Below are 144,179 nucleotides of genomic sequence, written 5' to 3' on the forward strand. Positions count from 1 at the left end.
TAGGGTTAGGGTTAGCTTCGTTCATCTTATTTCGACAGTTCATTCTGTTCATACAGCTTCGTTCATTTCATTCCGAAAGTTCATTCCTAACCCTAACCCTAACCCTAACCCTAACAGCTTCGTTAATTTCATTCCGAAAGTTTATTCTGTTCCTACAGCTTCGTTCATTTCATTCCGACAGTTCATTCTGCTCCTACAGCTTCGTTCATTTCATTCCGACAGTTCATTCTATTCCGACAGTTCATTCTGTTCCTATAGCTTCGTTCATTTCATTCCGACAGTTCATTCTGTTCCTACAGCTTCGTTCATTTCATTCCGACAGTTCATTCCGTTCCGACCATTCATCAAATTAGTTTCGGCCCTATTCATTCCATTCCGACCATTCATCATTCCGTAAATTAGTATTACCCAGCACATCAGCTCGTTGCGTTGGATCCTTTTTCCAGGTATAAAATATAATATATAAAATGAATATGATATGGCTCTGAGTTTAAAATATATAGGTTACTGACAGCTCTAGTCAAACCAAAAAACGTCGGTTTTGACTTATAAAGAAGTAATTAGGTTGTAACTTAAGGATTGGGGAATTGCAGGCCCAAAAAATATAAACGAAAGTAAAGTTTTATCTACATAATAAAAGAGAAAGTTTGTGAGATGTAAATGTGTGGCAAGATGATTAGCTCAGTCGGTGATGATTATAAAATAAAATTCGAGCAGTTTGGCGTTGAGCCGCTTTAGCTCAGTGGTAAAAAACTGGTCTTGTGAACCAAGGGTCGTTTGTTCAAACCTCACTTTAGGAAAACTGTTGTAATGGTCACTTTCAATTTACAATATATTTGTTGTTGCATCACAATGGAAATGTTACGTCACACTCAACGCAATTTTCAACATGGTACAATGTTACCAAGGCTGCCACTCGTAGGGATATTACCCTACGGTAGGGTATTTTCGCGTAAAGTAGGGAGTAGGGAATACCTACGGGATAAATGGTACTTTGTAGGGAAAAGTAGGGTATTTGGCGCTGGTCTAGAATCCTACCACATTATTAAAACAACACACAATATTTGAGTTAGGGTGTCGGTTAGTGTTTGGGTAAGGGTGATTATTAAAACAACACACAATATTTGAGTTAGGGTGTCGGTTAGTGTTTGGGTAAGGGTGGGTCAAGTATTAATATATTCATTATTTAATAATAATACTTGACCTACCCTAACCCAAACGCTAACCCCGCACCCTAACCCAAATAATTTGCATTGTGGTAGGATTCTAGACCAGCGCCGGGTATTTTGGTAAAAAAGAAAGTTATGGGGATCAGACACTTGCAATGGAGTTATTTACCAAGTAGGCCTACTATTAAATTATACAACTTGTTATTTGTTTTAAATTGAAGATTTTCCCATTTTTTAGGACGACTTATTAAAAATTGCATCATACAGGTTAATGATATTATGCGTTTTTACCCTTTTTAAATAGCAACGGTGACGCCCGTCTGAAATCCTACCACAAGGAATATTATTTGGGTTAGGGTGCGGGTTAGCGTTTGGGTTCGGTTAGGTTAAGCAATATTATTAAATGTTAAAATTTAACACATCCTCACCCAAACTATAAGCACCATAACAGCAATTTGAGAATATAATCCAGCCCAACTGGAACCCCGTTTCAACTTGGGCGAACTTGGCGTGCCGAGATTGTTTTTGGGCTTCATGTTTTTTTGTATAAATTTACTCCTATCTAAATGTTGTAGCAAATATCCGTCATTCCGCATCATTTTTACTGTTTTTGTCTATTTCCTATTTGTTGAAACAGGCTATTTGCCCGGCTCGCATGTTTACCAAACTTCGCACTACTGTAACCGGATCTGCAAAATTGCCTCACGATTTATTGCTAAAGTCGTTTACAGTAGTGCAAATTTTAAAGTTCGTTTACGACGTACTGTAAACGGCTTTAGCAATGAAACTTATGTAATTTTGCAGATCCAGTTACAGTCCGGTAGTGCGAATTTTGAAGTTCGATAAACGGATGGGAAAACTTCGACACTGGTCTGAATCTTACCACAACGAGATAATATTGTGCAGAATAAGGCACTAGCCGTTTACCGAACTTTAATTTCGAACTTTGGGGATCGGCTCATTTTTCTAAAAATAGAAAATTAAAAAAAATTACTTCAAATTTGAAGTACGGCAACAGGTTGCCAGGCAAATTGCCTCTTCCTATTTTGTTTTTTAGCCTACTTACGTCAATAGAGTCGTTATAGAGCCCCTAGATCAACCCGCCATAGCGTAGGGAAAACGTAGGGTAAAACTTGCATGTGTGGTAGGGAAAAATGAAAATTTAGAGTGGCACCCCTGAATGTTACCAAGATTGTGTTTAAGCATGTATCCCAAGCCCCAGCGTTAGTTAATTTAATATAGGTATATTTAGAAGTTTTTGTCGACCCCCGGTTGAGAACCACTGTTATAAACTATGCTAACAAACGTGTGCAACGTTCCAAGTAAAGACTTCAGTTTAACAATGCCAAATTTAGGAAGAGTTCGCAGAATATCGCGTTTGTTGTCGCAGTAAGTAAAATATAGTTCAAGTTTAATTTACCTGCCGGGAAATAAAAAAATAAAACTAAGTACATTTCCTTCATAAAGTAAAATTTTAATGTTTCCAACTAAGACTATTATGTTTAGGAACTTATTGATGCCTGTTTACGCGTAAAATTTAGGTAGAGTTCGCAAATTTACGAAGAATTCAATTTTTATTTTTAAGCCGTTTGTTAGCGATAGTGATTGAGGCCAAAGCCTAATGACTTCTTACAATGTGTTTCCCACGCAATACTTAGCAGAGTTCGCGAAATATTGCGTTTATTGCAGTAGTTAACAGTAAGCATTTGTTTTTTCAATGAGGATTTTTCACACGTTTGACGCAGTTTAGCACTGGGATTACGTATTTGCTTTGTAGAGGTGGTTTTACGATACTCGGGGACCAATTTTACGATCTCGGGTACACCAATTTTACGACCTTATATATCGTAAATAAAAATTTAGCGTGAGTTCTGATTATTTATATCTTAGCGCTAATGTTCTGCCGCAGTAAGACTATCTGCCTGATTCTCAAAAATACCAAGAAACGTAAATACCATTATTAATTATTGACAACAAAAACGAGCTTAAGCATTACAGTAACTTACATACATCATCGACTAAACAATCAACAACTATATTTAAATACTTTTACATAACATTTTCCCATATCATAGAACATATCTTTAAAACGGCAGCAATACATAGCGACAATACGCTAGCAATCTATAACATTCTCGAACAATAACTTATGTCTACTCAAATAATAACGAAAAATAATCAAACGATTTTGCTTAAATTTCACAATCCTCGCGTGACCTCACATGCTATAGTGATACACAGATTCGCGAGGTAATATCGTGGTAACCGGCGCCTATGAAATGCACGAATGTTTAAAACCCATTGGGGTACTGAATGTGTTAATTTAGTATTCCTTAAGTAATTACTAACGGCTAAAGATGTTGCAAGACCGCAACAGGTGGGTTGTAATGAGAATCATTTAATTGTCTTTTGTGCCTCGATGTACCAAACTCACAACTACAATGTAGATACTGCATTCAAATTGAATTGTTCATCTTCTGCTTCATACTTCTAATATGCTTCGTATTAAACCTTAGCTCAGAAAACAATCACTCGACCTTGCAGCAGCAACCATTCTGTTTATTAACTGGACAAGACTGGATATATATTGATATAAGTTTCGCATATATCAGTTGAAAGTTTGCATGAAAGAGAGAAGGCGACACAAGAAAGTGGAAATGATTTATAACCCGAAGCCTTTTTGGCAGCCGGGAACTGCAACAATAACGCGTTCGCACAGGTGAAATACTTTTATCTATAACGGAAATATGTATCACGATATAACATTATTCATGTGTGAAACAGCCGAATGCTTTGTTCTCAGAATGACAGCGAGTGTTTGGTAAAAGGCGTAAAAAAGTGACAAATCATAAATCGTAACATATTTGATAAATACACGATACAATAAATTCCAAATTATCCACTAATTATTACTTATGACGCTACAGACACTCCAGCACAAAAGGAATTGCCGTCGTGAATGTAACACGGCGACTGCTTTTCGCAATATATCCGAAAGGTTTCTATTTTTTTAACACAATTGAGTTTTGTTAGAAAGTGCTTCATACGATTTGAGCGAAATGAACATGAACAAGGCAATGAGTCACGAGTTGTAGCTTTTAGCAACACGTTCAACAACAAGTTGTTTTCTTCTGTCGATAAGTCAACGAACGACAGGCGTTTTGTTGTTGTCTCCTTGTCTCGTTCAGTCCTTTCGTCATAAATGATGAAAAAAAACGTGAAACTGTGAAGACAAAAGAAAGGAGGGGCAGTTATTTGTTCGGAATTAAATTCTATTGATTTTTAACATTGAGTAACATTTCCTTAAAAATTTGCATTTTTTTTAGTTTGCACAATTCGTTCAATGTGAGTTTTAAAATAACGACGCATCACAAGAAAATACGCTTTGAAGTTGCTGCTCTTTCACTATTGCTCTCAACAAAAGGCAGGAAATGGGGTGTTCCTAAAGTGTGATTTGAAAGCTAATGTTTCGCGTGTGGATAAATCATTATGCTTTTTGATACGAGCTATTTAAACTCGTGTGTAAACGCGACTGCGTGATGAGAGAAAAACAGACAAAAACCCAAAACGTACCAAATGTTTAAAATAATTCGGAAATTTAACACGAAATTATTTCGTGCACAACAAAATTAAGTCGTGATTCACAAGTTTAACGCGTTGATTTCAAACTATTGAGCTCCAAGCACAAAAATTAAGCTCTTTTAACATTTATCAAAAGATCGTGCGATCGACGTTTAAGCTTAGACTTCATAGATATAGACTATACATAATTTGCGAAATGCGATACATAATGGTTTAATAAAAAGTCGCATTAAAACAATTTACAGACCTTTCAGTCGATATTTTTACTTATTATATATATAATTTTGTTTTTATTTTAAAAGTATAATAGATTTTTCACCTGATAAACTAGGCAGAATCGCAGTTATAGTAAAATCCATGTGCAATTGCGTTTTCCATGATTCCAAACGGTGGTGATGTCTTTATCGGCAACGCTTGTTTATATTTTGTGTTCCGTATTCCAAGCAAATGCTTTGCTGACGAGATGGAGCGTCTTTCGACGAAATCAATTCTTCCAAAAGGCTTCTTGCAGGTGTCAAACATAACAGTTTTTAGGCGGTCGTTTGTGGTTGGTCCGTACAGATTAAGGCACATCTTTTCTTGAGCTTCGTTCCTCACTCGGGGCACCATTTTGTAGAGGTGGGTTGTAATGAGAATCATTTAATTGTCTTTTGTGCTTTGATGTACCAAACTCACAACTACAATGTAGATACTGCATTCAAATTGAATTGTTCATCTTCTGCTTCATACTTCTAATATGCTTCGTATTAAACCTTAGCTCAGAAAACAATCACTCGACCTTGCAGCAGCAACCATTCTGTTTATTAACTGGACAAGACTGGATATATATTGATATAAGTTTCGCATATATCAGTTGAAAGTTTGCATGAAAGAGAGAAGGCGACACGAGAAAGCGGAAATGATTTATAACCCCAAGGCTTTTTGGCAGCCGGGAACTGCAACAATAACGCGTTCACACAGGTGAAATACTTTTATCTATAACGGAAATATGTGTCACGATATAACATTATTCATGTGTGAAACAGCCGAATGCTTTGTTCTGAGAATGACAGCGAGTGTTTGGTAAAAGGCGTAAAAAAGTGACAAATCATAAATCGTAACATATTTGATAAATACACAATACAATAAATTCCAAATTATCCACTAATTATTACTTATGACGCTACAGCTTAAACATGACGCTATCAGGCAAGTCTAAGCAATTGCTGCTGCAACCTAAAGTTTTACGTTTGGGAGTTATTCTCAATTGACAAACGTCACGGGTTTTCGTTACTTAAAAGATATTGCATGCTAAGCCAAGTGTTGTGCGCTATAGTTAACCGACTTCACATCACATGATTTGAAATTTTTATGTAGTGACACTCAGTTCAAACGTTTAGGCATAAGCAAATTTGTTATGACATTTAAAAAAATATGGTTGCATTATTTATGTCTTTTACGAAGATCTTACGAATAACCGGTAAATATTCTATTTAACCTGGGCAACGCCGGGTATTTCGTCTAGTATACGATATATGTTCAATTGTTCATATCATGTTTAAAGTAGCCTACGACAATATGACTTACACATTGTTATATAACAAAGAAATAATACAGTTATTGACTGAAATATAATGACAATTCGGACGAATGACATGTCAATGAGTTGTTTCAAAAATGTCCTTATTGTTTTCTAAATTCTAAACTCTAAACATTAACAATCGGAACATGCTTATAAGAGTTCCGTATGCATATATGTACATATATATTACAGTATATTGACCATTATCCTGCTTCGAATTTACGAATAAAAATTTTTATTTTGCAGTGCAATAACTTGAGATGGAAAATACTGCTGGTAACCCAAATAGTGGCAAGCGGCATTGTATATTACATGTTAACGGAACTTCGAGAGAAAAGAAGGCACGCACAGAAGTGTTGTTGTTTACAGAAGATTGCTGGAACACTGTGCAGGCTGCTGCAGCCAAACGACAAGCAAAGCCCCAGTTTAAAAAATATTTGTATTATGAAGTAAAATAACGGTTACCATGTGCCATGTTACCGGAAGTTTACAGCGGTGACAGCATTACTAAAACAAGAAGAAAACGAGGATTATGGAACTCCAGTGCATCTTCGGTGCTCGACTAAGAGAGGTGTCAAGGCTGTGCCCTCTACAAGTAGTATATCACCACAAACTGGTTTGTTTTGCAAGAATACGAGAAAGAAAACGAAAGGTGGCGCTATTGAACTTTTAGGATCCTGTGAAACTCTAGAAGCTGGAAAAAGAAATGAAGAAGCTGCAGTCCTTCTTCAGGATGCCGCAATGCTCACTAAAGTGGCTGGTGTCAACCTCGTTGCTAAAGAGGCAAAATACCACCACACGTGCAAGAGTTCATATCAGCTATCAGCTAATAGGATAACAAAAACAGAAATAGTAACTCCGGAGTTAGCCAAGTCAGCGGCATTAAAAAATATTCATGAATACATTGAAAGTTCAGTACTTGCTAATAAACGGCCAGAGCTCTCTACATCTATATATGAACGTTACTGTGATCTTTGTTGCACCACAGATGAATCACCAATGCTAAGAAACAGCCTACATCGTAATCTAACTAATGCATACTTTGGTAATAGAATAAAGATGCAAAGTCCAGTTGGTAAAAAGCTAGGATGTATTATCTATAATTCAGAAATCGAGAAAGAAGCAGTTCGTGTTGCATTCGACTATTTAAAATCTAAAGATACAGTTTTGACGCTTTGTTTCTTAGAAAAGAACTGCTTACTACACCAAAAAAAGAAATCCAACATTAAATGATGTCAAAGATGGTGATACAGAGATTCCTCATCAAGTTTTGAAATTTTTCAGGGTTCTGTACACCGGGAAGATAAATGAAGATTGTGGAAAACGCATACAACGGCGAATTGAATCAACTAGCCAGGACACGTTGATCATTGTACAAAGAGGCAAGGCAAAGACCAAAAAACATGTTACCCTTGGAATGGCCATAAAATCCATTACAGGTAGCAAGAAGCTTGTTCAAGTTTTCAACAGGCTCGGACACTGCTTAAATTATTCCTCTTTAGAAGAAATGGAAACAGCAACAGCTGAAGCAACATTGGAGCGGAAACAGGCCTGCCCCGAGGATACAATTCAAGGATCCCCAATAGGACTTGCGTTTGACAATTTTGATGAGTTTACACAAACATTGTCTGGTAACGGAACTTTGCATGATACAATGGGAATTTTATACCAGAACATACCAAGCTCCACATCCGAAAGGATCGCCATCCAATCTTCTGGGACTCGGGGACTATCTGACAAGTCAACTAGGGGGACCCAGAAAAAGAGATCGCTAACTATGTTCGATATACCGCTAGTTCCATATATTGGTGCTCCTAAAGTACGAAAATTCAACTACAAATGCACAAATGTGTTTGCTCTTCCAGATTGTCCATCAAATGCTAGGCAGCTCGATTTGATGTGGATGATGAGTCATGCACTAGGGACATGTTTTCCAATGTGGGTAGGTTTCAATGCAACGAATTATTCGGACAGTTTGCCAAAACAGGAGGTACTCTATATGCCGAACCTAAAGGAACCAATCACAAACCTATCTGTTATTCGACAGACCCTAATAATAACACGAAAGTGTGCTGCAGAATGTAATCCAAAGTATGGCATCGTATCATATGACCTTAATGCTGCAAACCTGCTATACAAATTCAGGCGTCAGAGAAGCCACGATTTGACAGTTTTTTGTAATGCTTGAGGCCTTCCAAGTTGAAATGGCATTCTTCAAAGCACTTGGGAAGCTGGTTACTGAATCAGGCGGTGGGGAGACATTTTAACAGAAACAGGAGTTCTTGCCCCAGGTTCCCTCAATGGATTTCTTTCTGAAAAACACTTTAACAGATGCAAAAGAATCCATCCTCTACTTGCGCTTGCATTTGAAATTCTACATTTCAATGGGTTTCTTGAGACATATCAACGCAAAGAACAATTAACTGATAACACACGGACCGCTTGGTGATCTTGGTAAAGTTATGGAAACTGAACTTTTTCAGCATTGTATCGCCCAGTATAATGCATACACAGTTTCAACAAGATCTGGAAGACACGGTTCCACTGCACAATTCTGGATGATGTATATAGATTATATCAGAGTTTTCCATCATATTGAGAGAGCTATACGCACCAATGATATAGCACTATTTTGTCAACGCTAACACCAGTTATTGATTTCTTCTTTGCAACAGCTCATGTAAATTACTCACGATGGTAAGCGAAATACCAGTTAGATTTGCTAAACATAGATGACACACACCCCGGGCTAAAAGATTTACTTTCTAAAGGGGCATTTACTATCAGAAGGACGGATGACTTTAGCAGATGTGCAGTCTAATAACCCTTGAACAAACCATTAATGCTGATGCAGCATCCAGATTAACTGGTATCACGGCTTTTACGAACCACTACCATGCCCGTTTAAGATGGATGATAACAAAGTCAACGCGTGCACCATATATAATTCTCCTCCAAGAAATGTCATGTTTGATTAACAAAGAAGATGTCACATCTGAACTGCGAGAAAGGCGCATCAGACGAGACATCGAAGACCTCCAGAAAATCATGAAACAAATTCAAGACACAAATAACAGCTTGATATCCGACGTTCTGTACAACATAAACACTGGCAAGGGGGCAAGTCAGGAAATATGCACAAGTCTACTGAGTATCCCTGAAAGAGGAAAGGCATAAGGAGTTCATCCAGTCATGTTCTGATGATCCAAACAAATTTGAAAGTACGCTAACAAAGGAAAAGCTTAAAACATTTGCTGATGGATGTGCCAAAAATCACAGAACTAAAGACAAAATAATTGCTGCTCTTCAAGGCACCAGGGATCTGATGGGGCGTTTGGTAGTTCTAGTAATAAAACGTAAGCTTGATATGCAACACATACTTAAGTTTCCCCTGACTCCCGTTCCGCTATTCTTAGCTTGCCCGGATGAAGTTATTGCAAAAACAAATAAGAGCGTTTTGCTTGACTTATTGGGGAAAAAAGACAAAGGAGACAAACGCCCAAGTGAAGTATCTACTCTAATAATTGACGGTCAGTTTCTACTTCCTGCGCCCTCTAGGGACAGAAGAGGATTATATGAAAGAATTTATTTCATTACTGGCGCAGAGCAGAGGCGAGTTCCAAAGGATCCAAAATATGCTTTAAAGTCAAGGTTATTCAAAAAGGAATTACCACAGTTTCTAGCAAAGGAATGGCGTCGTAATGAATACTATACAATTTTGGGAGATCATAAAGTCGTCCTGGATGTTCCGGGCGAGTGTTACTACATTTATGCTAATGATGGTGTAGTGAAATGGGACATGATAAGTGGATTGAAAAACAACCATGAGGAAGCTGATACAAAGATTTGTCTCCATGCTTTATCAGCTGACAGAGAAGAAGACAATATAGTAGTCAGAGCAAGTGATACAGACATTGCTGTTATACTCCTGTATCACTGCAACAGATTCAAATCAACGATATGGATGGATTTTGGTACAAAGAATAACCGTCGATACATTTGTATATCTTCTATCTACAACAAACTTGGACTTGATATTTCTGCTGCTATTCCTGGCTTCCATGCATTCAGTGGGTCAGACTACACATCTGCATTTGTCAGGAAGGGTAAAATAAAACCTTTCCAGATAATGGAGAAGAACCAAGAGTACCAGAAGGCGTTAAGTGACCTAGCAACAGAAGAAAGTGTGTCTACAGGCACGATTGAAATCCTAAAAAAGTTTACAGCTTGCATATTTGGAGCGAAAGAATCAATTTACACTGGCCTAAATAACTTCAGATACGAGAAGTTTGTGAAAGCATATCCGCCTAAAAGAGTAGGAGGAAATCCTTTATCGAGACTGAAAGGTATCAATGCCAGTGGTTTACCGCCATGCAAAACAGAACTTATACAAGTTATATCAACAAATTAATTTACAAAGATGGATAAAATTGACATTAACATTGATATGTTTTAAACAAGTTGCCAGTCACGAGAATTTATCTAATATTCAAATAAAATTATGCTACATCATGGTATTGTGAATAGATTTTTGTTTTTGTTAAGATTGGACCACCTCCTCCATTGGCATTTTATTCCACCTTCGTTAGCACGAGAATAAATTTGTGTATGTGCAATCGTTCATTTTCATTAAAACAATGGCATTTTTCATCAAAAGAAAGGCAAAAAACAATCACATTCCAGTTTTAGGGGGAATCTGAATTCATACAAACATTAACATAGCGACCTCTATCGGCATTTATGATAAGGTACATGTGCTAGATTTGACCCGGTCTTAAATGTATTTTTCACCAAAACATCCACTTAAAACTTACCATTCCTGTTACAGGAGGATATAAAGTTTCTTTTCACCCAGTTTCATTAATGTACTCGAAATGATATTTAAACGTGACATGGTGACCCCATAAAGGGTGGTCTTAAATGGGTTTTGCACCATTTCCCGCACTTAAGACGGGCCATTTATTGACCACTGATATGTGGCGCAACATTTAAGATAGGTTTGATCGATGTACTCGACATGATATTTAAACCGAAATTTTTTATTTTTTTTTCACAGCCCCCTATTCTAAACGCACCAAATTCATAACTTAAGATTGGCCTTTTGGGGGTCCATGTCGGACCCTTAAATGCTCCAAACAGTCAAACCTTTTGTACTCGACATGCTATTTAAATCTCTCTTAGCTCCCGGGTTATAATGGACATTTCTACTACACAGCTTAAGACAATCTATCTGCAGAGATTGGCTGAAAACAAACGTTTGCAAAGAAGCAGTTTGGTCAATTACGAATGGTTTGTTTGATTAAATAAACAAATGTTTTTCATGTGTAAATAAACAATTTTATTTTTTGTAAAAAAACAATTTTAAGATCAAAAACGGATAAGAAAGGTATAAGATAAAAATTGGCCAGCCGGCATGTTTGAGTTGGACACTCCTGATCTAAACAAATAATTTATTTAATCCGTTGAAATCCTCGCTTAGCCCAACTCAAACGAAATACAGGAGTGAGAACATAACCGTTTATAGGACGTTTAACGCATCAAATAATTGTAAAAGTTCGCCGGTGTCTAAGACAGTGCTTTTCAACGGGGTGTATCGTACACCCCAGGGTGTACCATAATTCTTAAAGGGTGTACCACCTTGATGTGGTGTACAGGGGTGTACCAGATAACGCATAACAATAGGCCGATGACTAGCTATCTGATAGAAGTTCTGTTACTTTGCCGCCTGAAAAAATTCAACAGCAACGCTCGCATCAAATGACTGATGAAATTTTGTATTAGTATAAAGATAATATACGGATTTTTTTATACTTGCAGCCCTGCTTATCCTTATTCCCATTAGGATCACTACCGATTCGGTGTGTAGAGAAACGACGCATGTCTGTTTGTGCTTGTAATTATAGCGTGTTCGCCTGGTAAAGTGTTAAATATTTCACCTCGATACTGTTTTCCTTTCCTGTCCGTTCTGGCAAATCCAGCCGGCATTTCGACTTAATTAATCCCCATCGCAGTCGCTCTTGTGCTATATAGTGTCACGCTACTGCTGGATAAAAAACTACAGTTAACAAATGCATGCCTTACTTGCGAGACGCGTTTTACTGCGCTGTAAGCTTTTTTCATTAAAAGCGAACTATGCTGAATTATGTGAAAGTACAATAAATCTATAAGCGACCTGACAGTGTGCACTTTCAAATGCTACGTCAGTTTGTTGTAGTTTCGATTTAGTGGAGTCAGACAGGGCCGGATTAAGGGTACTGTGGGCCTAAGGCTATTTACCAGGGAAGGGCCTAATTTTGCAAACGAGGCTACAAAATGTAGTAAAAATACATACATAAAAAATTGAAATTATTTAGGCTACTGCAAAATAACACAAACATAATATAAAAACATGTAATAAATGTAATTAAGTGTCATAGACTCATCGTAGGGGAGCTGTGGGACCAGTGGGTCACTTTTGACATTTTTGCATCTGCAGGTTTTTTATTTACCTCGTAAAATAGGATTTTGAGGTCGTAACGTGTTTAATCTACCCTTCAACATACCACAGCATTTAACTCAAAATGTAAGAAGAGAAAATTTGAATAAGTGCACCCATTATTTAACAAATCGGTCGTCTTAAACTAACTTAGTTAGTCATTGCCAGGCTTGTTTTGGACTCCGACGAGTTTTTTGTATTCGACTAATGTTTTGTCACTAAATTCGCCGAGATGATTCCTAGATTTTTATTTTAATAATGCGTTACTATTGTTTGGCAAATACGCTGTGCATAAGCTAGCTCAGGGACAGCAACCTATTTCTAGTTGCGGGCCAAAACCAAACTCAGAAAGTCCTTCGCGGGCCGCACAAACTGTTAACTAAGAATTGTGTTATTAAAATGTTAGAACAACTGTAAATCAGGCAGGTCTCGTATCTTTTTTGCACCTAAAGATGTGTTTAATTACGTTTACGGAGGAAGTAGTGTTGGCGCAAATTAAAATTCGAGTCCAAACCTCGTTATTCATACTACTTATGAAAAATGTGATAAAACTACTTTCAGGAAAGGCAATAACCTTTATAGTTAATCTATTCAGCGTTTGTTAACCTTTTTTAAGCGCAGATCTATTTGAAAAGACAGCATCAAAACGTAAAGAAAGCGGACGTAGAAAGCCATTCGCGCAAAGCGCTTTTCTTTCTCGTATAGTCAAAAAGTCAAAAACTATTTTAAATCGAAAGAGGAAAACAGCTCTCGAGTCACTGGTCCCTATGATCAACTGGTCCCACATCTCCCCTATTACAATGTAGCTTATATGGAAAATTACATTTTCCTTGCCTTACAGCTAGCATACATATAGGTTGGTTCACACTAAATGCGTTTTGCTTCTAGCGTTAGCGTCTGTCGCAAAACGCTAGCGTTGTCCAGATCACACTTAAACGGTTGCCAGCGTTCACGGCAAATTTCCTCGTTCCGAACCAAAAGCGTCAAAGTTGAACTGTTTGAACTTCCGCAACCGAAATTTTAAAAACGTTTTACGTTAACGCCAGACGCGTCTAGTGTGGACCAACCTTATGAATGATGTTATCGACATTCAAACCTCTAACAACTTCACTATCTATGCTTAAAAGGGACTCCAGCCTTTACCTATCCTCAAACCACCCCGAAGTACATCACTAACTCCCCTAACAATTTTAACCCCTATCCATTTTATAACCCCACCCATTACCCACCAATAATCCCAAACAAGGCCAAAAATCCAATGCAAAAACAGCGGCGCCCTAATAGCGCAGGTCAAACTAGGGCGTCCGAACGTCGACACCAAAACGACCCATGCCAGACCTAACACAGCGCCCGATCGATCCATACCCTCTTCCTACAGTTTCAGAGGTTATTTTGCCCATTTAAGGCAATATTACGATGAATTTAGGACGTATTTTGACAGATTTATATAGGTCTTATTCAGACGAATTAGATCTCATTCTGTACTGGACAGTAATCTGCGTATTTAAGCTTTATGTCATTGATCTTTATTCTATGGGTTTATAATTTTTTCTGCTTTAGGTATTGTTGCTTTTTGGGTTTTATTGTGTGTTCCTCTTAAAAGTGATAGCACAGAACGTAAATAGTTCTTAACTTGTTTGCAGCATAAATAAACGATTTATTTACCTACACACAAGGCACATATTGACTCGACTCAGTTATTAGTTTTTAAGCAAAAACTGTACTTTACCGATACTGGATCTGTATCACTATCAGCCTTACAAAAATGTAACCTTAAAAAATTGAGGGCCGAATTTTTCCAGGGCCTAAGGCTATAGCCTTATTAGCCTATTGGTTAATCCGGCCCTGAAGTCAGATAGCACGGTGGTCATGTCTCACCTGTTGAAATATACAGGTGTATTGCGTGGACTGGGGTGTATAAGTTTTGAGTAAACGTAAAAAGGGTGTAGGCTACTATTCCGAAAAAGGTTGACAAGCACTGGCTAAGACACCATCACTTTTAAAAACCTCTGTTGGTACAAAAGTAATAATGTATATATTTAGTTTAGTTTATTTCAACTTTAAACTATTTAAAAGACAAGAATCCTATACCATTTTTCTAAACAGTGTTGTAATGACTTAAGTCAACGACTTTACGTAAGTGCACTTAAGTCGCTGTTTTCCAATGACTTTACTTGACTTAAGTCGTTCGGGTAAAATGACTTGCCTTGACTTAAATCTTTTAGACAAATGACTTGAATTGAACTTAAGTCATTGAGTCAAATAACTTGGGTTGAAATTAAGGTGTTTCATTTAACATTTTATTATAAAATTAAGCTATTTGTCTCCAGTTTTGCACGTAAAATTAGATTCAAGCAAACCATAACAACCAAAAAAGAATAAGAGCAAAAACAAGATATGTCTCGAAAATAAATTTTCGGCCCATATAATTCTAAATCTTTACTAAAATTACCTTTATTAAATTAGTTTTTTTTTTAAACGCATTTTTATTAAAAATATGAATGGCATATAAAAGTCCACCAAAAACACTGCTTTTATTAGAAACCAAATGGACTAAAACTAAAATTTGGATATGTCGTTCTGTTTAAAATTTTTAATTTAGTTTGGATTTGCATCCGACTACTTTTCTACTGTATTTTGTCTTCATTAGCAAACAATAACCAGTTCGGTAAAATTAACTCTGCGGGCCGGATCTGGCCCGCGAACCTTAGTTTGGCGACCCCTTACTTATATGCGACATTAAAATGAAACGGAAAATGAAAGGTCCGCGAGGAGTTCGTTACCGTAGCAGGGTTGCCATATTAAAATTTTGATCTAAACCAAAACCGTGATTTTTCTTATCGTAAAATCCAACTCCTCGTAGGCTACGTACTGTGCAATATATCGAAAAAGGACCAAAATATTATGTTTTTTTATGTTAGCAAGTGCTCACCCTAAAGTCTATTCTAGTATAATAAAATCATTCGTGTATTCGATGATAAAGTTAAATTGATTATTCCCATGCACTTAACACCCGGCTGTTTGAGAAGCTATGTGACTGTGAGGACATGAATGTATTTTCGTAAAAACCGTGGGACTGCAAATAAATGGATTCGTAATCCATTTATTTTCGAAACAGGTGAATCGACCTTAGTGCGACAAGAGGACCAATTGCTGGACATTGTAAATAATGGCTGCTTAAAATGAACTTTTCATGCAACTACTTTACCAATGTTTGGATGAAGGTCTTGCCAGAATACCCTCTGACCTTGCCATAAAAGCCTTACAGCTTTTTGCTACCATTTCTGACATCTTACTTGTGCGAATCTGGATTTTCTGCGTTGACAGCACAGAAGGCAAAACCACAAAACAGAAAGAAAGTGAGGGACATATTGCGGGTTTCATTAAGTTAAATAATAATAATTCCTATAGAATGCGCAAAACAAGCTCAGAGTTCTCATTGCTAAAAGTTGCACTAAATTTTCTTTGCTGAACATTTGTTTTTTAAGGCCGGTCCGCGGCCAAATTTGAGTTTTAAACCGGTCCGCAGTGCAAAAAGGTTGCCGACCCCTGCTCTATATAGTAATTCAATCCTGCGCAAACGAACTTTTTTCATTACATTTTTTAAGTATTTTCAATTCAATCATGACTGAATTATTGTATCATAAATATTTTATGTGGCTTCAACTCTGTAGGGCCTAACCTGGATTATTGCGTCAAAAATGGTTTTCTGAACGTTTTGATGGCATCCGCAGGTTACAGTATAGCCATAGCCAACAACAGTAGCTGCTAAGACTGTCGTAAGCTCAAACTCATTCCCTGTCTGGCGCACGTGGAGTGTGAAGCGAAAAATGGAAAGCAGAGCAAGTTACGCTCAGGCAGTGAATCAGAATGCGGCCAGCTTTAAGAGGCCGAATTGCCTAAGTACGAGACAGTGAACCAATAAAGAGAGACGAAATACTGAAGTCTTTTTAAAAGTATCGATTATCCGCTGAAGAAATTAGATGGGTTTGCAGAAATGCGAGGCCAAAACGTCGACATACCTTGCACCAATAGAAATGTTTTGGAACTTTACTAGCCTACACGAAGCTCTGCGCAAATGAATCAGTGAAATTTGTTAAACTACACGAAAATTACAAGATCAACATCGCAGTTCGCTCGGTGCCAATTCCTTTCCTCAGTAAAACTTATAGCAGAGGAAATATCCGCAAAATATCGAAAGGTTGAAAAGGTGACACATCACACACAGAAAGAACAAGGTTGGGTTGCTAACCGGAATGAGAATCTTAACAACAAATTTAACGGACGTCAAAGAAAACCCTTTACCAAGTTATATAAGGATGGCGGACTACGACTTTTACGTGACTTACAATGGTCAAGTGTTCACTTGCAAGTATTGCGACGAAAAAGGTCACAAACAAGCGAACTGCCCCAAACGCCCAAAGGATTTTCCTCGGCTAGTCAAACGATAAAAAAGAGCCCAAGCAAGACGCACACAGATATGCAAATGATAACATAATAGTTGCACCCCAGGGAGGGGAAGCTTTTTGGGCGCACGGCACCTCAAGCAGTAGAGGGGTGGCGATAGTAATCGACGAAAAACTGTTCTCTTCCGTCTCAGGCACACGGGTAGACTAAGAAGGTCGATACTTAATGGTTGAAATTACAATAAATGCAACCCAAATAGTAATTGTTCATGTTTCCGCGCCGAATAAGGACGATCCAGATTTTTTCACCAACTTATTCGCCGTACCTGACAGCTTTTTCGATGCCCCGATAATCATGGGAGGGGACTTTAATCTAGTTCCGGACAATGTCCTAGATCAAAACGGAAGTAAAAAACATTGTAACCGAAAAGAAAGAGAAATTATTTTGCAATATATGACACATTATAAACTAACAGACATTTTTCGCCACAAATTTTCAACCGTTAAAAAGTTATCAAGGCTTCAGGAGCTACCAGCGGCATCATCGCGTTTAGATTTCTTTTCAATCGACGGATCTCTCGTCAAAAACGACAAAAATGTTTACTATATTCCCCGGTATAATGTCCGACCATAATATGGTAACTCTAGGGGCTGACATTAACCCAGCACCGCGCGGCAGAGGTTACTGAAAATTTAATACTTCGCTATTAAATGACCAGCGTTACATGATAAAAATAAAAACGGTAATATCTTATTATAAAGCAGAAAACCATGGGATTAGAATTGAGAATTTTGGGTAAGATTTATTCGCATCTTGGGGTCCTGAGAAGAAACTCGTTCGTTTCAGTTCGAGCTATAGGTTCGCTTTTTTCGAAGCTAGCTAACGGTTTTCTTTCAACTATAGGTCATTAGTTGTAGGTAGTATTGAAAGTTAGCGTTTAAGTAAGTATTTGTACGTACCGGTACAAGGAAAAAAAAAGATTTGGGATTCACTTTTATTGATTATCATGGGGATGCGAAACCACAATGTGTGCTGAGTTATGGTTATTATTGAAATACGAAAAGGGATAATTGAAAATCACAAGCGAAAAAATAAAACAAATCCTACTGTTCAATACATTTGTCCAAATTAGAGATACACAACCATACATTGCAAAAACGAAGTTCGAGCTGAACGTAATGCGATAACTATGCCTTGGGTGGTTAGTTCTGCCGGCTCGCGTCTACCGTGTTGCTTTACTGTAATAAAAATATAAATCAGTTGAAATGGGGTTGAATATAATTTAAACCTAATTTTGTTTTGAAAAAAAATTCAACTGAACGGCAATTTCAAAAAGCTGACTATAGCTTTTTTATTTTTGTATTATCTTATTCTAAACTATGTTGAAATGTGAAAACTGCAATTAATATCGTAACGTGTATGGCCAATGTACATTTGACGGAGGAAAAATAAATTAAAGCTATTATCGTTGCTTATCTACGACTTGTGCGTGAAACAGCAACCGGTTGATAAAACATAGAATACTAATTACATAGAAGGGCTCACTGCCACTGATCTCTTCACTGCTCGTACCGTTACGCATGAATGTAATTTTTTTTTTGATGTTTCCTACGCGACTTTTCCTATATCAATAATATGACAAGCGCTAATCCATTTTTAGAATTTAACTGTTCAACCGAACAAACTGAAATTTTTTCAGAGGAAATTTCCAATGAAATCATTGCTGAACAACTTTTAAAAAAAAAATATATTCTTACTGCGTTGGAATTTTACGCAGAAAATCAGGAAAGAGGAAACAATCTGCTGCAACTTCAATATTATTTTTCCGAACTGAGTCATTTCGAAACTCAAACAAATTTTGATGAATCGAATAATAGCCTATGTAAGTTTTTGCAATGTTCTATGGCATTTTTGTGTAATACAAATTTATAAGCGTTTATTAAATAAATAGCGAATCGAAGAAAGGTATTTCAAAATTTTAGAGAAAACCTTTGCATTCATAGGCCTAGCAGGTGTCACATATACAGACAGAAGTTATGTACACACATTTTGCATAATATGGTATGTTTAAACACATGGTGCCTTTGCTGTTGTTGAAACTTTAGTTGAAAACCTAAACTAAGTGTGAAATAAGAATAAGCATGTTTCCACTATCAGCAGCACAGTTTGTTAAGTTTCATGCACAGGACGGCTTTAAATTACAAGCACACATTTTATCATCTGCAATACGAAACAAAGATATATTCCTGGTTGTTATTATGCCATGATTATCACCACAACTACAACGCTGCTTTCCGAAACGGTCCCCCAAATTTCTCCAGCGGCTTCCCAAATTTTGGACGTGCAACTTTTTGGTAAATAAACACTTGCGGTCTCTTGAAACTACTTAGCGGTCACCCAAACCAAACCTTAAAAACCCTGGCCAAGAACATTAACTGCACCTAACTCAGCATTATTAGCACCAAAATAGAAAGGCTTGATTTAGTGTTTTCAAGTGTGTACCGTCCTTTTATATTCTGTGTACATACCTGTTCCATTGCAAATTTTGGTCTGAACAAGGAACATACTCTTCTATTTGCTGATGTGTCAAATACACAATTGCTGAATACAACATCAGAAAAAAAATGTCCTGTATCTCTGGTCAACTGAGGTGCAAACAAGAGACAAAAGACTCTGCTTTTACTTCGGCTTCAAATTAGCTTAGGACACTTGACCTAATTCTACTAAAAACATTGCGATTTGGACAGAAAGGTTAACCCTGGCAAAAATAAACAAAATACCATAATAATACTAATAACAGTGGGGTGGTATGAACCCCCAAAACCCCTCTAGATACGCCACTGACATGTTGTGATTTATGACAAAAATTTTACCAAATCTACATACTGTTAAACTAAACTAAAAATGCAATTATATCGTGCAATATTAGAATCTCTTGTATATGTGTTTTACCTCATATATGTTTTTAATTGAAGTATAATCATTTAAACAAATAACTCATTTTTTATTTATTTTAATTTGCTCATTAAGACTAGGCTTAAGCTGCATAGTTGTAGAATATCAGGTGCTCGAGGATAACAGGTGCAGGGACAACTTTGCAATTTAGTTAAATGTCAAACTGCCACAATCTAATTTAAATCATCGGCTATAACATGCAACTTTAGCAAACTTACATAATGATGGTACATCACATATTAGTGATAAATAAATGACACCTTGTTTGTTTTAATTAAAATTAGGTCACTCACGATTTCCCTGATCATTAGGCTATAAATTCAGGCTGCTGTTTTAGACTACCCATTTTATACACAACATGATCTAATGCATTTTAGATTTTATGTTAGTTTTTCATTGTATACCGTTTTACCAAAATGCAAAAAAATTGTTAAATTTTACTTTAATGAAGACAAAGAATTAATTTTTTTGCTTTTTTACAATGTAGACTACCGTCTTCTGATCACCTAAATATGCAAAAAATATGCACATGATCTAAAATTACATTTACAGAATGTCAAGTGATGGTGGCACGTTTGGGCGTTAAAAGTTATTTCATTTTGAATAACATTTTCGTTAGCTCTCTGACAAAAATATTATTCTATCAGAAACTTTATTTTTTGATTACAAGATGATTGCCACATTCGGTTTATGTAATCATCCACTTCAACATCTAATTTGGTTTTATTTGTGCTACGTGCGAATAAAAAGAGTGTACAACTTAGTTTTATGTGCGATTACAAAAAGAGACCGAGTTGGTTTTATTGGAGCTACCTAATAAATATACCCTTTAGCACTGTTTCCCAAAGTATAGGTCACAACCCAAAGTTGGGTTTCATAATAATTATTTGTATTTTCTTGTCAAGATACAAAAGATCTCTTAAACTGATTGGCAAAGTTAAAAAAAAATTGATTAATTTTAAGAAAATTGTAAGCGTAATGCTTGACATAGCATTATTACCACATAGTTGCAATTTGTTCAACAACTTGTAGATTGCAAAGTATTTTTCTATAACACACCAAAAGACTATAGGTTGTACACTAAAAATATTTAAACATTAAGCTTTTCAATAAAAAAAAAGTGCAAGATCACTTGTTTTGCTTTGGAACACTATATACGGATCTGTTCATAAGTTTAATGGTGAAAATAACGGCCCAAATAGACGTTAAAAGTGACATGCTTTATCAGTGATTAGATCACTCATCAGATCACTGATGATGGCATGAGAATTTGTGCCGAAACGTTTGAAATAAAGCATGTCGCTTTTAACGTCTATTTGGGCCGTTATTTTCACCATTAAACTTGTTTTCCTTGTTAATAGAAATTCAGTTCAACAGATGTCATACATTTAGTGAAAACAAAATGAATGTTTCTTGATTACCTACATGTTTCCTGACCAGCATTTTCTGTCCAACTTGAGTCACTTTTCCTCCATGCACAATTTTGCTTTTTGTATGGCCTAGGCCTAACAAAAAATCCTGTAAATACTTAGCAAAACCTTATCGTTGTACAAACGCTGCAATTAACATGGACAGGTTTGGTGTGCTTTTATGTCGGTGGTTCTTAACCGGGAAAAGGAGTGTGGCATTTGAACTAAATAAATTTTCCTTAAACCAAGTAAAACTAATTTTTTTTTTATGCCTTGTCTATTTTGGTATTTTAATGTTGCCTTACTGACTAGTAACTGACAAATACCAAAATGCTATGTTATCTTGTTGAGATAAAGGGGGTGCAAGGCACAGAACAATTAAAAAAGTGGGCACGCTGAGAAAGAGTTTAAGAACCACTGCTTTGTATTATTTTTTTAGCATTTTGTATTAATTCTTTAAATGTGAAACTTAGTTTTACCGCATTTGGTTGGTGGTATAACATAACCATTTGACTTCATATCTTGTATTATAACAGAAGCTATATTTTCAGGCTGTTTTAATAATTTTTTGTTTGTCTGTGTAAAAAAAGTATATTTTTTGACTGTTTTAAATAAATAACTGCCTTTTTTTGTTTTGTTCGAATCTTTTATGGCTATTTAGTTGTTCAACCAGTTTGGGAGAAACTTTAGTTAAAAGGTGGCATGAATAGGCCAGGCCTACCCTTCAACTCTGTAATAACACCTCACTAACTTTATTAGCACCTCTCCAATTTCAGTTAAACAATCTAAAAACATATGTAAAAAAATATTATATGTCAATATTAAAACATTGTATGTCTTTGCAAAACTTATATAATGTTTGATTGTAAACCATGCAGCTTTTGGAGTAAATGGCTGATAGCTGATTTGGCAAAACATCTTGATGTATCATCAATATGCATGTCTTGTCCAAATAACAAGTCTGGCAATTTCAGCCTTGTAAACGCAAGTTTTTTAGCACTTTGCATGGACATCCAGCTTCCTTGAATATGTTTTGACTCTGTTTCATTTACACATGACAAAAAAAAAATTAAGGTTACTGTTTGTTTTATGCCGTCATTTGGTTGGCAACAACAGTTTTAAAATGTTAAAACCTTCAAACAAAAATCCTGGATCCAAAGAGGCTTGGGTCACAACATTAACTCGGTTTGATATTTTCCTAAAGTTTTAGTCGTCTTAAAAAAAGGTGAAAACCACACCTCTATAGTGACAGCTTTTATTAGCAAATACTTTGCTTATGTATATTTAGTGTAAAAAATGATCCTTCAAATCATTACTATTATGAACAACTGCCATTTAAAGCAGTTGTGTAAACTGCAATCCATACTGCATAAAAATCTGACCAAAAAACATGAAACATGATTCAAATACCAATTTATTGCCCAGCTTATTTTTTGCATATAGTGATTTGCAGTGCAACACAACTCTTTACCAATTTAGTCTGTTTCATAAAACATTGTTGTGCTTTAGTTCTGGTTTACTACAAACACAATCTGTTATGCAGTCAAATACTGTGCACCTGGTAATACATGTTAGTTGCTTACCCAATAACATTTGATTGACACTTATCAATGATTGGGTGAAGGCTACTGCTGGCGAGGAACTGGTCACCGAAAAAATGATGTGATTGACCCTAACCCTATTTAAAGCAAGCATTTTAACACTATAGGATTAAGTATTTTACTTTAAAAATTATTTTGTTTTCGTTAAATTTTTATGCACCAATTTTTTTGGTTTGCTAACTGATTGTTCGATTGACATAATCGCAAGTCCCCACCATTCTGCCATATTGTCCCAAGGTATTCCAGAATAGTAGCTTTTTAATATTAAATAACGAATCAAGTATATTGAGGAAATAATCATAATATACCTGTTGGTGACAAAACAGTAGAACTTAATAAATTTCACAATTCTGCACCTGGCAGTTTGTGTTAGCCGCTTGTCTCAAAATATTTCATTGACTTCTAATAATTATTAGGTGGAGGCCATTGGCAAGTAATTTGGCACATGAAATAACGCTGATGCAAGGTGCAACTTTTGTGTAAAAATGAAAACTCGATATAACCAGCAGAATACAATCAGAAATGCTAATTTAAGCATTCCTAGTTAGCTATTATTAATTTTTTCAGGTAGCAGAGTAGGTACTTTGGACAATAATTGTTGGAGGTTGTACTAAGACATAGAGAGAATATCAAAGCCTATACAGAAGTAGATATCATTTTGAATGTTAAGAATATCTCTTTATTTATGTTCGTCATAGTCATAGATTATGTGGGAGTATGTTGAAATTGCGGGGATGACAATATTTTTTAGTGTGCAGGTCACAAAAGTCTTTATGATCATATTAAAACTTGGCTGCTGTAAACTCTACAAGTGTTTGTCTTTGGTTGGCAACCCAAGCTTTTTGTTTTCAAATTTAGATTTGTACTAATTTTAAAGACTAAACGACTAAAACCACAGCCATTTTGGGGGGGAATTAAATATCTTTATCAGGAATCTCTTCAGCATACTTCAAGTGCGGACTTCCTACAATTTCCATTCTGTGAGCCCTTTGAATAACCTAAACTTCTATATTTTTACCTAAAAAAAATAAAAACTTTTATGTTAGTAATAATTTTTTTGACTTATTTTGACCTAACATGCTTTTTTGACAAAAAATTTGACTTATTAAGAATACATTGATGGAAACACTTTATTTTATGAAACAAGTATGTATGAAGAACTGTATTCTTGTCTATGAACCTTTAGTATCTATGGTTGAGAGCAACCATTGGAATGCAAGTCAGTTTTGTTGTTGAGGGTAGTTCATAGTTTTGATATGAGTTCATAAAGTTTAATATTTTTTTTATATTTGTCCTGCAACCAGTCATTATCAATAATCTTTATTAAAAAAACACCAAACTACACTTTGTAAACAGTTTTGACCTAACTATTTGGTTAAATTTTTACAAAAGCCTTATGTTGTATTTTTATTTGGTTACATGATCTGTTATCATAACTACAACTTACAGATACTGCATTATTCTAGCTTCACAGTAAGTCAGTTAAATACTGCACTAACTTTGCTGAATATTGGTACTAAGGTTGCGTGTGAAGAACCCCAGAGTGTATTTTTCTATGCCAGTGCACTTGTTTAGAGTAAAGCCCAATCCGCATTAGTAATCACTAGACGAAATACCCGGCGTTGCCCAGATTAAATAGAATATTTAACAGTTATTCGTAAGATCTTCGTAAAAGACAAATAATGCAAACATATTTTTTAAATGTCATAACAAATTTGCTTTTGCCTAAACGTTTTAACTGAGTGTCACTAAATAGAAATTTCAAATCATGTGATGTGTTTCAAACCATTTCATATCACGTGTTTAAAGTCGGTTAACCTAATGCTCTGATTTTACCATATATTCAATAAGTATTGTAATATGAAGCTGGTCTGTGCGCCACTTTGAATTAAAAATGCAATCTAAAGCTGGGTACCTTCTACTGAAAGTACAATTTCCCACGCCTTTCTCTGTGTTGTACGCCAGTTGACCTCTACATTGTTTGTAAAGTGTTTCTATTTGGCCGTAATGGAATCTAAACAAAAGAAAAGTAGCATTGCCACCAGTGAGGTTTGAACTCACCACCACTGGTTCACGAGACCAGTTCTCTACCACTGAGCTATAGCAGCTCATCGACCATGCTGCTCGAATTTCATATTATAATAACTTGCATCACCGACTGGGCGAACATGTTGCCACACACATCTCACAAAGTTTCTCTTTTATTATGTAGATATTGTAAGTGCCTTCTGACCCGGAGAGTCCTTACGTATGCCAATGCACACCGTTTCAGAGCATACAGAGAGACACATTTTGTGTGAAACCTACAACAGTTTGAGTGATTTTGCTAAGAACCTATAAACACTTTTGACTGATCTTCGTTGAAAATTATTTTAAGCCCGATAAAAGAACAGCAAATAAGTCAAAAAATGCTTGAAACAAATTAAAACTCCCCAAATTATCTTGATTCTTTGGGTGACATACGCATCTGCATTAACAGTGACTTTAGATTCTACAGCTACAGGGAATGTTTTTCACCATTTTGTTTGGATTCAAGTGACACTCATTATACTTAAGTATTCATCTATGTTGATATTGTTAACTATGGATACTATGTTGATAAAGAATTTTAGTACAATATTGCTACAGAAATCAGACATCACCTGCTTAATTTTTTGTAAATCTTGTATTGTTTTCTGGAAATGAGCAATTGGTCAACATGGCTTAATTTGTTATGATATCATGACATTTACCGATCTTTCTCTTGTACACACAGAAATATGGTAATATATTTTTCGGTTAAAACTTAAATAGGAATTAATTGCTTCACATTTTTAGCCTTGTATTTCACTATAAACAATATCACTGGCCACTGGTTTTATTTTCAAGGACTTTTTCTGAGTACTTTTTTTCAGTGTTTAAGAATAGGGTTTTTTGAGATGTATCTTTTCCTCTTCATATTCTGTATAGTGTTTCTTTTGTTTACATAAAATTTGAACTCGTAGTATTAACCTCACTTTGCCGCTGTTTGTTTTTATTGCATTAAGGATAAACTTTAAGCTGGATTTCAAGGTTTCAAATGTTACAAATTAGGCAATACCTCAGCTTGGATGTTGGAGTGTGCCAGAATTGCAGCTGTTGGTAATACTGCTCCCTGTGTATTTCATTAAAATGCAAAATTATATAATTGAAAAAAAACTTTTTTATCAATATGCAAGTTATGTTATCTGAAATATTTCCACAACGCCTTTGAAGTATTTATTTTTTTGTAATACATAATGCAATGTGCATTATTCTAAATTTTTAAAAAGGAATTTTTTTCTGATTAACTATAAAACTATATCATGCATAGCTCGATGTATATGCAGGTTTGTATCAGGTGAATTACAGCAGTGCTTGTTAACCTATTTGGAACAGTGCACACTTTTTGTTTACTGAAGAACTTGTACACCCTAGTCCAGTGATTCCCAACACGTTTTTAAGGCGACCCATTTTGAAAAAAAAATTAATTTGGTATAATCTTGCGACCCAAGCAAATACAAAATTGCGTTGCAAACAAACTGCACTACAAAAGCAGTTACTTTTTTCCGAGAATAGTATGTTTATTAAATCACTAATGAGATAGTTGTATTCGCTTGCTCTCAGTGAGTTTTTGAAATCGAGGCGTTATTTTGCTTGAGCATATAGAGTCACGCATGTCAGCTTTAATTTCCAACCGGTTTCGCTGTTTAGTTTTGATATTTTGTGATGATGATTTCCAGTTGTGTGAAAAGATACAATATGCCTGAAAAACAAGCGACCCCCCAAAATAATCAGGCGACCCAACTTTGAGTCTTGACCGATGCGTTGGGAACCATTGCCCTAGTCCACGCAATGCACTGAACTTATAGAGACATACACCCTGTTGTATTGCAAAAAGAACTATGAACAGTTATGAAAGATTAATTAGTACCTCACAATAACGTATATATATATATATATATATATTGTATTTTACAAGCTCTGTACACTTAAACACATGTTGTGCCATGTATTCTACACTCCAGTCAGTTTGGTAATAAACCTGTTTATTTATTATGATACCTTGTAATGCTGTATCTTATACACCCCAGTACACCCCATGAACGTGGTATGCCCAATTGTGGTACACCGGGTGTACAATACACCCGGTTGAAGAGCACTAAATTACAGGATGCATGCAACAATAATTAACCACACAGTTTGGTCAGTGTTGCTTCTGCAAGCCACGTAAATTACTTGCAACTCTTACTTGAACAGTAGATTATTAAGTGCATGGCATATCAAAATGCCTCATTTACCAACAACATTCCTAAAAGGTTTGCTCTGTTGAAAATAGATCTTTTTAAACTTGCGGAAACTGATTAGAGTAAGTTACCTTTTATGTGAATTTCTGAATAATGGTTTGTCAACAGAGAGACCTGCAGCTATGAGCACTTGTACCAACTAAATGTTAATGAATGTACACCCAGATGTCCACTATTCCTAAAAAATCAAAAAGAATAAATTAATTTTCTTTAAAATCTAACTTGATGTATTTAACATGCCTCTTTACGGGCAAGTCCGTAATTGCACCAATCAAATTTCTTACCAATATGAGGGATGTTTGATAATAATGCTTAGGCTTGGTGTAAGGTGATCTGTTTGAGGAGCCACCAATACGATAAGTGATTAGGGGTTAAATGCGTGGTGCAATGTTGCCAGTGTAACAGTACAGCAATCACAGTGTTAGATTTTGCAGTTAATATTTATTTCAGCGCTACGTCGCTTACATAATAATATTATATATGTCTTTTTAAACAAAACAAATTTAGTTCTATTTGATCAAGTTACATCAATATTTTAGCTAGTATTTCCAATTTTCTTGTTATTTTGTAGTTCGGACTGGAAGTTGTAGTACATTTGATTCTCTTGATTTGACAAGGTTTTCCGAAGATGATCAGCGAGTCAATGAGAGAATTGCAGGTAATGACAATCCTTTTTTTCAGCTGACTGTGCCTCAAATTTTTGTTACACAAAGTTAAGCTAAAATAGAGATATGCACCCCCCCTTTTTTGTAAGTATGAATGTTGTTTTTTGTTTGTTTTGTCAGGGTTAATCTCACTGTTTGATGCAAAAATGTGTTTTAATGTAAATGGGTCATGCATTTTAAGATTCTTATTGGTGTTTTTCTTTAACCACAGCTATGATTTTAGCTGAATTGCATTAATACACATTTTTCCTGGATATGCTCTTGATTATGAACTGAAGATAACTCTATCTAGAATATTTCTGTAGCATATTAAAGTAACAAATACAAGCTATAGCACAACAATTACAATGGTGGTAGCCGAAGTAGACCCAAGTTTATTAAATGTGTGCCCAATAATAGTAGTTCATTTGTGTAAACTGTAAACTAAATCAAAGTTTAATAACGACATACAATTTAATGGCTAAACAGACTACTGGGTGAAAGTTACTGTTCTTGTACTCACAAGGATACTGGGTGTTTGGAAGAACAGTTTGTGGAAGTTAAGATGAAAAATCAATAATGTCAAATATTTATCCTTTTTGAACTAAAATAAATTTTTGTGCGAATTGGGGATGTTTACAGAAAACCTTTAGGCGTCACTGGTTGACCTTACCACAAGTTAAAAATTGCCATAATTTATCTTGGTGCTTATACCTAAAATGCAACAGTTTCCACCTACCCAAAAAATGTTTAATTAGGTAGTTTTTGTGTTTAATATAGTGCAGCTATGAGATAAAAATGTGAGGTTTCTTTTCAATAATAATAATGCTTTATATTTTTATTTCCAATTTTCTATCTTGTCGTTTTTTTTATGGCCCTTTTTCTCTTTTTGTTACTCTGCCTAAAAATACTAAACAAGCATTTTTTATCAGGCAGCCAAACCTTGGGTCGCAACTGACATGTTTGGAAACACTATGTTAGGGAATGTTACCTCATGACAGGCTGGTTGTTTTAGTATTACCTTAATTGTACTACACCAGCTGCCTTTTCTAAGGCACATGGTATATACTTCCCAAATGCAACCTAAGAGGTGCTTTTATGGTTGGCAAGTACTTATTATTTCCATGTGACTTTCATAGCTCAGTCAATATGGTTTAATTCGCAGAGATTCTGCTCACGTTTTTTATTATACCATATACCTAATAAATTTTATGTTGCAGTTCTAGAATTTGAACTACGCAAGGCAAATGACACGATAAAGATCCTGAGAGGCAATCTAACTGAAAAAGAAGGTAAATATTTTAGGTTAGTTAGGTTAGTTATGCCTGTAGGGGACACTCATCTCGTTTAAATATTATGCGTTAGCTCAGGTGACATCCCCTTGTCATTTGCTTTGCGTTCATCTTCAGTCTTATCAAAATATAAAAAAGATGTGTTTTTTTATTGATAGCTTGTTTCAGCTGATGTATTCAATCCGAATATTTTAGCATAATCATCTAATATTGTATGTCAAAAATCAGTTACCAATTTGTTAATAAATAGGGCAAATCCTGTTTTTTCCTTGAAATCAGTGGTTAGGGTTAAGTCCAAGTCAAGGCCTTTTCAGTAAATAGCAAGTCAAAACCCATTTCAAGTCTTCAGTTGCCAAGTCAAGTCTTTAATTGTCAGACTACAAGCAACTTCTTAACTAAAAATTAACATAAGCACAACATATAATAAAAAAAAAAAAAGTTTGTGCAAATATTAAGATAAATTACCGAATTTTATAAATGAATTGCTTTAATGAAAACACCTCATTTCAACCCAAGTCATTTGTCCAAAAGACCTAAGTCTAGTAATTTAAAAAAAAAGTTACCTAAGTGCATTAGTTTGTGATACGTACAAACTTTGCATGTCGCATTTAATAAAACGCTCCGGTATATATAACACAAACCTTTTAAAACATCACAACTAAGCAATTTAACAGGACAACGGCAATGCTTTTATTTGTGGTCAAGTTCTACTGTGTACCAAGAAAGTAGGATATTTAAGTAAATTTGAAGAAAAACACACATTGTTTTGGTGTGATTTGTTACTAAGCAAACCTACTTTTAGTAAAAAATCTATTTGCTGATACCTGGTGTTGCCCAAGTTAAATAGGTTTTCTAATAGATAAAGGACTAATGTACTTTGTATCAGCTATGTAAATTAATAATACTTATAATACGCACGATAATTTGCAAAATCAACCTGAATTTGCGAAGTTAGACAAAATAAAACAATACATTAAACTCAGTGGCGTATCCAGGGGGGGGATGGGGTTCGGCTTTTTGTAAGTGACATTATCGTTTTTTGTTCGTTTTTGTCAGGGTTTAACTCACCGTCCGAAGCTGCGTGTGTTTTTAATGTAATTGGGCATGCGTCTTAAGCTAATGTGAAACCAAAATCAAACGCAAATGCCGTTTTTTGTTTCTTGTTTGGTCGACCGTAAACGCAGGATGTTTTTCTCTTTTGCATTTCATTATTTGTTTGGGTTGGCTGATCAGCAAGTGTGTGTTTGACAATTAATAGCAATAAATCAAGCGGTCTCTGCCTTTTTATCGCTGAAAACGTGCTGATGTTTTCAGCTGTTTGCTGTCGGCGTTAATATCAGATGTTTGTGTAAGACAGGGGTCGGCAACCTACGGCCTGCATATATAGATCGGAGGCCCGCCTGATTCACAGTTGCTCTAACATAAAAATAACACTAGAAAAAAGGCCTGGTATAAGACGTGCTTGTATTTTAGCTGACTTGGCACAGAGCTCGGCATGTGATGTCGCGCTAATGGAATAACCACCGGTAAAAACGATCTTTGTTTAGTATTGCAGGTGGCAAAGAGACGTGCTTGCAATTTAGCGTAGTCCCTACATCGATCTACCAAAATCAATCACACATATTTCACGGTCTTGGTTTAGTTCTCGCCTTAAGGTAACGATTGCACAATAGGCGGTTTCGCAGCTGGCGCCTGCCAGGAGTGTAGACGACGCACGTGTTCGCTTTTGCTGGACTTCATTTCGCTGTTTTGAATCTGTTTTATTACTTATGATGCATTACGATCGCTATTTTATGATGTCATATCCATCACTATTTTATGACGTCATTAACGTCAGACGGAAAAATGGGGAATTCCCTAAGTTGAAATTTAGGAACCCCCCTTTTTGGATTTCTGGATACGCCCCTGATTATACTGTGTGCTCTTTATCAGTATTACAAATTACATTATTCTTGCTTAGGTTTAATATAGACACAGTATCTTCAACATATATTTCCCTTAAAATTGCACTACATAGCGATACATGTTCAGTAAATGCAAATTTAATATGATTTCAAAGTAAGGATTCTAATGCCTTGTAATATAAGCCTTTTAAAAAGGCACCAACAAACTAATTCTACACTTTATCACACTAGGTTTGAAAACACTGAGCATAAAAGTCTTAACTATGCAAAGCGATGACATTAATTTTTTTGTCACACAAAAGCTACGTCCCACTTCAAACCAACTCTTAACTGGTTTGAATTAAAATTGATAAATGTGATATTTTGGAAACTCTGCCTAAATTTATTTGTGTTTAAACAGACAACAAGATACATTTAAACCTAAGAGTCTTAACCTTGAATGTTGCACTACTTGTTGCTTCCTGTTCAGTAAATATAAATTTCATTACCTGTTTTGAGTTTTTGCGTTTACTGAAGCCTAAGATAAAACAGAGCAAAGGAGCTGATCGTCCCTCAACTGTTTTCTGCTGATTTTGGCTGAAATCGGTTAAATTAAGCTTCCCCACAATACAACTATCACCTTGTATATAAGGAAGCCACATGTTACAGCCGATTGTTTAAAATTGATTGTGACAATTTAATATGCAACCAAGTGCAATGTTGTGTGATGTTTAGTCGTAATCGATTAGGACACTACACTGAGCTAAGCCTGTTTTAAGTGACGAAAACCTAGCACCTTTATCGATCCGGGTATTATCAATATAAAACTTTAGTAGGTTGTACCAACATTTATTTATACTTGCATGATATTCAGGCAAATCTGTAATCCTGGCACCAAACTGCAATATTATGTAAAAAAATCCTCTTTAAAAATAAAAATTGCTTACTCATGACTGGTTTCCCACAACGTCGCTTGAGATTCTCTGGTACAAAGAGAATAATTTTTTTTTTGTTTGGAAACCAAGCTGGCAAAATCTTGCCAGCCTTTTGGTGGCAAGCATTTTTCACCTAAATTCTTCGGTTTTTGGTTTTACTGTTACATAGATAAGCTGTTTTTAGGCGAACTTGTGTGGAAAGATGCAGGCCAAAACCAGATTAAAAAGCATACTCTTTGGATAAATTTTAAATTTAAATTACTGGATATTTATAACACAATTTAAAAGATATTCTTTGCCGAGGTTATTACATAATCACAGTGCAAAGTGTCATAGTATGCATAGTGCCAATAGGCTGGATAGATTTGGTTAAAACAGAGACACAATCCTAGCCAAACCAGGCCAATGTTTGCGTAAAGCGCAAAAAATTAAGCATTTGCGTCATCAAAACAGCAAAAAATATACTGGCCTGTTACATTCTCAATTTGCCCATGCTAATTTCATACCTGACTATTTAACAGAAAGGGGAAATTCAAATCAATATACAGGAATTCAACTCAATATAGGAGTACTTGGTACTTACCAAAAGAAAAATTGCAAACACACCACAATTAGTTAAAATTGAGTACTTTCTGTATGCCTAACAGGGGCGTATCCAGAAAATCAAAAAGGGGGGTTCCCGACTTAAATCCCGATGAATGATGTCATAAAAACTAATCGGAAACAGCCAATTTACGTCCAGCAGAAGCCGGGCCTTTAGACGTGAAGCGAACACATGCGTCATCAACATTCCCACCAGGCACCAGCTGCGAAACCGCTTAGTTTGCAGTTTACTTTAGGCAAAAAACTAAACCAAGATTGTGAAATTTGTGTGATTAATTCTAGTAGAATCATAATTTGACTATCAGCGGCACAGTTTTATTCCATGGACGGGACAAGCACTAAATTACAAGCATGCCTTTCGCCACCTGCAATACTAAACAAAGATTTTTTCCGCGTGTTATTATGCCACGATTAGCGCAACATCTGCGCCGAGCTAGATAGATTAGATAGATTTTATTTTTTTAGGAAACAAAAGAACTAAAACTCAGTACAAAGTAACAAAGAAAATTACAGTTGTTTGTTCCAGAATGCAGTGAAAAAAAAGGTACATTGAGTCAACTGCACCCTGTTTGCACAAATGTTCGTTAGAAAAAAAAACTAAAACATATACCCAACAAACAAGTAAGTGATACATTGGAAACACAAGAAGTATAAGATAACAAACGAAAAAGTCATGGGCGACAACGCAAGTTTACTGCCGGAAATGACACAGTGATATATTTACAGCCTAAATAAAAATAATACAATTACTCATACCAAAAGTTCAAGGAGTTTGACGCAAAAATCATTTACAATAACAGCACAAAACGCATTTCCCCCCCGGAGCACAAATAAGGGAAACGCACAGATATATGGACATTTAAAAATAAGAATTATATTCTTACACATAACAAGGACGGAAATATTTACTATACTGTATGTATCAGTGGTTCTCAAACTTTTTTAAGCGCGGCCCAAAACTGAGTTTTATGAACATCTCACAACCCAAGCCTTAAACATCAAAAAAATGTATTTTTTCTGATATGCATATCTCTTTAGTTTGTTTATCTTCAGAGATTCGTTTGACAATACTGAATGCACATCACAGATTGTGGCTTTGGAGCACCATTATCATTGATAGAAGTAAATTCCAAATGTATTTTTTTCCTTGTATGAATACTTACTTAAGCGCTAACTTTTAACAATTACTAACTGCAACTAATGACCTAGTAAAAAAGGAACAAACCTATAAATCGCATCGAAAAAAACCGAACCTTTAGTCGAACTGAAGCGGACGAGTTTCTGCTCATGACCTCAAGTAGGGAATAAAAAGAATTTTGTTTGTGCAGGATTGAATCACTATAGAGCAGGGGTTCCCAACCTGTGGTACGTGGTACCTGAAGGTTTTTCAGGTGGTACGCGAATAGCTTCCGTTTTTTTTTTCACAAAAACCTGATTTTGTATTAAATCCTCAACTTTATATTTTATTTGTCTGTTTTTCTTTACACAAAAAAATTTCCCCGAAACCCATTCTTATTGTTACGTAACAATTCCTCTTGTTTCGAAACAATGTGATCTTCCAAATGCAGGTCATGTCGATTGCCAACAATGAGCACAGTTGATTTGTAAAGCGTACAAAGCTGTGGGACAGTGGAAATTATGTCAAAAAATTGCTCTTGATAGATATAATGTACTGTTTTATTCCTTGAGCTACAAGTAGCGTTGAATAATAATGCTAGTTGTAGGCAAGCTAAAAATAGATAAAAATGTGATTCGATCGAATTAGTTGTTCTGCAAATAGTGGTACGCGGTGTCACTACAGAGCGTCCAAGTGGTACGAAATCGTAAAAAGGTTGGGAATAAGTTGAAAAACTATATAACTTCTTAGCACATATTATTAACACTTTACATGGTGTTAAAGTTACGAAACTCATTCAAAATTTAGTAGTTGTTTCTATTTGTTAAACCAACTGTATCTCATTTTTTTTTCTTCACTGGTCAGCTGATTTGCTCGGGGTTATTTTGATTCTGTTTGTTTACATTTATAATTTAACCCACGTGGTAAGTTGGAAAACATATTATTTCTTTGACCTTTTTCACGAACAACTTAAATGGTAGTTTTTTGTTTCAAATTTGAGATTTTCCCAGTATTTTGACCCCAAATATGCTAAAGTTTTTTGTCCAGAATTTGTATGAGCGCAAAATCTGAAAAAATTTCGATTCTCTCTTAGTCTTGTTTTATATATATGGACATTTTCTAGGGGAGCCATGTAGTTTTCAAAAATTTCAGGTAATTTGTTGTTTTTAAACCTATGTACTGTACTGTAAATATCTTGGAGTTTTAGAATTGTATGGTGTTCATAAAGGGGTAGTACCCTTGTTTTAGGAGGAGAGTTATTAATTATTTTAATTGCCGTATTTTGCAGCACTTCTAAGTGTTTAAGTGCTGATGGGTATGCCCTACCCCAGCTTAAAATACAGTATATATTGTAAATGTGTGTTAACAAGGCTGTAATAAAGCAGATGCAAGGCATGTTTGTCTAGGTAATATTTCATTTTCGATATTATACCAATTGCTTTCAAAACTTTTTGTTCAATCATTTTAATATGAGGTAGCCATGTTAAATTTTCATCAAAATAAATACCTAAATATTTAGTTTTGGTTATTTGTTTAAAGGTGGTTGGTTTTGTCATATCATTAGTAGGGATGTTTAAAGTAGAATCCCAAGGTATTCCAGAATAATAGGTTTCGGATCTAGAATAACGAATCCAGAATAGGGAATCCTAGTATATTTTTATTAAATTATTTAACCTCAATTTTGTTTGGGGAAGGGATTAATCTTAATCTACCCTTCAGGGCCCATAATCACAGCAATAAATCGCCCAAACAATTTGCTAACATGTGTACAAATAATAAAAAAATCTCAAAGTTACTATTGACATAACGAATACTTGACAATTACACTGTGCATAACTGCTTAACCTTGCTGAATATTGGCCTAAAGTTGACCTTAAGTAGCCCTATAGCCAGGGTTGCCATACCGTGCTTATTTCTAAGATTTGTGCTTATTTTAGAGTTGTGTGCTTAGTTTGTCTTATTTTAGTTTCTAAAAGTGTTCTTTATCAATTATTTTAACATTTGACTTCATTTATTTATATTTACCAAGTTCTTTAACCCAGATTATAACAGCAATGCATTAAATTATATAATAACAATGAGTTGTGATTGTTCATTCTAAATCAAAAAAGTAAATTGTAACCTATAGAATTGTGGTAGCTTGTTTTAGCAATTAAGTAAACTTTCGGCTTGACACAAGGACTGACATTTTTGTGACAGTACAGACAAAATGTTACTGAGAATGAGTCAGCATAAGCACGTTTTCTGTGATAAACATGAAAATGAATTTTTAATGTCAAACAAAGTCGAAAGGAAGAGCTACGATCATTGCTGTTATTGTGATTGTGAAACCAGCCAAGAGGCTATGAAAACACGATATGATACTACAAAAAAAATTCCTAGAAGCATTACAGTAAATCATTCAATAAATAATTTTTTTACAAGCCATTAACTCAGCCAAGTGAACTAAACTTAACTACCAGGCAGGGTCAGCTTCAGCCGTTTCATGCTGCAATGCACCACGGTTTAAAACAGGGGTGGGCAACCTATGGCCCGCTGGCCGGATCCGGTCCAATCTATGGCCCGCGGGCCGGATCCGGTCCGCCAGTAAATTTCATCCGGCCCACGACCTGTTTCACAAGCTGGACAGTGAACACGGCCAATTGGCAATGTCTCATGTTTTAACTATGTTAAATAGAAAAATGCAAAAAATTTTCGCGCTTTGCGTGAGTCGTATTTCCTTGCCCTTTAGCTATATTTGCGTTATTGAGAGGGCTTCTCAGACCAAAGGCTGACGTGCGCTTGGTAGCTATATCGAAATGGAAATATATCAAGGCCAGTCAAAAACTTGCTGAGTTTGGTTTGGCCCGCGACTAGAAAAAGGTTGCCGACCCCTGGTTTAAAAGGTGCACAGCAGGGATCGGCAACCCCCGGCACAAAAAAGAAAAAGTGGCATGAGAAATGATTTTCCCGGGCACGCCAAATGATTTAACGCCCATGTTGTATCACTGAAGAAAGTGCAACCATTACATCAGGGGCGGGCAACCTTTTTAACACAAGGGTCAGTTAGGAGGAAATTTAATGCTTACAGGAGGGGGGCCGCACATCAAATAAACACTAATTGATATTTTCAGCTTTTACTAGAAAAACACAAGTACAAGCGAATATGAAATATCATAGCAGACATACATGTGGATGTTCAAATAGAAGTTAGTGAGAAGGCTGATGCTGGATATTTTGAACCAACTTGTCAATGTTTGGTTCCAGGCCAGATGTGCATAGACACAAACTATTTAACAGCCTTAATTCAAAACCAGCTGTTAAACATCTCAGTCAATATGCGCGGCAAAAGTCGTACCAGACAAGTGTAATTGTTGCAAAACAATTCTTTATCATACCAACCTGACACAAGTAAAACTTTATGAATAAAGATTGTTTTGTAATATATGCTTCCCATTCGGGTTCAACAACGGCATTAGTGTAGCAGTGTAGCCTATGGGTTACATCGCACTTTCCCACAGGAAACTGAAAGAGCAAAAGTTCCAACATTGGTGCACACAAAATTATCTTATTTAGGGAAAAATATCTGGAAGAAGGCGAAGGGCCGCATGCGGCCCGCGGGCCGCACGTTGCCCGCCCCTGCATTACATCATTAACATTACATTATTACTACACTAACACTAGCGCTAACTAAACGGTTGTACACATTTAAAGTTTGTGTCACAAATTAGTGTCTTAACTGTTGTATTTAACACTATTGTTGGTGGTTGTTAAACTTGTTGTTTACGACTAATCGTTCGTATTACGTCAATATACTCTAACTTAGCTTGATGTTTATGCGGCGTTAAAGCCATCAAAGCAGGGCATTCTACATTGAAAGTAAGCATGTGTTTTTGGTCGACTGAGAAACCAAGCTCAAAACCAAACTGATATTATTAACACTTCTAGATTTCGGGTGAAAAGCGTCAAAGTATGTTCCAAATTAGCAGGCACAGTATTGTGGTCGGGACAGTTCGTTTTTTTCAGCAGATTTAGGTTATCTTTACAGAATTTAACTTATAAAATTAGGTTGATTGGCACCTCCCAAGATACATAAATTAAATGTCAGATCATTTGTAACTGAAATGTCAGATCACAGCAGTGCTGCGAAGTCGGATTCGGGTCTCGAGTAAGACAAGGTAAAACTATCCGAGTTAGACATGTGCGCATAATCAGTACCAGATTTCCAAACTGATAAGGGAGCGAACTGTAAATTGATAGGTGGGAATAACATATGGTGGCACATTTTCCATGACCCATATTATTGGATTGCTGAATATCCATCTTATTTTAGTTACGAAAGTCGTTGAAATACAAGATGTCTGAGCCGGACTTGGGACTCAATGAAATTGCACATTTAGCCGAAGTTGGATTCGGGTTGTTTATAACCGACTTCGCAGCCCTGGTTGCCAGTGCAAAATCAAATATAGAAAGTTTTCTTTGGCACGCGAGTTGTTGATATTTTGAAATTATTCATAAACTGGCACACTGTATGCAAAAGGTTGCCGACTCCTGGTGTACAGGTTCGTTCTGGCGCAAAAAAGTAAAAAAAAGACAAAGCTTGCATTAAATAGGGGTGGTTAACTTGCCAATTTCCACCAAGTAAATGCATTTTTTCAAGCTTGGATTTCATCCCCGGAATCCTGGATCTGCCCCTGGTCTTTAGTAGCGTGCTTGTTTAAAATAATTGGTTATTTTAATTTTGTGATGATTGCATTATTTGACTTATTTTCTAACTCATTTAAATTCTGTTGGCCGGGTAAATAACCAAAATAGTACCTATTGGCTATTTGCCAGACACACACGAGTACGCATACACTATTTAGAAATTATATATCGATTTACCTCCTAGTTATCCAGGTAAATAGCCTTTTACCTAACTAAAATGCCTAAACCCAGTTTCTATTTTTTCGTTCGAACGCCAGTCAAACCAAATTTTAATGCGATAGATTATACAAATGTAACCATTTTCGACTTTTTTCGGTAAATTATACATATACAAGCTAAAAACGACGATTTTGTATTTTGCTCCCATTATAAATTGAGGCTATTTGGGAAACATTTGAGCGCACATGAATCTGAGTTGCACAACCTGTATAATTTCTATGGACTTTGGTCTCCAGCATTCTGCCATACTGCTGGAAACACAAGACTTTGTTTCTATTTACCATATCGACCGGTTTCTCGCTCAAGGGGAAGCAATGTGAGGGACGTCTCTCTGTCTCTTTGCTGTGTTTTATGCCGGCAACAGAGCGGCAGACAAACTTTACCGTGTATTATGTAGATTTAAGTCATTTGTTTTTATCTAATGATCGAATTTAAAAACCTTGGTCAAGGCTACCCATCTTACAGTCTGTGCTCTAAAGCAGCCCACCAAAAATGTATTATTAAAAAGCAAACTTTGAAATTTGTATAATAGGTGAAGTTGCTTTGTGGATGGATAGTTCAACATTTTATGTAATAATGATTTAGAGCCCACAGTTGAATAAAAACTTGTTCAGCGGTGCAAAATTGGGGTAGAATTATACTATGGTAATATGCTTTACTTCTTGGAAAATACCAATAGGGAAGTTTCACCTTTATTCATTCAAAGGTTTTAAAGTCAATACATTGATAATATTTGGGGTGATAAATAGGGTGAATATTATTTGACCTGAAAATTAAAATTTTGATTAAATTTGACGTAAAAGTCTATATTTTTTGGCCAAATTTTGACTGATTAGAAATACATTGATTAAAACAACATTGTTATTTGGAGTACTGGATTAGTGTCTTAGCATTGTAAACTACACATTTTTAATTTTTTACTGACTACCTGTCAAACACAAATCAGTTATTTTTTTGGGTTTATACAACACTTATACTATAAAATTCAAAACTAACTGAACTACAATTTCCAAAAGCTGACTCTACTTTTATTAAATTTGTAAACGATTTATGTGCGTTTTTAATCGATTTTGACTTTAAATAATTTTGACAAGTTTTGACGTAACTTGTAAATGTTGACTAAATTTTGAGTTGTTTTGACAAGTCAAAAAATAATTGTTCTACTGATAAATAACCTATTTAAAATGTGTTATGCTGGTTCTTTTGTCTAGTTTTCTTTGTATAAAAAATTATCCGCAGAATAGAGGTTACAAAATTGATGGTTTTGATTAATATAAAGTAATTTTGACCTGTTGTAAGCTATACCATTCATGTTAAAATAGGACCATATTTTTATTACATTTTGAAAACCTGGCAATTATGCAGATAGACATTTCTATTTTTAATTAGTTTCACTTACCAAACACAGAATGTCTTTGTGGCAAGAAGACAACAACTTACAGGCATACCAAAAATTCTACTCAGCAAGAAGGAGACAACCTCGATACAATAAATGCTGTAGAATTGAAGGCTATCAATTATCTTGTTAATGAATATTTATTGAAGTACAACTTTAAACTTTCATCAATTGCATTTTCAGATGAAAATTCAGAGCAAGTAAGTTGTTTTTCAGTATTAGCTTAAATCCTATTTTTAGACTTATATTTAATTTTAAACCAACTCCATTACAAGGCTGACATTTTACATTTTTTTTTTTAAAGAATCGTGCAAAAACTATTTTTTTTTTACTTTATTCTTAACATATTTCTTGTAACACAAACAAATACCAAATAAAAAAGCATTTTATTTGCAAATTGAAAATAACTTTATTGGCTAATTTTAATTTATAAAATACTTGCAACTATAAAACAATATTTTTTTTTTTTTCTGGTTGTTGTGATCAGAAATCCTACCTTATGTGTGCCACTTTCTTGTTCAGATTTAATATTTTCATAAAAAATTATGCTTCCTGCTTGATTTCCCATTATGTGTCACATAAAAATCAGTATCATAAGTTATCAAAAGAATTGGACCACATTTAGGGGATCTGCAGACACCCCAAAGTTACTAGGCTTGCTAAATCTGTACATTTATATTTAAAAACACAGAAACCTTGGAGTTTTTATATTAAACAATGGCAATAAAGCATCACTTATCTATTTTCCAGTTTTATATAACTTTTATTTCACCACGTTAATAAAAACACTTCGATTCAACGAAAGCCAATGAAAAAATACACTTAAAATCCAAAATAACGCTTCCTGGTTGAATCGCATTCTTTTGGCAGAAATAACATTGGTATCGTCATTCTTTCTTCGGAGTTGCTTTTTTATTTTTAAGGGTAGTAATGACGCATTTGACATCACAACCGAGCAGTGCAGACACTTCGCACAATTATGGCCGTCTCGTCTAACTTTTGTGAAGCCAAAAGAGACGTAACTCTCACCATTTGCGAGTTTTCGACATTTGATAACACAAAACCTTGTTTAAGCTTCGTGTAAAAACGTATTTTGAATAGTAAACTGCTTTGAAAGTATGTTCAAATCAACTATCCTTCGCTCTGTAAAGCTTGCTTTCACTACTTAACACAATTAATTTTACCCCAAAATTGAATCAATGGAACAACAACAATTATTTTGTGAAAAATATGTTCAAATGCTTGTAGTAATTTTACTCTTATTCCAACTTGCGGTTTACAAACTAAGAATATGCTGGTTAAACGTTCCAAAGACAAACTGAATAAACAGGAAAAACACAAATGTTTGTTGTATGTGACGTAACAATAATTGGCAATTAGGCGAGCAGATAAAGAATTGCAAGCTTGACGCCGAGTGTTGCAAAACTTTTTTACGAATAGCAAGTAGTAACGTGTAAGAAAAAATCCGTTACAATAGGTCAAAGAAGATTTAACACTACAAGTTTGAGTTTAACTAAAAAAATTCAAAATAGTGTCACAGGTTTTGCAATACCACGACATTGCTACAGACTTATGCTCGTGGCCCCCCAATGACAGCTCCGTGGCCCCTCAGTGGGGCCGAGGGCCACAGTTGAGAAACCCTGGCCTAAAGAATGGGAAAGCGATTGGTCTTGACAATGTATTCACTGAGGAGCTGAAGCACCTTGGCCCAAACACCGTGGATTGGTTGCTCCAGCTCTTTAATAACTGCCTTGCCACAATGTAAATACCTAAAGTGTGGAGAAGGTCAAGGGTCATTACACTTTCAAAACCGGGCAAAGACCCTTTGCTGGCAAAAAGCTACCGTCCCACTTCCCTTCTGAGCCATACTTTTAAGCTGTTGGAACGTCTTATACTCAATCGGCTCACCCCATTCATCGAAGAACACCTCGTGCAACAACAGGCCGGCTTTCGGCCAGGCAAATCGATTGTACAGCTCCTAAACCTCACTCAGTATATCGAGGATGGGTTTCATAACAAAAAGATAACAGGCACTGTCTTTGAAGATTTTACAGCTGCATATGACACTGTTAATCATCGCCTTGCTGTCCAAAATCTTAGACATGACGGATGACCCAGCACTCACCGGGTTCATGAGCGTCCTGCTCAGCAACCAACGCTTCTTCGTTAAATTCAACGGAAAGAGAAGTCGTGTTCGAATTCAACGGAATGGTCTTTCTCAGGGCAGTGTACTTGCATCTCTTCTGTATAATATGTATACTAATGACCAACCTATGGACTCGCACACAAAGCGATTTTTATCTTGAGATATGTGCTTCGAAAACATTGAGAAGACCCTCACGACCGCCCTCAAGGAGCTGGAATGCTACTACACTACAAACCATCTGAGAGCCAACCCTGCAAAAAGTTTGTGCGTTCCATCTAAAGAACAAGTACGCCACCAAAAAACTTAACATAGCTTGGAGTGGGCAATATCTGGAGCACCGTCAGTACCCTACCTACCTTGGTGTTACATTATATCGTACCCTGACATACAAGGAACATGTTAGGAAGACCAAAGGCAAAGTATCAACCCACAATAACATTCTGCGGAAGTTAACGTCCTCGCAGTGGGGCGCTTCACCTCCAGTGCTGCGAACATCTGCATTGGGTCTCTCCTACTCAGCCGCCCTCCGCCTGTTCAGTCTGGGGAACATCGTCACATGTCCAGTCTATAGATCCTGTCTTGACTGACAGCTGTTGTCTAATTACAGGATGCTTAAGGCCAACTAACACCAGTTCCCTCCATCTGCTGGCAGGGATCGGCCCTCCGGAAATCCGCAGGGATGCAGCCAGCAAAGCGGAACTTACTAAACAGATGTGCGATCCACGTCATGTGATTTATGACCATCAACCTGCATCGTGGCAACTCAAGTCCAGAAAGAGTTTTTTGCATTGGGTGGAGCCCCTAAACCAGGGATGTCCAACATTTTATTATAGGGGGCCGCATTAACACTTGAAATAATTTAATGGGCCGCAGAACCTATTACATTTCAAGATTAAGTATTGCTCTTTAGAGTTATAACGGGCCTTTAGAGCAGTGGTTCTCAACCTGGGGTCCACAGACCCCTTGGGGGTCCGTGAGAAAGCATTTGGGGGTCCGTGATTACATTGATGAATTTTGTGGAACAAAAACTTTTTACTTGCATTTCTCTATTTAAATGCACATGTTTCAAGTTCAGGCCCGCGGGAATAAACTGTGTCGGTATGCATTAAAATAAATCTATGCTGCTGCGTGCTGCCTATACAACAGTGTTTACATTCACCTTATACTACAATACTACATCTACCACAACGCATGTCGATTACAGTAAAATTAGGATTGGGTCTATTACGTAATAGAAAGCATGCTGTGCAAAACTGCACTGTACTGGTAGGCCAGTAGATATGTACTGGTAAGCATATAGGTGAGTGGTTTGCATAGTTATAGTCAATATTAGAATGAAAACACCAGGATGTAGTTAAATAGATATGAGGAATAATTTCTATATCCCAGAGGAAAACCGCTTGGTGAAAGGCGACTAAGTCCTAACAGTGCGAGGCGTAACTCCCGCTAAAACCCTCTGGCCCTCTTCCCCTGCTGTGCAGATGTAGCGGGTTGGTCGTCAGCCTATCTTGTCTTTATTTATATATTTTTCCCCCTTTTTTCTAGTTTCTTTATTTTAGTATTATGTCAATTGTTTATTCCAGTTTTATGCCAATGCTTCACTGTATTCAAATTTTGTTCGTTCTTTCGTAGCATAATTATTACAATAGCCAAAACTATGTTAATTGAATTTCAGGCAAAATTTGGGTAGGGGTCCGAAGAATTAATAATTTGTCTAAAGGGGTCCGTGACAACAAAAAGGTTGGGAACCACTGCTTTAGAGTTACATATATATTTTTTTTACCCATACTATACTATTAGTGCGCCCCCCCTAAAAGCTGACTGGTACATTTTAATTAGGCTAATATTGAACGTTTATAATACTACTTGGGAGTGAAAATGACTAGCGGGCCGCACAAAAATTTCAGACGGGCCGCAGGTTGGTTGGACATCCCTGCCCTAGACCAAGAAGTGACTTTGTGGAGACTAATTGCCTCACCCGGAGTTGCCTATTGGGCCCGCAGAGGTGCTACCGCCCGGCTCTAATGCAGGATGGAAGATGTGGGGTTGTTTGAACCGACTGCGAACTGGCATAGCACACACAAAATGTACGCTGGAAAGTGGGGTTTCCTACAGCCAGCGGAAAGCACATTGTGTGAGCTAATAACTTTCTATTGGTTTAACTAATAACTTTCTATTGGTGTAACTAATAACTTTCTATTGGTGTAACCAGGTTGTTCAGAAGCGATTATTGTAAGAGCCTTGATCTTGTTTTCAAGGCGATCTTGAGTCAACTTCACATCCCAATTAATTGCAAAATGCTTCGGTGGATTTGCAGAAACTTTAAAAAAAAATTTGTGATATTTTTTTAATCTGTTCGCAAGCCTGAGCGCATGTGTCATTGATGTAGATAAAACAAAATTGTTTAAGTCACCCCCACATGATTTAATGAAAGATGACAGCAGCATTGTTGCAGAGTTGTCTGTAATTTTTAGCTTGTCTTATACTTTTGATACTTCAGTACTGTCAAGTGTATTCCTTCATGCTTGTAATGTCACATGATCACTCAGAGGTGATGTATGTTGCATTCCAGAGGTCCCAGTATCATGGGAGCACTTTCTGTTGCACTTTTTTGTAGAAAATGAAAGCATTTCATCGGAATTGCTGTCTTCCTCTTTTGCCAGTCTTTCCAAAAGCCTATTCTCGCTGCACACGGACTGCCTCATGTCGTACTTGGGCATCAAGAATTTGGTGGTTTCCACTCATGGTTCCGAATCTGTGCAGTTTTGGTCACGATAAAAGGCAATGTTGTCTTATTTTTTCTCAGCTGACAAAAAACGATTAGATTGTATTAAAGCAATTTTATTTGGTGCACCAATATCCCACAATTTATCCAAGATGATCATAAATTTACTTCTCTTTTCACCTGGGTCATTTTATGTTTTTTAGCTAGTTTAAGTAAAAACCAAGCATCCCAATATTTTTTAAACTTTATAATTGTATTCGTCTTTGTTATTGTTTTGATGCCTGCCATCTATTTGAATAAGGTATTAGGCCAATAACCAAACTAATAACAAAGCTAACAAAATTTATTTATTAATTCAATATCACTGAAATCATGGTAATCGATGCAAACACTCTGAAGCAAATACAGCAAGACCTGAAAGAAGTAAAAGTTTCAATGGGAACATTAAAAAACATTAAGAAGACGGTCGAGGAAATTATAAAGAATAAACAGTGGACACAAAAAATGAAATAATTATGTTACGAAAAGAACTTGAAGAGACAAGAAGCGAAATGGAAACTGTAAAGGAATGCAACGAAAAACTGAAAAGGAACTTCATAGCACAAAATATAAACTTGATAAATTGGATCAGTATGGGCGATGCGAGAACATAAGAATTTACGGAGTCCCTGAAACAGGGAATGAAATTGATGATGTCGAAGAAAAAGTAATGGATATTGCCAAACTTAATATCCATATAGAAAGTAACGACATTCAAAGAGCTCATCGGATAGGTCAAAAGAAAGAACAAAAGGAAAGTCCAATAATCGCAAGATTTATTTCGTATAAGAAAAGTAGATAATTTATCAAACAAAAAAGATCTTTGTCATCAAAAGGTATATATATTAATGAAGACCTTACCTCTACCAGGCATTGAAGCATCTCCAACATCAAACGGAGTAATAACTTTAAAAATTTGCAACAAATGGTATAAAGTTGATTCTCCAGAGGACTTACTTCAAACAGGTTTGGAAATTGACTGGTTAGAGATTGGGAAAATATATGAAGAACTTGCATAATGTTACAACAACTGGCTTTTTTCTCTTTCGTAATGACAGCAAATATACCTAAAAATATTAACATTTCAAATATTCTAAAAGAAAATATAGCAGTTGCACCTACTATGATGAAAACAGTTTAAATTATACTTTATGCAACAATGGCCAAAATAAACTTTTCATTATGCACATAAATATACGTAGCCTCTCGAAAAATAAACACAGACGAGAGGAACTATTCAATACTTCGGCTTTTAAGCCAAATATAATAATGGTATCAGAAACAAAAATTCGGAAGGATAATTGTAATTTTGACGTCAACTTGAATGGGTATGACTTTTTCCATAATGACTCACCAACAAATGCGCACCAATTCTACCCCACCTACAAATACATAACAGATGAGGAAACACAATGTGAAAACTTATGGATTTATATAGGTATAGACAAAACTCGAAATACGATTGTTGGTATCGTCTACAGGCATCCAGGTGTAAAATTTGATTTATTTGAGGAAAACTTTGTTCAAAATTTAGAAAAATTACAAAACGAAAGATCAAATTACTTTATAGGGGGAGATTTTAACATTAATTTGCTTCAAGGTACTATCTCCAGAAACACTAACAACTATATCACCAACATTCTAAGCACTAGAACAAACATTTACATCAACAAACCCACTAGGTTTCAACATCACCACAATGACTCCTTACTAGACCACTTTTACTCAAATGCAATACATCAGCAAATAACATCAGGTGTTCTAGAATATGATATCTCCGACCATCTTCCAATATTTTTGATAGCAAAAAATTCCATACACATCCAGGATAGGCAACATTTCAAACGAGACACACCAAAATTTAATACAGACCAGTTTTTAGAAGATTTAACCATCAAATTATGTTACGAGCAACCAACAACAAATTCCATCAATGATAAGTTTCTCTTTTTAATAAGCATGCACCTCAGCGCCCACTGACACGTAGAGAGACAAAACTTTTATTAAAGTCCTGGATAACAAAGGTATTTTAAAGTCGATTAAGGTTAAAAATAAAATGTTTCGCAAATGTTACAGGACAAACAATAAGGATCTAATTCTGGAATACAAAGCTTACAACAATAAATTAACTAGAATTAAAAAACTCTCTAAACAAATGCACCTTCAAAAACAACTGCAAAAGAGCAAAAGCTCCACTGAAACCTGGAAAATAATAAAATCATTACAAAACAACAAGGAGACAAATAAAATAATTGAAACAAGAACACACAATAACGTTGAACTACATTCACCAATTATGATTGCTACAGCTCTAAACAATCATTTTAATAAAATTGGACCAGAAATGGCAAACCAAATACCTTCATCACCGGGTTGTTTTAGAAACTATTTGAAAACATTAGACTCGCCTGTTGATTCCTTTTATTCTCACCTACTTCTGAATTAGAGATAAAAAAACTTTATTGTATCCTTAACCCAAATAAATTTAGTGGGCTGCATAACATTTCTCTGAAATACATTCAATTATCAGTAGATATCTTAACGCCCCTTTTAACAAACTTTTACAACACTTGTATTATTAACTCCGAATTTCCAGAATGCTTAAAAAGTTCTCAAATAACACCTGTGCCAAAAATAACACATCCAAAAGCACCACATGATTATTGGCCAATAGCAGTAACTTCAGTATTTGGAAAACTCTTGGAAAAGGTAATATATACCCAACTTTAAAAATTTTTCTCAAAAAACAAAACAATAACACAGCACCAACATGGTTTTAGAAAACATCATTCCACAGGACTTGCAACAGCACTGCTTTACGAAAATTTGTTACTAAACAAAGACAATTACAATCAAAGCTGTATAGTGTTTCTGGATTTGGCAAAAGCCTTTGACACTGTAGATCATCAAATTTTATTACATAAACTTAATCACTATGGTGTCAGGGGCCCACCTTTAACATTACTAAAAAGCTTTTTAGAAAATCGCCAACAATACACAAAAGTGGATTCTCACATTTCACCATGTCTAATGCCTGTATGCGGTGTCCCACAGGGATGTATATTATCCCCCCTTCTATTTCAAATATATATCAACGATTTGCCAGCAAACACTAAAATTAACTGCAGCCTATACGCCGATGATACTGTTTTCTACGCCTCCGATTTGAAAAGCCTAGAAAATATAATGCAAAATGAAATACAAAAAATTGAGGATTGGTTTTGTTGCAACAAATTATCAATAAATTATTCAAAAATGCATTTCATTGTGACAACCAAGTGGGACAAATGGTCTGACACTCTTGGACGAAGGGACCATCCGCTGGCATCTCGACTTCTGCCCCGTCATTTGAACTGGAATAATAAGATCATCCATACGAAAGAAGAAGAAGATCAAGCAGGTGAAACACACAGTTCAAGGTGGATGGGACAAGTTTCTATGGCCAAAAATGTTTATGTGGTCTGAACAGATGGGTAATGATGCTATTTTTCTAGATAAACTTGTCACATTAGTAATCACCCACAAATAAAACGACACAAAGGCGACAATTGCCCGAAAACTTTTTGCAACTGCAAAACCTTAAGATTTTCACCAAGGCAAGTTTTGCATCATAAAAAGTTATACCACTTTTCTGGTTTATTTTTACACTACTCAATCAGAAATGTGATTGGCGGACGCATTCTCCCGATTCATGGTCCTCCTAATGGGTACAACAAGATAAGTCTTTAAGTACTGTTAAAGTTGTGAATGATGCCACAGAAAGAGGGGTTAAAATTAAACACTGATTGTGCTGTTATATTAACCGACAATCCACAGCAACGTACAACTTGTTACAGGCTGTTGGAGATCACAGGCGATAATACCCAGATTTTCTAAAAAAAAACTTGGTTAAAAAATAAAAAAGCTATTCATTGATGTTTCCTTATTACATTTATTCAAGTATGACATTGTATACTTTTGTTATATTCCTTCTTTATCCACTGTTAATTAAAGTACTTCGCTTTTCATAAAAAACAATTTGTTAAAATATATTTTATTGTATATATGTGATAAATTAAATGAAAGCTCTAAAAATGGTGTGGAGTAGGGATTTGGGGGCTTTAAAAATACATTTTAGGTTACATAAAACTGGAAAATAGATTAGTGATGCTTTCTTGCCATTGTTTGATATAAAAATTACAAGGTTTCTGTGTTTTTAAAGAAAAACGTACAGTATCGTGTTAGGGGAAGTCCCAGATTTTAGCAATTTTAGTGTGGTAACTTTTGGGTGTCTGCGGTGAAAACTTTGTGTTATGTGACACATAATGAGAAATCAAGCAGAAAACATAAATTTTCAAAAAAAAGTTAAATCTGAACATCCCTAGCCATTACTGACCAGCTCTATCCATGCAAAGATGGAAAAATAATAACTTCTAAATCAACGCGTTCGCCTTCTGGCGTTCACCTTCTGCGCATGGGTGACCAGTACAAACAATAATAGATTTATTTTGCATGCTAATCGCAAAAGGAGAAAATTACATAACAAAAAGATGCAAAGCATTCATGACAAAACCCGATAACAATGTACACGTATACAGAAAGGGAAAATTGTTAGTAATCAGAGCAATTTTGAATGCAAAAACACTTTTAAACAATCGCTGTCCAAAAACCCTATTTAACAATTCGTAATAATTCCTAATGATAATAAGAACTCTGAGATTATAGGCTTATGGCAATTAACTAAATTAGGTGTTCACTATGTTGATAAACACATAAAACTACATATCCCCAAAACAAACCATCCCCAAACAATTTATTTCAAAATGTAAGGTTTATGTGTGGAATGGTTTCTTGAACAAAAATGTCAAATAAAAAAAAAATAAAAAAAAATTTCCACATTGTGTATATGAATGTTTTACTATGTATATAATAGGACTTTGATGACTGGCATGATGTGGGAATTAATACTTCGAAGCCACCTGACCTGCTGAGATTGTACCGGAATTATTATAGCTGTAAAATGCTGCAAACTCAAAGTGAACATTTAACAGTCAAGACTGATGTAGAACTGGATAAAGAAATGGTTAGTTTTTTTTTTCCTAATTTATTGAAAATATGCCTAAAAAAGTTGATGGTATAGTTTAGCACAATTTTTTATTTCCCCAAAAGCATTCAGCTTGCAATTAAATTTTATTAATCATTTAACCAAATTTTTTTTTCAAGAAAATTTTCCAAAAAAATAGAACTTGTCATCATTAGAGATGTCCGATGTTTGATATCTCAAAGCAATTCGAAATAATTTGGTTAAAAGTTGCCATCTAATCAACATTCCTAAGATGGACCATAATTGCCCAATATATTGTTACTAGACGAAATACCCGGTGTTGCCCAGGTTAAATAGAATATTTACCAGTTATTCTAACTGGTTAAAAATTAATTACACCTACAATAACCACGATAATGTACAAAGTCTACCTGAATTTTGTTTGGTTAAACTAAATGAAACAATCCATTATACTGTGGGCTCTTGATCACTATTTTACATTACGTTGTAACATGTTAAACTACTATAGCCTCATGTTATAGCCCATGATTATAGAAGATAAATTATGTGCTAATCAGTATACCCAAAAAGTAATGCTACGGATAGCGTAAGATCTTCCTAAGAGGCATAAATATTGCAAACATATTTTTTTAAGTCGCATAACATTTTACTTATGCCTAAACGTTTGCACTGCCTGTCACTAAATACCTGTTAGTTAGCTTAAACTATGCACAGGATTTCAATTTAGGTGTATCAGTTACAAAACCCCGAAAGAGTGTAATGCTAAACATTTAAGAAGCCTAAATTTAAGGGTGGAATTCATAACTGGGGGCATGGATCAGATTACCTTGATCCGGGATCAATATTTCAGTTTGCATTCCACAAACTTGGATCAAACTTTTTTTCTTCCATTTTACCTAGTAATCCATTTGTTGCTTGATATAAGGCAATGCAGGACAAACAACATCCTAAAAGTTTTCAAAGAGGATAAGCATTGAATTAACACAATATATTGTGCAAAAGGGAATGAGTTATTAAAACTAGTTTAGAAATGGTTGAGTACCCATTTCTTGCTTTTTCAGAAAATCATATGAATTCTATTTTAAAAATTCCAGTTGTTTGGCGCCAGAATGTTTAAGCTCTTATGGTTTGCTTTTCGGATTTTTTAATCCAGCCTGTTTAGTTAGAATGATGGTCATTGGAAAAAGTTTAAAACACACAACTCGGGTTTACTTTTTTGGCCGGTGTCAAAATCGGGAGTGTCACCCAGGTTATATTTATCCACTCCACAGGCCTGAAAAGGGTTATTATTTTCTTTTGCTTACTGAGCTTAAATTTTTGCAGTAAAAATCATCAATGCTGTCCCGCAATGTCTACAACAAAATGTTAGTGTTATGCTCATCAAACCTTTAATGGGACTTCAGTAGAAGGATTTTAAGCAGTGGTAACCATCTTTGTGAACAAAAACATATTTACAGGCATGCAGTACATCTGTGTTACTCAACCTATATGTGGCGACCCAAAATAGGGTCGCTGACTGCAGTAATTACCCCCAATTTCTTGAAGTGCTATAATTGTTGTTAGTGCAGAAAAGCGACAAATTGTTTAAACTTTCTCTGGTACTTATCTTGCTTCATTAGAGTCTACAAGTTGATCAAGGAAATCAATTGCGGCCTTACCAAAAAAGTATGGTAGACTTGCACTTAAGTTAATACCAAGTCCTATATCTGCTGGTCATTAAAAAATTTGTTTGAGATGTACTAGGTGTTGCTTTATTGACTTGCTTGCGACTAGAATGTAGAAGTGGAATCGGACATAAGCCAACCCACTATTCTACAGGTGATGTGTCTTGACCAGGCGCGTAGCGTGACCGTTTCAAAGGGGGGTGTCCCGAATTTTCAACTTAGGGAATTCCCCTATTTTCTGTCTGACGTTAATGAATAATGACGTCATTAAACAGTGGCGGATGTGACGTCATAAAATAGTGATTGTAATGACGTCATAAAACATTCTAATCAGAAACAACTAACGTCCAGCAAAGGAGCACATGCATCGTCGACACTCCTGCCAGGCGAAAAACTAAACCAAGACCGTTAAATACGTGTGATAGTCGAGTTTTTTACTTTTAAGCAGCGCAGATTCTTAAGTTCCATGTACGGGACTAGCGTTAAATTACTGTCACGCTTTTGGCCACCTGCTTTATGCCAATACTAAACGAAGAATGTTTTTGCCTGGTGTTATTATGCGACGATTAGCGCAACATCTGTGCTAGCTGTGTGCCAAGTCAGCTAAAATACAAGTTGCGGTTGAGGTAAAGTATGTTGTGTCCACTGCACACTAAATATGTGGTCTTAGAATATGCTTATAGAAAACAATTTTGCGTTAACTATCATTAAATAAAAATGGCGACTTTAAACGCGCACGATAGTCATCATTATACCACCTTTTAAGAATCTGATTCAGTTCAAAATAATCCGTTGTTAACCAATATCTAATGTTAGAGCAGACAGCGAACAGCAAGGAGCATTAGCTGCGTCTAACTTCGACTTTTTAGCGTAAAACAAAAAGACGGTTTGACTTAGCGAACTGTTAATTGTCGAATTCACACTTGATAATTAATCAGCCAACCTCAACAATTATCGAAAGAGATAAATTATATATTGCGTTTACGGTCGACCAAAAAAGACAAAAACGGAGTTTTGCGTTAGATTTTGGTTACAATAGTTTTTTTTAAACCCCAGCCCCTGGATGCGCCACTGTGTCACATAATCAGTAACCCAAACCAACTAGGGGGCCTGGGGTATGGTGTGAACAAACTCCAGCGAGTACGGGCGAAGCCCGAAAAAATTTTCGTTTCGTGTATTCTAGACGCTAAAAACGGTGACTATTAGGAGCTTACGGCTGTTTAAAGTCGTCTATAGACGTTAGAAAAATTGCAACACCTCGTTGCCTTATTCACGTCCGATTTTCAAGTGATTTCAATTGCGCTCGATACGTTATGGAATTGCGGTGTCAGAACAGCCTCTGTGACATAACAATCACAAACTGTTGCACTTCGTTGTCGGCAAACTTAACGATGTTTATAATTTCGCCGATGGTATGAAGCGTGGCTTCAAAATCGCCCTTTTAGAAATCTGTATAATTAGTAAATTATTCAGCTGAAACTGAGCAAGAAAACCACAAAAATATGGCTTATTACTGAAGTTACGGTAAGACGGCCATTTATTATCAGTCTAGCAGAAAGCTATAGTTCGCCGACGTTTTAATCTATGTTTCAAAATGCGACGGCCAAGCTCTCTTTCGAGATTGAGGCTAATAAAAAACATTCGATAGAGCGACCTGCGGTGAAGACGTTTGCTGTACCTTACAAGCTTGTTTTCTACGTTGTTGAAAATGTTTGTCCCAACAATAAAATATATTTTCGTTATTAAGCTTGATTAAGATTACAGTACTTGAGTTATTGACAGACGAAATGCTAAATGAAACAACGATAACAAGCGGTGATTAGGCGTTGGCGGCGATAAGCACCGACGTGTTTTCAACGCCAGGTACAATGTTTTCGATGTAACATTGCAGGAATCACGGTTTTAGTTTTGTGATAATTGTTTACTGAGATTTCAAAGGGGGGTGTCAAGACTCCTAGATGCCCCCCCACGCTACACCCCTGGTCTTGACCCTGAACAAATACACTGGTCTTTATAAAAAATCTCTTTGTTCACTGGTACATACAAAATTGTATTACCAACTGTGAAGATTTCTTTTTAAGCAAATTTCTTAATTTACACTAATGTTTATATATATTTTTTTTTTCTTTTGATCTCAGCTCATTAATTTGATCTATTACGACCTTCTTGATTTTTGTTACAGTATTAGATGCTGATCAAAAAATCTTAATTAAATCTTCATAAACTTCATTATATATTTTCTACAGACGCTGGAAAATTTAAATGTTCAAAGTTAAAGGGAAATGTTTGAGATATTTAAATCAAATATAAGTTAAGATGTTTAAAACGGATCACATTTACCAAACCTTAAATGTTAAGGCAGGGCAAATGCTAATTTCCGCCAGGCTGCGGAGTCGGACTCTGGACTCGACGGAGTCGGTTTGTTTTGCCGGAGTCGGACTCTGGACTCTGGTAAGACCACGTAAAACTACCCGAGTCCCGAGTCCGACGTGCGCATGCGCAGTATCAAATGTTAAGGCCGCAAAATGTAAGTTGTAAAAGTGTAATAACAAATGGTGAAATATTTTTAAACCATGTAATGCGCGCGGTTGGATCAATTATGACATCAATATGAGTGGATTGCAAAAAATCCACCTTAATTTAGTTGCGTAAATGGTTAAAAAAATACAGGCTGTAGAGTGGGGCCACCATATTTTAAAAAGAGGACATTTTCTTGCCTGCAAGTAAAACAAAAGTAGAATTGTTACGTTTGAGAAAAACAAGTATTGCATTCAGCTTGGAAATTAACACATCCTTTTTCTAAAACACGGATACTTCTGGCGTAGCTCATCAGTAAAAAGAGTTTTCCTTTTCAGCATTATAATGTATAGCTTATATTTGACTTTGTTATTGTCTAAATTTGGTGGCTGAGAACCACCTGATGCCATAGACAAGTGGTTCTTAATCTTTTTCAGCCGTGTCCTCCTTGGTAATTTTCGCCTTGCTCCCCCTCTCTACGAAAAGCACTTTGGCATTTTTAATTAAGTATCACTGAGACAACTTGAAAATAGTGAAGGTTGTCGTCGGTCGCGCAAAGCGCGAAAAAATTGGGTTTAATTGGCGCTAAACTGTAAATTCAGGAGGATTTTAGCATTGGACACACAATAAATTGCTCGAATGCTCGTGCACAAGATGATTTTGACAAACGTGTCGTGAGGGCATTCACTCCACAGTTGTAAGGCTGCGATGTCAGCGCAAATAAAAATGTAAGCGCAAAAATTAAACTTTGCGTTATCATGTCTCAAAAGATGTGATAACACACAACAAGAGCAGCAATATTGCAAAAACATTATTGATTCGTGCGAAAAAGTTTGAGTCCCCTGTTGCTAGCCTGTTATCCAATTAAATAAAACATGGATAAAAATAGTTCGAACGGTGGATGAATTTTGTCGTTTATCTATAAGTTTTAAAATAGGGCCGTTATACCTTCAATGATATGAAAACATGCAATGCCACTAAAAGAGACTTTGTGCTAAAAAAAGTTAACATATAAGTAGAAAAGATTTGCGAAAAAAATTGTTTGTCGTTTTAATGTTAAAGGTGGCAAAAACAAAGTTTGTACAGCTCTGTAGGAGTGGTGTACAACACAGCGAAACCATTGGAATGCAAAAATTAAATATTAACTTAAAGCTAGCGCAAAAAAAAAGTATGAGCAACTAACTCGAAATGCGAAAAAAGAGGAAATTTGGACATTTTGAGCGTCCTCGGAGGACCATTCAGTTTTCTTGAGAAAAGAGGACATATGGTAGGCCTACTGTAGAGTCAGAGCTGGACTCGGGACTCGACAAAATCTTACATTTGGTCGGACGTGGGAGTCGGACTCAGGTTTTTATTAACCGACTCCGCAGCCCTGATTTCCGCCCCTTCAAAAATATTTCTTTGTAATGTTTTGTCTCAAAAATAGAACAAAGACACAGAACAGGTTTCTGATATTTTCTCACTGTGTCTTTTTCTCACGATACTTTCTCACTGTGTCAACTTTTATGAAAGAAATTTAGCATGACGGATTCCTTACTTTGTAATTTTGTTGTTAATTACATTGCAGTTCTTTTTTAGATTTGACTCTGCTGATTACCTTTTGAGCTTGACGCAATCGTCATGAAGCCAACAATAATGTCAAGCATAAACTTGTTGCACACAAGTGCACAAAATTATATATTATACCACTTAAAAACAAGACAATTGTTATTAACATTAATTCAAATGGCATCCTTAATTCGAATGAATCAATAACATTGGGTTATTAATAAGCACAGGTTAACTAAAAAGTAGGTACATACAAGAAAGGCTAACACCTGTATAAAACTAATGAGAAAATTAAGGGGAAATAAAGGTAACAGCCTGTGAATGTGCATTTTCTGAAATAACAGGAAACATTTTAGGGTGATATCACAAGAAAAGATCCTAAGCCTTCCATTAAAGTGGCAAATTCTAGCCTAATATTTTTTATTCTGAAACTAATTTTATCTTGTTGGATGTGCTGACCATCATTTAATGCAAGGGTCTCAAACACGCGGCCCGCGAGAACATTTTGTGCGGCCCGTGTAGAAATTTTGGATTTCCAAGTATTTAACAATATTTAAGTGCCACATATCTTTTTTTATCAGATTTGAAAGTTAAAATTCACTCTAAAATTGCTTCAAAAAACTGAAACTATACTCACCAAACTTCACTGTCATATCACTTTCAAACGCTACCATTTATGCGGTAAAAGAGCTACTATTACGTCACATTGCCTATTCAACTCTGTACAGTTGTCACAATAACGCTGGAAAGTGCGTCAGTCAGGTGTTAGTGTAATTGGTCATCTCATAATGTATAAATTGATTGTCGAGTTGTAGACTTTGATTGTTCTAGCCTAAGATTGAAATAAATTTCTATAGCTTAAAAAGCTAAATTACACTTGTCTTTTGCTTCAAAAATGAGAAAAATCACAGACGAAAGAAAAGTTTTTCAAGATAAGTGGGAGGAATTATATTTTGTCACCGCGGTCAGAGGTACTATAGTTATTGACTTATTTGCCGGCAGAAGATCTCTGTTATGAAGAAGTATAACAAGGGTTTGCACTTCGAAACAATGCACCGCGATAAATAATATGCTTACCAGGGCAAAGTAAAAAAATAAAAAGTTAAACCAGCATTTTGCAAACAAAGAAGTTTCGTGGCCAACATTAGGCAGTCCACATCTGCAAGCAACTTTAAGATTTGTTTCTGCTGACAATTTGAAGCCCAATATCGAGATCCTTGTCCTTGAAAAACGCTGCCAGTAAAGTAGCCAAAACAAATAACTATAGCCTAAAATCAGCCTACATGTGTTTATATTTTATTGTGTTCTTATTTATTGTGAATTGCGGCCCTTGGGCATTTTACACGTCCTCATTTGGCCCTCAGAGCAATTTGAGTTTGAGACCCTTGATTTAATGTAACATATGGACAGACAATGGTCCTAAAACTAAAAAGAATTTTGATAAATGATTAACATTTTATGCACGGTACATTTCCCTGAACAAAATATAAAATAAAATTACATGGAAAAAAATCATTTTACTGGAATATATTTTTTTAGATAAATAACACAAATTCGGAAAATGAAAGGTTATCATTGCAAGTGTCACATTTAAAAAAAGAAAATGACGAACTTCATAATGAAGTAGTGAACCTTAAAAGGTAAGAATTAACCTAGAGTATGTTAATACCTTGTTTTGCACTGTAGTTAAAATTGGCATGCAGCATCTCAAGTGTTTAGTTTTAAAAGGTATGAATTAGCAAAAGGTTTAGAATAATGTTATCTATTACATCGTTCAACAAAAAATATTTTGTCTTTCTTGCATTAACTTTAAAAAACGTTTGAAGGTAAGTTTGGCAGGCTGATTCCAAATTTGTTTACAGATTGCTATCCGTGTTTACCATTTTTGCAAAATCATACCCAAGCTGACCTTTCTAGACTTTCGGTATGGCAATTAGAGTGGGAATGTAATGGCTAATAAAACTATATTCTCACTAGATCACACCTACTCTGGCATGAAGTTATAAATTGATTATAATAGGCCTCTGGCAGAGCACGGTAAAACAAATAAAAATGTGTTCGGTTAAAACAGAATTGGGGAGTGATGGCTCCAGTGTTTTTTTTAAGGTGTTTTGGAGGACCAAAACGGTCCCCCAAATTTCTCCAGCGGTTTCCCAAATTTTGGACTTGCAACTTTTTGGTATTTAAATGAAACACTTGCGGTCTCTAAAAACTACTTAGCGGTCACCCAAAACAAACCTTAAAAAAAAACCTGGATGGCTCCCATCTTTCCAGCACACGAAAGGCGCGACATTTCCACCTTCATAAATAGTGTGCATCTGGCATACTTCAAATAGAAGCTTGGAAGCCAGAAAAAAGCTGGGCGCCTTAAAAGGTTTGCACAACCTAAGGTAAAACGCTCCTTTTGTGCATAAATTGAAAAAACACCAAGCTCAAGTTCGGTGTCTCACAGACAGTGTTCCCGCTAAGCGCACTTTTTTTGCGCATTTGTGCAAAATTTTGGGCACTTGCGCACTTTTTTTCACGTAAGTGCGCAAGCAAAAAAAAAATTGAAAGTTGTTTTTTTACTTAAATTCGACCTTCAGTCGTCTCCTGAAGCCCACATTATCACTATTTTACAAAGATTATTACATATAATACCTTATGTACTCCATTTTTGATTCACGAAAGTTTCGAAAAAGTGCCCAAATTAGTTTTATTCAAGCTACATACGGAACAAAAAGTGCCCAAATCAGTTTTATTTAAGCTAGGTATGGACAAAAAACTGCCCAATTTAATTTTATTCGAGCTACGTACGGAACAAAAAGTGCCCAAATCAGTTTTATTTAAGCTACGTACGGACAGAAATGTGCCCAAATTAGTTTTATCCGAGCTACGTACGGACAAAAAAGTGCCCAAATTAGTTTTATTTAAGCTACGTACGGCCAAAAAAGTGCCTAAATTAATTTTATTCGAGTTACGTACAGAACAAAAAGTGCCCAAATTAGTTTTATTTAAGCTAGGTATGGACAAAAAAGTGCCCAAATTAATTTTATTTGTGTTACGTACGGAACAAAAAGTGCCCAAATTAGTTTTATTTAAGCTAGGTATGGACAAAAAAGTGCCCAAATTAATTTTATTCGAGCTACGTACGGCACAAAAAAGTGCCCACATTAGTTTTGTTTGAGCTACGTACGGACCAAAAAGTGCCCAAATTAGTTTTATTTAAGCTAGGTATGGACAAAAAAGTGCCCAAATTAATTTTATTTGAGCTACGTACGGACCAAAAAGTGCCCAAATTAGTTTTATTTAAGCTAGGTATGGACAAAAAAGTGCCCAAATTAGTTTTATTCAAGCTACGTACGGTAAAAAAAAGTGCCCACATTAGTTTTGTTTGAGCTTTGTACGACCAAAAAAGTGCCCAAATTAGTTTACACGCATGTGTAGTTTCAGCCGATCTGTCAGAAATTAGCCGATCTGTTCAGAAATTAAACAGGTCTACGACAATTAGGGCATCCAAAGGCAGGAGAGTCTGACTTTTAGACCTTGAGGTAGCGAGAATTTGCACTAATTGTATCTTTAGGTAAACTTCCGGCAGATATAAATAAAAAATATTGGCTAAAAACTTACAAAAAACTATGAGATAGATTTAATAATACTTGACCCACCCGATCCCAAACGATAACCAGTTCCCTAACTCAAATAATGTGCATTAATTTAATAATTATTTGAATGCTGGTGAAAAAGCCCAAACTCGGGTGGGCATAAGATAATTTCTAGTCCAGGTTATATAGGATTGTTACGTCACACATTGATGTATTCGGAACGAAAGTGTTTATATTATTACTAAATCAATGCACATTATTTGGGTTAGGGTGCTCGTTAGTGTTTGGGCTCGGCTGGCAGGTATTATTAAATTTAATCTTCTTAAGCATATTTGTTAAGTCAAATTAGTACATTGTCCCAAGACTTCAAAGTCTAAAAGTCAGACTTTTCCATCCTTTGGATGCCCTAATTGCTGTATACCTTTACTTGAAACTGCACTAATTCCTGACGGATCGGGTGGTAGTTTAGTAAGTGTGAAATTTGGTTTGTGGTTTTGTGATTGGCAAGTTTTTGAACTACTAATTTTGATTAGTCATGGTTACTCTAATAGGCTCACTTTACTCATATTTAAATCTTTTACGACGGATTCGGGCTTAGTTTTTCTAAACAAGGTAGTGCAGTTAACTGGAATCGTCTCCCCTCTCTAAGACCTGAAGAAATGACTCCGCTTTTACGGTTGCTGTTTTATGATATTCGAGCGATGCGTGATCTTTCAACAACGCAGTCCCTTTTACGTATTCTGCTGCACTCCGTAGTGGAGTTTTGACGAGCTGCTTTAGGGATGACCCTCCTGCCTTTTCCGGTGCAAACAGAACGCAATGTTTGCAAAATGCACCTTGCCCTACATCGCTGTAAACAAGCCAAGGATGCGATTTAAGCCATGATGCATGGAAGGACACATAACAGATTTTGTTGTTTTTCATTCTTTTTAGTCTTGGAAATACGTAAGTTTCGTCTGGCATCCACGGATTTAACAAAAGTTTCCGCTTTGTCTCCCTCGAAATATTAGCTCCAACGAAATTTCCAATGTCATTTGGAGACCCAGTTCCAGACGATTGTTGTTGAGGTGACACTATACTCGCTGATTCGATTTGTGTTTTATCTTTTTCATGGCTCGTTTCTGGCAATTCTAATCGACCAGACGACCAGTGACACTCCTTGTTTCAAAATACGATGTGATTTTTCTAACTTTTTGCTTCTTTCTTTCTGGAGATGTCATATTTTTGGATGAAACTCGTGCTTTTACTGACAAACTTCAAAAACACTGTCCACTAGAACAATATTGCTATCGCTTCACTAACATTTAACTCCTTTCGAATCCACGCTGTGCAATCGATTTATTTTTTATTAATGACCTAGATACTTCTGCCTCCCTTCACGATGAATCGTCTAAATAACATTTTCCGCTGAGATGATATATTATTAAAACGTCGTCGAACTATAGCTTCCTGCTTAACTAAAAATAAATGGCCATCTTACTTGTTTGTTTTCTTTTTGTACAGTTTCAGCTGAATAATTTACTAATTATACCGAGTTTAAAAAGGGCGATTTTGAAGCCACGTTTCATACAATCGGCGAAACTAAACTACAAATATCACCAGATTTTTTGATAAGCAGCGTTAATTTTGCTGACAACGAAGTGCAACAGTTTGTGATTGACACGTCACAGAGTGTGTTCTGACACCACAATCTAATAGTTTTCGCGCACAATTGAAATCACGTGCCAATCGGACGTGAATGAGTGAACGGAGTGTTGTACTTTTCTAACGTCAAATAGACAAATTTAAAGAGCCGTAAGCTCCTAATAATCGCCGTTTTTAGCGTCTAGAATACACGAAACGTAAAATTTTTTGGGCTCCGCCCGTATCCGCTAAGGGTGTTCCTACGACGCACGTGTTCTCTTTTGCTGGACGTTAAGTGTTTCTGCTTATTTTTTATGACGTCATTATTCATTACAGTCAGACGGAAAATCGGGGAATTCCCTAAGTTGAAATTGCGGGACACCCCCCTTTGAAATGGTCACGCTACGCCCCTGCCCCTAACATATAAGATCCCCTGTAAAAATGTGGTAGAAGCACTTTTCTTATATATAAACCAATACATATTTAATTATTTGTTAGCTTCTGATTTTTACAGTTTATGTCTAGATAATCTTCCATGTGACAGACATTATTATTTAACTTAAATTTATTTTAAAATCATAGATTGCTAAAGTGGTTGTTGCATTTTGCACATAAAATGCAACATTAAACGATTCAATAGATTCGAAAGACTGATTTTTAGATTAAACATTTCACAGAAAATCAGAATCTTCGTTGGAAGCAATCAACACTTTGAAGCATACAAATAAGTCAACATTATTGAAAGGCACAAACATTGACTCCTTCAAAGTTCAATCAAACAGTGTTTCTAATGTAGTCATTGATAAAGTGACATACGCCAACCAAAGTGGTGAACATTTATTTTCTCCAAATGAACAGTAAGTTTGTTTATTATTGTTGTACCTTTTTATTTGACATGATTTTGTTAACATTTTGTTAATTTATTCTAATGTTTAGTGATACTGATAATTTTGCTATTAAAGTTATGGTTTACATTCAGGTGCTAAGTTTAAAGTAGGACTTGGCTTTGTGTAGTAAAGAGCTCAACTCAGTGTTCCAAATAAGCCTATATACATTATTGCTGATGCAATTCATTTCCGAAATGTAAAAATAAAATAAACAAGCAGAAAATTATATGATACAATAAAGAATTCCAATCTCTAAGATGATTGAAAATAAATTGGGCAAGCAATAATTTGTAATGCCAGGTGCAGAGATTTATTATTATTAGCGTAAAGAAAAAAAGTTGCTGTTATTAGCATGTTGGCACATTGGTTTTAGAGAAAAAAAAAACAGTGATAATAATAATTTACTTGGGATTTGTTATTCTATAATACCTATTATTTGAAATGAATAGGCATTCTAAATATTCCCTTATGTTCTCTAAGTTGTGAAATGGTTAAAATTTGCTCATAGATTTGTTTCTTATTTTAGGCTATTAATGCAAAAAATTTAAACTCAAGAGTGTTGTGTCATGAAAATTGCGAGGTTACCTTAGGCTCGATCTGCAGAATGCAAGATACAACTCAGCGATGGAAAAGAGTCAGCAGTTGACTGTTCAAAGTTGAAGCTTATCAATCACATCACTGCCAACACAAACAGAATTTACTAACTCATTTCATGACAGCATTATAGCCAGTTTCAAAACACCGGCAAGAAAAAGGCTGATCATTATATGTTGAAAGAGCTTGAAATCATGGTGATGTGTTACCGGTTTTGAAACTGCCTAGAAAATAGTTTTATTCTTCTTAAACAACATAGAATGCATTTTTAATATCGATGGTGGTCTGACAATACCAACCTAATGGGTCACAGCTGTTCATTGATAGCTCTAGACCAGTGGTTCTTAAACTTTTTGCGTCACGCCCCGCTTTTACAATTTTAATAAAACTTGCGCCCTCAACGGGGACCCCTGGAGTTGTTAGGTTGTGTCTAAAACCCCACAAAACAAATCTGATCATGTTTGGTTTAATATTGACCGTGCTACGTCAATTTGAAAATTCAGATTTAAGGCCCGTTAACACTACAGCTGCACTGAGCTGAGCAAAGCGTAATTTGCATTTAAATTCTATTATGTCGAGCGTTTCACGCTTTGCTAAACTCAAGCCCGGTGCAGCAGCTAGCTTAAAGTTACGCTTTGCTAAAGCTCCATACAGCTGGAAAAAAATACGCTTTGGGGCGATTTCCACGCTTTGCTAAACTCAAGCCCAGTGCAGCAATAGAAAAACGTTACGTTTTGGAGCGATTTTTACGTCCTCACACAATTATATCACTTATCTAAAGTTAAAAAAAACATGCTAAAAAGCCATTTTTCGTATAAAACAGACTAACAAATGTTGTTGAAAAGTGACACTTGTACAATGACTACTCACTTTTTTCTGCAAAACAAGTTTATTTATAGCTGTTCAATTGTAAAGCAATGCAAAAAAAGAAGAAAATATTTTTTTTCAGTGTGAGGATAATTTATTTTTTTCAAAAAGTTTAGCCTAAATCTGAATTTTCAAATTGACGTAGCACGCTCAATACTTAACCAACGTGCTCAGATTTGTTTTGTGCGGTTTTAAGACACAACCTAGCAATTCCACGAGTCCCCACTGAAATTTGCCAAAAAAGTGTTTTTTTGAACAACCCTAATGTTCAGGCAGGATGTATCTAGAATTTCAAAAATGCAGAGGGTCCTTTTTTTTTCAGTTTTCTGTTTTTTGCCGTTAATAACTAAAGATATCATAATATAGGAAAAATCCTAATTATGAACAGCTTCTTAATGTCTGGCCAAAGTTAACCTTTAAATGCAAAGTGAATCAATACACGTGTCATCAACACTTCCCAATTTGCTCATGGTAAACAGAGTATTTTAAAATATTAATTTCCAAGCTTATAATAAAAAATTAATGTTTTAAGTTGCTAACTTTACTCCAATTTTGGGTTGTTAAATGAAATTTAATAATCTTGTTTTGTCTGTTTATCACTTCTGCAAATTATGCTGTATTATCCAATATAAGCTACTTATGTTGTACTTTATGTATTGTCCAAGTAGCTATTATTGCCCAAGTTTATGTTCTGCCAATATAGTCTAGAACAGTGATTCTTAACCTTTTTTCAACCACGCCCCTCTTTGGTAACTGTTTTCTGCCTTACAACAAATGTGTTGTGAAGGCATTGACTCCACAGTTGTAAGGTTGCATAGAAACTATGTGTAACATTGTTGCCAGAATGCAAAATTATCCAATGCGTTCATGTTTCAAAAGGGTTGACGACATACAATACAACGGCAATATTGCAAAAACATTGTACATTCGTGCAAAAAGTTCAAGAGAGTTTGTACAGGTGTAGGAGTGGTGCCCAATGCAATTGCACACTAAGAGTGCATTTTTTTTCGCAGCTTACAACTATACCATATTGTTCTGACTAAACATAGCCCAAATCGGTGGTCAAAAATAGCAACTAAAGCAAGAAACTATGAAGCATTAGTAGCGAAGCTTGCAAATTGCAAAATCCATGAACAATTTTTTCAGTCATTTAACTACACACATGTTTTTAATGCAAAGTATAGCATCATAAAAACAGAATGAACACCTAACGTAACCATTAAAATCACAACAAAAAGTTGAATATTGAATTAAAGCTTGCCCGTCTAGTTAACAACCACTGGTCTACAAAACACAGGCTTTAATTTGGGTATTCATTTTTGCCTTAGACCTGCATAAGTCTAAATTTCAAAAAGACAAAACGGTATTTTTTATCTTAGGTATGTATCGCCAATATTTTGGGAATTACTGTTAGCTGCAACCTCGGTTCCTGTTAAAAATACCTGCTCTGAAACAGAGGTTAGTGTCTTCACAATATTACTTAATTAAAATATCTAACGTGATTTTAATAACTTAGTTTATGTAAAAGTAAAATCGATTTTACTTGCATTATCAATAACTGACCATCACTGCAAAATATATTCAAATAACATCCAGAAGCAAATTAAAACCACTGTACTAGTAAAGTTTTGTACTGCCTAAGCAACCACTACTCATACTGAGACAACATAGGTGCAAAATTGTAATTAAGATTACAAAAGGGCACCCTGCATAATTTTAATATGAAAGAAAACAAAAATAAAAATGAAAATTGAATGAAGACGAAAAAAATAAAGTCACTTATAAATATTTGTCATGACATTTATAAAATAAGCAGGTCGTTCCGACAAAGTCATGTAACTTTTTTCTCTGTGAAAGTCATTTTATGATAAACTGATAGTGGAGTGGCCTAGAAAATAAAACCCCAAATGATTTGACATCTAACAGTAAAGAACAGCACTTTCCGTTTACTCGTTGGCAAGATTATTACTGTGAAATTAAGGTATTAGCATTAAGACAATTCAAATGCTGGTAATTATCCATATTTTTAGTACAGTGTCATTACGCAAAGAGCTGTTCTAAATTTAAAAAAACTGAAGGTTGGTAGATCAAAGCAGTGTTGTATTGTTACCAGGAGACTAAAGTAAACCATATTAAAAAATAGTAAAAATATGAAGTAAAATCGTCAAAATAATAAATAAAAATATTAAATTGTAAAAATTCAGCAATTCAAGCTTCCCATTGTCATTGTGTACTATGCAATAAGTGTTTTGCCTGGCTAAAACGACATTGTGCAGAGAATGATTAAAGTTGCTATTTATTACCATTATGTGTCGCTATGCAATGAACCCAGACCAGTAATATCATCTTGTTATAATATAACCTTCAAATGGCAATCTCTTATAATCATCCTTGACTTATAACTATACTTATCTTTTATGGTTAAATAAACGTTTTAGATCTTTAAGTTCTGTGCACAGTTTGACTTTTTTTCTAGATTAACAATTTTACATTTATCGAACTTCTGCATCCCAGACCCCAACTGAGCTGTACATTACTTCAACAAATTTGTGTAAAACCAGTCAATAAGCAATGTTCTAAGCTCTTATACCTAAAGGGTTGCAAAGAGTTCTAAAAATTAAAGTTTGTTAGACTTATTTTAAGACACAGTATATATATTACAACCTACTACTTTAAATTCTGAAGTATAGGAATCCAAAGCCAATTATTATTGGACTGCTTGTCATAGTCAGTTTGTAACCATGTAACAACTCTCTGTTTTACCAAAAAAAATAAATTTTGTTTTAGCAACACTGTGTTATTTATTCGTATTTAGTTTTTTGTTAATTTTTCATGTGGTTCTCTATTGCAAACTTAGTAAACTATTTTCAACCGTCATTTATTTAGTTTCTGTTGACCCATTTTTAAATTTATACCATAGAAACATCCCTTTGACCAGTACATTGAAAGACTGATATAAATAAACACATTTTAGGTTTGGAACATTTCTGAAACACCTCAAGGATTGGTAATGCTCTTGGCTAAATTTTTACCCAACATAATTCCAAACGTACTGCTACCAAAACGACATCAACTTATACCCCTGATATTAAGTGCAGCAGCATTGCATCATGACCAAAGTGTTAGAATTGAATTGATTCATTTTTTATTTAATCTTATTAAAAAGCCTGATGAAATAGAAAGGTAAGTATTGTGCTAACAGGATATAAGGATGTAAAGTTTACTTTTTGTACGAAATTAGTAGTACTCTATTTGTTTCCATTTTACTTTTAACGTTGTATAATTGTACGGTAATCGTCTTATTTTTTTGATATTTTCTTAATTACTTTTATGCAATTTTACTAGTCTTTCAACAACAGTACAGATTAAATTAGGACAGCAATGACCCTTGCAAAAGCTTTTACTGAAATTAGTCAACCAGGATTTTTGTGCAAACAAGGTCTTAGTAAAAATATTCTTATTTAGATTGGTGCCAATACTGGATTTGCTTTGAAAAAAAATTTTTTTTCTTTCAGCTATATTGTCTTTAGTTCTGCTTTGATGTTTAACTGTGTATATCAAGTTTTAGCTAATGTTGATATAATTTTAGGCCAAACATTTTTTATTTAAACATGAGTTTTTGTATGCTCATAGTAAGAGCTGCCTTTTTTAATTCACATTGAATGATGTGTGAATTATGCCCAGCCCAATAATTAAACTGAATATTTTACTGAAGCCTAGTTTTGACCAGCGCTATGTGCATTCATTTGAAGTTTAAATGTTTTAGACAAAAGATTATTTTGGGCTGTGTTGAATATGCAAGATGTATTGGTGAAACTAGAACAGAAGAAGAAATTTTGCCACAATGTTGGGAGCAAATAGGTCACAAATATCCTGAAAGAAGACTTTTGATCACTGAAACCTGTGGCGCGATTGCACCTTATGTTGGAGTAAGTTTTTACTTTAAAAAACACCCATTATTTTTTTAAATGTAATAAGGCAAATATTATTGGGGTTTTAAAAATGCGAAAGTTCAACTATTTAAATTTCTACATTTATTATTGCATTTACACAAAAATAATGAATGTGATGCTACTTTTTGTCAGTCTTCTTTGTACTATATTCTCATTGCGGAATTACGGATTATAAAATGAAATATCAATATCTGTTTTAAGTTCAATGTTTTTCAAATTGTGTTAATCTGGCTATTGAGATTTTCAAATATCTGTGCATTGGTTCATAAAATTTATCAAGTGGTCATACAAAATCTTGAAACTAAACCAGAACACTTAACTATATTATAAACAGTGGCGTATCCAGGGGGAAGGGTTTGGGGGGTTCGGACCCCCCCTTTTTGTAAGTGCCATTATCGTTTTTTGTTCATTTTTGTCACCAAAATCAAACGCAAAACGCCGTTTTTCGTTTCTTGTTTGGTCGACCGTAAACGCAGGGTGCTTTTTCTCTTTCGCATTTCGTTATTTGTTCGGGTTGGCTGATCAGCGTGTGTGTTCGACAATGAACAACAATAAATCAAGCGGTCTCCGCCTTTTTTTCGCTGAAAACGTCTAGTTAAGCGGTGCTGATGTTTCTCGCTGTTTGCTGTCTGCGTTATTATCAGATGTCGGTGTAAGACAGGGGTCGGCAACGCCGTATCGGCCCGCCGCCTCTTTAACAAACTATACACGAGTCCATTTCAAATACTTTTCGGCCATTTAACTACGTAAGTGCAAAAAAATTTTCGCGTTTCGCGCGAATGATCTTTCTACTTCCAGTTTCTTTACGTTTTAATGCTGTCTTTTGAACTAAATCAGCGCTTCTTTACCTTTGCGACGTGGAAGGCTGCCAAGTGCGTCACGGACAAACAGAAAATGTATTCAAAGATATTGGACATATAATGTTTAACATTTTTTTATTTTTTATTTTCGGCAAAAACTTTCAAGAAATTTAAACGAAATGCCGTTAAATCGCGCGTTTTGTTTTGGCCCGCAACTAGAAAAAGGTTGTGGACCCTTGGTGTAAGACGTGCTTGTATTTTAGCTGACTTGGCACACAGATCGGCGCAGATGTCGCGCTAATCGAATACCACCCGGGAAAAACGATCTCTGTTTAGTATTGCAGGTGGCAAAAGACGTGCTTGTAATTTAGCGTAATCCCGTACATGGTTCTACCAAAACCAATCACACTTATTCCACGGTCTAGCTTTCGTTTTTCTCCTGAAATTAACGATTGTACACTAAGCGGTTTCGAAGCTGGCGCCTGGCAGGAGTGTGGACGACGCACAAGTTCGCTTTTACTGGGCGTTAATTGGCTGTTTCTGATGATTTTTTTATTACTTATGACGTCATTACAATCGCTATTTTATGACGTCATTAACATCAGGCAGAAAAACGGGGAATTCCCTAAGTTGAAAATTCAGGACCCCCCCCCCCCCTTTTTGGATTTCTGGATACGCCCCTCATTATAAACTAGATGAAATACCCTGTGGTGCACTGGTTAAATATATTTTATAACTGATAAAGGACCAATGTTGTTGTACCGATTATGTAAATTAAATATACCTGCAATCTGACAATCTGACAATCTGAATCCTACCACAACAAACATTATTTGGGTTAGGGTGCGGATTAGCGTTTGGGTTTGGGTAGGTTTAGCAATATTTTATATATTAATACTTGATCCACCCTCACCCAAACACGAACCAACACCCTAACCCAAAGTGCCTTGCCTTACAATTGTTTCAATGCTGTGGTAGGATTCTAGACCAGTGCTGCGTAACCGGTACTGTTATTGTAATAGACACACACACAATTACCAGTCTGTTGCCGACGGTTTTGGTGTCAACATTTGGACGCCCTAGTTTGAAAATCGCCATTAGGGAGCCGCTGTTTGAACACCGGCTTTTTGGTCATTTTCGGGCCTATTGGTGGGTAATGGGTTAGGGTTAAAATTATTGTGATATACTTTGGTGTTGGATTTTGGTTTAGGTAGTGTTGTTTAGGGTTGATTCTGACCACTAAGGCCTGATTGCAAAGACTTATTCCGATTTAGACAGTCCTACGACCATTAAGTATTAGTCCTAATTTGTCCCTATTCCGAACTGTGTTTTATTCCAAAATTGACATTGTTTTTATCTCAGTCTTATGACTGGATTCCAGATAATTTTGTATATAAAACAGAAGCTACATGGTTTACACCTATTGTATTTAAGAAGTGTTTTTCAACCGGTATGTAACAGTCAAACTAATAAACTCCATCTGGAAATACATTTCTTGATTTCTCACGGGAAACAAAAGTGTTCTGGGAAACACCGGTTGAAAATCACTCATCTATAGGAACACCCAAGTATCAAATTGTGTGTTTTTTGTTATATTATGTTTCATTTTAATATGTTTGTCAAATTATAAACTGTTTTATTAATTTCTAGGCAGAAATGCGATGTTCCTTGCTTGTATGTATTTTGCAACAAATTGACCAACAAGAAAAAGTAGATTCTGTTCGGTGCTCTGTTGTCAAATCATTGGCAATTATTGATGCTTTTGACCAAAATTTTGAAAAATATAATCAGGTAATTCTATTATGCAAATTATAAAAGAATATGTCCATAAACCTATGTATTATTTCTATACCAAAGTTTTAGCTTATGTGAACGCAAAGTAAAATTATTTATTTTACCTTACATGCTATTGTAATATTATTGGGATTTTCTTTTTAGTCATACCTCAAGCTTAAATCACTTCTCCAAGATAGCAGTAAAGAAGTTGTAAAGGTTTCCATTGAAGTATATCTCCCTGTTATAGCACTGTGGTCAGTCAGAGAGAATTGTTTACACTTACATCTGATGGACTCGTTATTGTCACATTTGGAGACATTTGTTATGAATGTAAGATAATAAATTTTATTCGTAAGGGGTTCAAAATATAAACCTTTAAGTCCGACTATATGTAATTTGTATATATTTTAACTTGTGTGGTCCAACTATAATTTGTCATGGGCTTACAGATGCAATTGGTTTTACATGGCGTGCCAAAATTGCAAAAGCGTATCTATCTCTCGAGTCACAATACACGAACATTCAAAGTAGATGTTATAACTTTGGCTGTCGCATGACCGCTGATTTTATTGCATCACATTGAATGACATACCGCTTGTGCGCTTTTATTCTAGTAATAAATAAACAGCCTGTTTCGCCGATATATACAGCAGATCATTCAACACATGGTATGCAATAGACTACACGCTTTGTGTCAAAAATATATTGACTAGGTCTTTGGATGGCACAAGCAGTCTAACCCAGTGCCATAACCCCATACCAAACTGTGTATGGTCCATTGTTGTTGTTTTTAATTGTTTGTGTGGTATATATATATTTATATATTTAGCCTATAGTTGCAATTATATTTCCCGACATATGGTCGAAACGATGGTACTTTTAAAATTTTGCCAGAAGAACAATTTTACAATTAAAACAAAGCAAATTAAAGTTTACATAAAATAAAATTAAGATATTAAATTCATTTGAGACTAGAATTGCCAGGCTCCATAATTCAGATGACTGATTTAAAATAGAGTGTGGTTTCCAGTTTTTGATATCAGCGGTAACATAGAAAACGGAGGTTGTTTAGTTATATCAATTAATTAGGTTGATAAACTGAATGAAAATAATTGCAATATATATCTATATATATATATTTTCTAATATTTAAAAATTGTTACCCATTTTAGGTATAAAACTAATGATTAGGGCCATAATTTTTTGACCTAAAAGTATATTTTTTTAACAAAGTTTTATCTAGTAGAAATCAATTGATTTCAACAACATATTTTTGTTTAAAGTACTGCATTAGTGTCTCGGCGTCGTCAGCCACCTGTGAAAAGCTGAATATATATTTTTTTTAATTTTGTAACTGATTTACGTGCATTTTTAATTGATTTTGACTTGAAGTAATAATTTAAATTTTGACCTAACATGTAAATTTTGACTTTTTTCTTAAGTAAGAAAATAATCGCCCTACTAATGGTATAATTGCTATCATTAGTCAACCTGGCGTAATCAGCAATAAATAAATTGCTAGCAAGGTTGGGAGTATTTTGTTAGCAGGCAGACATAAAAGATGTCACACAGAGTAACTTTTGAAAATTGGCTGGGTCTGTTCAATCTCTTGCACCATTGTGCAACTAAATCTTTATACAATCAAGAAATTTTCCCCCAAAAGTTTAAAGATCTGAATGACCACACAGCTGTAAGACTGCACTCTAATTACAATAAAAATTTAACAAGCGAGAACGAAAAACAAGGTATCTTGCATTTCCGAGATTAAGTAGGGTATGTACTTCCACACAATAACAGCACAACCGTATATGGATACAGCCAGTTTGCAAGGGCAATAAAATAGCCGATATTTTTTGTGTGTTTAATGGGTTGACAAAATACTTCCCCACAATAACAGTAAAACCCTATATGGATATAACCCATGTGTAAGTTGCAATAAATATTTAACAAAGACGATGGCTGTCCTCAACAAATACACAATTTCAGTGCCAAATCATTCTCAAGAAGGTTTAGTAAATAGTCACTAACGCAAACGGCCTCTAAAATACCAAAATTTTGTGATATATATTGATTAGGAATTACTAACAAACATAAACCTTATATTGATACAGCATAACATTTTTACTTATCCCTAAATGTTGCACTATCTGGCGATACAAGTCGGTTAATATAAGTTTAAAAGCATGTCATATGTTTTTGTATTTCGCGGTGATCAAAAAATTGACTGTTTGCCACTAAAAATTTCAAAAAAATTGAGTCACACTTTGAAACCTGTGTGGTAGAGGCATTTAGGTGAATGGTGTGTTATAAATTATCTCATTTATCGGCTTGACTGAACATTAAAATTGTTCGATTACACAAACTAATTCTCCATGAACATGTCTTTAAAACAGTAGTATGTAACCAAATTGCAAATTGTTTGTTAATTTAAAATGGACTGACTTAATGCCCAACACTTGACTAAGCATATTTAAAAAAAGCTATTCACTCTGAGGTAAAAAAAAAACTTGTGCACACTGCGTCTATCCTGTTTGTAAATGACATTTTTAAAAATCAATTTGGGTCCTGTACTACAATTTACTCTTCAAAATCACACAAGTTTGGTAATTGCTGTATCTTCATATTTTATGCTGGTTTTAGCCTTTTTTTGCAGTTATAAACATATAAACTTGGCATAAATGTTATTTGTCAAGTTAGGCAAGAAACTATGATGTCAATTTTATGCCACTGTCAGTCACATAGTGAGGGAAAAAATCTCCTTTTTTAAGTGTACTTCGTTTTGTTTTATTGATAACCGTATTGCAGAAAACATCACTTTGTAGTGGCAAGCTTGTATTCTGTCAGCGTGTTCTGATGAATGATACCAGTTGCCACATGCAGGACACGCAAACACAAAAGCACACAAAAAAGGAAAATGCGAACACGTACATAAAAAGGCACACAAGACACGCTTCGCTTAACATGCTGCAGGGGCTACATTACTCCCCCCAAACGCGGCAGTTGCACTGCTTGCGTTTGGGTTTACATATGCAGGTTTAAGGCGATCAACAGATATAGTCTGTCACTGTCCGGCAATGTCAACAACAAAATACTTAGCGTGGTGTCCGGAGGATTTAAAGGGGGGCGGTAACCATCTTTGCGAACAAAAACATATGCACAACTTAACAAGACACGTGTAACATCAATGGTAACATTACGATGCTTTGACATTGGCGTTGGGAGAAAGTTACTAATTGAGTTTTGAAGTGTTTGAAGAAACTCTGTTGGCTCACCCAAGTTAGTTGTGTGAGGAATAAAATCCCCAGGCAGGGAAATAGTTGTTCCATAGACCAACTCCGCGCTTGATGCTTTTAGATATTTTATTTGGCGTAGCCCGAATTCCTACAGGACCCAGGGCAATTCGTCTGTCCAGTTTGCGGCCTGCATTCCAGCCATTAAAACGGTTTTTAAATGCCGGTGAAAGCGTTCGACGAGACCGTTGGCTTGGGGATGGTAAGCTGTAGTGCATCTATGCTTAATTCCAATAAGCTGAGTGACTTTAGCCCACAGCTGCGACGTAAATTGTGGCCCTCCATCGGAGGACATTTCCCAAGGAACGCCTAAGCGGGCAATCCAATGAAATGCAAACGCACATGCGCACGTTTCTGTTGTAGCGTCCGGCATTGGAACTGCCTCTGACCACCTTGAAAATCGATCTGCAATTGTTAGCAAATACCTGTTGCCTTTCGATGTGGGTAGAGGTCCAACGACACTGGACGATCCAATACAAATATCCTCGAGTTTTAATTTTGAAATAGCGGTACGGTAGGCTTGCACTTCCGGATCCTGCTGTTCTGTTGCTAACTGAAAGTAATTAATGTCAATTAGGTCCTGCTAAACCGAATTCAGAAATACACGAGAAAGTGTATCTGCGACCACATTTTGCTTACCTTCTACATGTCTGACATCTGTAGTATATTCGGAGATCCCAGTAAGGTGGCGTTGTTGTCTCGCAGACCAAGGATCAGCAACTTTTTTAAAAGCAAAGGTGAGCGGCTTGTGATCGGTGTACGCTGTGAATGCTCTTCCTTCGAGAAAGTAGCGAAAATGTCTGACGGACAGGTGCAGCGCAACGATTTCGTGATCGAACGCACTGAATTGAGTTTCGGCTGATTGTAAATGCCTGTTAAAAAATGCAAGTGGCCTCCACGGATTTTAATGTATTGTTCGAGCACTGCCCCGGCTGCTGTTTCAGATGCGTAGACTGTCAAGGGGCCTGATTCTGCGGATGAACCAGCTTTCCAAACAGGCACTTGTTTAGGTTAATAACAAGTCCGTTATCTGCAAGTCTTTGAAAAATTTGTTTAAAGTGTACAAGGTGTTGCTTTATCGACTTACTGGCAACTAGAATGTCGTTTAAATAAACAAATGCAAAATCAAGTGTTTGACACACTGTATCCATAAGGCGTTGGAACGCTTGTGCGGCGTTTTTTAACCCAAACGGCATACATATAAATTCAAACAAACCAAAAGGTGTGATCACCGCAGTTTTTGCTATATCTGCTTTGACAACCGGTACTTGATGATAACCTCTTACCAAATCAATTTTAGAAAATACTTTTGCTTCCGCTAAATGTGCGGAAAAATCCTGAATGTGCGGTATAGCATACCTGTCAGGTTGGGTAGCTGCATTCAATCGCCTGTAATCGCCGCAAGGTCTCCATTCGCCAGATGACTTTGGTACCATATGAAGTGGTGACGACCATGGACTGGATGATCTGATTATTCCTAATTCCATCATTTTGCAAAATTCGTCCTTTGCTATTTGCAACTTCTCCGGGGATAACCACCTTGCTCTTGCATGCACTGGCGGCCTGTTGTTGGAATGAAGTGTTCCACTTGGTGCTTTGGAGCCACGCTGAATAGTGTTGGCGTTGATGAATTGGAAACTTTTCCAAAAGCTTCCTGTACACATTGTTGCCCGAAACAAGCGTGTTCAACTGCAGCGCGCAAGAGAGAATGCGCTCTCAATAAATCTGCTTAAAAGAGGCTTTGCTACAGCGGCTAAAGTAAAACGACAGCAAAATTTACCGGATGCCAGATCTAAACATATGTTTCTCGTTCCATATGTATTTATGTTACTTCCGTTGGCTGCAATAAGTTTGGGGCCGCTGGATTGCTTACGTTTTTGGAAAGATGAGGCAGGGTAAACGCTGATTTCCGCTCCTGTGTCGATCAAAAAGTTTTTTGTGGATATTTTGTCCCATACGTAAAACAAATTCCCTTTTCTGCCGGCCGCTGAAGCACTTAGTAGCGGCCGGCGGTGTCGTTTCTCTGAAACAAGCAAGGTTGCTGACATTTCGTCGCTTTGTTTTTAAATCTTTCATGGAAGAAACACAAACCGCCGGATTCGTTCCTTTGTATTTTTGTCGTTAAAAACGTTGTAGGCTTTTTCTTGATTTTTGCGACAGTAAACTGCTGATCATCATTTTGCGCTTGCCACAACATGTCAGCTCGTTGAGCCAGAAAGCGAGGATCTTCAAAACTTTCCTTTACCACAACAACACGAATGTCTTCTGGCTTGGTTTGTAGAAAGAGGTATCGGAAAAGAAAGCATGGTACATGGCCAGTCATAAGCGAGAGCATTTCGTCCATAAGCTGTGATGGCTTGCGATCTCCGAATTCAGTTATGTGCAAAATCTTTGCTGCTCGTTCATACTCGGAGAGGCTGAATGTGCTCAGTAATCGCTCCTTTATAGCGTTGTACTTGTTTCTTTCTGGTGGATCTTCCAATAAATCGATCAGTCTACTTGCGGTATGGTGGTCCAAGGCAGATATGACATGGAAGTACTACTCGAGGTTGCTCGACCCAAAACGTTGGAAGCTTTAGAGAAACGGCGCTTTGCATGCTTGAATTTTTATTTTCGAACATTAAACTCGTTTATAGCCAAGAAATTTTGTTTCTTGGACCGGGGTCACCAAATGTAGTGGCAAGCTTGTATTCTGTCAGCGTGTTCTGATGAATGATACCAGTTGCCACGTGCGCGACACGCAAACACAAAAGCACACGAAAAAGGCAAATGCGAACACGTACTTAAAAAAAGGCACACAAGACACGCTTCGCTTAACATGCTGCAGGCGCTGCAACTTAACTTTTGTACAAAGTGCGATGTACAAAAATATATAATATTTTGCAAATTACATTCATTGCTACACTAATTATTTCACAATTCCATTAGATTTTTTTACAATGTTTGGATCAACATATTTTAAACTTTAAAATGTTCTGTCTAACACGGTGGTGGGCAAACTGTGGACCGCAGAGCCACTTTTAGTGGGCCGCGACTTACTTGTGAATAGCTTAGTGTTATATTGTAGTTGTGGGCCGCGTGATAGCCGTACATTCATTGCACTTTATTTTAAAAGTTTGTGTGGCATAGAATTTTTTAATTTGCTCAGTTTGAAAAGACCCACGTGCCAAATATGATCTTGAGAGCCTGTCGAACTACATTTTTGGCCAACTTAAACTGTATGTACCATAATTAAATTTTTTTTCATACTTGCGCATATATTATTCGTTTATAGTATGTTTTGCATTACAATATGGCAGTGTTTTGGGCATCAAGGCTTTAATAGCACTAAAAAGAGTAATTTAAGCCGCAACAACAAAGATTGCCGACCACTGGTTTAACCTAATCAGCGACCAATATTTTGGTCTAGTTTTTATCTAAAGTTCATTTCAAAATGTTTTTCCTTTTCAAATGCATTATTATTAATTTTTAGTAAAATATCCTGTGAAACTTTAAGGACAGGTTTCAGCAGAAAAAACTAAAAATATGTACAATACATGATTAGTTATTTGTGACTACTAGTTAATTTTGATGTGGATTGTTGTTGTAGCCAGATGAACATGTTTCCGATTACAAGGATCTATACCAATCTCACACTTTAAGATGTCTGCTATCATTTCTGTTTTCTGCAATATTGCTTAAACTTGACGATGCTGCACTTGACTTGAAAGATGGTAAATACTTGATAAAGAAAAATCTTAACTTAGCTAACTAAGTAAAATGTTTTGAGTTTATTATGTAAATAATATGTAGGCGATTATTTTTTTACCTTAAAATTTGAAATTTTGACAAATTTTGACCTAAAAACATATTTTTTTGACAAATTTTGATCTAACAAAAATACACCTATTTAAACACCATATTGTTGTTTGAAGTACTGCATAGTGTCTTGTCGTCAACCACACGTTTTTGATGTTTTATTGACTACCGGTCTAACACAAATAAGTTATTTTTTCGGGTTAATGCAAAACTCATTAAAATGCTTAGTTGATATTTTTTGTCATTTTAAAAAGACAAACAACTATTAAAATGCAAAAGCAAAACAAGACGCTGGTTATTTTGTTGTCTAAACAGTTGGAATTAAATGCAAAAATAATTGCGGAAGCTGAACAAAGTCCTGGTTATCGTAATAGGAAATGGGATAATTGCAAATCACAAGCAAAAACGGACAATACACTTGTGCAAATCAGAGATAAAAACTGCGTAATGCAAAAACGAATATCAAGCTGAACCTAATGCGGTGAACTAGACCTGGGTGGTGAATTCTGCCAGCTCGCTTATACCTATACTGTAAAAAAGTTGTTGAAAATAACTCAAAACTTTTTTTTTTAATTTTCACTGAAAGACAATTTCTAAAAGCTGACTATAGTTTTTTTGTTTTGGAAATGCTATAAGGGCTTATTTTTTGATAAAATTTTAACTGAACAACAATTTCAAAAAGCTGACTATATTTTTTTTATTTTGTAAACGTTATTTGTGCATTTTAATTAATTTTGACTTTAACCTAACGCTTAAATTTTGACATAATTATGACTTTTTTTGAGAAGTCAAAAAATAATCATCCTAATGATAAGTTATAAATATTTCCTGAATAAAAAGTTGGTCTCCTTTTTGTGTTAAGTTGATAAACCCTAGTTGCCTAGCACATTATTAAACATTTTTTGGTTTCTTTTTATTACCTTATGGTAGTATTTTATTACCTAATGGTAGTGTTACAAAATTTAACTTTTTACATTTTTTTCTTTTGACGACCAAGCAACATTCCAGTACTTAAATGTAAAAGCATTCTTTAATTCATGGCATTTAAATTTGTATTGCAAACAGGTTTGTAAAAATCTCTATCACATATCTGCAGTGTAGTTGGTTGTTGGTTATTGTCTATGAGGGTTTTACTTCCAGGCAACATTTTTTATTATTTATTAAAGATGAATGTGGTGATTCTTTGCACTCAACCCACGTTGTTGCCAATTCACTTGAGCATCCATGTGTAATTATCGGCAATCAGAAAAGATTTTCACGGTTATTGCTGTTATTTGATTCCATTGTACTTAATGAAAACTTTAATCAATATCAAGTGCTTTCTTGGACTGTCAATATACTGTAAGTGTTTTGGTGAATTATTAAGAAATTAGTGATTGTGGGAGATGATATTAAAAAAACAGTGTTTAAGGTATAAAAAATAAAATGGACAGATTTACAAATATACTCTAAACTGACTAATTAATAATATATAAGATGGTGGCTTTAGATATTAACAAAGTTTTAATAAAACATGGAGTACATTATTACTCTACGTAAATGTTTTTTGTATTACCACTCGCTAAATATGACCTTAACTAATTTTTACTTATTAAAATTAAGTTTTTTAAATATTCTTTGTTTTTATTATATTTATTGCAAAATGATTTTTTAATATGGAAAACCTAAAGCAACAATTACTTGGTGTTCATTTTATTTCAACACTTAAGAAATAAAATATTGCCTTGTTTAGAATTCCAAGATTATTGAAGATATGCCAGTCTGCAAAACCTACAGATTGCACTGTCAAATTGTTGTCAGATGTGATGGAATATTTTGAAAGGATATTCGGAGAAGCTTTTTTTAAAGCTCAAGTAAACAGATCTGTTTAAAAAATATGCTCCATTTTTTAATGAAAGTATGTTTTAGGTTATTCAAACTTTTCGGTCTTTTTTGGAAGAAGACCGTGTTCATTTATCTTCATGTGTTCTTCCAGTTTACACTGTTTCAATGTTAAGCAAGAATAATGTAAGGACTATTCCAAATATTTTGATAAAACTTTATGTAACACTTGGAACACAAAATTGAATTTAAAATTGGCACTAGACACAGTAAAAATTCAATTAAAATAAGAGACCTCATTTACAACATAGCACAACAAAAGTTTAATAAAATTATGTGGGAAAATAATAAAATGTTTAACAGTTACAAAAATGCATTTTTTATCTCAATATTATTGCATTATATTTGCTGATGATTAAGGCACTACTTATTTTCCTGTTTTTAAAACGATTTGATTTAGATCTCTTAAATGCTTTGCAATTTTTTCTGTGATCTTATAACATAAAGGTCAAGTTGGAGGTTTAAATTTGGCACCCACCCACTATTTTCAGACACACTGGTGCTCCTAACTTGTTGGTCTGTGATCTAATATTGTGTTTACCTTCCAAGACAGAATTCCTAATATATTTTTTAAACTTCTTATGATACATGTTTTGTTTGTAGGCGCATCGGCCATGAAAATACTCTGCATTCAAAATTGCGGTTAACCACTTAGATCAGTGGTTCTTAACCTTTTTTTAGCCGCGCCCCCTTTGGTAATTTTCTCATGCCTTGCGCCCCCCTACGAAAATATTTCAAAATTTTGCAAGTAAATATCACTGAGAAAACAGGAAAATAATGAAGGGTGTTGTTGGTCGCGCGAAAAAATTTTGAGTTTTATTTGGTCGAATTGGCTAAACTGCAACCAAAGAGGCGTTTCGCATTGGGCACACAACAAATTGCGCGAGCTCGACACATTGATTTTATCGAGCTGATTTTGACGAACGTGTTGCGAGGGCATTTACTCCACAGTTGTAAGACTTGTATGATGTCAAGCGCAAATATTAAACATTGTGTTATCGTGTTTCAAAAGATGTAACGACACACAATACAACGGCAAAATTGCAAAAACAATATAGTTTCGCGCAAAAAAGTTTGACTCCCCCTGTTGCTATAGCCTGTTATCATATATAAAATATGGATGATAAATAGTCCGAAAGGGCGATAGCTTTTATCGTTTATCTATAAGTTAATTTAATAAGGCGGTGATACCGTGGATTTTGTAAAAAGGAATTAGAAGATTCGCACGCAGCGCAAAATTTTTTTGCAGTTTTAATGTTAAAGTTGGCAAAAAACAGAGTTTATATGTAGGAATTATGCCTAACCCAAACGAAACCATTAAAATCACTGCAAAAAGTTAAAATATTGAAGTCGAGCTCGCGCCCCCCTTAGAATTGCTTGGCGCCCCCCTAAGAACCGCTGACTTAGATGGTCTGATGGAGTAGAAAATAGTTATTTCGCCAAGCATTTCTAAAATATAATATTTCGGAAAACCCTTAGTATTTTTACAAAGCATAAAATGAGCTTAATGAAATTGCTGTTTAGGTGAATAATTTTATCAAATCTAGCTTCGATTTGCATCTGATTAACCTCCCGTTAACAATTTAATGACCATACCCCCCTAAAAATCTACAAATTACTTTTTAACATACTTTATTATATTACAGTATAGCTCCTCTACTGTTGCTGAATTTCTTATAGAATCAATAGTATATCTTTCCAATTCTTGCTTGTCTTTGAATGCTATGCTTTTCACTTTAAACGCATTAAGGTAATTTGTTTTGGTTTTAATTTTTTCAGTTTATAAAATTGCAATATTTTTTGCACTATGATTTCTTGTTTAAAAATATAAGACTATTCATTATTTGCCTTTTGTTCCTAAATAAAGTTTTTATTCAGCATTTTCTTTTGTTTGTTCAGATGTAATCAAAATTATCACCACACTATTGTTCAAGTTCTATGGGAAACTGTACTCCATGAGTCCCCAGCAGTCCGTATAGCATCTGCTAAACTATGCATTGTCATGACATCCAGTGAAGTCAAAAATGAGATTTTTTCAGACCGCATTTTGCCTGCATTAATCACATTAGCAACTGATGATGATATGTATAAACACAACTTCTATGCTATTTACTTTCTGAAATGTTGCCTTAATTTAACCTGATCTGTATTACATTGGTTATTGTCATAACTTATAAAACTAACCATTCCTTTTGAAATAATATTAACTAAAAATATGTATACCACTGATGCATCATTTAGAAGTCAAATATTGCAAAACGTGAACTGTATAATACTCATCCCTATAGATGGCAGAAATTAAGTTTTAATATCCAAGCTTTGAAGCATAATGGTTGGAGGTTGTAGTAAGACGTAATAAGAAACTCTTTTCGAAAACGTTCAAAATGATACCTACTTCTGTAATATCCAAGCTAATATGTCATAAAGTTTTTTTTTTTCCTATTACTGTTCAATTTTTTTTGCTTTCTTGTTTTACTACTTAGCTGTAATGACACTTTTTGTTTAGTGATGTTAAAGTTGCAACCATACCTGCGCTTGCATCAGTTGCTGATAACCAAATTACTACAACTGATTCATTGGATCGGGTAATTCTACAAATGACAGAAATATTATCAGCGAACTCTTATGGCTTTAAAGAATGTTCTTGTGATGGAACTATTCTTGGCATTCACTCCATTCAAATGGTTCTTCTTACTGCTGCAAAGAGAAGTGGGCCCATTGTGCATCCCAAGTATAGGGATGAATGTACGTTGGAAATGAAATGCATTTCTTGTTGCAATTATATTTTCGTTGTTGTTTAATTTTTTGTTGTTGCAGTTCTATTACCTCATTTGCTTGTAATTGCAACCATTAACAACCATCAAGCTGATCGCGCACTAAGATTGGAGATTGCTGATGCGCTTTTAAAAGCCTTTACAAGTCTCTCTTGTTGCTGTATCCTTTTTTCAGTGCATTGTAGAACCTCCGTTTGGATCTTTATAAATATATTATGTAGAGAATTTTGGCAAATGTTATGCCAACTTGACTAAGTTAATTTGATTAAACATTTTAAAATGCTCTCCTTAAACGAAATACCAACAAAAAAGTATGAAGTAATTTGTATTTCACTTTCCTATCTTCGACTAAGTATGGATGAATTTTGATTTAAATGCCTCAAAAATATATAGTATCAAAGGCAGTAGCTTTGTCTAAGCACGTTTTAGCGGGTTATATAAACGGCCATACATTCTCCCAAGGCAGCCCTATAAAGCGCGCTATACACGTGGAGTAAAACTATAGCTGCCTTCACGAATTATCTGGTTGATAGTTTTTCTCTTTCAGTCTCCTGATGTCATAGCACCAACCTCACAAAACTAGCTATTTTACACGGGAATGGTACAACACAATGTTGAAGAGTGACACTGTTTCATAATGAGAGACCACAGGCCAAGTTTGTGATACGTTAATTTAATCAAACTTGGGGGTTGTCTAGTTAAAAAGCATACAAAGTTAATTTTCATTTTCCTGCTTTAAACCGTCAGATAATTGTGCTGAAGAATATTTTTTTAAATGCTCCCAACCACTACTTAAAGCCAGGCAATAGGTAAAGCGCACTTTTGCCTCTCATTTTTATGCGAAACGTTTAGACAGTGGAACAGTTTTAGAAGTATATATTTGGTTGGACTTTTTTATACTAAAGAGTTTTAATATTTTTATTGTAAATCTTTAGTTATTTAAATATCAAATAATGGTAAAAATTTATAATATTTAGACGGTGTCATGATTTAATTTGTTTGTTGGTAAACATTTGCTGTACCGTACACACAATTTATTGTCTAGTGTAACTATTCCTTAATATTTTATTACTCCCAGCAATTCAAACAAACCTATTACAAGGTTATGTCTTGCCTGCATTAAATTGCCTAAAAAGTGACATGGAAGCAGTTCAACCCGAAAGTTGTGTAAGAACCGTTATGGTTTTATTTTTTCTAATTTAACCTTAAGCTATTTGTATTTACATTTAACCTTTGTTTTATCAAATATTTTACCATACGATGGATATGTTTATATAAATATAATCAAAAATGTCAACGTACAACACATCTGATATTAAATAATATATGTTTGCCATTTTGTCTATTTTCCCTAATTTTACTGTCATTAATGTATGACCAAGCTGTCTTTTTACACCAAATTTTCCTTGAATTAATTATTTACCTGTTGCAAAACCATAGCTTTCAATTTAGGTTATTCTATACACATTACATTTTGGTTAAATAACATCTAAGAAGTTAGTATCAAGAAATCAATACTGGCTAGTATTGCACGTGTTTTTACCAAAGTAAATACTTAAAACATTCGCCTTCTTCTTGGTAGAATACAGTTTACTAGTTTTCAATTATTTGGTAACAATATCGTGGCTAAAATATTCGGCATAATGTTTTCTAAATTTAAACACATTCTTTTTACTTTTCTTTAGCCCGAAATTTGCAGGTCTTGATGTCCTTCTACACTTACATTTCACAATGTTAAATTTAAAAGCAGTTTAAATAATATTTCTCATAGCACACTAATAACCAGTAGGGATCCAGAGCAAGCCACCTCTCAACTTAAAATGTAACGTGAGGTCGGCAATGTTTTATTCGGCAATCTCGTTGATGCGGATGTTATTGTCGATTACCGTATAGCAAAAAAGTAACGTAGCCTACATTGGGCCTTTTGTGACTATAATCCTGCTTTGTTTTAATTCTAGAACTATGTGTTCACTTTAATCCGGGATTCAGAACAACAGATTGAAAACGGCAGTATTTTGTCTGGAGTAAGGTATAAAGTTCGTGAATCAATATATAAGCCTTGACAACCCACTTTTCAGCCTTATATGTAAATAAAAGCCGCAAAAGAAAAGATAATGATTATGCACTATGCAGCAACCGTAAACAGTTAAATACAATCGATTTACTATGCTGCGTAAATTTTAAGGTTACCAAAATGTTTATGGTTCTTAATGTACTTTTTGATGCTGAATACAAAAAAATTATCCATTTTCTTTCGTCAGGACTAGTTTTAAAAAAATTGCATTTGAAATTTTCAGCAAATTTAACTATGATTTAGCAACTAATTTATGAGAATCTTGGGTCCCATCACGATAAAAAAGAACGAAATCAAAACATGTTTGAATGTTTGTCGTATTTTGTGTTTTTTGCGCAATGTTTTAAGGTCAGCTCACACTATTTCACAACATAATACCCTTACGGCATGACATACCAAAGCAAATCCTGCTGCGATTCTACCAAATGGAAAGCCAGTTCAAAAATAAAATACTTTTTCATTAGCTTACTTGAAACAATTGCCAGACAAAGTTTGTTAAAAAACATTAAATATCTACGTGTGCTAAGTGTATTGTGATATATGCTTTGTTTCTGTATAGCACTGATTCCATCAATTCCAGACCTACAGTAAAACCGAGGATTTTCAACACTTCGACTTGAAGAAGTCCGTAAAGTGTCTACTTGATGTTATTTCAGGGTTTTACAACCTCTTTTACAGTGATTACCAACCTTTGCGTCATACCTGGTTGCCATTAAACAAGTGGGCCAACCTGAAGAGCTTACTGTTCTCGGTCCAAACGTGCATACTAAAAATCGTCGCGACAACTAAAGACTAACCTGAGAACAGTAAGCTCTTCAGGTTAGCCTACTTGTTTTATGGCAACAAGGTATGACGAAAATTGTGAATTAAGCTGGCACGTTTATCTTGTTTATCATCACGATATTGTTACACTGAGAAGACAATAATGGAATTGTTTCACCACTAGGGGTGTTGTGTGAGTCAAATAAACCGTCGCGAGTTGGTATCTTTTGCAATAGTGATCCGTTGTTGTATTTGAGTTATCTTTAATAATGTAAATAACCAGTTTTTATTGGTGATTACTTTAAATATCGGTAATGCTAGCGATAGGTCCTTAAACATGTACTATACCAATTTTAAATTTCTACTAAAAACAGAGTTTAGGTGAAAACCATAAAACATTCGCTACACCTTTAATTTGTAAATAAAATAGAATTACGATATTTAAGGCATGTTACTTGGGTACACTATGCACGTACCTGTAATGTAGTTTGGTAATGAACTGCAAAGCCCAAAAGGTCGAGCAGATCGACATCATCATTAACTCAAAGATGATACAAGCGCGTATCGAAACGTGTTAAGATGATTTCGATATACTAGACCTTTTTGGCTTTGCAGTTTGTTATTACGCGAAGGCAAGCTAGTTGTAGAAAAACCTGAAAGAAGCATTTTTATGACAGATATTGTAGTGTTTTTAGCTTTTTTATAGTGGAAAATGCTTTTTGTTCACCCTGGTCGATTTCTGTTTAAACATTTGTGCTTTTTGCAAGACGTTTTATTCTCATTTATTTTAATTGAAAATATATCTTCTGCATAGTAATCAAATCAGCATTGTATGGCTGCTTGACTTGTATAACACAACATCAGTGTATTCAGTTCCGTATATAGATTGTTGTTTATCCAGGGAGAGATTACATAGCAGGTTTGATATCAGCAAAGAATTGTTTAGATTTAGAGCAGCGGTTCTTAACCGGGGGGGCGCGAGCTCAAATTCAATATTTTAATTTTTTGCAGTGATTTTAATAGTTTCGTTAACAAACTCTGTTTTTTTACCAACATTAACATTAAAAGCGCAAAAATGTTTCGTGCTCCGCGCGAATCTGTCAATTCCTTTTTAGAACAAACTTATTTTGAGTGCCATTGCATGTTTTCTGTCTATTTGTAATACACATATCAACGACGGTTTCATCCGCCTTATTTAATTACAGTTTTGCGAACTTATAGATAACTATAAAAGTATCGCCCTTTTGAATTATATTTAATCTATATTTTAAATATGATAACAGGCTAGCAACAGAGGGAGTCGAACTTTTTTTGCGTAAAACTATAATGTTTTTGCAATCTTGCCGTTGTATTGTGTGTCGTTACATCTTTTGAAACACGATAACGCAATATTTATTAATAGATTTTTTTGCGCTCGACATCATACAACCTTACAACTGTGGAGTCAATGTCCTTACAACACGTTTGTCAAAATTAGCTCGAAAAAAATTAATGTGTCGTGCACGAGCAATTTGTTGTGTGCCCAATGCGAAAAGCCTCCTGAGTGACAGGTTAGCCAATTTGACCAAATAAAACTCAAATTTTTTGCGCGACCAAGAATACCATTCACTATTGTCATGTTATCCCAGTGATGTTTGATTGAAAAATGCCGAATGGTTTTTCATAGGGGGGCGCAAGGCATAGGAAAATTACCAAAGGGGGGTGCGGCTGAAAAAAGGTTAAGAACCACAGATTCAGAGGGAGACATGACGCATTGTGCACAGGTAAAAATATATTTACATTCCTTAATATGTTGGCATTAATCAAGTGGTAGGGGCATTAATCCAACAGCTCAAAGTTAAAAAACATAAAGATGTGCACAGAACAACTTAGAATGGCCATGTATTTCAAAAACAGCATAAATCGGAAGAAACACAAACATATCATTAACCAAATTTGGTCGACTAAATGCAAATCGGTATAGGCCTATGTTTTAGAGATTGGGAAACGGCCGTTGTACTAATATTCGTTCATATTTTTAGGAAGAATAGTTCGATCGAAGCGCGAAAAATCCTTTACAAATATTAGGTTGTTTGGCAAACTTTCGCGAAAAAAATTTTCATTTCAGTCTTTAGAAAATGGAGTTTGGCTGGGTCATAGATCCGTCTCTGGAAAGAGTGTACCGGTACACATAAATACGTTACAACCAAACATTGAAATTCGAAACCAATTTAACGCCTTGTCCATATTTAAATAATACCTAAAATGAACAACGTTTTAACCCTTGGCGTAAAGGTTAAACATCAATGGAACCCCTTTACAAAAGAACTAGGTCTATTGAAAGAAAAGCTTGTCTTTTTGGAGTCAAGTACCTACATAAAAATAAAATTATTCAACGGAAATTGTAACCATCCTTGAGGAAAATAACTATTTCCAAAGATTTATCAAAATATTTTTTAGCCTATATATTTTACGTTTAAAACGAGTTAAACAATGTGTCAAATTCTGGTTTTCGTGGCCTACCTACTTATAATAGTCGTGACGAGTAGAGATGGTGCGGGCAGAAAATTTGTGTTCGCTGTCCGCACCGCAGTTTACAAAATTGTTCGCAAGCAGCGCCGCACCGCAATTTTTTTCAAAATCCAAAGCTGCACCGCACCGCAAGTATGGAAAAGCAGTATTGCTAGATGAATAACAGTTGTATTCGGGTGGTACTAAATACCGAATGGTACCGAATGGAAAAACTCGCACTCGTCTTGGTCTTATTTAGATCTTCAGAATGTCTAAAATCGTAACGGTAATAAACGTGGGCTAAAACTCGACTAGTAGACGTATTAAAAAATCGTATTTAAATCGGTTACAAAAACGTCTTGATGACACATTTTAATCGTCTAAAATTTGTTTTCGTATTGCTCTAGTTTACGGCTATGGGAAATCGTAACGGTAAAACACGATCATAAAAATCGTTTAAAAAACAATTTCAGATATGATTTTTTTTTGGGGGGGGCTTTAAAACGTATTTAGGACATCTTTAATTCGTCTAAAACACATCGACTATTCGTCTTTCGTAACGTTAAATAACACATTTTCAGGAGATTGTAAAACGTCTTCAACTCATCTTAACTTCGTTTATAGTCACACGTGTTGTACGTCTTTCTAAATTTAACTAACGTGTGACAGTATCAGCGTATTCCTTCATTTCACTGCAACATATTAAACTTGCAAACTACAAAACAAAAAGTGTTAAGATCAAGCTACAGTTTTATTTGCAAATCACTGTTCACAGTTGTATGTTCACAGTTGCTTGTATGTTAAGCATGTGCTCTTTATAAAGGGCAACACAATGACGTGATCAACAGTTTAGCATGCAGTTGACGAAGAGTTTGTAGAAACTGTAAAGATATAAAAATAAACAGTTTATAAAACCACATTCCTTTAAAAAAAATACAAAATAGGATACAAAAATTACTTAGAACCTCACTAAACAAAAAATATAGCCTACTTATTTTAACCACAGCCGGAAATAAGCAGGGTGTACGGGACTTAAAATGTATTAGTGTTCACCAAACCTTAAAAAACATGTGTACAGCTCATAATAATAGCAATATTTACACCGAGCAAAAATGTAGAAAAAGTCTTGTAAAAGGAGGCCTAATAATTATTGTTTTTAGGTAATTTGGTTAGATCTACCAGTACCACCAATGAGTTTTTAATTGTTGGTGTGCTTCAATGGTGGAATATTATCACAAATTTAGAAACAAAATTTAGCTATTTTAAATAAGGCAAACTATGGTACTTAGTTGCAAGGTAAATACATACTGAAAATATGTTATTTTCCTGGGCTGCTTTAATATAGCCATAAACTTGGGACGGGGTGCGCATATGCAAGGTGTATTTAAATATGCTCACTTTATGGACTCAGATAAACCTCACAATCAATTAGCACAAGCTTTTACTTTGCATGACGCTTAACACTACACTATAAACTAAATACTATGTTAAATCAGTCAGCCAATGAAAATAAAAACGAATGACAAAAATTCTCTAGTTTAAAAATTAGGAAATTTTTTTTTTTTTTTTTTGTGGAAACTCTATATAACATTTTAATGGTAAAATATCTCTGACCAAATTAATATTTCCATATGCACGTAATCAGACTAACCTTTTAAATAAAAAAAAAACATGTTCTAATTATCTGCGCTATGACAGCAAATATGTAATACCATTTTTAAATAGGCAAAGGATTAAATTTAATTAAACAATCAAACTCCCTAGAAACTAAAGGATTCTGTAATTAGCAGAAACGTATTTAAAATACCTCTGCAAACTCATAACTAGGGCCCGCAAAAGTCAATAAAGTTGAAAATTTTTAAGGACCTTGTCGGTCCACGAAACAAAGAATAAAGTTGTTTTCAGCACCTAGGGGACTGTTTTTAGGAAGTTTATAGGTTAAAATAAAGTTAAAATTTACAATAAAGTTAAAATTATTTAATAAAGTCAAAATATGTCAAATTATGACTTTTGACAAAGTTTGTTTGTTTCTTGAGAGTAATTTTTGTAAAAATCGTCGTGGAAGAAAATTGTAAATCAGGAACTGCGACACAATTAAACCATATTTACCCATAAAAGCAGGCAAAATGTCACAGTGCCCACTTGGATCAGCGGTAACTTTTATCGCAAATTGTCCAATTTTTTATTTATTGTTACGTATTTAAATAATTTTTATAAAACACTTTATCTTCATAAACGTGGTCTTTTCGAAGATCAACAATTTGAATTTTAGAAATAGCCTACTGACATTCTGTAATACAAAAATGCTTAAGCAATTTAAATCTATCGCCAAAAAAACCGATGCACTTTTTATAATCAATAAAACAACTTGACTTTGCGACAAAATATTACATTTGGGTCTGAAATTGACAAAATATTATGTTTGGGTTACTGGCATCAATTCAAGGAAGAACTGTGGCCTCTACAAACAAGCAATTTCGTTATAAAGTTAAAAAAAAATTTTTTTAGGTTAAAATAAAAATGGCCCTACTCATAACCAATATTCATTAGGCCTATGTGTGTGTATCTTTTATTTGGATTTGGCTTTAATTACTCCCCAAGCCCCAACCAAACTAAAAAACAAAAATAAGATATAGTTGGGTTGTGTTAAACTTATATACAGGCACTTCGGGGCAAAAAATTTATAGAAAATTTATCTTAAATTTAGAAAAAATGAAAACAGAAAAAAGGGAGATATATGTTAGGGAAATGCTAATATAAACCTGTTAAATAAAAAAATCCATGCATACGCTATCCATATTTCAAGTACTGAAACTAACATTTCTTTTAACAAACCCACATGATTTGAGCAACAATCCAAAAAACTCTTCAACGGATTACTTTTAAACCACATCAAACCAGGAATAAATAATGTATATCATAACAAAAAAAAACAGGATCAACAAATGTATTATTATACACATTTACAACAAAGCAACAGCCAGCTAAAACATGAAAGACAATACAACAATAGTTTCACTAATGCAAAACTTTAAAATGGAAATACATGCAAAACTAATATAGGATATATAAACCTTAATTACCCACTTTTAACAAACAGCTAGCATTATGACAACACAAATTCCAAAAACAGCGACAAATTCCATGAATACACATCCAAACAGGTTCACCAGTAAAAGCATTCTATTTTTATACAAACACTGAATTTAAAGAAAACAACACATACAATCACTGCCTATATTACAAGCCCCAGACCTTATAACAAACCCACACCCAATAACATTAAAATGTGTTAATAACACCAATTTTTTTTTTAAATACTCAATTTCGACCATAGAATTGTTGTGTGTTTGCAGTTTTACTTTGATTTGACAAGTACTCCTATATTGAGTTAAAAAAGCAATCACAATATTAAATAGAACAGGATGCCACCTACATGGGCATATCGAGGATGTACCAGGCCATGCTTCTCCACCTATGGCCTAAACTATATTTTTGGCTGTTTTACATATGGTATGTAAACGCTAAAAAAATTTTCTCTATGCATAAACTTTGGCCTAGTTTTGTTATGCTTGTGTCTCTGTGTAAAGCAAATTTATTCAGCCCAAAGCACCATACATACTATGGCATGTGACTCAAAACCTCGGCAAACAATTTCTAGCGACTTGGATTATAAATATCGTTACTTCTAGCCAGGGCTGCGGAGTCGGTTAAAAATAACCCTGATTCTACAGTCTGTATTACACCAATTTACGCAACTAAAATAACATAGATATTAGGCAACTCACTCATAGGGGTGTCATATAAATAATTTACTCACAACGCATGGTTGAAAAATATTCCACCATATGCTATCCCACCTTTACAATTTCCAGTTGGCGGCCATATCTGGATGTGTGCAGCATGTTTGCACACAATTTCCCAAAAACAGCTGATCGATCTAACCGTGTTAGAGTAAGAAAAGCTTTTTTGTGCCATCAACGCAACTATTAGTTTATTTTTTTCTAGTTAATTGTTTTGTTTATCGCCTAAACATGACACGGTTGATACATTCAGCAAGATTCTGCAAGCCTGCACATGTATATAAGTAACATCTGCAATGAGATTTTTGAAGTAATTAACAACCAATTGCAACAAAACTATATTCAAGCAACAACATGGTTACACAGTCTACCTCTCATCTCACAATCGAACTGTAGGTAAATTTACTGCAACATAAATATTGATGATACTGTTGTTTTTGCCACCCATTGTGATAAAAAACAAATGAAAAAGATAATACAATATGAACCAACTCCAACTGACAATTAGTTTCAAGCAAACAAACTATTCAGAAAATACTCAAAAACACACTTCATATCAAATGAAGGAAATATGAGCTCAATGGGTAAAGTCAATAAAAATGGAAAACCTTAATAAAAAACAAATTAATTCAGCTAATTATTTTGGGTTTGATATAAACAACAAACTATCATGGCTTCCAAACAAAAAAGTTTTAGAGCAGAGTATTATAGGGAATTGGTTTAATGGCTAAAATTATATTTTACTTAGACAACCATGAGCTACATCTACTATAGTTCAATTCACATCCACATTTAGTATTGTGTATTGCTTGGGGATGGTCAAGAAAAGTAGAGCAGATTAGGATGATAAGGTCTTACAAAATATGGCTATTCAAATCATAAGCAGCACTCCAAAAGCTAGAATACTTTAATGTACAATAAATGTATCTTGAATTAAATGTTTTCGCTATTAAGGGACAACTTGAAATAGTTTCATCGACAAAAAGGTTAAAGAACCACTGTGTTAATTAATTTTGATGCTTTATTGAACGCCACAGGCTAGTATTTATTTTTATGCAACATCTTCTTATGTTCATATTTTTGTTTATTTTGTATGAAGCAATATTTTTTATTAAACTTTTGCAATTTGACTCTATGTTGCGAGCCAATTTAAAAAAAATTTTTTTTTACATAGGTAGATCAGTGTTATGTAGTAAGAATATCAAAGCCCATACATATGTAGGTATCATTTTGAACGTTAACCCTTTATTGATGACTACTTCTGTATGGGATTTGATATTATTAAGTATGTCTTACTACAACCTCCAACCATTATGCTCCTAAATTAATTTTTTTTTTAATTGTTAAAATGGAATCACTACTAAAGGTGTTTAATGTAGAATATTGGATACAAACTAAATTCGCTGGTTATATCAGGCAAATCTAAATTTTAAGTGAGTGGCCAGTTTCCTAAAAGGTCTATGGTAGTGGCAAAACAAATACGGTGCTTGCTGTAAATATTGACATGTAGTGCAGCGTTAGCATTTTTTGGGGAAGGCAACCATTTGCTTGCCAATAACCTTTACTCCTGACCTTTTTTTTAATAAGTTTCATTCACAAGTTAATGGGGCTAACACTTCATACCACATGCAGCAATTTTGCAATTTCCTTGAAGGCGTGAAGTTGCCAAAGTAACATTACATCATGAAACACTCAAAAGCATGCTATGCGGTTGGTAACCCAAGGTCATCATTAGGCCAATATTCAGCTTATTTGACTTCCAAATTAATATAATAAATTTGTAGTAAATTATTTTTTCACCAAAAAAATTATGGCCTGGGTTTTGACTACCCTGTTCTAGAATAATGAACTATAAGAACTAAAAAAAAACATCGCCTCACCTTGCAACAGCAATGGTTTCAAACACATCAAATATTCTTGAGACTTTTCTGCGTTAATAAAATTCAGTCATTTTGTTATTTTAAAAGTCAATTTAATTACATTTAAGCAAAGCTCGATACAGTGTCATACTATGCAAAGTTAAAATCTAATTCTTTAGCTCAGCAATTTTGGATGTGGAATGCAAGTAGTTTTAGGTGGGTTGTGAGTTGTGTACTCTTCTTTACTAAGCCATAATAATTTAGTTTGGGGTTAATAGAAGCCATGTGAAATCGCTGTGAAATAATGTGTTCAGCTACAAAAAGTCACTGAACACAAAATCTTTCGTCGTGCCACAGTTTTGGTTATAGTCCTTATACCACTGTACAACTTTAAGAAATCATTTTAAATATTAAAGCCTCACAAATTTATGCATAAAATGTATACCATTCATGCTAATTTTTGCATTAACTTTATTACAGCCCTGAAGCCAAGTTTAACCTACATAACAATTTCTCCTACACAATACTCAAAGTCAAAGGTTCCAAGCTTCAAATTCAAAAGACTTCTTTAGGGTTGAAGGTTTACCTGTTTTGATTTTAAAAGGGGATTTTGTATGTTTTTTATTACAGGGAGTCGAACCGGAATCGAATCGGCACTTAATGAACCGCTTTTGGGTCAATTTTTCCAAACCCTAACCAAACCTGAACCGTTTTTTGTAAGATTATAAGGACACAAACCTGAACCTTAACCGAATCCGAACCTGTCAAAAAATCGGTTCACTCAAGCATGACGTCACAACTTGTATTTTACCGGGTTAGTTATGCCATGTTCAAAATTGTATGAAAAAATTATGAATAATTGATTAAACAAAACGATGATTTTTTATTTTTTGGATATTTCAGTAATGAGATTTTGTTTTTTTAATACTTCACATTAGACTAAAAATGACTTACAATTTAAAGATTATTATTCTCTGCATGATTAACCAACCTTTTAAGATTTAACGGAACTTATCCGAACCGGAACTTTATGAAACGGTTTTAAAACATGGTCGAACCGGAGCTAAAGTGGAACTTTTAAATTAATCGAAATCGAACCAGATTTTGAACGTAAAAAGTCAAACGGTTCGACACCCTGCTCAATAATATTTATTTCAAAGCGTGTGGTTAGGACTAAAATTAAAAACAAAAAATGCATCCGCCAATGAAAGACTCTTTTAACTTACCAACAATTTTTTCTCAGGCAGCATCTACTTGATTGGTAAATCGAAGATGACATCAACAGCAGCAAAACGTAATCCATCAGATTTAAATTAAATAGTCAAAACTAAGACGATATTAATGGACTTATACCTTAAATTTGTTGTCGTTAAAAGCCCTGTTTCGAACAAAGCTTATGATTTTCCCGCCACTCACTTTTTTTAACGTTCTAGTAATTCGAAATTACGTCATAGCAAATCACATGTTGCGTGACAAATCTTCATGTTTTTAGGATATTAAAGGAGCAATATTTGATAATTTTTTTGGTCGGGTTGTTTACGAAATAAACCATTGTTAGATATATTATTGCACTAATGTTTACGCACAAGAATTATTATTCTTTGATTAGCTATACATTTTAAACATTTCTATTTACGTTTATGAAAATCGTTTCATTGGTCGACGTAAAAAGTTTCCAGTGAAATCCTATTTATTTTCTGACATTGAAATACGTTTCAAAGTAATAAAATTGCATGGGCGCCCGCATAAAAATTTACGCTTTCGTTTAGATCTTGCCGAGAATGTTAAAAAGGTAACACGGACCGCAAAAAAATGTTCTCTTCCTGTAATTTCTAAAATAACGTGTTGTTGTCGTTGTACGTAAAACGCTTTTTCAACGCAAAGGTAAAACCTATTTGTTATCGCTAAGAAAACATGTTTAATAAATGTTTTAATAAAAGCGTTTTATATAGGTCGCTTTTCAGCAACTATTAAACCGTTTTTAGTTCAATGTGAAAACCTTTTTAGCTGGTTTGAAAATATGGATTGATCCATGATCCTGGATCAATTGATCCGAGATTTACAATCCTGAGCTGGGTTTATTCCACAAACTTGGATCACTCGGATCAACTGATCCTGGATCAGTTTCGTGATTCGTGATGCATTTTCGCTACAGCGATGTTTTATAACTTAAATTTCACGGTCGGTTGGTTTCAAAAGTAGTTGCCGAGGTTATATTGACAGCTAAAAGTCGTCTGCACACGGCAATACAGAGATAAAGTAATTTATTAGGCTTTAAAATGAATAAAAAACAAATAATTTTGGCAAAAATTGTTTAATCGGCCTAATTAAGCAAGGTGGGTATGTGAATACCATAGAAAACAAAAAGACAGACGCGGTCTAGCTTCCGTAAAACCGCGGCATGGTTTCGGATTGAATTGTCAAAATTATATAATTGCATAACAACACGGCAAAAGCGAGATGCCAAGCATTTGTGGCAGCTGTGGAAGAACCTGAAGGCAAGTGGGGCCTCAACAATTTAACAAGCAGAAATGTTTCTGAGAAATATTTATTGGAGCTGTGTAATAAAACAACAAAACAACTGTAAATAATATATTTTTAATTCACAACAAAGAGTAATTATTGGTTGACAAAATAAATAACAGAAGACAACAACATAAATGGAAAAAAGAACAGCACGAGTGGTAAAGACAATAACACGAATAAAAAGACAAAGACATGAAATGAAAATATTACTGATTCGCAAATCTTTATCTGAATACTAGTTATAGCATTTTTGTCTTTTCTACTCTTGCTGTTTAAAAAAAACGTTTTCTGAAAAAAAGTTTTGCACAATCTGCTGGCGATAGCGATCTCCAGCAATGTGCCCCCCCCCCTCTCCTTCAACAACGACTGTCATTTCTTCCTCAATGGATGGTGGGCCTGGTGGTAATTTCTCTTGTATTTCATCTTTAAGCTTAGCCAGATTGTAAAGAAAGATCGTCGCAATTATAACTGGTAATGAGTTGGCCAGTTATAGACGCAAAATAGTTCGAAGGCAACGAAAAGGGGTTTCGGCATAGAGCAATAATACTAGAGGCGACACTCGTAAATATCGGCAGATCGGTCACGCTTGGATGAACCGGGTAAGATTCGACCTTTTCCAATATCGCTTGATACAGCAGTGGATAAAAAAGTGAACATGACACACTGTTGCATTCCGGGGTGCAATTATACAAACCGATCAAAGTTTGTTAGGTCTTTGTTTGCCATAGGAAGACCAGATTTGGCAAAAAATGAAGAGGAAAAAGCGCACAGGACAAGCTTGCGTCATTTTATTTTGCAGTTTAGAGATCCTTGCCAAAATGACAAAATTAAACACATGTTACATAAGGAAACGTAGGTTGCTGTTTTTCTGTATATAAGTGCTCGTTTTAAGAAAATGATAATATATTCAGGGTGGCGATTTGTGAAGCCCATTTTGAAAAAGAGAAAATTATTGCACATGGAACAAGAAAACGATTAGCGATTGGGGCACTTCCAACATTGCTCCTGCCTACAAAATCTTATTACAATAAAGAAAAGGTAAGTTTTATAACGAAATATATTTTGTAAGTGCTTCTGAATGTTGTAGTCTATAACTTTTATTTTTTTATGAATCTTAGTCAGCCAGAAAACCACCAACAGACAGACAGCCTCCTTCAGCTAAGATTAGGCACTCAAAATTGGAAAAGCATTTAGAGGTAGGTAAATTTAAACCTCCCAAATATATAAGTTTATTTGCAGTATTATTTTACAACACGACAGGAATGTTTTTTTATTGAACTTCATGAACAAACTTACATTCATCCCAGTGTTAGGTTTGTGAGGTCCACTGAATTTGTAATTGTATATTACTTCACCGCATACTTAATTTATTTTAATGATTTTGTTCAGTGTCTGTATATCACCATCAAATAAGTAAATTGGATTGCATATCATGGGTGGAGATTGGTTTCTCCCAAGCTGGACATTAAATATTCCCCCCTAAATTCTTTCCTGGGTAGGTATACATGACATTTAACAGCGTATTATCTTAAAATAACTAAAGTTTTGAATGACCCTTATTTGCAAACAACAACGTTACAACTTGTACAGTTAAGCTTGAAGAAATGAGCATATGCAAAGGTGTAAATCAGGCAACAAAAAATACATCTAAACAAGTACTTCAATGGTGGGAAGAAAACCACTTGGCATCAGAAAAGATTATTAGATCTCCAAACTGTGATGTTTACGGTAAAGCATTTGTTGTGTTCTTCTTACACTGTAAATATTTTTAGCATGTATTTATGTAGTAAAATTCGGGGAAAACTGCTTTAACTGTATGAGGTATGATGTAAAGACAGCATATAACCGGAAATATGCAACAAAAACAGATGTGCCAGATGAAAGTTACGAGAATGGTGTAGTAGTGACTGAAGATCTTCATGCTGATATAGGGGTAAAACACTTCTGTGTTTCCTAAAATGATCTGTATCATTAAGATTTATAAAAGCATGAAATCAAACGTTAAATGATTTGTAGGACTTAATTAAAAAAGAAGTGGGAGAAATGAATGCATGGCAAAAAATGTTTTTTGGAAATCCAACACAACAATGCAAACCGAACAATAAATGGTCATCGATATCACCCTGATGTTATCAGATGGGCAATTGAACTTTATGCTCGATCTCCAGCTGCGTACAGACATCTATCAACGACTGAAGTACTTGTACTTCCATCAGCAAAGACTTTACGCCATTATAGGTATTTTTTCAAAAATTAAACTGTATAATAGATACCACAATTGGTTTATTATTTTAGGATCTCTGGAACGGGTTCAGCTGGTATAAACAAACAAATATTTTTGGAACTAGCAAAGCTAACTATACCTGTTGATGCATTCATTACTATTGATGAAATGAAAAGTACTTTTCTAAGTTTTGTGTTTTTTAAATCTTAAAAAGCTAATTTTTACTCATTTTGACATGCAGTAAAGAAAAATTTGGTTTACCAGTATGGAAAATTGGTTGGATTTACAGATTATGGTCACAGAGCTTGTGAAGAAACTATAGCATCACATATCTGCAGTAAATCACTACTTATGGTAAACTCAATGCATGGACATCAGTATGTGATGAACCTCTTCCCAAACAACAGAGATTATAAAATGAATAAAATATTGCTGCATTTATTATACTCGAGTTACAAACACATAAAACGTACAATGTTGAAACAAATGCTTTATTTTTGGGGAACTTTAAGGTCCCCTCTTAAGCCACGTGTAAGTTTTGCTGACTGTTTCGTGTACTTTTGAAGTAAGTGTTTAGCAAAATTATGTCCAAGGACATATAAAAAGATGCATTATATATCTTACAACTTCCTCTGTTTTTGTTTGACAAGTGTCGAATTTGGTACTTTGTGTTTCAATAAATCGATTGTAAAATGGGTCACTGTTCAGTTGTTTATAAATGTTAAAAAAATTAATATCTTTCACTTTATTAGCTATTTCTCTATTGTGCAAGTAGTAGACTCTCAAAAGTAGTCCTAACATTCTGGTAGAAGGGTAGAGTAACATACATCTAGGTTTTTGCATTGACATGGAAAACTCTCCCTGAGGTGCATCTTGGCAAAATCAATTCAGAAGGTCAGGGACTGCTTTTCCATATTTAACAAAAGCTTTTCGCATTACGTATCTACCAACATACTCCAAAATTTCTGAAATAAATTTGTACAATTTTAGCATCTACATATAATAACACATGTGCAAAAACCATACAACTTTACCTGTTTCACGTGTAGTAACACCTGCCACCGCGTGCTTTCCATTTTTTCTTCTTGATTTACAATAATGGCATCGAAGATTTTGATCAAGAACTGAGCTGCAACAACTTGTTGCATTCCTAGAAAGTCGCATGCATTTTTGCAAACATGTGCATATTTTTTGTACAGCAATTCTGGTTTGGGGTTAAGTACAAATTCCTCTATAGTTGATTGGATATACAATTTGCAGACATCAGTGCATACGTCTGGTACATCTATCATTACATTTTTAGCCATTTTTGCAGCTATAGAATAAATTTTTTCCACTTCTTGAGGTGATACATCAGTTTTGGTAGCACCAGGATGACCTGAACATTTTGCCGTGTTAGCTCCAGTCTCTTGATCAATTTCGATGACAATCAGGTCAATTTCCTTCTCTAGGCACGTTACTTCTTCTGTATTCATATTAAGGTATGTTTTGTATTCAAAAAAATAATTACCGGGGGTTTGCTTTTTATTTATTAGAGCAAACTTTGAGAAAATTTTAAAACGTCCTATGCAATTACCAGCAAAATCAAATAAAAATGGTCACGTGGCAACGCTTCATCCAAGCGTGACCAATCTGCAGAGACTGGTCGAATAAAAAGGTGTCGCAATTCTTTATTTGTTTAATTTTTGCAAAACTAAAACTTTATTCCAAAGAATAAAGTTGTTTATTACCTTATTGTTTTAAAAAATATATATATTTTGCTAAACAAGAAAAGTTATGATTGATTTCACGCTTGAGTGAACAATCAGTTACCTCTCTAGTATTAGTGCTCTATGGTTTCGGCGGCAATTATAGGTTTATTTATTCAATGAAATTGTCTAAAACAAAAAAGAAGATACAGCTTTACAATCCTATTTCATAAATAAAACTGAAAGTGAAATGTTAGTATATATGTTGCTGGATACTGTATACACAAGGTCTCCAAAAAGTACAAAGACTTGCATCCAATTATTCAAGTTTTATGTGCACCTGAAAATGAAAGAACATCGAATTCTGCCTTTCTTTTCAGGTTGGAAAAATAAAATTGCCATCTAAAGATGCCTGCTGAGTGGTGCTTATATTTTTTGATTATATGTATCTACTTTTAGCATAGAATGCAACAAACCCATTGAACACAAAACGTTTTTAGGTTATCTTCAAATCGTTTTAATCTCGCACTCGTCTTGGTCTTATTTAGGTCTTCAGAATGTCTAAAATCGTAACGGTAATAAACGTGCGCTAAAACCCGACTAGTAGACGTATTAAAAAATCGCATTTAAATCGATTACAAAAACGTCTTTATGGCACCTTTTAATCGTCTAAAAGTCGTTTTCGTTTTGGTCTTGTTTATGTCTATGTGAAATCTTAACGGTAAAACACGATCATAAAAATCGTTTAAAAAACGAATTCAGATATGATCTCTTTCGGGGGCTTTAAGACGTCTTTAGGCCATCTTTAATTCGTCCTAAACACATCCACTACTCGTCTAGGTCTTTTCGACCATAGACGTCTTTTTAAATTTAACTAACAATATCAGCGTATTCCTTGCTTTCACCGCAACATATTAAACTTGCAAACTACAAAACAAAATATGATAAGATCAAGCTATAGTTTTATTTACATATCAATGTTCACAGTGGTAATATTAAGCATGTGCTCTTTATAAAGGGCAACACAATGACGTGATCAATATTTCAGCATGCAGTTGACGAAGAGTTTGTAGAAACTATAGATATAAAAAAATAAACATCTTATAAAACCACATTCCTTTTATTGAATATAAAATACTAATAGGATACAAAATTAAGAATTAACTAAACAAAAAATATAGCCTACTTCTTTTAACTACATCAGGGAATAATGGTTGTCATAGGCAGGTTATGTGCACCCGATCCGTTAGAAATTAGCCGTTTGGAATCATGGAAAACGCAATTGCACATGGATTTCGCTATAACTGCGATTCTGCCCAGTTATCAGGTGAAAAATCTATTATACTTGTTACATCGTATTTGCCAGTAATTACCGATTTCTATGAGACATTGGTGCTGTACCGTTGTGAGCTTACTTTCCGATACATGCGGTTTTTCTTTTTCGCCTGACTGTCGTGGTGAAAGTTGTTTTGCTGCTGTTTTGTGTAAAATGAAGTATTTGTTACTCAAAAGATTATTCTTGGTGAGTTGCGTTGTGTATAATGTGGTTTTGCAACCCTGGTAATATGTCAATATGTAAAGTAACATTTGCTAAATTTACTATACCACAAGTAGTCAGTTCGCCTAGAAATATGGTTTCGTGTATATGATAACGTCATTAATGTAGTATTTACACTGCTCTTGTTTTGCAGTGCCTTTTCTTGTGAACTTTATCAGAGTGAAATCTCACTCTTTCTTGACTACATAAATTTGCTTTAAGTCTTGGTAAGTTTATGTTTATGTGTGTGACGTCAGAATGAGGCCTTGTTTGCTAAATTGCTTGTTTTATTTAGGCGTTTGATAAGTTAGTGACGCTGATTGCTTCGAATTCTCCCGGTTGCCCAAATAGTTGGTGAGCATAATATTTGAAATTGTACTACGAGTTAATTGGTTTTGACACGTTGCCTTTGTGTAGAAACCGTCTCCTTCCCGTATTGTGCCAGCTTCGTTGATTCTTTCTTCAGTTCAACAACAAGTTTCAAATTCAAACTGTGTGTGGTTGTTTAAGAGGCTGAAATAGGAGACGCGTTTCCCTACAAGAATTTAGCCTCATATAGCGTTCTGCGCATAGACCGGGGCGCATATAACGAACGTTATAATACTTTTTAAAGTAAAAACAAAATTATATATATAATAAGTAAAAATATCTACTGAAAGGTCTGTAAATTGTTTTTATGCGACTTTTTCTCAAACCATTTAAATGTGTCGAAATTTGCAAATCATGCATATATCAAAAATACTTAATTTTGAATAGTTTTCAAATTGTTTAAAACAATTCACGCGTTTGAGTTTTAGTTCAGGAAACTCTAAATTGTATAGGCTACGCTGCACGCGAGTCGGAAGTACTTAAAAGCATAGTAATTCATTCGTGTAAGTCTTTAAACGCGACTTTAGGAATAAATCCTACTCGCATTTGTAATGTCTTAAATATTTGATGTAAATAATTTCAATGCATCGCTTACTTTAGTGCTCACCGAATGCAACCCTAATTAAAAATTAAAAAAAAAAGCGAAATCAAGCGATTTCCTTAAGGCGCTCTACGATTGTGTTCTGACCGCGTTTCTAACCGCATTTTCTCACCCTTAAACACACAGCGTTTCTAGAAACGGATTCGCAAACACTTTCAAAACGCAAGCCAGTCAAATTGACTAATCTCGAGTGTACACTGCAACGTCTGCATTATATTACTTTATTTCATGAACCAATCTGCGCAAGTAAGCGCAGAAACTTTCTAATTAACAAGGATACAAAACTACCGTAAGGACTCCTGAACCCTATCTAAAAAACTAGCTTGTTTATCTGTAATCTTACGCCAAGGCGTGCCTGGCTTACAAGGCTTAATTGCCAACTCAATCTCTTTTGGTAAAGGCCGGAAGTCGCGAATCCGGCTAACTCCATTAGCGGCGTTTTAGTAAGTCAGCGTTTTTCGGCGCCAGTACTAAAATCCCACTCCTCGAAACGTAAAGCATAATTCTACGTTTCAAGATAAATTTTACTTATCTTTTCAAAAGAAAACATGGCACAGCATCAACGATGTAAACTAACTTTCACCAGTGCCCAATGTATTTCACGTTACAAATTGCTTGCTGGTCACGGGCCCCATTGCTAGCGTAATGTTCTTGCTACGTTGACCCTAATAACCTATTACTACTATTGGTGGTTAATTCTACCATTTCCATGATAAGAAAATTACTCTTATCCGCCTAGGCCTATATGCGGCCGCAATTACAAAATGGTTAGAGACTTACCTCCAACAACGCCTTTCCCTACTTACAAAATGGTTGGAGACTTACCTCCAACAACGCCTTTCCCTACTTACAAAATGTTTGGAGACTTATACCTCCACCAACGCTTTTCCCTACTTCAGAAACCAACAAATCGTAGAGTTGCCACGCAAAAATCAAATTATGAAGCCAATTTCAATGAAAATACACGTTGCAAGAGCACTAACTACAAGTGTTTCACTTGTGTGAATCATTATAACCTAAATCGTTGCATTTATCGCCTATTTAATCGCATATATCGGAGATTGAGTAAATGTGTAATCGCTATAAAATATATGTGCTACTGTATTGAATCGCAAGATATGTGTAACGTGAGTAATTATGAATTGCAATAACAAATTTGTGCGTTATTCAAATGTAACCAAAAAGCGCCTATATATGTATATAACAACAACAACTAAAAAAAAAATTAAATAATGCAAAACCAAAAAATAAAAAAATTGATATATATGTAAAGAGTAAAGAATATGTTTGCAATCAAAGTGTAAGTGTTTGAATGGCCTAAATTGCCGCAGAGTACTCCCCAATATTTGGACAACATATCTGCCGAAAATTATTTTAATTTTCAGAGACAAACACAAACAAGCGTTGGGCGCTGCAGAGATCAAACGCAAGGCGCAGATCGGTTTTCCAAAAGAACACCGAACGGGGTTTCTCCCAGCTGCTTCACAAATTCCGACAACAAAGCGATACAGCACTGCTCTGTCATGGCGAACATTGAGCTCGAACTGCAAGCAAACGATGTTTCAAACAATCAGCGAATGCTGACGTCAAGATAATCGTTGCAACATAAAAGAAACGTGCCACCTGGCACACAAAACAATGAAACAAATGTCGAAGAAGCATGAATTGAAGCACAAGAAACAATCGCGCAAACGCGTTCAATAATCGGACAATTCGCGACCAACGCTCCACAAGCATTCCACAACAAAAAACATAACAACACAAACAATGAAACAAATAGCCAGCGCTTTATATGCACCCTGGCCCAAAAAATTAGCGGCCGAGTAAATCTGTAACGATAGTGGCCATTTTTAGATGTTTAATTAATCGTTTTAAGTAATTAACGAATAACAAAAACATGCGCCCCTTCATATTCCTTGTCTATTTATCAAAATTGTCATAAAGCATCCTTACCAAAAACATCCTGTTGTATATTTATCAAAAATGTAATAATATATCTATTTATCAAAGAGCATTATGTGTCTAAACTCGAAAATGTAATGTTTGACGAATTGTTACTGTGTGCGTTTTAGTGAAAATTTCCGGTATTGCCAGTGCCTTGCGAAACAGCTCGGCCACTTGTTCACAGATGACGAATAGCAAAATTGACACACATCCGTCCTTATATTGTCCTCGAATGTGCGACCTCAATCGCCGTTTTGAGAACTGGCACAGTAGCCATATCTCAAAACAATGATTCGAAATTGTGCAGTTAGAGAAGCTGTTTTCGTGTACTAATATGGATAGATTCTAACTTCCTTGTAGGAGATATGTTGAGAAAGAAAGGCGATAAAGCCAACACCCGTGTGACGTAATTACTATTAAATAATATAACAATTTGCCGTGTCATTGCTGCGTCATAATCTTTTTCTCGCACAGAAAATTTCTCTTCTGAATTTTGTGTATAAAACGGATTGCTCACTAAATAAAAATGTCCAGGTATCCGGATCAATTTACAAGTTGTTCTGCTGTTGAACCAATCCAGTCTTGTCTAGTCAATACAGTGAGTGGTTGTGCTTGCCGGCATTAGCCGGTTTGCCCATAATAGCCAACACAAACTGTGTTGAATTGTAATCCGACAACAGCAATACTTATTGAAGTAATAGTGAGGTTGATTGCCGAGGCAAATTAGTTTAATGAGACTTGCAATTAAGCCCCGCCTGCCTCAAATTCAATGCACATTATTTGGGTTAGGGTGCTGGTTAGCGTTTGGGTTTAGGTAGGTCAAGTATTATTAAACTTAATCTTTTGAAGCACATTGATAAGTCAAATTAGTGCATTGTCCGAGACCTCAAAGTCTAAAAGTCGGGCTTTTTGATCCTTTGGATGCACTAATTGTCGTAGACCTTTTTCCTTAGAAATGCACTAATTTCTAACGGATCGGGTGTTATGTGGGACTTTTTTTTCACCGAATCTTAAAAAACCTGTGTACAGCTCAAATTAGGAATAATTTTTTATAAATAAACATTTCTCTAAAAAATGAATATGTCCTACACAAAGATCATAAATATAAAAACGTTCTGAACTAAATTAATAACTCCTATCTATGACAAATATTATTTAACAAAACTAATTGTTGCAACAAAATCATTGATCCCTACTTTTCTTAATTCAATATTCAAAAACCACAGGAGTTACTTCCGACTGCCCTGTATACACAGCCAAAAATGTACAAAAGTCCTGTAAAAGGAATCCGATGAATTATTGTTTTTAGAACATTTGGTTAGGTGTACCACCGATGATTTGTTAATTGGTGTGCTTCAAGGGTGGAATATTAACACAAATTTTAAATCGAAATTTTGCTATTTTAAATAAGGCAAACTCAGATATTTAGTTACAAGGTGAATATATACTGAAAATAACAGAAAAAGAATGATTGTATGTCATATTTCATTCACATCCTGATTATAAACAACTTGTTTATTTTAAACACTCACTGTTATTTTTACTGGGCTGCTTTAAAAGAGACATAAACTTGGGATGGCGTGCGGTGCGCTTAGGCAAGGTGCATTTAAATTTGCTCATCTTATGCCTTTATGGACTCAGATAAATCTCACAATCAATTAGCACCGGCTTTTACTTTGCATGATGCTTAACAAAACCACACGATTTGATCAAATTCCAAAAATTGTTCATTTCACTGTACCTTTAAACCACATCAAACCAGGAACAACAGAATGTCATATATCAAAAAAACTCAAATAAAATACAGGATCAACAAATGTATTATCACACGCATTTACAACTTAATCACGGAAGACAATAAAATCAATACCTCAATAGTTTCACTAATGCAAAACTTGAAAAAGGAAATACCTGCATAACTAAAATAGGATATATATACCATAATTACCCACTTTTGAAAAACAGCTAGCATTGTCAATACAAATTCAAAAAAACAGTCACAAATTCCATAAATATACATCCAAGAAGGTTCACCAGTAAAGTCATTCTATTTTCATACAAACTTGAAAGTTTAAATAAAACAACACACACAATCACTGTATATATTACAAGCCAGCAGACCTTCTAACATACCAGATCCAATACATTTAAATGTGTTAATGACACCCATTTTGACCTAGCTTTATAATATAAGTGTATTACTAAATTCAGAATTCTCTGAGAAAGCCCAAACACAGTCCACAAATCACTAAACCTCTGACCGCAAACAACTAAAGACCCATGAACATTTATGGCGACTTGGCGACTATGTCGGCTGAAGAATCAGCCAAAAAACCAAGGAATCGATACCAAAAATTTTTATCTAAAGAAATAAAAAAATCAAAACTTTTTGATATATACTCAATTTCAATCATAGAATTGTTGTGTGTTTGCAGTTTTACTTGGTTTTGACCAGTAGTCCTATATTGAATTAAAAAGCCATCACAATATAAATAGACATGATGCTACTCGCATGGGCATATTGAGTATGTACCAGGCTATCCATCTCCACATATAGCCTAAACCTAAACTATATTTTTGGCTCTTTTAATTATGGTATGTTAGCTCAAAAAATGATTGCTCCATGCAGAAGCTTTGGCCTAGTTTTGTTATGTTTGTGTCTCTGTGTAAAGCAAATTTATTCAGCACAAAGCACCATGCATACTATGGCATGTTGCACTGTGTGATACATCAATATCGTTATTTCTAGCAATGGAAGTTGAAAATTTCTCCCAAATTAATTAAAGATTTTTTTTTGCGCTTTTCACCGCACACAAGTTCTCCAAAAACAGCTGATTGATGTAACAGCGTCAAAGTAAGAAAAGCGTTATTTTGTGCCATCAACGCCACTATTAGTTCATTGAAAGAATCTGAAAGCCTGCACTTGTATATCAGTAACATCTGTAACTAGGATTTTTGAAGTAATTAACAACCAATTACAACAAAACTATATTCAAGCAACAACATGGTCACTCCAGTCCACTTCACATGTTACAATTGAACTGCAAGTAAATCTACTACAACATAAAGAATGGTGATACTGTTATTTGCCACCTATTGTGACAAAAAAAGTTGATAACAAAATACAATTGTACGAACTAACTACAACTGATCATTAGTTTCAAGCAAACAAACTATTCAGAAAATACTCAAAAACACACTTCATATCAAATGAAGGAAATATGAGCTCAATGGGTCAAGTCAATAAAAATTGGAATCCAGGATAAAAAAACAACTAATTAAGCTAAATATTTTAGGTTTGATATAGACAACTATCATGGCTTGACCACAAACAAAAAGTATTAGAACAAAGTATATATAGGGAATTTGTTTAATAGTTAAAATTAGATTTTACTTAGACAACTATGAGCTACATCTTCAATTCACATCCACATTCAGTATTGTGTTTTGCGGTCATACGCAGCACTCCAAAAACTAGAATACTCCCATGTACAATAAATGTATTTTGAGATTTTTTTCACTTTTGAGAAACAACTTGAAATAGTTTTATCGACAAAAAAGGTTAAAGAGCCACTGAGATCATTCATTTTGATGCTTTATTGAACGCCACAGGCTAGTATTTATTTTTATGCAACATCTTCTTATGTTCATATTTTTGTTTATTTTGTATGAAGCAATCTGCTCTAATTTTTGCAATTTGACTTTGTGTTGTGAGCTAATTAATTTTTTTCATTTACATGGTAAAAAAAATATCAAAGCCCATACAGATGTAGGTATTATTTTGAACGTTGTGAATAGCCCTTTATTGATTTTTAACATGACTATTTCTGTATGGGCTTTGATATTCTAAAGCAGTGCTTTTCAACCTTCTTGCTGGAGTGGAACCCTATGGAAACATTTCACTGGCTCGAGGAACCCCAGTGCAATAATTCCACTGGCTCGAGGAACCTCTGTAATAAACATACCTCAATTAGCTAAACAATTTAGAAATTGCGTAACCCTGGTTGAAAACCACTGTTCTAAAGTATGTCCTACTACAACCTCCAACCATTATGCTTCTAAATTTATTTTGTTTTTAATTGTTAAAATGGAGTTACTACTAAAGGTATTTAATGTAGAATATCGGATACCAACTAAATTCGCTGGTTATATCAGGCAAATCTAAATTTTATGTGAGTGGCCAGTTTCCAATAAGGTTCATGTTAGTGACAAAACAAATTTAGTGCTTGCTATAAATATTGACATGGAGTGCAGCGTTAGTGTTTTTTGAGGAAGGCAACCAGTTGCTTGCTAATAACCTTTACTCCTGACCTATTTTAAAAAGTTTTATTCAAAAGTTAGTGGGGCTAACACTTCATACCACATGCAGCGATTTTGCAATTTCCTCAAAAGGCTTGAAGTTGCCAAAGTCACATTACATCATAAAACATTCAAAAGTATGGTATGCGGTTGGTAACCCAAGGTCATCATTAGGCCAATATTCAGCTTATTTGACTTCCAAATTAACTTGCAAATTTGTAGTAAAGTACAGCTATAACAGCGGTTCTCAACCTTTTAAGTACACAAACCGATAAAGTTAAAAAATAAATTTTGCAGACTGGTGAACCTTCAAAATTTAAAATCAGCCCAAAATTTAATTACGCAACAGTGGGCAATTAAAACCCTTCTTAGCTTTCACATACAACTGGTATTAAAGTTTGAGACTTAAATGGGTTGCACGTTGCAGCCTACTTTAAAAAAGTGAAGCAAAACACTTGCAGCATTGTGACGTACAATGAAGTCCAAAGTAGACCATTAACTCATATGTTAAGTCGTCAGAATGCTGCAAATTATGTAGCTGGCGGAGTTGTCTAAATTTGATGGATAAGCCTTCAACATCTTACATTTTGTAATTGAAATATAAATTTGTAATATATTTGGCGGACCGTGAAATTTACTTACATTTAAGCAACGCTCCAAACAGTGTCATACTATACAAAGTTAAAATCTAGTTTAATTCTTCAGCTCAGCAGTTTTGGATGTGGAATGCAAGTAGTTTTAGGTGGGTTAGGTACTCTTTACTGAGCCATAATGATTTAGTTCTGGGTAAATAGAAGCCATGTGAAATCGCTGTGAAATATTGTGTTTAGCTGCAAAAAGTCACTGAACACAACATTTTCGTCACTCCACAGTTTTTATTATAGTCCTTATACCACTGTACAACTTTAAGAATCACTTTAAATATTGAAACTAAAGCAGTAACGGCACCCAAGCGAGGCTCACAGTCGAACAAAACATAATTAAAAAGTTCGATGCCATTAATGTGGGGCTCAATCGGGATTTGGGCTTTATGTCACACTACACCTCATAGCAGGCTGTACTACACCCATCGTACCTTGAAGCGCAGGCATCGTAGCATAATTGTTTTTGCGTCAGTAACACGCTTTTGCGAGCATGTGCCTGTGGATATGTTAGACGTCACCATTATTATCGCCTTTTACTTGCGCCTGTGCTTTTACGTGCATTTTAATTGTTTTCATTTATACTTTGACCTGATGAAGCACGGTTGTGCGAAAGCTTGTCGAGAATCAAATACAATTTGTCTTTATACAGTACCACCTGATTTCTCTATTTAGAATTACGCCAAATACGGCCATATACAAAGAGTACTTTAAATATTAAAGCCTTACAAATTTATGCATAAAATGTACACCATTCATGCTAATTTTTGCATTAACTTCATTACAGCCCTGTAGCCAAGTTTAAGCTACCTAACAATTTCTCCTACGCAATACTCAAAGGTTCAAGCTTTAAATTCAAAAGACCTCAGAGAGTTGACGATTTACCTGCTTTGATTTTAAAAGGAAATTTGCATGTTTTTTTATAACAGGGAGTCGAAGCGAAAACGAACCGGCACTTTATGAACCGGTTTTGGGCCAATTTTTTTTAACCGTAACAGAACCCGAACCGTTTTTTGTAAGATTATAAGGACACGTACCCGAACCTTAACCAAATCCAAACCTGTCAAAAAAATCAGTTCACTCCAACATGACGTTACAACATGTATTTTACTGGGTTAAGTTATGCCATGTTCGAAATTGTATGAAAAAATGATAAATAATTGATTAAATAAAACAATGATTTTTTATTTTTTGGATAACTCAGTAATGAGATGATGTTTTTTCAATACGTTATGTAACTTAATAAAATTGACTTACAATTCAAAGATTATTCTCTACAATATTAACCAACATTTTAAGATTTAACGGAACTTATCCGAACCGGAACTTTACTAACCGGTTTTGAAATACTGATGGTCGAACCAGAACTTTTAAATTAATCGAAACCGAACCAGATTTCGAACCCAAAAAGTCAAACGGTTCGACTACCTGCTCTATAATATTTATTTTCCCCACAAAAAATTCTCATGAAACCTACTTCACTAGCTAAAAGTTTGTAAACTAACCTAACCCAGTACCGCCTAAATTCAAAACGTGTGGTTAGGACTAAAATTAAAAACAAAAAATGCAACAGCCAATGAAAGACTCTTGTAACTTACCAACAATTGTTTCTCAGGCAGCATCTACTTGATTGCTAAATCGAAGATGACATCAACAGCAGCAAAGCGTAATCCATCAGATTAAAAAAAATAGTTAAAACTAAATACCTTAAATTTGTTGTCGTTAAAAGTCCTGTTTTGAACAAAGCTTTTATCCCTTTTCCCGCCACTCACTTTTTCACCGTTCTAGAAATTCGAAATTACGTCATAACAAATCAAATGTTGCGTGACCAATCTTCATATTTTTAGGATCTTAAAGGAGACACATTTTTAATACGTTTCAAAGTAACGAAATTGCATGGGCGCCCGCATAAAATTTTAGTCTTTCGTTTGCCGAAAATGCCACGAGAAAAACAAACAAAGTTTTAGCAGTAAGTTGTAGGACAGGACAATAGAGTTGAAAAACCACCTCTATTTTTTGTGTGTTGATAATATTTCACGGGCTTGCCGCTGTCTTCTACAAACCTTGAACTGAGACGGTTTCCTTTGCAAAGAACGTGGAAGACAATATAATATCTTGCCGAAAATGTTAAAAATGTATCACGGATACCAAAAAATGCTCTCTTCCCGTAATTTCTAAAATAACCTGTTGTCGTCGTTGTACGTAAAACGTTTTAAAATGTTTTGGTTTGAAAATATACATTTTATATTGGTTTAAGAATAAATGTTTTAGGGAAATTATGGCGTGAAGCGTTCAATAAACGTTTTTTACACAAAAATTAGAAACGTTTTTCTATAATTTCTGTAGCAACGTTTTTCAGTTGTTTTAAGTAAAACGTTTTAAAGATTTGTGTTCGCAACGTTTGATTAACGTCTTTCAAACAGTAAATAAAAACCTTTTAATTTCCGCTAAGAAAATACGTTTTGGAATGGTTTTTTCACAAAAGGTTTTAAAAAGGTTGTTTTTTAACGATTATTAAACCTTTTTTTGACGAATTTATAGTAGCCACTTCGTCATATTGTTGTTTACACAGAGAATTTTTGTTTTATCGCTGTATCACCGTTTTAATATTTCGTCATGGAAATTTTTCTGTAAAAAAACATCAAATGCCGATCTAGCAAGATTTTGCAAAGACATCATTTTTCACTGAGTCAGGCCTCGCCGGCTCATACGAACATCCGTTTAAAGTTAACGCATGTTTTGAAATTCGCCTTATTGTCAACAATCCGGTATTTTTTAGAATCGAACGCCAGTTACGTCGCAATGTAGATCGAAGCGCTTTTGTTCAAGCCATATTGGGACAAAAATATTATTTCCGTCTATAAGAGTCGAGAGAAAAAGGTTTAGACCACGCCTTGTTATCACGTGATATTTTGTTAAGTATTATAAGAATTAATGACGTAAATCTTTCTTTGTTCGCAGAATTTTTTTTAACTGATTCTCGTCTATAAATAGCGTGTTCAATCAATATAAAAGGAGGCTTTTACAGCTTTTACTAAGACAGCAAAATTGACTGTTCATGTATCTGAACTAAAGGAAGAATTGGACCTGAATGGCCTCACGAAGACAGGCCATCTCAAATCTTGTAGGAGTGTGGTCGATTCATCTTGGCAATTATATAAATGAAGACTCATTAACTGACCCACCCTCTACAAATTTGGCGCGACCCGAGTAAGGATCGAAGAACTCAAATTTCACGCATATGTACAAGAAAAGATGTGCCTTCCAGCTACAAGCGACCGCCTAAAAACTGTCATGTTTGGAACTTGCAAGAAGCCAGCTTTAGAAGAAAATAATCTCATCGAAAGATACGTGAAGAGACGCTCCATAGCGTCAGCAAAGCATTTGCTTGGAATTCGAAACACGAAATACAAACAAGCGTTGCCGATAAAGACATCACCACCGTTTGGAATCATGGAAAACGAAACGGAATTATGGATTTCACAATAACTGATTCTGCCTAGTTTATCAGGTGAAAATCTATTATACTTTTAATATATATATATATAATTATTAAAATACCGACCGAAAGGTCTGTAAATTGTTTATGCGACATTTTTTGAGCCATTCAAATGTGTCCAAATTTTGCCCGCGTCAAAGCACGCGTAGCGGAAATACTTCGTAAAAGCATAGTAATGTCATTCACAAGCGAAAAATATGCTTCAACTCGTGTAAGTCTATAAACACGACTTTAAGGATAAAACCCTGCTCGCGTTCGTAATGTGTTAAATGTTTTATGTAAATATTTTCAATGCATCGCTTACCTTCGTGCTTTTCAAATGCAACCCCAATTAAATAGGCGTAAATCAAACAATTTCCGTAACGGCACTCTACGTGGAAACTGAACTCGTTTCCAACCGCATTTTCCCTTCCTAAAACAAACAGCGTTTCTATAAACGGATCCGCAGCTACTTATAAAACGCAAGCCAGTCAAAATGACTAATTTTAAGTGTACACTTCTATACGTCTAATATATTATATCTCATGAACCATTTTGTGAAACTCACTCGCAAAAGCTTACTATTTTAACAAGGATTGCCAGTACGCGTTAAGACACTTGACCCTACCTAAAAAGTAGCTTGTTCATCTATAAACTTACGCCCAAGGCGTGCCTGGCTTACAAGGCTTAGTTGCCACTCGATCGCTTTTGAAAATGTCGGTAAGCGATCAACCGACAAAACCCCATTAGCGGTGTTTCCGTAAGTCAGCGTTTTTCGACGCCGGTACTAAATCCCTCCAAGCGAAATGTAAAGCAAAAATTCTACATTTCAAGATAAATTTTACTTATCTTTTCAAAAGAATACATAGCATACGCATTAGTTCTCAGCGAGTGCTATAAATGTATTCCGCAAGTTACCAATGATATTCGGTAACGTCAAATATCCTATTGCTTGCTCGGTCACGAGTTTTCGTCGCTAACGTGTTGTTGCTACGTTGACCCTAAATATATCATGGTGGTTAATTCTACCATTTCCACGATAAGAAAATCCCCTTATCCGACCAAGACCTATATGTGGTCGCAATTACAAAATAGTTGGATAGAATTTCCAACAACGCCTGTCCTACTTCACAAACCCTAGAGTTGCCACGCCAAAATGAAGTTATGATAAACTTCGACTAGCCAATTGAATGACGATAACCAATTTCAAGGTAATGCACGTTGCTCGCGAAATGCCCCACAAATGTTCACTTGTTGCAAAATTGTTATAACTATAATCATTGTATGTATCGCTTTTGAAGCTAAGAAATGTAAAAATGTTACCATTATGTATAAGTTACTCTATGTATCGCGTATAATGTAAATTAAATAACCATGCATGTAATCGCTATAAAGTATATGTCATTGAATGAATCGCAAAGAATATAAATTTGAATGAATATGTTGCAATAATTAATTGTCTCAAACTTTAAGTGTAACCTGTCGCGCCTATATATATATATAAGTATAGAAAATATATGTGTCTATAACCAAAATGTTAATAACCTAAGTTTGAAGTGTTGCAATAAAAATGTTCCAGACATACGAACACACATCTGCCGAAAAATATTTCGCATTTTTCAGAATACAAAAGCACGTTGGACAGCGAAAGGTCACAGCACAGCGCAGCGCACGACTATGGCTTTCCGGTGACGTCAGAATTACAACGCACCAAACAGGGAGTTTCCCCTGCTGCCGCACAGATCGCCTGAAAAGCGCAATCTACAGCAATGCAATGGTGTGTCAAGCACACAACAATTTCGAGCAACTCAGCGAACGCTGACATCAAAGTCCTCGGTTGCTAATTCAGGCACCAAAGAGAAAACTTTCTCGAGGAATCAGGAATCTGACTAAAACAATTGCGCAAATCCGTTATGTGATCGAACGATTTTCGCGTCCACGTGTCCACACACATTTCACAAACAAATAACCAGCTTTTGATATGCAAGCTGTTCCAAAATCTAGCGTGGGAATATTTATAGTAGCCACTTCGTCATATTGTTGTTTACACAGAGAATTTTTGTTTTATCGCTGTATCACCGTTTTAATATTTCGTCATGGAAATTTTTCTGTAAAAAAACATCAAATGCCGATCTAGCAAGATTTTGCAAAGACATCATTTTTCACTGAGTCAGGCCTCGCCGGCTCATACGAACATCCGTTTAAAGTTAACGCATGTTTTGAAATTCGCCTTATTGTCAACAATCCGGTATTTTTTAGAATCGAACGCCAGTTACGTCGCAATGTAGATCGAAGCGCTTTTGTTCAAGCCATATTGGGACAAAAATATTATTTCCGTCTATAAGAGTTGAGAGAAAAAGGTTTAGACCACGCCTTGTTATCACGTGATATTTTGTTAAGTATTATAAGTATTAATGACGTAAATCTTTCTTTGTTCTCAGAAATTTTCGTACTGATTCTCGTCTATAAGTAGCGTGTTCAATCAATATAAAAGGAGGCTTTTACAGCTTTTACTAAGACAGCAAAATTGACTGTTCATGTATCTGAACTAAAGGAAGAATTGGACCTGAATGGCCTCACGAAGACAGGCCATCTCAAATCTTGTAGGAGTGTGGTCGATTCATCTTGGCAATTATATAAATGAAGACTCATTAACTGACCCACCCTCTACAAATTATAAAAACACATTTATTTAGGTTTAGCATGTACGTTTTTTAACGGTTTTTAAAAAAGCGTTTTTTACAAACCGATTATTATACAACTTGTAGAGGTCTTCTTAAGACCACACAATATTCATAATTTTCTTGTATTTCAAAAAACGTCTCAAGACGTTTCTAAGTCGTCAAATTTAAGTCGAAGACGAGTTTTCCAGATGTACACCAAAATAAAACGTTTTCTAGCCAAGACGTGTTCAATGGGAAAAAGCTGATAAAATTAATTTTAATGAAGTAATAATTGACATACTCTCTAGCAGTCGTTTTAGCAAGTTCAATGAAACTGAGTGAAATGGCTAAATGTGATTATGAACAGAGCGAAACGGTGACTGTTTTTTATGCTTATGCTGTTTACAAGGGTTTTGGGGCACAGTTTTAGTAAAAAGCTTTTTGAAAATGTTTTCAAAAAGGTTAATAAGAAATCTACAGGTTTACAAGAGATATGCCAACAAAATAAGAAAGAGGCATGTAAAATAATATAAATAAAAAAAACAATATATTTAAATCTTTATTGCAACAGTTTATTTGCACATAAATGTTATCTCAACTTGAGGTTGAACCCCTGTATTTTATTTATTTATGAAATATGTCTTGATTGTTGTTTTATCGTTGATGCATTATTAGCATTTGTTAGTTGACCATTAGGGATCATTATAAAAGTTAAATTATTTAATTTCAGTCCATTAACAGCAATTCATTTTTTATTTGTTACATCAAGTAATAACAGAACACCAAATTATTATTCAATTTGCCTATTTTTTTTGGGGGGGGGAGGGGATCTTCACAGAGTATTATCCAGACATTTCTGATCTCATATGTTGTATTGCCGCCTTTGCTTTTTTATAATTTTTCTTTCTATTACATGCTTTACACCATATGACACCTGGTGAATGTCCGGATTTCCTGCCCGGTAGCCAAGTTGCCTCTAAATAAAACACAATTTGATATTTGCTTTGTGGTGGATATACTTTTATGTGTAAGCACAAATAATTCAGCTGTTTTAAAAGACGATTATTAAGCAGAATAAAATTTATTTTATTCTGATTAGTGGTGAACACTAATCCTTCCAATGTGGGCTTTGCGATAAGTCTGTTGTTTTCACCTTTGTAGTGTTTTTTCTATATTTTCCTTTAATTAAAAATAGCTGTTAGTGCCTGCTATAGATTTAAGCAAATTAATATAAACAACCTAATTCCAAGAAGCTATAGTTCTTGAATAAAAACATTTTCTAACCATTCCAACTTTTCATCTGCCCCATCTTTTATTGGACAATTTACAATATCAAACCATCTGTAAATATTATTCCATATAAAAAGTTAGTATAGTAACATGTTGTTTAAAAAATATTGTTATATATATATATTTTAATTATTTTTAAATTGTAGCAAAATAACTGCGCAAAACCCTTAGATTCGTTGAACTCCAGCCATAAGACCGAGATAAGAACAACACCAATGTCAGAATCAAACACACTACCGTCTAAATCGGAATAAGTCCGACATCCGTAGGAATAATACCTAAATGCTCATAATCAGGCATAAACAACACTTTAACCAAACCCCACCCCTAAGTACATCACTAATTCCCCTAAAAATTTCAACACTAACCCATTTTCTAACCCCACCCATTAAGAACACCGGCCCCCTGACTGAGCCGGTCAGACTAGGTCGTCCAAACGTAGTCACCAAAACGCCCTTTACCCACAGGTTCGGGCGTTATTTTGGCCATTAGGCCTTCTCTCGATGAATTTTGCCTTATTCCGATGAATTCAGGCCTTCTTTTGGTGAATTAGGCCTTATTCCGACAGATTTAGGTCTTATTCAGACGATTTTGATATTATGCTGTTCTGGATATTACTGCGTATTTGGCTTTATTATGTCGTTGGTCTTAATACTATGGTTTTATAGATTTTTCTGCTTTAGGTATTGTTGCTTTTTAGGTCTTATTGTGTGTTCCCAGATTCGTTACCGCACAGGTGTAGGTCTATGTAATTAGTATTCTATGGTTAGACGGTGCTGATGTTTCTCGCTGTTTGTTGTCCGCGTTAAGATCAAATGTTGGTGTAAGCAACGACATATAAAGTCGTTGGTGTAAGACAGGGGTCGGCAACCTTCGCTGACAAACTATACACGAGTTCATTTTAAATACTTTTTGACTATTTTAACTACGTAAGTCGGTAAGTGCGAAAAAATTTTTACGCTTAAACGAAATGTCGTTATACCAAAAAAAAAATCGCGTTCGCTTCGCTCGCCAGGTGCGTCCAAACTTAAAAAGGTTACCAAACACTGAACTAGATTAACTAACTATTAAAGTTATCGCGTTTCTTCGAAGTAGTTTTAAATGTCGCGCTAATCGAAACACCCGGGAAAACAATCTTCGTTTAGTATTGCAGGTGGCGAGAGACGTGCTTGTAATGTAGTGTAGTCCCGTACATGGATCTACAAAAATCAATCACACATATTTCACGGTCTTGTTTTCGTTTTTCTCCTGAAGTTAACGATTGCACGCTAAGCAGTTTTTTTTCTTAACAACGCACGTGTTCGCTTTTGCGTCTAAATGTTCGCTTTTGCTGGACGTTAATTGACTGTTTCTGATGATTTTTCATTACCATCGCTATTTTATGACGTCATTAACGTCAGACGAAATAACGGAGAATTCCCTAAGTTGAAAATTTGGGACCCCCCCTTTTTTAATTTCTGGATACGCCCCTGATTGTATCAATTACAATTAATGGAAATTGTTTGCCAAGCTTCTGAGTCACACAGCACAACATGCCATAGTACTATGCATTGCACTTTTTTGCTAATTAAATTAACCAAACACAGAAACAGTAACATAGCAAAATCTAAACAAAGTTTGTGCAATTTTTTTAGCAAATTAGACAATAAATATAGTTTATTTAAGTGGAGACGCATGGCCTAGTACCCCCTAAATCCGCCATTCAAATGTTATACTTCTTTTTTTTTTTAAACAATAAACAACCTATATGTGTAACACTGCTTTTTTGATCCCTAAATGACATTATTTGATAGTGTTTCCATTCATGTTTAAAATAATATATTAGATTAAATATGTGTGGAAACAACAAGTTTTTTTGGTGAAATGTATCTTTAAAAATAAAATTTTTAATTCAATTTTGTTATAAACATTTTTTTTGGTTTTATAGCTGATTTTTAGCCGACATAGTTGCCAAGTCACCAGCTTTCTGCCATACTGTATGGGTAACACTAATTTACGGAATGATGAATGGTCGGAACGCTCACAGTATTATTATTAAATATAATAACACTTGACCCACCTTCACCCAAACGCTAACCCCCACCCTAACTCAAATATTGTGCGTTGGTTTAATAATTGTTTTAACGGCGTAACACTTAAATTAGTGAGCGTTCCGACCATTCCGTAAATTAGTATTACCCTACTGTATGTATATCTTATTTTAAGTCATTTCCATGTAAGTGTGTACACAGTTTGTCCAACATTATAGTGCAATGTTGAATTGTTGTGCTTAGACTTTAAACTTCACAATCACAACACTTATCCAACCAGAACAGCAAATATACTGGACTACACTGGTGGAAGCTGACATGCCATAAAAATACAAAGAAAAAGTCGAATGGCTTAATACACGGACTTTACTGCTGTTTAGGCACCTCTACTACTGTCAGTATCTATAATAATTTTTTAATGTTTAATTATTACCTACATATCCTTATTTAAATAGTTCCAATAACTTAAATTTGATTATCATGTTTTTTGTTCAGTGTGTATGTGTAGGTAAATAATTAAAAAATGAAATATTTGCTGTTTTCAGTCTTTGTATTCCTACAATTTACATTTTCTTTTTCTGGTGACTTTGTGGAATTACATCGACCAAAAGGTGTTTCTATTACAAGTAAGATTTATTAATGCTCTTGTTTTTTTAAGAATAATGCATTATAAGTCCTGTTTTCTTATTTATGTTGTCAAGCAAATGGCAATAATGCTACACAAACAATATAACAAATAATTAGTTCTATTTTCTGTTTAAATTGATATATAATAGACTAATAGAGTCCATTTGTTAATTCTAATTGCCTGTGCTTTTATGTTTAATAGCATTAAATTTTTACAGTAAGTTATTTTCAGTATGGCAGAACGCTGGCGACTTGGACACTATGTCGGCCGAAGAATCAGACAGAAAACTGAAATTGGTCCAAAAAAATTAAATTAAAATTTTTTTTTTTTTTTTGAAAGATCAAATTTCCAAACAAACGTGTGCTTGTTCTACACATATTCAATCCAATTTTTTTTAATGCCGAATATGTAGAAACACTATGCACTAAAATTGGCAGGAAATAATTATTTTGTGTTATTCTGAAAAACCTACGAAGCAGGTTGTTTAGCAGGGAAAAGCCAGTGTTTGGCATAAAGATTGTTTATAAGTTTAAGAAGTACTAAATTTTGATTGAACTGTTGTGTATTTGCAGTTTTACTTGATTTGGCAAATACTCCTTTATTGAGTTAAAAAAGCAATCATGTATGACATTCGCATGGGCATAACGAGGATGTACTAGGCCATACTGTTCATCTAAGGCTTAAACTATATTTTTGGCTGAAATTTATTTTTTTGCGCGTTTCGCGCGAACTTCGGCTTCGTTTTGCTATGGTTGTGTCTATGAAGCATATCTATTCAGCCAAGAGATATTATGCATACTATGGCATGTTGTACTTCACTGTGTGACTCTAATTTCGGCAAACAATTTATATTAACTTGGATTATAACACACCATTATTTTTTTATGAAAAAATTTCTCCCAGTTAAAAAAAAAAAAAAAAAAAATTCTCCCAATTTTTCTCTCCCAATTTTGAAAAAATTCTCCCAATTTTAAGAATTTTTTTCTTGCTTTTTAATCTAATTTTAAGCTGCATGTGTGCACATGAGTTCGCCTCAAAACAGCTTGTCTTTGTAACAGTGTAAGAGTAAGAAAAGCAGACATGTGCACCCCCAGTCCCCCAGGCTGTACTTCAGCATACCTCATGTATTTCCTTATGTCACAAAAAAAATTGCGCCTTCGCCTGCTCTAACAATGCTGTACTGGTTTATCCCATTTTAATCATTCAAGATATATTGGAGTCATCTAAAAATTTATAGTTTGTTAAAACAATTTTTCGTTAAAAATCATTATGTTCACTTTACGAAGGTTCTGCTATAAACTTGGCACTTGCTTTTGGGGGTTTACCCCCTATTTTTGTAAGTGATATTATCGTTTTTTGCTCGCTTTTGTCAGGGTTTAACTCGCAGTACAAAGCGGCGATGTTTTCATTGTAATTGGGTCACGTGTCCTAAGCTAATGCTACATCAAACACCTTTTTTGTCTCTTGTTTGGTCGACTGTAAACGCAGCATGATTTCCGTCTTTCATTGTTTATTCAGCTTAGCTGATTAGCAAGGGTGTATTCGACAATTGTCAATGCAAAGTCAAGCCTTTTTACTTTTTGTCTCGCTAAAAACTTTGAGTTTGGCCCAGCTAATGTTTTCGCTGTTTACTGTCTGCGCTAATATCCGATGTTGGTGTAACAACAGAATTTTTGTAACTGAAGCCGGTTCTCTTAAACGGTGGTAACCGTGACTGTTCAAAGTTGCCTTCATATGTAATGATAGTTACCACAATATTATTCTCTGTAGCCTAAGACCATGTGTTTAGTGTGTAATTGACACATCTTATATTCTCTCAACCGCAGCTTGTATTTGAGATGCCTTGGCAGTGGCACACACCTCGGGCAGATGCTTTGTTAATCTGTGCACAATAACACCGGGCAAAACCATCTTTATTTAGTATTGCAGGTGGCGAAAGCCGTGCTTGTAATTTAGCCCGGTCCTATACATAGAATTTAGGAACTGCGCTGCTGATAGTCAAAACACGATTCTACTAAAATCAATCACACATACTTCAAAGTCTTGCTTTAGATTTTTGCCTGCAGTTAACGATTGTACACTAAGCGGTTTTCGCAGCTGGCGCCTGGAAGGAGTGTAGCCGACGCACATGTTCGCATTAAGTCTTAAAGGTTTGCTTTTTCTGGTCGTTAATTGGTTTCTTAATGTTTCTTAATGTGTTTCCTATTTATGACAGCATTACAATCACTACGGTATTTTCTGATGTTATACACGTCACTGTTTTATGACATCATTATTCATTGGCGTCACATGGAGCATAGGGGATTTTTTTAAGTTGAAAATTCGGGACTCCCTCTTTTGGATTTGTAGATTCGTTCCTGAAACAAGTCTTGGTCCCCTGAAAAAAGGATTAATCTTGTTAGGCAGTTGTTCATAACCACTTTTGCTACCCCCATTAAATATTTAATAGTAATTATATATTTTTAATACTAAAAACAATTCTGTATTTTTCGACCACATATCATTGAGACAACATGGAAATACAATAGTTGACTATTAATTGCCCAAAGCTCGAAAAAAAATATGTTTATTTGGTTTGAAATGGTTAAATCATAATATAGGAGACCTGCCGCATTGGGTACACAAAAATTTGATCATGCTCGATGTATTGATTTTTATTGAGCTGATTTTGCCAAACATGTTAGAGAACAAGGCTGCATAGAAACCATGTAAAAACGCCACTCGTAGCGCAAAAAATAAACATTGTGTATTAAAAGATGTGATTACACACAATGCAATGGCCATACTGCAAATACCATAAAAAATTCGTGCATAACCGATTGTGGCATATAAACATTAGGTTGGCGTGATCTGCAAAAAAATTTGCAGTTTTGCTGTTAAAGTTGGCAAAAACACAGTTTGTGGAGAGGGTTGTGTTGTACCCGACCCCTGTGCATAACCTAGATCTACATCAACCATATTATATATTGTCCGGACTAAATATTGTTGATAAAACAAGAAAATATTAACACATAGTAGCCTAAAATCTCGCAAATTGCAAAATCATGAACCATTTTTCTTCAGTTACTTATCTCGCAAATTGCAAAATCATGAACCATTTTTTTTTTCGGTTACTGATCGACACGTGTAATTTTGAAATAAAGTATAGGACAGCTTTAAACAAATGCAACATGGAATCAACAAAATCATTATAAAAAGTTAAACATTTCAGTAGAGCTTGCACCCCCTTGGTTTCTTAAGATGATATAGAATAATAGATGATGTAGAATAGTCGTAATAAGATATCATAGCCCATACAGAAGGTATCATTTTAAAGGTATTTTTTTTACTGCTTTGCTATAATTATATATATGTATTTCATTTTAGTTACAAGAACTGATGATGCCAATTTAGGTGAAATATATTTTCCTTTAAAAAAATGTCTGATCCTATGTTTCACTAAGGTTTTTAAACTTTAAGCTAAATTGTTTATATAGCGAAACGAAATATCCCTTAATACCCTGTTGCTTGCCAAACTGCTTGATTGATATAAAGCCTATTTAGAATGCCCCAACACTTTTTTCAACAGAACTAAAACAATTTTCCGTCACACCTACAAAATATATGTCAATCTACAATAGACAACATCAGTGAATATCCAGGCAGCCCAGACAAAATGGAGCGAATAATGATGAAATGTGTCGAAGGCGAAAAACATTTCTGTATTATATTCGTTTATCTCCTGATTTTGCAATTTTGTAGATTGTCTAAAATTTCTTAAACCAATCAAAGTCTGAAAATTCATAGCAGATGTACAAAAACAATTGCGGATTAGAGAAAAAAGCGCTTTTGATAGCATATTCTAAAAATAAAACCTGACGATGGTGCTTTGTACTTTTATGCTGAAATTATTTTTCTAAACAGCTGCCAAGATTTATTGTACAAATCACTTAAATGCCACAAATATATTTTCAATGATGTTTTATGGGTTTCAAGCATGTTAATCTCCCTTTCAGCTTTGGTGCATCATTTTAAAACTTTTTATGCAGTCTTTCAAAAATTGATATGTGTACATTTTAAGTTCAACAAACATTTATTTTTTATTTTTTTTTAGAAAAAAGTTTGTACAATCCATCAAATGATTTTACTTGTTTTGACGGAAGTAATACTATAAACTTTAATTTGGTGAATGATGACTACTGTGACTGCCGCGATGGGTCTGATGAACCTGGGACATCTGCATGTCCCAATGGATCATTTTATTGCACAAATTCAGGTAATCATCCATAAAGGTGTCAAGTTTTACAATAAAGAAAACGCGTGCAAAGAAACAATAAGAAAACAATTAGTGATAACGTTTTGCCTCTAGTTATTGAGCAAGTGCTTGAAGCATGTCAAGAAGAACTTGCTGAAGGACTAGAGGCAAAACATTATCGCTAATTATTTTCTTATCATTTCCTTGCTTGCGTTTTTTCTTCCTTTTTTTCCTTTGTGTGTTTTCCATATTTTGTACGATCATTCCATGTCATTCAGCCTGACGAAGGCGACTTGCATAGGTTGCCGAAATGTTGGTAAAAATTAGAATTACCAGGGGAGCTGTTTTTGTTTTTGATTAATAATACTCTTCCGGTACCAACAGTTTATACGGTGTTTGTTATTTTATCTACTTTACCCTTGCGAATATATACCTAACAATCTTAATGCACAATGGGCAATAAGATCTTTGCAGGCAAACAAAATGTCATGGTTTCACATGCAGATAAGGGGAGTAGCAAAGGTATTTTGCACACCAACATTTATTCCCCAAAAAATAGGAACTTTAATTAAGGACACCGGGTGGTACTGCAAGTTACAACCCAACACCGAACAAATATATACATATTCTGCTTAAGAAGAGATGATGTGTATTTGTTGCACATTTCCATTTGTTACACAGCACCTTGAATCAACAGGTTATCAAAATTGCACAAGGTTTATATGCCACTACAGCCGATTGTGTAACTTGTTGGCAGCCTAACAAATACTCCACCAGAATTATTTCACCACTGGTCGGCAACGCTGACTGAACCATCTGGAACTCCACTGAGTTTGCAGTAGGCTTTAAGAAGGGTTTTACATGTTTGTGTTATGTTTTGCCAATCAGTGGGTTAAAATACAAGAGTTTGTAAACCGACCAACATGGATACAAATAGGATCTTGCACTATATCATATTAACCACCTAGCCACAAACATGCGGTTGTACATGCCTTCAAAAGCGAGCCAGGCGCCGCACAAGCGACCTGATGAACCTTGTCAATAAATTGCCGCAATTGTATGCAGCTTTATGTCGCAATAGGTAATCAAAATGAATGCTCAAAGAATCTGGACAGAAAGCATTATTATATCTTTTAGTAATAATAAATTTATCGAAAGATATCCAAACAGGCGTTACAGCACTTTTTTTATTTTAGTGGAAATAAGACCCTGGGTAGTATGCATTATTCACCTAAAGACCCAGTTAATATGTTTAATACAAAGGGTGTGGTGTAGTTTTTACCATCCATAATGTTTTGAAGTTTATATTGGTGGAATAGGGTATTTATTTAATATTACAGGAAAAACACCAATGGGGTGTCCGGCAATGTGATGCATCAAAATCAGTGTTGTCCAGTCATGCAACGAGTCAATGTAATGACATCAACTTGGGAGGCGCAATAATATCGCTGTGGCTTTTAAATTTATATGCAATACATGATCATGATGATACAATGAACATCAAGTGCAATGCATTTCTTACACCTGCTTATCCTTTTTTGTCCAGTAACTGCCATTAGAAAGTTGCAGCCTTCAGATAGCATCAGGGTTGGGATTTTGCACTCTCCTGCAGCGAGTGCAATTCGCTTGGCTGTGTGCTTAATGACACTCATTTGCTTTAAATATTCATCTGCAACAAATTATATTTAACTCTAAGACAGAAGGCCAATTATTTTATTAAATGGCGTACAATACACTTTTTAGCAACTACAACAAGGTATTAAACAAATGCATCACACTTGGTAAAAAGGTTTCTGCGTTTAATGGAACATGAAAGTTATTTTGCTAAGCATTTTATTTCTTTAATAATTTTGCAAAATCCACCTGGATTTTGTGTGCTTAAACAAAATGAAACAATCCATCACCCTGGGCCCCTCATCAATATGACATAAATACATCTGTTGAAAAGGATAGTAAAAAACATAAATAAAAAATCTTGCCTATACTGTATTTTTTTTCATATTTTTTCCCTATACTGTCTTTTCATATATGTTAGTAAAACCAGATAGAATGGTGGTGAAAAGGGATGTTCAAAGTAGAATCCCAAGGTAGTCTAGAATAGTAGGTTTCGAATCTAGAATAACGAACCCAGAACATCTAATCCTTATGGAATATGTTGAGGAAATTTTACCAATTATGAATATTTGGCATCTGTATGACAACATAACAATTTAAAGAACATCATTTTATTTGAAATAAATAAATATTATTGTCTACCATAAAAATTTGTTGCAGTGCAAAACATATAGTTCTTCTAAAAGCTTTCCAGTAAGCCTTGAACGTAGCTTAAAATGAACGTTCTGATGACGCAGAGGAGGCTGGTATTGCAAGGTATATTTTGGCAATTTGTTTTTGGTGTGGCATTTCATTTTTGTTGACATGCCACCATTCTAAAATGTCTCACCGGCTCTTTACAGACTTTCGCTATGGCATATTGTGCCACATATTTTCTTTCATTATCATAGTTTCACTCATCACTGCACTTGCAATGGAAACATACTTCTCTTTCTTCTTCGTCAAAACTATGTCTATGCTTCTCAACCGCAATGACAACAAGGCGATACAGATTTCCTTAGCACGAACCCGAAACGTTAAACTACAAAATCAGCGTTTTTTAACACTACCAAGTCCAACCGCGCGGTCAGTCAAAATACGACACACGACATTCTGAAAAACACAATTAGGAATGAAATTGATGTAGCACCAATGCAAAGCGAAACGTTAAATTGCGAAGTCAGCATATTTTATGACTTCCATGAGTCAAAATATGTCACACACAGCCTTCTGAAAAGCGCTCTTTGAAACAAAATTTATATCAGTTCCAATTCCCCGATATATAAGATTCAAATTCAAAGTGGATTGGATCTGATTTTCTAGTTTGAACATCCCTAATGGTCACATCTCCCTTTAAATTTGCTGTTGACCAGTGAATACAAATACAAGATTGTTGCCAAAATCCTATTTAGATTCTCTTTGAATATTCCTATTGACGTCACTTGCCTGATACGCTTCGTAATTGTTTTTTGTCTTTTTTAAAGAAATAAATTGTTTTTTCTGTTTGGAAGAAAATGGCTTCCTTTCTTTTGTGTATGACAAAGCCTCTTGCTTAAAAAGGAGCTGTGTAGTGCACATTGCTCAATCTCACTTATGCAACAAACTTCCAGGGGTCCAGGATACAAACGAAACCTAATAAAATTAGAGATACCATGCCGGAAACATACCGAAATTAAATAGTATCCTTAGTTGAGTAAAATTTATTTACTGATGTTTGTATGAAATGTGTTAGTATACTATTAATGTATTGTATTAGTATGCTATTAAATGTCCAGTGTTGCCTAAAAGGATGCTTAGTGTTAAACATGGGCTATGCTACAATTAATTGTGTTTGTTCGGTGATGCGGAAAATCTAAAACCTAATGTATAACTACAAAGTTAAGCAGGTCAAATTGAACTACTTAAGGCAGATGTAACTATTTAAAAAAATATTACTTGTATTATTAGGTTACCGTTCTTCTACCATTCCATCTTCTCGCGTTAATGATGGAATTTGTGACTGTTGTGACGGAAGCGATGAATGGAATCTATTTACTACATGTGCAAGTAATCTGATATAAATACAACACTAGTTAAATAATGTTTTGTTAAAATCTCTCAAAGCTGTATACACCCTAAAGTAAAATGTCATTTTCCATTACCTTATGTAAAGTATAAATGAAGTCTGTACCTAAACTTCCCACTTCGCAGTATTTAAAAGTAGTAACATTGAAATGATTCTTGTATAATCTAAGTTGTTTGCAAAATGAACACTTTTAAGTTATGTTATGTACACCAAATCAGTTCAGCAAAAAGTAAAGTCTCAGTTCCAAGTCCATGACATGGCAAGTTTTATAAGAAACTAGTTTATTGACAATTCAGTATTTTAAAGTTTTGTTGAGATAAACTCTAATCTGTTAGCATGGTTTAAACCAGGGGCAGGCGTGCCAGAAGTGGCACGCGAGATGATTTTACAGGACACGCCAAATGATTTAACGCGCACGTTATATCACCTTAAGAAAGTGCAACCATTGCACCACTATCCAATTATTAACATTATTATTACATCACTAACACTAGGGCTAACTAAATGATTGCACACAATTGCAGTTGAATCTTCAGTGTTTGTGTCACAATTTAGTGTCTTAACAGTTGTATTTAACATTATGTTTTGTAGGCGTTAAACTTGTTTTCAACTAACTGTTCGTATTACGTCACAGTACCCTAAAAAAGCGATGTTTACTGCGTTAAAATAGGGTAGGGGTCGGGAACCTTTTTAGCTAAGGGAGCCATATACTTTAAATATTCTTGGTTGTATTTCCATGAGAGCCATATAGTACTTTTTTAACATCTAGTTATGAGTTGGCAAAAAATAGTAAATTGAACAGGGCCGTTTATTTAGTTCTCTTTTATAGAACAGAACATGCTATGCACCAAAAGTTTGCGCAACTTTAATTCTGTTAAAGAATAGGGCCTTTTGGATATTAAGAGATTCCATAAAAAATACCAAAGCGCAATACCAAATTTTGAAACTGATAAGGCAGAAAACTGTAAATTTTTAAGGTGGAATAGTAGGTGGTGGCATATTTTCTATGACCCTTATGAGTGAATTGCTGAATATTCATCTTATTTTAGTTATGTAAATCAGTAAAATAAGGCTATAAATAGAGTCTAAGCCTGACTCGGGACTCAATGAAATTGCTCATTTGGTCGGAGTCCTGTTTTAACCGACTTCGCAGCCCTGGTTGCCAATGCAAAACATAACATAGAAAAATGTTTGGTATGCGAGTTGTTGATATTTTGAAATTATTCATGACCTGGCACACTGTTACGAAAGGTTGCCGACCCCTGGTTTAAACAATCTTCAATTCGGTGTAAATGCTTTTAACAAGAGATGACATTGTACCAAAGCCGTCACTTTTTAGTTTCAAGTCATTTGTTTGTATCACCAACGATGGAACCTATAGAATGCAAATTTTCCATCATTACATTTGTTTTGCAACAATATATGCTGTAGTGTCATAGGCATATTATAAAAATTGTCAGCATCTAGGCCACATTAATTGCTTAGTTTTAAGGATTGACTCAGATTTGGTTAAGGACTTCTTTATAATGTTTTTTTTAATTATCTTGTCTATCTTTTTTCAACATATATGGCTAAAAACACTCTGACACTATTACAACATAAAGTTTAAAATGTGTCACCAAGAAGAACATCAAATTAGCTTGCAACTTTTTTGGTCTTGCCCAACCAGTGTTCCCGCTAAGCTCATTTTTTGCGAATTTACCCAAAATTTTGGGCACTTGCGCACTTTTTTTCACAGAAGTGCATTGTCCAAGACTTCAAAATCTAAAAGTTTGACTTTTCCATCCTTTTGATGCCCTAATTGTCGTAGACCTTTTTGCTTAGAACTGCACTAATTTCTGACGGAAGGTAGTTTAGTAACTGTGAAAATTGGTTCGTGATTTTGATTAGTTCTCAGTGTCTATAGGCTCTTTTAACTCATACTTGCATCGTTTACGACAGATTTGGGCTTAGTTTGTCAGAAGAAGGTAGTAGTACAGTTGATATGGATCTAAGTTGTGCCATTCTTCCCAGTAACTGGAATTTTTTGCGATACGTGCAAATCTTTTGTTTTACAACTTTCTTTTGTCCTAATTTGGAGATATATTTTAGCTCAAGGTATCTGTGTTTAATAGCTCTATATGTTTTGTGTTATAGGAAAGTACTTGCTTTATATGAAAAACCTCGCGTCGTAATAGCCTTAAACTTTTTTTAACAAAATTATTGCAATTATCTGTGATATGCTTTTATTTGCAAAAAGCAACTTTTCATGCTGTTTTTTATAGCTTAAAAGGTTAGGATTGTCTGAAGGAGAAAAAATCAATGTTGCGTGTTGTTTCAACTAAAGAAGTAGGTTAAATTTATGTCCACATAAACAAGAAAGACGCGAGGGCGAAATCTTATTTTAATTCAAGTTATCAACTTAAGAAAAATACGTGACCCGTTTAAAAGTTAAAAATGCTTACAGCTAAAACCGCTGCACTATGTGCGATAATTACCCTGACCATTGGGCGGTTACACGTCTCACAAACTACCAAGCGAAATAGCGTCTCAAGCGAGAACAATACTGCATTTTTATGTCTGTGTGAAATTAATTACTTAAGATTATTGCGACGCCTATCCATTGCAACGAAAACATCCGTCCGAGCAAGTCAAAAATAATTACAGATTATATTTAAAAAACAGAAATAAGTAAAGAGAGAAAAAAAAAGGTCTTCCGCGTATCTCATTTTGGCACTTTTTTGGTTGGAAATTTTGGGCATTTGCGGACTTATTTTCGGCTTGTGCGCAATATTTTGAGCACCTGTGCACATGGTAAAAAATTAAAGGAAACAGTATGCCCAACCCTTTTGCAAAGAACCGCCAGTGATGTTGACAATGGATAAAAAGGCAACTGCCCCCCAAAAACTAGGTACAAAGTGAGTTCAAATAAGAAAATTGGCTGCTTGACCTAAGTTTACCTGATTAAAAATGTATGCATACACTTGAGTATATAGTATACCTGGTTAAAGAGCGCTGATCTAGTTAATCATATTGATTGTTTCTTAGTTTTGTAGCGAAGTTGTTTTTATTTACCGGGTCAAGTTAAGACTAAGCAGTGACACGCCAAAACATGACACAAATACAATAAAAAAGGCAAAAAAAATGGTGTGTCATCTTCACAGTGTATTACAATTCGCATTCCAAAGTAACACTTTTATGCTATACAGATACATGTTATGAACTAAGAAATATTGAAATGGAGGAAACCAAAAAGGCTAAAGAAGAATCCATGAAGGGTATGTTGCTTAAGCAAGATTATGCAAAAATTGGCCAAGAAAAGCGATTGGAAAGAGAGGTAAAATTAGTTTTTTTTTTCATTTTGACCTTATTTAGTTCTATATGAACTACATCTTACTTTTTTGGTTGCTTTGTTTATTGAAACTCATAGCTGTAACTAAATTTCATAAAGCAGCTTTATCACATTTTATTCACTTTTTATCCCTCTTCATTATTTAGCATGTGCTGTGTTATATTTAAGCCAGTGGTCGGCAAACTGTGGGCCGCAGAGCCATTTTCAGTGGGCCACAAGTAGGGATGCTCAAAGTAGAATATCGAATCCTTGGATTCGAATCCAGATCCAGATGGGATTCGAATCCAATTCTGCCGTTTATTTCGGGTAATTGGAACCGATATAATTTAATGTTTTACCGCGGATTGTTTGCGCCTAATTGCACAAACGTGTGCGGTAAGTTGGCTTGTCGCTGCGGCGACCAATTTATAGTGCTTGCTTTAATGTAACCTGGTAGTGCAGTGTCAGCGTTTTTTCGGACGACCAATTACCGCGTCTCGCGATAACGTTTGTCTAATAATTAAGTGTCAATCAAGCGTTATTGGGCGAGCCAGTAACTTTGTATTCTTTGCAGTACATTATTTGACTGCATAACAGATCAATTAGTCAAAAGAAGCACTAAGACCCAACAATGCTTTTAACAACTGTACCGAATTGCAAAAGAGTTCTGTGTGCAGTGTTGCATTGTACTCACTATAGGCAAAAATATAAGTTTTACAACAACCTGAACAGTGGACATGTATTACAGTTTACACAACTGCTTTAAATGACAGTTGTTAAGAATGTAAAACATTTTTTATTATAATGTACACATATTAGAAAATTGTTTGAGCGATTTATTGCTGTGATTGTGGGCCCTGTAGGGTAGAAAAAGATTAATCCATTCCTCAAACAAAATCGAGGTTAAATAATTTAATAAAAATATACTAGGATTCACTATTCTGGATTCGTTATTCTAGATTCGAAACCTATTATTCTAGAATACCTTGGTATTCTACTTTGAACATCCCTAGCCACCAGCTACTTTTAGTATTTTAGTTTTATCATGTGGCATATGTTTTTGGCATCATGGCACCGTGTAATATTTCACCTTCTTGGTGTCAAAAGCCTAACGCTGTGTGGACTTAAACTCCCTACAAAATGCAATTTCTACCAAAATATATATAGTTAAAGTAATTTTCTATTCAACAATGTAATGTGCTATTATAACGTGAGTAACATTTATCAAAAAACAACAAAGATTTCATGTGATATAGGTCTATGCATTTTTACGTTTCATGCAAACTTTTTATGTGATTGCTAGATGATATAGTGTTAATCTTTTATGCATTAAGTATATGTCTAACTCTAAGGTAAACTTTTGCCAACTGAAACCAAATAGAAGCAATTTTTTTGTGTGTTTGGTGTGATAAACTTTAGATTTAGTTGCATAATACCACACCGGTTTGTTCATCAACAACAAGTTTCCTAAGTTACTTCAACTGTGACATACTATGTAAAAAAAATATGTACTTTTATCAGTTTTACTTAAATCTATTGAACCCAAAGCCGATATTCTATGGTTGATTGCGTCGCGCAACTCACAACTTAACAGTCAAATTATACTATAAATTCCGTTATTTTGAGCAATATTTCATTCCTTTTACGTGCCATATGAACCACATATTCTTTTAAGAACGACAAAATGTAAAAAATGCTTGAGCTATAGCTAATCGAAATATATTTTACTACTCCCAAAATGATTTATGTTTTGTTATTTCTAAACTAGAGTAGTAAGTATCATTAAGCACAGTGGTTTTCAACCTTGTTCTGTTGAAAAAAATACTCATTTATTGATTTCATGCAGAAGGCAGCATTAAAGACATGCCTAGTGTTTCATTTTGGCATCAAGCTTGTGCTTTTTAACTGGTTGTATTAAACATCCCATGGTGTACCAGGTGTACCACTTTGAAGGGGTGTACTGGTACCGCAATACAATAAGCCTATGATCGGGTATCACAACAAATAAACAGGTTTATGACTGACTTGAGTCAATACATGGCACAACATGTGCCTGGCGCCCACCTGAATTGGCCCACTTGAATGTCATACTTGTCTATTTAACTAGAATTGCGACTATCATGATTGATTTTTAATTTTTTTTTAATTTACGTGCTTCAAACAGACAAACAATATAGTTTAGATGGAGGTGGATGGTCTCGTGCCCCCTGAATTTGCACACTTAAATGTCATTCTTGTCTGTTCAGGAATTGTGACTAATACGATTGATTTTTCAAGTCAATATAAATGTACTTAAGTTATCTCAATCACAGTAAAACTGCATATATAATGCAACAATTTCATGCTCAAAATTGTTGACTTTAAAAGCACTGCTTTTATTATTTCTGCCATGCTTAATTAAAACTTTTAGTTTTAATTCTAAAACACAAGTACCAAAATTGTATTATCCGGTTTATACTTATCCAGATGGGTGCATAAAAAACTTAAACTCGATCAACTCAATTGTGTAATCTGGGAGCTTCTGGTTTTGTCAATAGATTCTTTTGTCACATATTCATAATTATGCTGCCCTTTGCGTCTTTTTTACTGCACTTAATTTGTTATTACCTTAATCTCATTTACCTTGCTTAAAAAGTATGTCGGCCGAACTAAAACCCACTTGTTGGAAATGCTCACCGAGCAACTTGGAAAACGTTGGACTATACGACCAACAACAACCGAGATGCGCTCTTAAGGCACTATGCAGTATGCAGATCAACATACTGCCACACCACAAAAAAGCCTCACCTATACCAATGTCTTAATATTGTATTCGTACAAATGCCGCCAGTCAATCTTTTGGATATTTTTGAAATAAATATTAAAAAAATGATAATACCATGTGTGAGGTAATTTTTTGCTCTGGGCTTGTTTTAAATCTTTCCATCAGTGATTGCTTTGCGACACCGTTTGATAACCTGCTTATTAGTTGTGTGCTTTTCTCTTTCTTTCCGTTTTTTTCACGTTCTTGTTTGTGGTCATTTGCCAAGTTCTTGGTTTTGCATCTGACATATGCAGGTGTTTTAAGATTTTATACGCAAGCTAATATTTTTTAATTTTATTTTTTACTTTTTTACTACGATTATTTGAATTTTTACATGTTTGCTTTTTGTACAGAAACTGAAGATGCCTTATAGGCAAAATATATTTTTCTGTAAATTTAAAAAAAATATTTTATGTTTTATCTTTTTTTATAAACAGTCTTGGATCATGCCTTTTAATGCATATTACTTAAATATTGATGTAGGAGAAACTTAAAGCCCTTAAAATCAAATTGGCTGATGTTCAAGTTCAACAAAATCAACTTAAAGTTAAGAAAGAAACTCTTGAGGACCAGGAAAAAGAGGCTGTGGACAAGCACAAGCTAATTATGAAACAAAAAGAAGAACAACGAATACAGATTGAAAATTTGAGGAAGGGAGCAGAAGCATTTGCTGAAATAGACTTAAATAAGGATGCCAGGTGTGCCTATTTTGTTAAAATTTAAGCGGAAGCATTTTAAATCTAAATATATTGATTGGCTAATTTGGTTGTGTTTTAATCTTACTCTGTTAATTAAAACCTCATTAACTATAATTATAAATTAAATATATTTTTGTTAATGAAGTGTGAGCTAGAGGTTGTGTATCACTGACCTGCCTATTAACAAATACCTTAAACCACATCTAAATTGCCAATCAAAAGTATATTGAATTGCAAATTGCTAGCAACGATTATACATAATTTATATGTTAAAATACATTACAGAACACTTTTCAACCAAGTAATCTTTTAAAAACCTTCTATTTTCAGGAAAATTTTGCAAAATATGTAGTATTTTGGGTAAACAAAAAAAAAACAATAAGCTCGTATTAGCAATGACGATTGTCAGTTTTTGTAAAGCATGTCCACCGTTTTGAGATGAGGTGATCTCAGAGTATGGCGAGATTCTGACATGACCAACTGACCATGTTTGCCATACCACTGAAATAGGGTTTACAATTTTACCATTTTTTCTAAATATTATTTGATTTAAACCAGTGGTTCTTAACCTTTTTTCTGTCACGCCCCCCTTTTGTAATTGTTGTGGGTCTCGCGCCCCCCCGATATTTTATACCTATCATACAAAAAGCAACGTTTTTGTGTCGTTTTATTGTATAAACGTTAATGAAATACTTCAAACTGCTTTCTAGCAACTAAATTTTTGATGCGTGGTTTAAACTCAAATAGCGCACAACGTAGGTCTCCTTCAACTCTCAGTCTGTTCACATACTTGGTCTTGATGCCAACGAGAGCAGAAAATGCAGCTTCACAAAGATACATTGATCCAAATAAGGTCAAAATTCGAAGAGCCCGAGTTGAGATTAATGGGTAAACTGGTTGATAATTAGCCCAGAACGTCTCCAGTTCTAGTCCTATGAAGTCTATTTTGGCTGTAGAGTTAAAGTTCAACTCAAGAAATTCCTCTTTTCCTTCTACGAAAATATCTAACACTTCACATTGAAATGGGTGCTCGATAAACTTCCAGGTCTCTCGCTTTTCGTCTATATCTGGAAAGTATTTAAGAAATTCTGCTTTCAAGTCATGGAGGTGAGTTGATATTTGTTTCTTCAACTCACGGTTAATGTTGCCATCTGTGAGAGCAGAATCCAAGTTGCTGAAGCTTGCTAGGTTTCCTTGTTCAATTCGACTCTTCCAAAGGTCAAGTTATGCTATAAAAGCTTGAATGTGGTCATGATGCTTAACGATGTTGGTGTTTTTTCCTTGAAGCTTGAGGTTGAGCGTATTTAATGCTTCGAATATGTCCACAAGGTAAGCAAGTGCTACTTGAAAATCTATTGCAAGAAACTTGGCCAAATATTTAGACTTCTTTCGTGATGTTAAAAATATTGTTACATCTTCTTGTAATTCATAAAGTCTTTTTAGCATGTTACCTTTAGATAACCAACAAATCTTTGTATGGAAAAGAAGGGCTTCGTGATCAGATTGCATGTCCTTACACAGAAGCCTAAAAAAACGGCTGTTAAGTGCTCCAGCTTTTATAAAATTGACTACCTCGATAGCTAAGTCGAGTACATCTTTCATTGTAGGTGGCAGAGTTCTGGATGCTAAGGCTTCACGATGAATTATACAATGAATACCGACAATAAATGGATTTTTTTCTTTTACTCTTTTAACGAAGCCAGAATGCAACCCAAGCATTGCAGGGGCTCCATCTGTACATACCCCTACTAGTGAATTCCACGAAAAATTGTGTTCTTCAATGAACTTTGACACTACATTAAATATATTTGCTGATGTTGTACGACTTTCCATTGATTGGCAGAATAACATCTCTTCTTTTATAATGTTGCCTGACAAGAAGCGAGCATACATCAGTAGCTGAGAACAATTGCTAATGTCAGTGGTCACTTTTATAATAGTTTAACAAATCAGTCATTTTAAATTAAACTAACTTGGTAAGCCATTGCAAAGGTTGTTCTTGGACTCCGTCAAGGTTTTTTTATGCGACTCTGTTTTGTACTGAGCCAAGCGAACTACAATCATCGACATAGTTTCTGGATTTTTATTTTAATAATGTGTTACTTGCCAAATATGCTGTACATAACCTCACTGAATATTAGCCTAAAAGGTGACCTTGAGTACCCTGTAACATATCTTGCGTGTTATCGAAATCTCTGCACAGACACACATTAGTAGCTCGCCCAACAGCATTTGAGGGACACTTTAAGATAACGTGAAAGTTATCGGCAAGTAGCTGCCCATAAAAAAGGCTGACGCAGCTCAACATGGCTACAAATAATTTTTTTTCTTTTTATTGGTTGGGAGGGATGTCAAACATATTTTATCAGCAGGTATTAGAGTTTTATCAGCGGATATTTAGACTTTTTCAGTGGGTATTTAAAGATTTTGGGGATGTCTGGTTGCTTTTTTGTTGTGTTTGGTGGACCATGAAAAAAAAATTAATGTATTGTTTACCCAGCCGGTGCTTGTTTTATGGTACACAAGGTTTTTTTATTAGTGGTTATTTTGTTATAAAAAATATTTATTTTTATTATAAAGGGGGCAATTTTTTGGTATTTCTCTTATGGGCCTTAATTGGGGAAGTCATAAATAAGTGTGACATCATCGTATAACCTCTTCAAACTCTATCCTTATCTGGCTGTAGCACTATCTGAAAAGCAGGACTTGTCCTGTCAATTTTGTATTAATGTAAAAATAAATAACGCTTTTTATAACGTCCCAGTGTCACTGTCATACCACCCATACAAAGGTTAGCACTGAAAATATATCCTCTGACAATATATACAAAGCCTGCAAACCTGTGTAGTAAACCTTGGTATTGTGTTTTAGGTACACCTATGTCACTTATCAGACCTCTTTAGCTGTGAGTTCTTTGCTTGTCATTTAAATTTGTGTTTATTCCTATTTAGAAGTTAAATCTTAATAACATTGGTAATTATAAAATTGTCTCTTATGAAAATAAAATTTCAAACTTTGAAAGTATTTATAATTGCACCATAAGTTCATATTTGCTCTATTGAGGTCTATATATAAAAAACTTTCTATAACCTTTGTTGACTATTTTTATACCACCTAAAACTCCTCCCAAGTTTATCAGCCAAGATTTTGTGCTTTTTATTAAACGTTTTATAAAAGTTCAGTGTTTCAATTGTATCGTGTTGCACATGTGGTCTGATAAGCATTTGAAAAATTTGTTGCAAAGAATAGAATGTTAATACTTACCAGTCCAGAACTATTGCTAGACGTTTAGAGTGTGTGCAGAAACTTGCTTACTGCTGGCCTAGGTTGATGTTAAGTAACCTTGTTTTTCTCTGAGACGGAAAGTTGATAAGGAGAGCACTAAATAAGAACCATTACCCATTGGTAAATTTATACAGTACCTGACCCATATATTGTGACCGCATAAACATGTTGGGACATAGTTGCTACGTAACAAAGAGCCAGAAAGTTTTTTAAACCAGCTTTTAGCTAGCCATTTAGTTAAAGTTGGTCATCAAACTGCCTGATGCTAATCTTGGTTGTCATAAATATCTCCTCAGGAGCAGACTGCAGTGTAAAAAGACTAAATTGTTTGAATACCACTATAACTGTTATCACTGAGGCAACAACAAGTTGGAAAATAAAATAATAGTTTAAAATATCTTGCAATAGAAAAAGTGCAACCTGAAAATGCCACTTTTAATTACTTTCACACTTGTTTGTTTTTAATGATGAAAATAACGGCCCAAATAGATGTTAAAAGCGACATGTATTTATTTTTCAAACTTGTAATGTCTATTTGGGCCGTTATTTTCACCATTAAACTTATGAACAGATCAGTATATAGTGTTTGTTTTTAGTTAAACACATATCTGCTTGGTTATGTCAAGTAGTTTAAAATACTTCATTGTTAACCCAGTATGTTTTAAAGTTATTTGTTTGTATTATAACCTTGTAGTATATTTAAAAAACTGTATTTTAGGTTAAAAATATTTATTTATTAAAAAGCTGCAATTGTTTTCCTTTTTTAGTATATCTGTTAAAGAACTTGTTATGCGAACCGAGCTAGACCCAGACTCAACTGATGGGGATTTTACTGAACCAGAGGCTTTGGTAATTAGTAAGATAAACCCAAATTGTGTTGGGATTTTGTGTCATGTCAGAAAAAGCCTATTATATTAAAATATTCATTTTATAACATTTTTATGCCTTTAAAACTACACAGAAATGTAGTGATTCCTTTTACTAAATACTAGATACAATACCCAGAGTGTGCAGGTTAAATAGAGTATTTACCAGTTAAATTATAATGGATAAATGACTAATATAGTTGCATCGGCTATGTAACACATTACACCTTTAATAATAGTGTTAAGTTACAAAATTAACCTAAACTAGATTGGGGTGCGGTTGTTGTATATTTGGGTATATTTTCAAGGTTTAGTCTTATTTTTTTTATTTTAAATTTAAATTTATTTTTAATTTTTATTTTTTAATATGTTTAATTGACTTAATTTTTTATTTAATTTTTTTTCTATTTTTATTTTTTTTTTATTTTTATTTTTTTTTTTATTTTTTTTTTTTGTATTGTATATTTTATATTATAAACATAATAATTTATATTTTGTTTTTTATTTTCCTTAACTTGTTTCTGCAAGCAAAAACAGATATAGGCCGAAAATTTCTCCACTTAACTTTGGCTTTGATGCGAAAGGGGTTCAAATAATGGCGTAGTATTTGGGGAATGATCAAAACGTATAATTGATAAATACAATTTACGTAGATAATGCTTACGGTCATGTTATTACATTTCGGCCACCTAACATTTTAAAAAAGGAAATATTATTATTCTCTTAAAGACTTAAAATGGTTTAACGCCTATAGTTTGCTATACTTTTGCCAACTTTTATTCGGTAAATTTTTACCATGGCTTGGTCCGAGCAATCACTGTTAAAACAGGCTTTAATTCCGTAGTTTCAAACAGTATGAAAAACACTATTATGTGCCTAATATGCAAACTATTAAATCAAAGGTTTTGCTAGTTGTTTAGGCCTGATGTTGGTATGTTGGTTGGAGCAACATTTTTTTTTTTTTTTTTTTTATTAATAAAATAGATAGCGAAAAAAACGAACAAGAAAAACAAATCAAAATAGTGAAGCTCTCAAGCAGCTAACGACCATTTACTTTTGTGTTTTGTCATACTTCCTCTTTTTAAAGCCGAATATCGCTCGGAAGTTCGCACAGAAGATAGAAACAGTAAAAAGCGTAACATAGTCGGGACAGTGTCGGCATATTTACATTGATAAAAACATATCGCACGCATAAAAGGACACAATTCACAAATGTTTTGCACGGTTCGTTTTTGTGCACTCCAAAGAGTAATTGCTCGCGGGAAAACACACACGATATGTTGGAGCAACATGCACAACAGGTGCCAACAGAGAGGCATACACTGTCTCAAGATTTCGCATTTAAATTTGCGGCGGTAAATACACCTTATTGACACTTGATTATTAGGCGAAGCTTATCGCGAAGTAATTGGTCGCCCGAAAAAAACGCTTACGCCGCATTTAAAGCAAGCATTATAAATGAGTCGCCGATATTCTGCATTAAACATTCCTACTCGCAATGCTTCCCTGCGTTAATTGTACGGTGGGTGAAAGTTTATTCACGGCCTTACCTCTTTATGTATTACCGCAATACAATGAAATACGATTTGGAGGATGGATTGGAGTTGCCACCAGATTTAGCATTTAAATTTGCGCCGGTAAAAAATGTTGTTTCTTAGAGCATTAAGTAATTTTACTAAAGAGAAGCCTCTTTTTAAAATGCAAGTCACACGCGCCCAGTTTTGGACGAGTCACAATGAAAGTCTCACGCGCGAGACAATAAAGCGCAGCAGGTGTCCGCTTCGTCACTTCACAAGCTGGACAAAGCAAGCGAATATGAACGAATTCTATATGGAAGTTTTTCTGCCGCTAGATGTCAGTCGTTAGCTACAGGTAGCAGGGGGTGGTAATTGAGCTAAAATGTCAAATTTTAGAATTGGCCAAAACCAACTTACAGGGTTAATATTTAGCCAATTTGACTCTGAAAAATCATCACTTGGTGGTCTTATCTTATAAAAAAAGTCCGACCTCGGTCATTTCAAAATTTGGACTAAATTGGCCTAATTTGTTGGTTTATAATGTAGTTAAATTTGGTTTGTCTTATCGTTTGTCGGGTATTTCGTTCTACTAACAACGCTCATCCTAATTATTGAAAATGTTTTATATAGAAGTTTACATATTGCTTGTGTCTTTAATATTAGAAAAAAATTTTATGATGAAATTTAACCATGTTTTAGTACGTGTCATCCAATAAAATACGAACATTCAGATAATACAGTTTCTTGCAAAATATTTAAATTTAAAGATAATTTTGTTATATTTAAGATACATTAGGTAATTGTGAATAAGAAAATGAGTGAAGTGTGCTCTGGAAACCTTACCAAAGTACGTCGCCCTAAAACCCGATCAGATGGACCTGTCTACGATATTGACATTGTTTTCCCTAAAGTCAAGATTTATCTTCCTGTGACTCAACTCCCCACAAATGCTGGAGTGGTGGGAATGCTAAGGTACTACACACAGATTGGAGGAGCAGGTCATAGCAAGAACAAGGCTGTAAGAGAAGTAGCAAAACAAGTCTATGCAAAGTGGTACCACGATTCGGTTTCATGCATATTGTATGAAACATTGGTCAATAAACTTCTGAAGCTTCTTCAGTTGGTACAGGAAGGTAGTAAGAGACTAAAAGAAGGAAAGAAGAGAAAGGTGGTGACAGAGTTTAAAGAGCTGGTTGACAAAAAGGATAACCTTTTTGATATCTTTCCTCGAAAAGCTAATGGGGAGGAAGATCATGAGAAACGGCGGAGGGTTGAAGAAGATTGGGGTATAAAAATGGGGAAAATGGAGAAAATGTACTATGAGAACATGCAAAAGGACAGGCAAATGGAGTGTGGAAAATAAGTTGATCCAGTGTGGTATCAGGCCATGATGAAAAGGCAAAGGAAAATGGAGAAAGATGCTAAGTACAGAGTAGAGAGAGAAAAACAGTTTGAATACCAGCCAATATCTAAGATCACAGAGATTCTCAAAGAAGATGGAGCCTTAGATATCTCTAAAAGTGAGGACAGTAGTGAGAATGAAAGCAAAACACATTATGGAGAAGCAAGCCCTCTGGACATAGAACCTGTAGTGGCAGAGAGTGTAGAAGTTGGAGAATCTGGAGATAACAAAAAATCAAAGAAAAAAACTTTTGTGTCAAAACAAACTGAGGAATACGACAAGTTTTAGCAGTGCTTGGACAGCTTTGCCATGACTTCTGGCTAAGTTTAGAGTGGAGGTGCTACAAATCTAAAGACTTAGACTAGTGTATTTGTGAATATTACTGTAAACCTGTATCAAATACTATGAGCCTAAAATTGATTACCTATTTCAAATCAATATTTTTGAAAGAGAAGGTTTTGTTTTAATATTTGGGGATATTTGTTTCTAATTTCTGTCAAATTTCCAGGTAAAACTTATGGGAATAATTTAGTCTAAAGGTCCTTCAAGACCAAGAGTCATATACCTTAATTAGGAAATTATGACATATTTCATCTCAAATTTCAAAAATAGAAATATAGGTGAGGTCGGACTTTTTTTTCAATGTAGAACCTTTTTAAAGGCATAATTAACTATTATTTAGTCCCGGGTACACCTGGTTAAATTGGTTTTGTTCAATGAAAAAATTGTAAATTACCACCCCCCCTATACAGGGGGCTAAAACGCAATATTTCAAGTTTTTGCCCCCCAAGCAAAAGCCCCTGAGGGTGCAGCCTCATAAACTTCTACAAAGCACCTACATACCACTCTACTCCATGTCTGAAAATTTGAAGGTTCTACCTACGATGTGTACTTTTTCTATAAAGCTTCGGACAATAATCGGTCTAAAACATGCCATAGCAAACCATAACAACCAAAAAAGAATAACGGCAAAAACAAGATATGTCCCGAAAATAAATTTTCGGCCCATATAATTTTGCCTATAAACCATCATGCTGTGAACCCCTCCTCAATATTGCATATCAATTATTCTTGGGTACGTTTAATAAAGAGGCGGTAATTGCAAACGGCCTCAAACATATACCGGCCTTAAAGTTGCACTACATGGCGAAACATTTCCAGTAACTGGAAATTAAACATAACACTATAAGCCACAGAATTTAAACATGGCGATAATATGAATATATCTTAAAATGCCACCACTAACAAACTAATCCGCTAATTTACTGATTCTGTTTATAATTTCACAGTTTTTAAAGACACTGAGCGTAAAAGTCCCAACTTTGTAAAGTGTTACCTTCAATTGTATCTTAAAGGTCACACATAAAGTATGTCCAACGTTAGACAAACCTGTAATCCTAATAAAATTTGATTACTGTAATAACCACCACAAAAATGCAAACTCTTCCAAAATTTGCTTCTTATAGTATTTAAGCAAATGAACTTTAACCCGAGACCAGTTAGAGGTAAAAGTTGCTATGACCATTTTTAGGAGTTTTTCTCTGATGCTTGCTTGAGACGCATGATTGTTGCTCCGCTTTTCTCTCATAGAAAGGGACTAGTTTTTTTTCTGTCTGTGACCATCATTTTGACTTTCTTTCCATTTTAGCTTTTCCATTCCACTTCCATACTATTATGCAATTTAAGTGTTCATCTACTTTTTACGTTAGTCTACCTGTCAGTAGAAATGACATTCTATTAAAACCTTATTGTGTATTTGTTTTTTAGGCATTGCTAACAAATGATCCAGTTGATTTGTCACAATTCATGGATATTGTGTGGCCTGTTATAAATGAAACTTTTATCACATCTCATTTGCCACTTAAAGAGGACCTGGAAGATCCTATTGTAAGTCTAAAAGGTGTAACCCTTATGTGTGTGTTCTTGTGGTGCGTGCGAGCGTGCATGAGTGAGTGCATAAGTCAATTCAACAATTAAACTTTATTATATCTGTTTTACCACTTGAGATGCAGTGAGTATATTAATTTGTGTCTAAATTCTACACTGGGAACTAATAAATTTTTAATCATATGTGTAAAATGTATCCAATTTTTTGCCCTATCATTGTGCCCAATTGTTAAACTGGGTTTTATAATACTTTTCTGTTACAAATATTTCTGTTACAATATGTTTATGACGCTAAGAGTTTAAAAAGAATTATTTTAGCCAGACAGACAGTAAAATCAGAACTAAGAAAAATATGACCACGGTTTTCCATTTAGAAACAGTTCTATTGGATTGCACAACCACCCCCCAAAAACTGCTGCACAAACAAGAGTTAATATAAAGGCATTTAGCATGTGACATGTTGTAATGGCTTTTTCCTTGACAAGATGTTTTATATGCTTCGTGAAGCATGAGCCTTAGTCAGAAAGCCATTTTCATGTTCTTGGTTTTATTGATTAACTACATCTGTGAAGAGACCTTTACCCCCCCAGTTGTTGACATGATAAAACCTCCTGACAAAATTACCAAACTTATCCAGGAAAAGTACAACATATTATGAAAAAAAGCGCAAAACAAGCAAAATTACCAAACTTAAACAGGAAGAGTATAACATAATATAAACTAAGCTGTGGGCTAAACGTTGATTTTTTTTAATATTTTATTAACCCACATATATTTTATTGGAACACAATTTGAATTGTTGTGCTTGGTGGTGACCAACCAAGGAGTTGTGAAGCTGTTTTAGGTGACCTGAGATGCATTTCTGAATGGTACAATTTTCTAATAAATTTTGCATTTTTAGGATCTAATAACTTTACACAATGTAATTATGCGTTGTGTTGCTGCGTTATCCACTCAAAGAGTAATTGTATGTGGATACATTGTTTTTCCTAATATGTTAACTCAAGAGTAAGCGCAAAAAATGGCAATATAAGTGGGACTGGTTTGCAAACTAAAAAACATTGGTGAGCACTTTCTTAGGTGTGTTAAACCTGCCCAAAAAACATTTGCAACTGAAATAAGTATTTGGTTTGAACACCACGCCAGTAGGCTAATAAATATAAACACAGCAAAAATTTCTAGGTAGACATGGCATTTTTGGCACAGATGTTCAATTTGAGTTATATTTTGTTGATTTTTATGTACTTCCCAGTATGACCTCCTAAACTCTGAAACGGTAACTTAAGTGAATAACGCACTTCGAAATTTTTAAAAATAATTAATGTTTACCACACGCTGATTGTTGAAATTTTTCTTATATTGCGATTCAAACAACATAAAACATTTTTTTTGACAAATGTTGTCTGTGAGATCATTTATAAATATCCAGCTTTTGGTAGTGTCTTGCATGTAACCAGCAAGAGCTGGTTAAATTTTGGTAAAAATTTTGGTAACAAGCGCAATAAACACTGAAATTCATTAATTTGAATAGTCAAGAGAAGAATGTAAAGCAGTGGTTCTCAACCTTTTTAAACTTGCACCCTGCAGAACCAATAAAAAGATTGCGCCTCTATCACTGCTGTTAAAAAAACAAGTAAACTTAGGAAACTTGCTGTTGTTGAAATTAACGTTAAAAAGCTCTGATTTGCAAATAACGCATATTTTCCTTACTATTCAATATCACACTTTTAAATATTTAGTATTATTAATATAAGATCAAATATTCTTAAACAACGAAATAATCCATCTAAAATCAAGAGTTGTCCTGAATATGTTATCTGTTAAAATTTTAACATAAAATCTCTGTAACTACTCAACTGGTAAGG

At 34.8% G+C, this 144,179-nt stretch overlaps 2 protein-coding genes, 1 long non-coding RNA gene, 1 other non-coding gene and 1 pseudogene across 5 annotated transcripts in view; 3 read left to right on the plus strand and 2 right to left on the minus strand.

Annotated features, from left to right (window-relative positions):
- The first annotated feature begins 18,778 nt into the window (after positions 1–18,778).
- LOC146164322 (RAB11-binding protein RELCH homolog) lies at positions 18,779–84,829 on the plus strand. Its single transcript, XM_083382874.1, has 23 exons — positions 18,779–19,076; positions 28,035–28,121; positions 29,328–29,399; positions 40,251–40,438; positions 50,061–50,210; positions 57,461–57,561; positions 61,806–61,985; positions 64,856–64,934; positions 66,451–66,659; positions 67,243–67,405; positions 69,880–70,020; positions 70,168–70,335; positions 76,885–77,008; positions 78,260–78,434; positions 78,826–78,946; positions 79,002–79,100; positions 80,621–80,724; positions 80,874–81,059; positions 81,481–81,719; positions 81,792–81,908; positions 82,827–82,915; positions 83,707–83,777; positions 84,382–84,829. The coding sequence occupies exons 1-23, from the start codon at positions 18,830–18,832 to the stop codon at positions 84,440–84,442; spliced, it is 3,171 nt and encodes a 1,056-aa protein (XP_083239000.1). The 5' UTR covers positions 18,779–18,829; the 3' UTR covers positions 84,443–84,829.
- Positions 25,196–25,267, minus strand: Trnat-cgu (transfer RNA threonine (anticodon CGU)). Its single transcript has one exon. It is a non-coding gene; the product is annotated as a tRNA-Thr (tRNA).
- On the minus strand, positions 41,884–45,299 carry LOC146164324 (uncharacterized; annotated as a pseudogene).
- A 15,773-nt stretch (positions 84,830–100,602) lies between the features above and the next one.
- Positions 100,603–101,260, plus strand: LOC146164325 (uncharacterized). The gene is made up of 4 exons (XR_014494575.1): positions 100,603–100,696; positions 100,866–100,938; positions 101,007–101,065; positions 101,129–101,260. It is a non-coding gene; the product is annotated as an uncharacterized LOC146164325 (long non-coding RNA).
- Positions 101,261–118,519: 17,259 nt separating this feature from the next.
- The window catches only part of LOC146164326 (glucosidase 2 subunit beta-like), a 34,705-nt gene continuing 9,045 nt past the window's right edge, over positions 118,520–144,179 (plus strand). For both annotated transcript variants that reach the window (XM_083381357.1, XM_083381358.1), the window contains exons 1-7: positions 118,520–118,652; positions 122,748–122,909; positions 126,429–126,527; positions 129,735–129,862; positions 133,143–133,357; positions 137,410–137,491; positions 142,195–142,314. In XM_083381357.1, coding sequence (XP_083237483.1) covers positions 118,550–118,652; positions 122,748–122,909; positions 126,429–126,527; positions 129,735–129,862; positions 133,143–133,357; positions 137,410–137,491; positions 142,195–142,314 — 909 coding nt within the window. In that variant the 5' untranslated portion in view covers positions 118,520–118,549. The remainder of the gene's footprint in view (positions 118,653–122,747; positions 122,910–126,428; positions 126,528–129,734; positions 129,863–133,142; positions 133,358–137,409; positions 137,492–142,194; positions 142,315–144,179) is intronic.

The sequence above is a fragment of the Ascidiella aspersa genome, chromosome 2 (genome assembly GCF_963924565.1).
Source record: "Ascidiella aspersa chromosome 2, kaAscAspe10.2, whole genome shotgun sequence".
In the NCBI taxonomy this organism is placed as follows: Eukaryota; Metazoa; Chordata; class Ascidiacea; order Phlebobranchia; family Ascidiidae; genus Ascidiella; species Ascidiella aspersa.

What these genes read in the sequence shown, in the direction of transcription:
- LOC146164322 (XM_083382874.1), top strand. Translation starts at nt 18,830, where the DNA reads ATGACAAGCGCTAATCCATTTTTAGAATTTAACTGTTCAACCGAACAA. An exon ending in TAGAACTGGATAAAGAAATG is followed by an intron (nt 50,211 to 57,460) that starts GTTAGTTTTTTT and finishes ATATTTTTTTAG; the next exon opens with ATAAATAACACAAATTCGGA. An exon ending in CAGTTCAACCCGAAAGTTGT is followed by an intron (nt 82,916 to 83,706) that starts GTAAGAACCGTT and finishes TTTTAATTCTAG; the next exon opens with AACTATGTGTTCACTTTAAT.